Source organism: Genypterus blacodes, unplaced genomic scaffold (assembly GCF_046128005.1).
Source record: "Genypterus blacodes isolate CSIRO-AG114 ecotype Tasmania unplaced genomic scaffold, CSIRO-AGI_Gbla_v1 ptg000053l_1, whole genome shotgun sequence".
NCBI lineage: Eukaryota > Metazoa > Chordata > Actinopteri > Ophidiiformes > Ophidiidae > Genypterus > Genypterus blacodes.
Window position 1 is genome coordinate 2,819,077 of NW_027466865.1, and position 121,896 is coordinate 2,940,972.

At 41.3% G+C, this 121,896-nt stretch overlaps 10 protein-coding genes across 29 annotated transcripts in view; 2 read left to right on the forward strand and 8 right to left on the reverse strand.

Annotated features, from left to right (window-relative positions):
• Positions 1-1,638, reverse strand: part of hs3st1l2 (heparan sulfate (glucosamine) 3-O-sulfotransferase 1-like 2) — a 15,224-nt gene extending 13,586 nt beyond the window's left edge. Inside the window, exon 1 of the mRNA XM_076150998.1 lies at positions 1,448-1,638. The gene's annotated coding sequence lies outside the window, so the exon portion shown is untranslated. The remainder of the gene's footprint in view (positions 1-1,447) is intronic.
• Positions 1,639-8,950: 7,312 nt separating this feature from the next.
• Positions 8,951-13,890, forward strand: LOC143001465 (uncharacterized). Its single transcript, XM_076151095.1, has 2 exons — positions 8,951-10,426; positions 12,448-13,890. Exons 1-2 carry the CDS (start codon positions 8,999-9,001, stop codon positions 13,888-13,890), a joined length of 2,871 nt encoding a protein of 956 aa, XP_076007210.1. The 5' UTR covers positions 8,951-8,998.
• A 2,015-nt stretch (positions 13,891-15,905) lies between these two features.
• LOC143001377 (E3 ubiquitin-protein ligase TRIM35-like) lies at positions 15,906-17,968 on the forward strand. Its single transcript, XM_076150972.1, has one exon. The coding sequence runs from the start codon at positions 16,044-16,046 to the stop codon at positions 17,475-17,477; it is 1,434 nt and encodes a 477-aa protein (XP_076007087.1). The 5' UTR covers positions 15,906-16,043; the 3' UTR covers positions 17,478-17,968.
• Positions 17,969-20,252: 2,284 nt separating this feature from the next.
• camk2b1 (calcium/calmodulin-dependent protein kinase (CaM kinase) II beta 1) lies at positions 20,253-71,737 on the reverse strand. Of its 20 annotated transcripts, none has more exons than XM_076150952.1 (22): positions 71,424-71,736; positions 66,419-66,513; positions 60,845-60,904; positions 60,326-60,380; positions 59,906-59,971; positions 51,918-51,990; positions 48,865-48,967; positions 48,207-48,290; positions 47,969-48,063; positions 47,299-47,421; positions 46,910-46,993; positions 45,162-45,204; positions 38,892-38,926; positions 36,348-36,380; positions 34,357-34,422; positions 31,720-31,764; positions 29,530-29,578; positions 26,260-26,349; positions 22,978-23,053; positions 22,791-22,885; positions 22,424-22,657; positions 20,253-22,139 (listed from the first exon to the last, which is right to left on the reverse strand). In XM_076150952.1, the coding sequence occupies exons 1-21, from the start codon at positions 71,483-71,485 to the stop codon at positions 22,425-22,427; spliced, it is 1,665 nt and encodes a 554-aa protein (XP_076007067.1). In that variant the 5' UTR covers positions 71,486-71,736; the 3' UTR covers positions 20,253-22,139; position 22,424. The 20 variants fall into 20 exon arrangements, with proteins under 20 accessions (XP_076007067.1, XP_076007066.1, XP_076007068.1 ...); XM_076150951.1 differs by lacking the exon at positions 51,918-51,990 and adding an exon at positions 55,138-55,210; XM_076150953.1 differs by lacking the exons at positions 36,348-36,380; positions 51,918-51,990 and adding an exon at positions 55,138-55,210 and having other exon boundaries at positions 71,424-71,737.
• An 896-nt stretch (positions 71,738-72,633) lies between these two features.
• On the reverse strand, positions 72,634-84,656 carry LOC143001165 (protein transport protein Sec24C). Its single transcript, XM_076150623.1, has 21 exons — positions 84,432-84,656; positions 82,812-83,553; positions 82,563-82,642; positions 81,793-81,846; positions 81,418-81,529; positions 80,650-80,777; positions 80,077-80,209; positions 79,607-79,716; positions 79,364-79,476; positions 79,068-79,259; positions 78,854-78,950; positions 78,246-78,350; positions 77,705-77,872; positions 77,147-77,243; positions 76,920-77,068; positions 76,523-76,661; positions 76,190-76,311; positions 75,350-75,529; positions 74,961-75,134; positions 74,472-74,561; positions 72,634-73,867 (listed from the first exon to the last, which is right to left on the reverse strand). Exons 2-21 carry the CDS (start codon positions 83,509-83,511, stop codon positions 73,727-73,729), a joined length of 3,084 nt encoding a protein of 1,027 aa, XP_076006738.1. The 5' UTR covers positions 83,512-83,553; positions 84,432-84,656; the 3' UTR covers positions 72,634-73,726.
• An 893-nt stretch (positions 84,657-85,549) lies between these two features.
• Positions 85,550-86,476, reverse strand: LOC143001482 (E3 ubiquitin-protein ligase TRIM35-like). Its single transcript, XM_076151113.1, has one exon. The coding sequence runs from the start codon at positions 86,474-86,476 to the stop codon at positions 85,550-85,552; it is 927 nt and encodes a 308-aa protein (XP_076007228.1).
• Positions 86,477-88,718: 2,242 nt separating this feature from the next.
• On the reverse strand, positions 88,719-91,100 carry LOC143001183 (E3 ubiquitin-protein ligase TRIM35-like). Its single transcript, XM_076150643.1, has 2 exons — positions 90,707-91,100; positions 88,719-89,747 (listed from the first exon to the last, which is right to left on the reverse strand). The coding sequence occupies exons 1-2, from the start codon at positions 90,750-90,752 to the stop codon at positions 88,729-88,731; spliced, it is 1,065 nt and encodes a 354-aa protein (XP_076006758.1). The 5' UTR covers positions 90,753-91,100; the 3' UTR covers positions 88,719-88,728.
• On the reverse strand, positions 91,027-93,668 carry LOC143001182 (zinc-binding protein A33-like). The gene has a single exon (XM_076150642.1). The coding sequence runs from the start codon at positions 93,525-93,527 to the stop codon at positions 92,109-92,111; it is 1,419 nt and encodes a 472-aa protein (XP_076006757.1). The 5' UTR covers positions 93,528-93,668; the 3' UTR covers positions 91,027-92,108.
• A 1,080-nt stretch (positions 93,669-94,748) lies between these two features.
• On the reverse strand, positions 94,749-95,888 carry LOC143001483 (zinc-binding protein A33-like). The gene has a single exon (XM_076151114.1). The coding sequence runs from the start codon at positions 95,886-95,888 to the stop codon at positions 94,749-94,751; it is 1,140 nt and encodes a 379-aa protein (XP_076007229.1).
• Positions 95,889-96,590: 702 nt separating this feature from the next.
• On the reverse strand, positions 96,591-99,814 carry LOC143001161 (retinol dehydrogenase 14). The gene is made up of 4 exons (XM_076150614.1): positions 99,483-99,814; positions 98,814-99,056; positions 98,140-98,442; positions 96,591-97,330 (listed from the first exon to the last, which is right to left on the reverse strand). The coding sequence occupies exons 1-4, from the start codon at positions 99,601-99,603 to the stop codon at positions 97,071-97,073; spliced, it is 927 nt and encodes a 308-aa protein (XP_076006729.1). The 5' UTR covers positions 99,604-99,814; the 3' UTR covers positions 96,591-97,070.
• Between the last annotated feature and the right edge of the window lie 22,082 nt (positions 99,815-121,896).

The following is a 121,896-nucleotide window of genomic DNA, read 5'->3' on the forward strand; positions in this document are numbered from 1 at the left end:
CCTTAAAAACAAGTTTTAATAACAACAATTATTGACAGAATTCAATGAAACTTGTTGGAAAGGTTGGACATGATCCAGGGAAGAAGCCATTACGTTTGAGTACCATATAGGCCACGCCCACTTGCAGCTAACTTGCTTTTCCATCATTTTCAAGCAAACAGTTTTTATCTATCTCCTTTGAGTCAATTCTTATACAGTTCTACGTGTAGAATGTCTGAGTCAAGCCGGACAAATCAAATTATATTTGATTTCTGATTTCCCACACAGTTTGGCTATAATTGGCTGCCAAACACACAAAGCATTACCACTGGACCCCGCAGACTGATGCAGATTTGACCTCATTGTTTTAGTGTTCCAGCCCAGTGTTCTAGATGTTTGCATTGTCTCACCAACGCACAAATAACACCAAGGCCACCGGGTGACCTTGTTCACCAAGCATGCCAATGAGGAGGCAGGAACACCTACAATGTTTACAGGATTTGTCATTTGGGAATTTATTTCTGTAAAAAATGATTCAGTGATTTAGAAAAGTAACTATATTTATTTATTATTTAGATTCATACGAAAGTGTGATACACGATTGGAGGAGATGACTTTGTTTACAAGATGAGTTATGAGAGTGTAGGCTTAACATCTGACACACACACTCACACCCTGCCCCCACCTCTGTGACCTGAACCCAGTCTGCTGTATCTCCTTCAAGTTTCAACCTTAGTCTCAACAGCTTTCAGACGTTCTGCACATAGTCACAGGAAAGTCGGCTGGCGGTGAGTTACAGACATTGACACACCTTCAGATTGCTGAAGCTCTTCCGTCACGTTTTGGTGGGGGCCGGTAACACCCTCGGGCCCTCCTCGGACACACCCTTCGATTTCAAAGTTGCTTACCAAAGCTAAAGGCAGACTGACGGCATCAAACATCTTCACGCTGTCATATCCTGTCATAAACCCTTTCACCTCACATCCACCTCGTCACACACTAAACACATATTTCAACACACACAAGCTCAAACTTCCTCCTTATCCAAGACAAGAATTAAAGGGAAAAAAACCCCAAACTTAAGTACTGTATATCGCATCTTTCCTTAGGTTGTCCAAAGTCACATATAACTACTGGATTTGGAAAGACGGCTTCATTGATTTTGCACCTTCATTATGGAGGTTTTTAGAGATGTTTGTGCATCAGTCATGATGTATGACCCAAATGTTGTCAGATCTTTTCCTCTTTATATTTCAAATAGTTTTCCTGTACTAAAACTAAAAGTTATCACAAAGTATCATGACACAGGTGAACAGATTAACTTGCTGAAAGGAACAAATAGCGGTGGTAAACTTTCCGTGGATGAAGTGAATGCTGCTCACTGATATTACAGGCTGAACCCCATCAAGGGAAAGGAGGTGGGAAGAGCTGAATAGAAGGAACGGAAGAAACTGAAAAAAGGTCTTACCTGACTGTTGTTTCCCCCAAAAGCTTCTCTTCTCTTCTCTTCTCTTCTCTTCTCTTCTCTTCTCTTCTCTTCTCTTCTCTTCTCTTCTCTTCTCTTCTCTTCTCTTCTCTTCTCTTCTCTTCTCTTCTCTTCTCTTCTCTTCTCTTCTCTCCTCAGTTTTGTTTCAGCATCACTAAGGAGGTGTGTGTTGAAGCCAGAGTGCCTGAGTGTGTACGAGACAGTGAGTGTGTGTGTGTGCCTGTATGTAGGCGTGGGTGTGTGTGGGTGTGTGTGTGTGACGCGGTGAGAGAGATAGACTTTGCTTTGTGCCGCCGACCTCGGTGAGTATCTTATTGCAAGTGAAGAGTGACTGGGAGGGAATGAGTGTGTGTGGAGCGGGAAGGAGAGAGGGAGAGAGAGAGAGAGAGAGAGAGAGAGAGAGATTAGTTCACACACAAACACGTTTCGCCCTCAGGGACCCCCCTCCCCCCTCTCCCCCCCAGTCCTTTTTTTCCTTCTTGTCTCACACTCGTGTCTTTAATGTGATGTGTGAAGCACCCTCCATTACATATTCTGCCTCCTTCCAGTTTTGCTTCATTACAGCAGATTCTCCTGCTTGATTCTCATTGTTTTGAATCTTCTCTTCTGTTGTTTTCTTCACTTTACCCTAAGTTACCTCGAGCAGACACAAAGCAGCGGCAAAGGCAAATATCAAGCCAAACACTTCTGGTGAGCGTCTCTCTATGAACATTTGCTTATTTTTCTATCAGTAAAAACACTTCATCTTTATGAACATTCTCTTTTTAATGCCTTTGAATTTACTGAATAGCAAAGCAGTGGGTGGAGAGGGAAGAGTATTTACACTATACAAATCATTTCAGGGACAAACTGCTTATTACTGGCTGTCAAGTGCACTTAATTACAAAGTTTTTGGTAAATGTGAGGATGTTGAATGATAATGTGATGATTCAGAAACATGGCACCGATCACAGGGATTAACTAATGAACTGACTTCTGTAACTTCTGTGACCCTCAGTTATCCAACTCCAAATCAATGCCTGAGTGAACACTGACAGGTAACTGAAACAAGGCAGCAAACACTTTAACCTTGAGGAGACCCCGACTCACTTTGTTTAAGCCCATCACAGTGATTAGAGCTTTTAGCTTTACACTATTAATCTGCCCTATGCACTTGCCACCTCTCCACTGGAGCCTGAGGCCTGAACCAACAATATCGCTTCCAGTTTGTTGGAAGGAAACATCAAACACTCATCAAACACTTGACAGCAAAGCTAAATTCTTTATCAATTCTTAGTTCGTAATAAGAACAATCCACACACATTTTGAACTATTTTTACAACAAATGCAGACAAATCTTTTGTATATTGTATATCACATTACTTCCTGTTGGACATATGTCTTATATGTAATGTCTTATTTGACATATGTGATTGACAACTGATCATTATTCTTTTAGATTGTACTCTTGAACATACAAAGGTACTCTGATTGATCTCTATTGTTGAATCTGTGTGCAATTCCCCTCAAGGTATGTGGGCATGCTGTGTGCATTGTTTGTGAATGTGTGTGTACATGGGAGGTGGCGGAAGAGAGACTGAATAAGGAGCCAGGAGAACCACCACCCACCAACCTTGCGTTCTCTTCCTCTTTTCTCTTCTCTTTCTCCAAAGTGGGACGTGCGTGAGCCTGTTTTTGCCATATTACTCTCGGGGCAGTGGTGTGTGTGTGAGTGTGTGTGTGTGTGTGTGGTGGGGGGTGATAAGCAGAGGAGAGGCCTTTTTTCTTTTCTCTCTCCCAAACAAAAAGCCGACCCCCTGTTGAGTCTCTCTGCAGGAGGGGGGAACACTTGCCGAACATCTTCCTATCCCTCTGAGACCCCTGGGGGAGGCTCTTCCAGCTCTTCCAGCTCTCGACCCCTCACCTCCTCTCTCTCTCCTCCCCCCACCCCCCAAAAAGAGATAACTTATAATAACTGATAACTAATCCTCTCCTCTCATCACTTCTTTCCACCCAACATCTCCAAACCTCTTCCTCTCCTCCAGCCATCATCCCTCCTTGTCCGTCTATCTGGGGCCGCCGTGTTCAGGCCTCCATCTCCTCCTGTAATCTCGACCTCCTCAGACCCTAATCTCCCTCCTCTATCTCTTCTATTCTTTGTCAACTTTTTGGAAAGCTTTACCTTTTCTTTGCTTCCTCTTTTCATCCCTTTTCAGTCTCGCCTTCCAAGCAGGTCGTCTGAAAGCGATTTGGCGCTCACTCGGGCCTGTGAGAAGACCCAGGGGGTTGGTTGCTCTATGAGGCGACATCTCTGAATAAATAAGCATGGGTAATTTGCTGCGAACCTGCGGCCTGTTATTTTATTTTTTTTCTATTCACCCTCCCAGTTTAGGGGGAGACGATAAAGACACAATAAAATGGTGGGAGATCCTCACAGAGGCTCATTATATGGCTGTCAGTGAAGTTTTCTCCCAGGGCTTTGTGACAGCTCGCTGAGCTCCTCTCTGCTCTCGCTCTTTCTTTTCAGGGTAAATTATCTATATTACATTCCACCTTCTACCAGCTGAAGTATTTGGATAAAACTGATCTTATTTAAGAAAGCAATGAACACCCAATTCTACCTCAACTAAGGGAGATTATTGAAAACAAATTGCACAGATTTCCTTTCAGGAATTTTAGCTATCAACTGTGAAGCAGCTGAAAGATTCTGCCTATGAGAGGATTAAACAATTTCTAAACAGTTTAGCACCAATAGGGAACATTCCAGGCAATGAACCAGAACACCCTCCTGGATGATTTTCTTTCTTTCTTTCTTTCTTTCTTTCTTTCTTTCTTTCTTTCTTTCTTTCATTCTTTCTTTCTTTCATTTCAGCTGATTTTAATATTTCCTAACTGCCTTGCGTAGCACCACCATAATTCTCTCTCTCTGACACACACACTTTTCGATTCATCATAGTCACGGTGAGGGAAGTGTGTGAGCACCAGGTCAACTGTGAACATCAGGTATTAATAATGCAGAACAGGAAGCAGCTCCTTCTTACTACAAAGCTCTGCACTCTAACGAAGCGTCTCTGCGCCCTGCCGCTGCTGTAGCTACATAACTGGACACAGAGTGTGAGGACACCAGACAAGGTGTGTGTGCAGAAGATAACACCTGACAAAAACTTTTTTAAATAAATAACTTGTAAGTCTGACATGCATGTTTATGTGTATCAGGCCCATTCATGCCTCTTATGTTATTTTCACTTGTTTATTATGAGGAATAAAGTTACTCAACAACAGTTTTTGTTATTTCTATGCTATTTTCTAATTATATAATCCATGTATATATGATTATAATAATGAATCTTCTATGTAATATTACAGTGGTTCCCAAACTTTTTCTGCAGGGCCCCCCTTTGGTAGATAAGAAAATCTTTGCGTAATTCCGGTATATTTCATTGCAGGATACAAGTTAATTCTTCATTATTTCAATGGAACAACAGTCTCTCTCGCTCTCTTCCTCTCTCTCGCTCCCTCCCTCTGTCCCCTGTCTCCCTAAGCCCCAGCTGAGTGTCTTGGGTATGTTGTGGCTGGAGCCCTGAGCTTTAAGAAAGTCAACTGTGACGCTCCTCTGAGCCTCAGTGTCTGGTCGAGAGGAGAAGCGAGATCAGACGAGAGGATTTAGTAGACGTTGTTAGTTTGACTTGACATAATTGATGAATTTTACATGAGATATATTGTAACAGCAATACATGTGCTGCTTGCCTTGGCCTTGGATATGTGACACACTAAGGAGCTGTCAACCGGTTGCCAGTTGTAATAGAAATTACCCATTAAAATGATTCATTGAGCTTTATCCAGGTGAAGGATGTAATTTCACTCACTTGAGAAGATTTATGCCTTCTTTCACTCTCGTGGCATATTTTCTGAGGTCAGCCATGACCTCTGCTGGTTTTTAGTTTGGTCCTTATACCCCGAGGTGGGCAGTAACAACGTATTTTTATTCAAGTTTTAATCCTAAATAGCATTTTAAGGTACCCGAGTATTGACTTTAAGTATTTCCACTATGGCAGATATTCTAGATTTCCTGGTTGAGCTGACAAGTGACTTAGATTTACATTTTAGAAGAGATTAGATTTTACACCCATTGGTACTATTTGATATTATTCTCCTAAATGCCGTGGGAGAGATCATAGCAGTATCGCCACAGCCCCAACAGAGGTCCACATGCCATTGGCTGAGTGCATTTGAGTATGTGCATGTGGTTGTACACATGTGTGGCTCCCTTAAGTGTTTTATTCAGTCTGAGCCCAAAGAGGATTTGGTAAACAAGACCAGTATCCCCCATGCCAATTAGCTAACATGTTGATGTCAGCACGGTCACTATAATCTCTGTCTTAATGCACAATAATACCTCCCCACACACAACCGCACTCTTCAACAGTGAGATACTCAGCACACACAACAGTCCTCGAGGGAAGCAGCCACACAGCAACATGGCAGGATGCTGCATTAGCTCAGCCACCATAACAGCAGTATCAGCGACTGTATGCAGCTCTGCAAGGTTCCACAAGAGACAACTTTCTGACCCAGCAAATAATTCTGCCAGATGCTGAATTTGCTGTTCATTTAGATACCTTGCACATGTGCAGTCTTCGGCTGGTTTTAGCTCATCTGAATTTCCAGCCAGCACAACAAAGCACTTCTGGGTAGGATGTGGTTGAGATGGTCCCGTTTTTCTCTAAGCCTCTTTCAGGAAGCTTCGTCTCTCCTCAACTCACTTGAGCAGGGTAAAGGAAAGTGAGACATCCTTTGTGATGGTGGATCAGAGGGAATTCCAGGTCACAAGAAGATCTGGGAGCAGGAAGGATGGACCCTGCCCTTTCCAGCGAACAAGCTCTAAAAAGCCAAATGCACCTGCATAGCACCAACTGACAAGAAAGACAAATTATTGGTGCAGAACAGAAATAAAGGAGACTCAGTAGTGGACCAAACCCTGTGCAGTTGTTCGCTCACAGTTTCTGTGAGTTTGTTTGCCCCCCTAGTGGTCAGAAATCACAGTGTTAACCCCCAAAACAAATCTGATTCAGCCTTGTTTAATGTAAAGGTGAACTCCATCTGTACAGCCAGAACATAATAATGAAAACCAGCCACAGTGTCCTTCAAAACTCTTCTTATCAAAAGTCAAAGTCACAATTCCAGTTCTGCACAAACCTGTGTCATGTCTGTCCCTCTCCCACTCTTGTTCAGAGGAGACAGAGAGCATCAAGGCCAAGATGGTGGCTAATGATGTGTGGCTGGCTAGGGGACTGCAGGGAAGAGAAGCCAAGTTCAGTCAGGGGGACGATTCTGTCTGGGCATCTAATGATTCCAAGACAGCTGGTCACACAAACGCTAATGTCCAGAGGATCTGTCAGTGCAGACGACCGTCCAAATGTTCCGTCACAACATTGTAGTTCTTTCCTGGAAGAACAATGGTGTGTGTTTGTTTGGTTTTGTGTGTATTGTGTCCATGAAAAAAGCTGTGGAGAAATACTGTTGGTGAAAATCCTGCAGTTTAAAGTAAACACTTTTAAGTAGCACAATCTATAGATATCAAAAGTTAAAGTAAAGTACATATTTTGAGAAATAGTCCATATTTTTTATGTGTTATGAAGAGATATTGAAAATATGAAACTCCTCCCCCCATAGCCTGCAATCTGACACAGACCTCCAACAGTAAAACAAAACGTTCTTAAGATAATATAAAACATGTCATTAAGCTGAAATTCCTGAAAGGTTTGGAAGAATTGTACTCAATGATATGCTCCCTGTTTTATAATGAAATGTCACATCGAATATAAAATCTGAATTGACAACAATCACTGCGTACCAGTAACGGACAAATGTAAACTCTTTCCTCTGATTGTAGAATGTCGCACCACATGGGAGTACTTATAAAGAGAGGTTCTTCTAATTTGTTCTCATTGTACTCAGTTCTAATACTCTGCTAATAATGTAGCCTGGAATTGCAATGATAAGTGAATATTACATAAGATAAAAGTCCAAAGTCTAAATGTTGGGCAACAATTTGAAACAAAACAAGACGTCACAGCACCAATCACAATTATAGAAAACAGAGCTTGACATGAAAGGGAAACTGTGCATCTGCGTGTGTGTGTGCGTGTGTGTGTGTGTGTGTGTGTGTGTGTGTGTGTGTGTGTGTGTGCAGTGCATTTACCTTCTTCTACAAACACAAGAGTCCTCTAGAGGGATAATGGAGGAGTGTGTGTGCATGTAAGAGAGAGAATCCCTCTCTGCATGCATCTGAGGGTTGTGTGGGCTTGTGTGTACGAGTGGCTGCATGCGTTTCTGGTTTATTTTCGCTCTTAATCTTACTCTGTGTATGTGTGTGTGTGTGTGTGTGTGTGTGTGTGTGTGTGTGTGTGTGTGTGTGTGTGTGCGTGCGTGTGTGCGTGTGTGCGTGTGTGTGACACAGAAGACTCCAGGTGTCTTTCTTGCAGATCACAGCATTGTCAGCAGTGACTTAAAAAAACACAGTTTATTTTTGCACAGCTGTCTGCCAAGCTGCTGCTGCATCGGATTCATAAAGCACACATGCACACACACACACACACACACACACACACACACACACACGCACACACACACGCATGCACATACTCGCACACACACACAGACAAAGCAACTATCATACAAACACAATGTGCGTATCTATCTATGACCATAATTATTGACAGTAACGCAGTAATAAATGATGCATTGCAAAACGTGCACAGCAACAAGGCCATGAGGAAAACTGCTTCACACAAGCTCCTCATAACAGGAAACCTGCGTTTTTGGTTAAAGTTGAGCACATGAATCGTCTGTCCTGATTGGCTGGAGACGTTTGTGGACTGGTTTTCCTCTGTCGACGGTAGAATTGCTTCAAAATTCCACAAATGAATCCAGGTGATGTGTGAATGCAAATAAATGAAAGGGAACTGAAGGTTTGGGATTAAAATACATTTGTGAAATTCCAATACCAAAGTTTGACTCAAATGATGTTGGTGAAGTCATCGTTCACTTCTCTGTAGGAGTCATGCTGCCTTAAAGGCCCAGATATCAACTTTGAAACATCGAGGAAGATTACATTATACATGTATTCTTTGGGACTTCTACTCGTCTCAGTTGAATCACTTCATGAATATCTTGTTGTAATGAAATCTGGTCAGAGGTCAGAGAGTTTGCAAGACGCTGTAGTAGAAACCAGAGACTCCCTCCAGGATTTGAACCTGGTACTTCCATCGCGAGGGATGGATGATTTACCATTACACACCATAGTAGGGGTTGGTGAGCTTGCTTACAGCGCCCCGCAGTGGAGACATGAGGTATGACCGTCTGCGATTCATTTCTGAATCAGAGGCCAGAGAAAGTGAAAGTGTATTTTGTTGTTGCTGAACAGAGCCGAGACGCCATTACAGGGAGTGAGATCTCACAAGACATTTGTGTTGTAGGACTTCAGACAAAACGTTGGGACCACTTCAATTTGGTGAGTTTTGCAGGAAATAGACAATCTGGATATCAAAGCAAATGGCAGAGAAAATTGCTCTTGTGGAAAGTTACCTGAGCTGTCATGTGTGTACAGAGACGTTCAGAGATCCTGTGACTCTGGGCTGCAGCCACAGCTTCTGTTCCAACTGCCTGCAACAATTCTGGGGACAAACTAAAAACAAAAACTGTCCGATTTGTAAAAGGAAATCATCAAAAGATCCTCCTGTAGTGAACTTTACTTTGAAGGAACTTGCTGAGTCCTTTGTTGGGAAACTGAAGTTTGGACCATCTGAGACTCAGAAAGAAGAGAAAGAGGAGGAAGAGGAGCTGGTGTGTAGGAAACATAAAGAAGAGGCTAAATTGTTCTGTAAGGACGAGCAGAGAGCTTTGTGTTCTTTCTGTGACTTTCCTCACCATCAAAGTCACAATGTGGTTCCTATAGGACAAGCAGTCAGTGAGCTGAAGGACCAACTGGAATCTGACTTAGAGTCTCTGCAGGACAAGAAGAAGAAATACAAAGAAGCTAAAGAAACATACAATGAAATGTTTCAACACTCCAAGAAGCAGCTGTTGTCCACAGAGAGGCAGATCAGAGCCCAGTTCAACCAGCTCCAGCAGCTCCTGAGAGAGGAAGAGGAGTCCAGACTGGCAGCTCTGAGGGAGGAAGAGAAGCAGAAGGGGAAGGCTATGGCCAGAGAGATGAAGATGATTGAGGAGAAGCTCTCCTCTCTCTCAGACAGTATCTGTGCTGTTGAAGAAGAGCTGCAGAAACACAACGTGTCCTTCCTCAGCACTTACAAAGCCACTCAGAGCAGAACCAGATCCCAGTGCTCACTGTCAGATCCACAGCTGCTCTCAGGAGCCCTGATAGATGTGGCCAAACACCTGGGCAACCTGTCCTTCAGAGTCTGGGACAAGATGAAGGACAACATCACCTTCACTCCTGTCATTCTGGACCCAAACACTGCAAACGGATGGCTCTATCTGTCTGATGACCTGACCAGTGTGACAGATGGAGACCCACACCAACAAAGGCTTCCTGATAATCCAGAGAGAAACACTAAATATTCCACTGTTCTGGGCTCTGAGGGCTTCAGCTCAGGGAAACATAGCTGGGAGGTGGAGGTGGGAGACCATCCTGACTGGACTGTTGGTTTGGCTAAAGAGTCAGCTGACAGGAAGGGGAAGATATTTTATTCACCAAAATCTGGATTCTGGTGTTTGCATCATCGTAGTGGAAAATACACTGGTGGACTTGGTGAGACAGTGAGAGTGAAGAAGAGTCTCCAGAGGATCAGAGTCCAGCTGTACTATGACAGGGGGGAGGTGTCCTTCTACGACCCTGAAGACACGACTCACATCTACACTCATAGAGACACTTTCACTGAGAAAATGTTTCCATATTTCAATGTTGGAGAAGCTGCTGATGCAAAGAGCAAAGAGCTCAAAATCTGTCAGACTGAGATTTCTCTGTGATTTTCTGTTTTGGTGCTGGAGTTAAACTTTTGATTTCATTATTCACTGTAGAAGAAGTGGGATGAATGAAGATTAATTACTTTGATCAACTTTATTCATGGGTATAATTGTTTAAAAATTAATTTAAAGTCACATAAATTACCATAAATTGGGAGAAACTGAGATTAGGTTTCAGGAAAATGATCTTAATCTAATTTAGGATACAGTTATTTGGGCAGTTATTTTTTTTTTCTCATCTTATTTGCAGGTTGAATTAGTGATGATTTGTGATTTAATTTCTTGAAAATGAATATCAATCGGATCTTTTGTTTAATAACATGGTGTGTTTTACTGTCCAGGATGAAGATGTTGTGATGTAATCAGCTGTTTCCTGTTTACAGTGTGTGTGTGATGAGGCCTCAAGGTGTTGCCACTGTGACTGAAATGAGTTTACGTGAATATGTATCTCTTAATGGAACATTGTTCTATGTGAAAAGTCATGAAGGTCATCAGAGCCAAAGAGGTTTGAGGCACAGAAGAGGCTGATTCCATTTGTAAAGACTTTCAGGAGAGCTCAACAGGAGCTCATACTGGGCAAAAACAATCACAAACTAAACTAGAGATGCAACATCTAAAAGGTTTTCTGGCCTGGGTTTTCTGCTGATGTTCATAAATGTGCAAGTAACAGATTTCCTGAGGGGAATGACTGTGGTGGTGATTACAACACTGATCTACATCATCAACAACTCATTACAAAGGAAAAATGGAGCCTTGATTCATACAGGGCGTGTTGACGTCACTGCACCTCAGGTTCATAGAAAGCAGGGAGAGGTGTTTAGAATGATGTTAAGTTATATGAGGTTATGAAATAATGCAATAGAGAGCTTGATGAGCCCCCTCCTCTCTCTCTCTCTCTCTCTCTCAGCCATCAAATGTCAAAGTGAACAGAGTGTGTGATCATATTTCTTGTTTTCTGAAAGAAGCTTAGTTTCATCTGTCAGGACTTTTTTAGACAGTATATTTCACATTACAATAGTTAGAAGTTTTACATTATAATGAAAGTCCTGTATGTACTTGACTCATCTACATCTGAAGCAGTGACAGCTGGAGTGCAGTGGGTGCTGCTCCTCTGTGAGGCTCCACATCACAGTCATGATCAGTCACACTTTGACACAGGAAGCATGAATACCAGGCTGCATTTGTGATGTTGAGGCAACATGACTTCAAAGTGGACAGAATGAGTTGTGGATTTAATGTAGATGAAGAGGAGCAAACACAGAGTGAGAGCGACCAACCAGTCGTCTGCTGAATCCAACACAAGCACAAACCTCACTGTGGTTTGAGTTCATATTTAGTTTATTTTATGTTTTGTCCTTTGGCCTCTATGTTGAGGTCAGAGTCTGACGCTCGTATATCTAAAGCTAAAAGCAAATAAGACCAGAGGAGATTAATGTGGTTTATCTGATGATCAGAGACACCTGTAGTCTAAAGTGCAGGATGATAAAAGTTAATTTCATGAGCTGCAACCATGAGTGAGACTTTGATCCTCTAATAAAGTCTGATGGTGTTTCTTATTCTGAGCCTCCTGACTTTCACTCACACACTCATGCATTTTACTCTTGTATGCTGAAAACATCAGATGCAAAATTTGGTTCAAGCAGAAATCCTCCACTTCCTTTTCCTTTGTCAGTCTACATCTCTCACAGTGCTGAAGTCACCAGACAGAGACGAGAGGTCTGCAGTGTTTGGGACCAGAAGGAAACAGCTGAAGTCAATCCTGTCCATCCTGTCCCACAGCCTACAGGACAGATCGTCCACGTGTTTTATTGGCTGCATTAGTAATGATTAGTGATTAACTTGTGAAAGAGGAGGTGAGAATGATGAGTAGATTCATGCATTGTTGAACAGAGGATAGACGCCATTACAGGGGGTGAGATCTACACTGAGAAACATCATCTGGTGGATTAGAAGAAGAAGATTTAGGGAACTTTGATTCAGTGAGTGGATATTCAACAATAATTTGGGTGAAAGAGAAAATGGCAGAGAAAATTGCTCTTGTGGAAAGTTATTTGACCTGTCATGTGTGTAAAGAGACGTTGAGAGATCCTGTGACTCTGGGCTGCAGCCACAGCTTCTGTTCCAACTGCCTGCAACAATTCTGGGGACAAACTAAAAACAAAAACTGTCCGATTTGTAAAAGGAAATCATCAAAAGAGAATCTTGGAGTGAACTTTACTTTGAAGGAACTTGCTGAGTCCTTTGTTGGGGAACTGACATTAGGAAAGAAAATTAAGAAGGCAGACGAAGAGAAAGAGGAGGAAGAGGAGCTGGTGTGTAGGAAACATAAAGAAAAGCCTGAATTGTTCTGTAAGGACGAGCAGAGAGCTTTGTGTTCTGTCTGTGACTTTCCTCACCATCAAAGTCACAATGTGGTTCCTACAGGACAAGCAGTCAGTGAGCTGAAGGACCAACTGGAATCTGACTTAGAGTCTCTGCAGGACAAGAAGAAGAAATACAAAGAAGCTAAAGAAACATACAATGAAATGTTTCAACACTCCAAGAAGCAGCTGTTGTCCACAGAGAAGCAGATCAGAGCCCAGTTCAACCAGCTCCAGCAGCTCCTGAAAGAGGAAGAGGAGTCCAGACTGGCAGCTCTGAGGGAGGAAGAGGAGCAGAAGGGGAAGGCTATGGCCAGAGAGATGAAGATGATTGAGGAGAAGCTCTCCTCTCTCTCAGACAGTATCTGTGCTGTTGAAGAAGAGCTGCAGAAACACAACATGTCCTTCCTCAGCACTTACAAAGCCACTCAGAGCAGAACCAGATCCCAGTGCTCACTGTCAGATCCACAGCTGCTCTCAGGAGCCCTGATAGATGTGGCCAAACACCTGGGCAACCTGTCCTTCAGAGTCTGGGACAAGATGAAGGACAACATCACCTTCACTCCTGTCATTCTGGACCCAAACACTGCAAACGGATGGCTCTATCTGTCTGATGACCTGACCAGTGTGAGAGATGGAGACACACACCAACAAAGGCTTCCTCATAATCCAGAGAGAAACACTAACTATACCACTGTTCTGGGCTCTGAGGGCTTCAGCTCAGGGAAACACAGCTGGGAGGTGGAGGTGGGAGACCATCCTGTCTGGACTGTTGGTTTGGCTAAAGAGTCAGCCGACAGGAAGGGGGAGAGAGATGCTTCACCAAAATCGGGATTCTGGTGTTTGCATCATCGTAGTGGAAAATACATTGATGGACTTGGTGGGACAGTGAGAGTGGAGAAGAGTCTCCAGAGGATCAGAGTCCAGCTGGACTATGACAGGGGGGAGGTGTCCTTCTACGACCCTGAAGACACGACTCACATCTACACTCACAGAGACACTTTCACTGAGAAACTGTTTCCATATTTCAATGTTGGAGAAGCTGCTGATGCAAAGAGCAAAGAGCTCAAAATCTGTCAGACTGAGATTTCTCTGTGATTTTCTAAGGATTTCGTGAGGATTTCAGGCTGATTTCAGGTTGAGTGAAGGATATGTAACAGCAAAATTATGAAAACCAAAACCACAAACTGAAATGCCCTCCTCACCATACAGTTAGAAGTAGCGACTCCTGCCTTCATGAAAGATAATGATTTGAATAATATGTACTTGCATACAAAGCCCAGTTTAGTTGTACTGAGTCTATATGCTTACGTTTTCCTCATAGCAGATGAAATGACATACAGTGGAATCCTGTGGTAATAAATCATGACTACCGATGCCAGCGCTGCTTAGCTGAAGGGCAAAGGCAAACCTGCATGTTAGACAAATGATATAATAAACAATTGAATTCTTTTGTACTTTGAACTTGGACTTTGATCTTGATGTGTGTTTCTCCTTTGCGATATTTTATAGATTAAGGTGAAATGAAGACAGAGAAAAAGAAGAGAACTAAAACCATAAAGAGAACCAGGCGGTGTAACGTCTCTGTTAATTTAGACAAAGGGATGACGAGCAGAGTGACAGCAACTACCCACAGCCAGCAAAGGTTATGCTGAAGTGACATAATAATGTGACCGGCGAGTTTCAGATGGCTGCATTTTTAAATACCAGAATTGTGGAAAAAAAACCATAGGTTAGATAAGTTATTCATCCATCCACTCTCAATGCCTGCTTATCCTCTGCAGGGCCATGGGACACCACAGCCTATTGCTGTGAGTGAGACAGGACAAACCACAGACAGGCAGATCATCTCAATTTTTGAAATTACTGCATCCAAAATGTTATTCAGACCGAATAAAGAATGCATCGCAAAACGTGCACAGCATCAAGGCCATGAGGAAAACTGCTTAGCACAAGCTCCTCATAACAGGAAACCTTATGAACATGTTTTTGGTTAAAGTTAAGCACATGAATCGTCTGTCCTGATTGGCTGGAGACATTTTTGCACTGGTTTTCCTCAGTCGACAGTAGAATTGTTTCAAAATTCCACAAATGAATCCAGGTGAAGCGTGAATGCAAATAAATGAAAGGGAACTGAAGGTTTAGGTTTAAAATACATTTGTGATATTGAAAACCTATTTCCAAAGTGGTGTTCTGACTCAAATGACGTTGGTGAAGTCATCGTTCACTTCTCTGTAGGAGTCATGCTGCCTTAAAGGCCCAGATACCAACTTTGAAACATCTAGGAAGATTACATTATACATTAATTGTTTGGGACTTCTACTCGTCTCAGTTGAATCACTTCATGAATATCTTGATGTAGTGAAATCTGGTCAGAGGTCAGAGAGTTTGCAGGACGCTGTAGTAGAAACCAGAGACTCCCTCCAGGATTTGAACCTGGTACTTCCATCGAGAGGGATGGATGCTTTACCATTACACACCATACTAGGGGTTGGTGAGCTTGCTTACAGCGCCCCGCAGTGGAGACATGAGGTATGACCGTCTATGAGGAAATAAGATTGTCCTTAAAACTTTTGGGCAGAGTAATGCTTAAAATCTAAATGGGAGAAAAGGGAAGGTATTCAAACAGGCTGAAGACGATTACTTCAATGCTAAAGACGAGCCGACCGGATCTAAATTTCTACCAGAGAAAAATCTAAAAATCTACCAGTTTTCTTGAGCGATTATATTTATGACACGATTATTCATAATATTAATACTGGACTGAAAGTGGGTTGTGCTTTGTCTCCACACTTTAATCAAGATTTGAAGGAAGCAGAACACATATTGTCGGAAGATAATTTGGTTATCTTGCCACTCTTAAAGATGGTGATTAATGATTTTTAATCCTAATTATTTGATCATCCATCTTTATAGCCACTCTCCATATACATTCTCTGTGTCTACTTATGGATCTAGAGATCTTTAATGTTTGGAGATAGTATATACTGGAATGACACAGTGACATTTACAAGATAAAATCTGAAATTGTGCTGCCATTACCATCTGCTGGTCACATTGTTGTGTTGCATCATTTCTGAATCAGAGGCCAGAGAAAGTGAAAGTGTAAAGTGTACGGAACAGAGCCGAGACGCCATTACAGGGAGTGAGATCTCACAAGACATTTGTGTTGTAGGACTTAAGACAAAACGTTGGGACCACTTCAATTTGGTGAGTTTTGCAGTAAATAGACAATCTGGAAATCAAAGCAAATGGCAGAGAAAATTGCTCTTATGGAAAGTTACCTGAGCTGTCATGTGTGTACAGAGACGTTCAGAGATCCTGTGACTCTGGGCTGCAGCCACAGCTTCTGTTCCAACTGCCTGCAACAATTCTGGGGACAAACTAAAAACAAAAACTGTCCGATTTGTAAAAGGAAATCATCAAAAGAGAATCTTGGAGTGAACTTTACTTTGAAGGAACTTGCTGAGTCCTTTGTTGGGAAATTGAAGTTAAGACCATCTGAGACTCAGACAGACGAGAAAGAGGAGGAAGAGGAGCTGGTGTGTAGGAAACATAAAGAAGAGCCTAAATTGTTCTGTAAGGACGAGCAGAGAGCTTTCTGTTCTTTCTGTGACTTTCCTCACCATCAAAGTCACAATGTGGTTCCTATAGGACAAGCAGTCAGTGAGCTGAAGGACCAACTGGAATCTGACTTAGAGTCTCTGCAGGACAAGAAGAAGAAATACAAAGAAGCTAAAGAAACATACAATGAAATGTTTCAACACTCTAAGAAGCAGCTGTTGTCCACAGAGAAGCAGATCAGAGCCCAGTTCAACCAGCTCCAGCAGCTCCTGAAAGAGGAAGAGGAGTCCAGACTGGCAGCTCTGAGGGAGGAAGAGGAGCAGAAGGGGAAGGTGATGGCCAGAGAGATGAAGATGATTGAGGAGAAGCTCTCCTCTCTCTCAGACAGTATCTGTGCTGTTGAAGAAGAGCTGCAGAAACACAACCTGTCCTTCCTCAGCACTAACAAAGCCACTCAGAGCAGAACCAGATCCCAGTGCTCACTGTCAGATCCACAGCCGCTCTCAGGAGCCCTGATAGATGTGGCCAAACACCTGGGCAACCTGTCCTTCAGAGTCTGGGACAAGATGAAGGACAACATCACCTTCACTCCTGTCATTCTGGACCCAAACACTGCAGCCAGATCTCTCTGTCTGTCTGATGACCTGACCAGTGTGAGACATGGAGACACACACCAACAGCTTCCTCATAATCCAGAGAGAAACACTCAATATGCCACTGTTCTGGGCTCTGAGGGCTTCAGCTCAGGGAAACACAGCTGGGAGGTGGAGGTGGGAGACCATCCTCACTGGGTTTTGGGTTTGGCTAAAGAGTCAGCTGACAGGAAGGGGGAGAGAGATGCTTCACCAAAATCTGGACTATGGTGTTTGCTGCATCGTAGTGGAAAATACACTGATGGACCTGGTGGGACAGTGAGAGTGATGAAGAGTCTCCAGAGGATCAGAGTCCAGCTGGACTATGACAGGGGGGAGGTGTCCTTCTACGACACTGAAGACACGACTCACATCTACACTCACAGAGACACTTTCACTGAGAAACTGTTTCCATATTTCTCTGTTGGAGAAGCTGCTGATGCAAAGAGCAAAGAGCTCAAAATCTGTCAGACTGAGATTTCTCTGTGATTTTCTGTTTTGGTGGTGGAGTTAATCTTTTTATTTAATTATTCACTGTAGGAGAACTGAGATGACAGATGTTTTATGACCTTGATTAACTTTATTCATGGACACACGTGTGTTAATATTGAATTTAAGTTCCATGAATTACGATGAAAAGTTTAAGTCTTAAACTAATTTAGGATAGAATTATTTCAGCATTGATTTTGTTTTTCTCATCTTATTTGCAGGTTGAAGTTGTGATCATTTGTGATTTGATTTCTTGAAAAATTGATTTCAATCTGATCTTTGTGAAAACATGTTTTATTCCATCATTCATGTTTTATTTTCTGCTCTGAGCTTTTTAATAACATGGTGTGTTTCACTGTCCAGGATGAAGATGTTGTGATGTAATCAGCTGTTTTCTTTTTACAGTGTGTGTGTGTGTGTGATGAGGCTGAGGTTCTCTCATGTTAGCTTGTGTTTCTTCATCCTGCAGCATTTATAAAGGTTGAACGTCAGCTTGTTTCTCTGATGGAAGTTTATGATCCAGAGAAACATGAAGCACAAAGTCATGTGGAGGGTTGAGAGAAATACATTTGTCACCACTGTCACTGTTGAAAGGTTTCATGTAAGTGAAATCATTTGATCTGTGCACAAATATTAAATCCTGTGTTTCATCATCCCTTTTCTGTGTGTATCCATAGTTACACAGTGCAAATGCTGTGCAAAGATATCTGCTGTAAACACAAAGAGACGTTCACTTTCTATTGAAACTGTCATTTTATTGATAACACCTTAACACATTTTGTGTAAGTAGCAGAAACACGTGTAGCACGGAAGAGAACAGAGCAATAATCTGCAGAATCAGAGAACTAGAGGATGAATATGATCAAACAGACCAAAGACAAAGAGGCACGAAGAGACAAAGGGGAAGAAGAAAGAGACAGCAGAGAATCAGGCTGGAAACAGGGCGATGAGGAGGAAGAGTGAAAGACGATGAAGAGGAGCAGACTCAGTGTTGTCAGTGCAGCTTAGTGAGTGTGTGGAGGAAGAAGATGGCCGAGGTTCAGAGAGATCACAGTCACTGCAGCTCATCTCAGTGAAGCTTCATGTGACTGAAAAGTGGAGAGATGAAGATCATTTCATTTAAACTGCAGGGGGGTTTCAATTCATTTGCATCCAGATTGAATGTCCTTATGAATCTAATATTGTGTTTCCTGCTTAGAGAAGTTTTTACAATCAATAAGTAAAAAGAGTAATCTTATTCTGTGTTTAACCTTTTTACTGCAGATGGTATGATTAACTTTCAATCGGATTCCGACTGACTTATTTGTATATTATTGATTTGACTGATTAGATTTTCCTTCTTATATGCAATCTAAACACTGATAAATTAGAAATGCATTTCTGTAAATACAAATGTAAAATGAACTATAATCAGTTCAACACTTTTGTTGTCCAGATCACAAAGATGCAGCATTATTGTCTGGTAGTCGATGGTGACACCTGTCTAAAATCATCAGTCTGCTATTCAGATGTTGCTGTGATTGGTGCTTTACTCTGTGTGATTGCGCCCCCTGCTGGAGCTCCTTCCCTCCCTGCAGCGCCTTCATTCCTGTCAGCTGGATCAGAGTTCAACAACTTCTCCTCCAACTCTCTCAGTAACGTTGAAGAAGCCGCTGCTCTGCACTGACAACATGGAGCCGTGTAGTAAAGCATGCTAAATAATCATCATCACATCACCTCATAGTCATCCTCTAATCACTGTCATCTTCATTATATCATCTTGAGACAAAAATAGTTATATGCCTTTAAAAAGCTGAGAAAACCAAAAGGGAAAGGTGTGTTATACCAGCATTCAGTAGAAGAGGAAAAACAGAAAGGAAAACACCAAAAACAAGTCGTCCTGTTGAGGTCATGCAGAGAAAATGCAGCTATGATGGTATAGTTAGTTGCAGTTGTGTAATACTGTGTACGCCCTCGTTTAAATATGTGACTCTTATTAAAGTCATGTTGAAGGCTAGTAAACACACTAAAAGAAGAACAGAGAAACAACACCTTTGCACTGCACATGCTGCTATTTCTTTTTTTCTGGAGGGTGTGTGTGTGTGTGTGTGTGTGGGGGGGGGGGCACATGTTTGGATGGCGGGAAAACAGTGAATTCAGCTTGAAGAGCCGTTGTTTCCAAACGTTTGCTCAATGGACAAAATGAGCCAAAAGGAAAGTCCAAAACATGATAAATGTCAAGTTTATGAAGAAAATCAGCAGGGAAGCAAAAATGATAATTCAAACAATGTTGGTCTGTGTTTCAGGTCAAACTTGCAGGATACAGATTGGGTGCACTCTCCTTTCAAACACACTGGTGGTGTTTTACATGGAGCAGTGTCCCTCTGCACAACTACAGACAGAATACATGAGCTGTACAATAGCAAAACCACAAAGAAAGAAAAGCAACAAAGAATTATTCACCACAATAAATAAATAAATAAATACAGAATCCAAATAAATATGAACCTGAGGACGAATCACCAAATCAACCGCCCAGTCTCATCTATCTTTGTCTGACCAATCAGGGTAAGACGACTGTGAAGGCAGCCAATGGTGCACAAGGAAATGAAAGCGGAGCTGGAAAATCAGTTTTCAGCTTTGTGAAGTCCATCTGTTCATTCCCAACGACCCAGGCACAAGCACGTTACTGTGTATCACACAAAGTGTAACACAGGTCACAGAGCATGACAGTCCAAACACAAATCATGACAAATCACATCAAATCATGAGAACAGTTCAGTCCTGGGATGAAGGCAGAGGACTGATGTGTCCTCTGAAATAAAGCCTTCTGTTCCCAACCTTCCCCTCTAACATGACACATGCCTACTAAACTGAGAGCATGGATGAACTCTCACACACAAACACACACACACACATACATACGCACATACGACGGACTGCCCTTAAATGAGGAACCAGATGACAAAGCAAACAGTCTCTTTCTGCTCTTTCAGACAAACTCAAATATTGTGTTGCGGCTTTTTGTCAATTAAAAGAAAATCATAATGAAGTTAGATTTCCAAATTATTTATATGATTATATTAAGGAATATCACCATATTTCCATTTCCATTTCTGCAATTTGTTTCAATTCTACTCTTCAAATTTCAAACTTTGCCACTACCAGCGACTGCAGTGCCGGGCAGTAAAATTTGATCAACTTGTCTTCATAAACAAAAGACCAATCTATCATGTTTCAGCTTTTCAGAAATACTGAAAAATTGAAAACAAAACTTAAAAGTTCAGAAACAACGAGTTGGAAACAGTCAAGTCAGCAGGTGGAACAGGACTTCTGTGTCATGTTCAAGGGACGCCTCAACAGTACGACCTGTTCTGTTTGTCATTTTCAATGGAAGAACTTAGACAAAATCTCAGCAAAAGTTATTTGCACTTAATGGAAAAGAGTATATAGTGATATTCAACAGTTGTCTAGCAACCAACAGCCCTACCCAGGAGCTTTTCAGTGCCACAAAAAAACACATCCTTAAAAGTTGCTCAGTGGGATTCATAAGCTGTTGCTGTTGAGCAACATATGGCAGAAGTGCAACATCAAAGGAAGGAAATAATGAAGATTAAAGTTAAATAAATATATATATATATATATATATTTGTGTGTAATATTTGCAACTTCTCATGATTCAGCTGCAATTTCACTCTTCACCACTGGGAGTGGAGAGGCTTTCCACCACATTGATTCTTCGTCCCAGGCCCCTTCATGAACATGCAAACTCAACTCAGGATTAAACTCCCATAGAACAGTAGATTGTTTGAAGATGTAGGAAGACAACGAGCTGATCCAGCCATTCACATTGCAACGAGGGGAATCAGGTTCCTTCAGTTCTACAAAGTCATTCCTTTTGAATAAACAAAGCACAAACGCACAAAAGCACTCACTCTCTACACTCACACCCATCAAACACACCCCTTCCGAAAAAAAAGAAGAAATATTGACCATGAGTTTGGGTGCAGTAATAGATAACAAACATGAAGCAAATTACAAAAACTGCCAATATAATTTTCCACTTAATAACCACAATAAAAAACAGCCACTGTTAATATTGGGACAAAAACCATGCTTCCTAAAAAAGAAAGAGAAAAACAAAAAAAAAACTTCAACTCTAGGTACCACTGGCATCAAATTTGAATTATACAAATGACATAATATAATAATAATATTAATATAGTAATGATAATAATAGATTTGACTTAAAACTTTACATACTGTATTTCCAGTGCACTGTTTATGTCACACAGGTGTGGACAGAGATTGTTGGTGTGACACAAAAATTGTAGGGGAGGGAGGTAGGAAGTACAACAGGAAGAAGGAATCACACTGAGGAGTGCTGAAAGCCCCCCACCCCCACCCCCCGCCCCCCTAAAGAAAGCACCCACTGTGTCGGAGGAAAGAAGAGGAAGGTAGGGAGAGAAAGAGCTGTGGACGAGATTTCATTTGCTGTTGAGCCGTTGGTGGTTGTTGTTGTATGGCAGCGAGTGACACAAAGGTGGCGGTAAAACAAGAGATGCATGCTGTCGGGGGAGGGGAGGGGGGCACTGGACTTGTTCTTTCTCTTCCTCTTCCTCTCGCTCTCCCTCGCTCACGACGGCGGAGCGCTTTTGACAGACAGAGTGATGAAACTCAACCCTGAGAAGAAAACCAGACATTACTGTATATATGTGACAGTGCGACAGCAAACACCATTTAAGAAAAGCAAGAAATCAAAATATTGGAAGATATACTGTAGGTAGATATAAAGTATTAAACTGCAGGTCAACCTTAGAAAACACACGGGCATTTATTAATGGGCTCATTCAGCAGGTTCTTTGTTAGCAGCAGTTTAAAAAGGTGTAATTAAGTAAACATGAATAAACCGTTTTGCCGTTAAGTCCGTCAGATATCGCCCAGTTGTCCCAGCTTTCGGTCTGTACCTCACTGGAGTGGCGCCGCTGGTGCGCCTGAGCAGTGGAAGTGAATGTTCTGCCACTTGCTGTCTCTGCGATGCCACACACGAGTTTCCTCCGACTGGCTGGACCGTGGTCGCCCCTGGCCGTCCACATACTGAGTCAAGCGGATGTAAGCGATGCAGGCAGCGTCCTCGCCGATCAGGTGGACGTGGGGGTTCAGGATGGTGGTGTGGATGGGCTTGCTGTTCTTAGCTAAAACTGAAAAGGCATATCAGAAACATTATTAACAAAGCCTTTGCAGCGTGAATTAGAAAGTAATTTAGAAATGATTGAGTACTATAGAAACTAGCTGGTTATAAGCACGTAAAGTCACAAAAGCCTGCCGACGTACGGTTCTCAAAATAGAATCTGTGGAAGTCCATTCCCTCTACCAGGTTTCCTAGTGCCTCTGGCTCAAATGAAGTCAGTCCAGGGTCGCAGATCTTACTGAGGAGGAGACATACGCCACAAATGTACTGCCACAAATGCTCTTTAAAGTCTGCATTAGGTCAAACCATATACAACAAACACTGACTCACGCATAGGCCTCAAAGTCTCCATTGTTGACGGCCTCTATCAGTTGCTCAGTGATCTTGATAATTTCTTGTTTGCGTGCTGCAGAGGAGAGTGAGAAGAGTTAATCACATGCAAACAGGTGAAGTGGTGGAGTGACGGAGACATGTTTTGTCTGTCCTGTCCTGTACAAACACAAGCAGATGCAAATCCATTCAGGACATATAAATACAAACACACAAGTCACATTATTAGACACAACCTTCCAGTATTGGGTTGGACCACTTGGGGCTGGAATGTTGATGAGCTTTGTGTTTTAGTTGACTGCAGATGACTGCTTGACTGTGGTCCCTTAGAGTTGCTGATCTCTGCATTGTCGTAACGCACAGTAATTGGAGTTGCTATTGCTGAGTTCATGTATTGAACCTTTCTGTACACACGAACAATTGAAGTACTGGACCGGTGTCACTGACTGGCTGATTCCACTCCAGGTGTATCTGTGCACCTATGTATGTACTTGAGCATACATAGCTGTTATTCGCTAGAATCAATAACAAAATGTTGTCTCTATTGTAATTGTCTCCGAGTTTACGTCTTGCACAAGTCCGAAATGATTACTAATTCTTCTTTCACAGGTTAAACAAATTAAATCAACCACAAAGTTAACAACGGTTCTAGTCACACAGTGTACCAGTGGATGGAATCTTATGTGGGGTCAGCAGAATAATTATTACTTCTATGCAAATCTAATTAATGTACAATTTGTCAAATGTATTGATTGATTGATTGTGATGAACCACTTCAAATTTATAATTATTCGGGTGGCACACTTTTGACTCCAATCCATATTACAGACAAGGTAAGGTTACAAATCCCATACAGGCAAAGACAGAAACAGGATGTAGCTCCTCTGTGTACCCGTTTACCCAAAGCTTTACAGTGACGATGCCACAGGCACAACACTGTACTGCTCCTTTAGCTCTTTAACTGGGTACCATGCGATGGGTTGTGCTTAATATACTCACTCTGGGAGGATGAGGGGGGAGGGCTGGAGGGGGAGTGAGGGGGTGGCGGGGGGGTGGTGTGTGCAGGTGGGGGGGCGGGCCTGGGCACCAGCGCTGGTGCAGCCTCAGCCTCAGGCGCAGGCGCAGGGGCAGGTGCTGTGGGCACCCTGCGAACGCTGCTTACCAAGTCTGTGAGCCGAGACACTGCGCGCAGGGCAGACCACGCAATGGACAGGTGGATGAAGAGGAGGGTGGAGGAAGAACAGATCAGAAAGAGTGAAAAGAGAAACCAAGAAAGACTGAGGAATGAGGAAAAAATGAGGAGAGGCCACCAGGATTTGCAATTTAGTTCTCAAAGTAGCTAAACTCATCCCTACAATATTGACCAGGGCTTTGTAAAATCACACAAGATGGTTCAACTATTCATCAATAAGCTATTTACATCACAGCTCCCTATGATGCAGAAACTGCACAGGTGCAGTGTTGATATGGTGCAAACACTACTTCACCAAGGAGAATTATCTCAGAACTAAAAGTAAAGCTCTTCTTTTCCATTGTCTTGCTTTCCAGCTACTTTCCTGGCCTTCAGTGGAGGTCTGTGTATTCTTTTACGGATCTCACACTGTTCTACTTACTCTGCATGGGGACAACAGGGGTTTGTGGAAGGGAGGGGGCAGAGAGGACTGCGGGAGGTGGAGTGCTGGATCCCCCTTCCCCGTCTGATGTGGGTCCTGACCCTCTGCGCACTGAGCCCAGCAGGTCAGTGAACTTTGTTGCAGCTGAGTGATGAAGGGAGGGACATGGGAGTGCACTCAAATGGAATTAACCACAACAGCATGGCCATACTGGTGAGAACTTATCTTGGAGAGCACTAAGAAATGAATAAGTCTTAAGTGAACATCACTTTTATCATATCTGTAGCTTTTTTATCCATAGGATCATTTTCGTTTGAGGTGCTTTGGTTCTTCAAACTGCATTTCAACCAAAAATACTGGGCATAATGTGGACCTGTGCATTCCACTGAAGAAATCAATGAGAAGTTGCTATTATTAAATTTGGGGGAGACATTAAGTATAAGTCTGTAGAAAAAAGTTTGAGCATAATTTCCAGTCCACCATCCCAAAATGGATTATATCTTAGAATTGTTAGAACTCCAGAAGCTCACGATCAAAATGTATCCCTGAGTTATAGTTCCATGAGGGACTATTGAGATGAAAATCTCCTAATAAACAGCAATGAAGTTTCTTGGCTGCAGTTAATCTCAAGTGATCTCCAAGAATAAGTTTGACACAGATGATGAAGACAATGATGGGAACACAAAACATACCCCATTTTTCAAGGGGCAAGATTTAATGCTGAGTAATGTTATAAAATTATAGACACACACTATTCCGATGCACAATTGTGTTGGTGTTCAACCTAATGTCCATGAGAGGGAGACAAATAGTCTAAAATCACACCAGTGAATGGCAGGAAGGGAGAGGATGGGGGAACACTGTAGTTTGACTGTTTGTGTTGTCATTAGATGCTATAATATCAAATAGTAAGCTTGAGTGACATTATAGGAGGGTAATGGGGGGTTAGTACTGGTGAGTAATATGTAGATTCAGCATATGCACTGGCTGTGAAATGAAGACTTGGTTTAGTGACAGAGCATTTCCTGTGAAGCCTGACTGACATTAGAGCTTTTGGGCTAATATTGGGGGTTATCATTCAATACTATTCGGTTACAAAACCGTAATCCAACATTTTGGTGACATTGAGGCAAAATATCTTACTATATTTAGTAGTTCTCTTACTAATTACCACTAAGTCTTTCAACACTACTAAACTTTACTGACATTTAAAGCTCAATTATAAATAATAACTATAAATCAAAACCCAAATATACAATTTCATTCCAAGGAAGCATTCTCTTCAAATGTTGATTTTTTTGTGATAGCATCTAACTATTTGGAAAAAAGTGTGTTGTCTTAAAGTTCTGTGCCACACAGAACACACACATCTTAAATTTCACACACATGTTGACACATTCTATGCACACTCGGCACCTCTATGTTGATATCACAAAAACGTTCTAATCATTACATTACATGACATTACAACCAAAACAAAAACAACTACGTGAAGCTGTGATCTTATTTCCGCCTACCAGCCATCATACAACTACACATATACTCATACTGTCTATCTGGCTATTTTGGCCAATATTATAGATGTGCCCACCCTATATATCAGTCAGGCTCTAATTGGTAGTATGTGTGTTCCTGTATGAGACTGAGTTTTGAGGCCATGCTGACTTACAGAACACAGTGGCTGCGGGGCTCTGGGAGCTATCAGGCTGGGAGTTTGTGCTGGATTGGTTCTTAAGCGAACCGTTGTCTATGCTCTTTCCTGATCACACGCACAAAAAGGAGAACACATATAAAGTTGCAGCAGCTACACATATTACAACAAAAACAAAAGATCACAGTGAAGAAATGGTGACAGGTGTATGTGGCATTTAACCAGTGAATGGCTGTTTAAGCAGGATTTACAACCATGTGTGGTTTTACTGAGACTTAAAATGGGAGCCTTGCCAGTGAACGGAGGACGGATGGTGATGGCCATGATAATGAGAGTTAGATGTTACTCATTACTGTTCATCTGTTAAATTAGCTGGCAATGTGGGAAATGCAACATGTGAACAATAGCTTAAGAATAGAGAGGATAGCCAGGAAGGTAAAGTTAACAAAATGAGATGTCAGAACACTGTTGCATCACTAAATGTATCTGAGGTGTATACAGTAAAACCTCAAATCTCTCTTTTCAGCAATGAATATCAATTTTCCTCTATTACTTCATGGCAACTGAACCAGTTAACAAGTTCATAACACTGAATACAACTATAATACCTTGGTGGCTTATAAAGAGGAAAAACAAAAGGGTGAAAACCAAACTTCATCAACCATTAATTCAAAGAGATTACTTGCAGCCCCGCCCACACAGTTTGATTGACATCCGATCTTGGAAAGCGCAGCACTCACACATGACAGGAATGATTGCCAACATCCAAAGACATCACACAAAATAAATAAATTAAAATAAATTAGCCGACTGGAAACTTATCTTTAAACAAAAATAAAATTCGACCTGAACCTTGATGCTGATTAACGATTCATGCTGAGCAGCCCTCAGAAAGCAGAGTCGCTAACAAATTCTCAACTGTGAAAGTATTGGGAGTTATAGAGCAGCTATTTGGTCAGATGCTTCGTCAGCCAGCACGGGAGTTGGGTTACAAACCAGCTGTCGTCCAGTGATCTGACAAGATCCTTTGAAGGCCAACATGGCACAAACGATTCCAAGTAAGAAAAACAAAAACCCTCACCCCCTCCACACTCACCTGGCTCTTTCTCTGGTGCGTTCTAGAGGTTCATACTGTAGCTGAAGAGCCTTTCACCTACTGTATGACTCAAACACTATCCCATGGAAGGACTACATGAGCGGTGTGCCTTTAACTACTCTTAGGGCACCGTGTCTCTGTTTCCTGCCTCAGGGGTTAAATATAGACACCACCCACTCAGCCCTGACTCTCCTGCCAAGGTGCCTTTGCCCCCTGTAGAGTTGTGGAGTGAGGGTTCAAATTTGGGACCAGGGGAGGGGCTGAGCTTGGTTTCTTTCACTGGATATATAAGGAAGCACAGTAAAGAAACACTGTAGAGCCTATACTGTAGAGGAACAGGGAAGAATTAGTTATTTCCATCTGGCCAGGGTTCAGGAGGTAAAAACCTGGTGCAAGTTCAAGCTTTGAACATAAAACTCTCCTGCTAGAAACAGTAACACAAACAATGATAAACTAACAAGTACGGGACTACATATATGCAGCATGTTACAAAGAAGAACCACAGAGCATGATGGAGAGGGACATCCAATCGCCACACTTAAAACTGGAAGCGTTTTAAACTTGGTAGCAGTATGACTGGAGTAGTCAAATAGTCTTCCTCTAGGCAACAGCCACAAAGGTTTTTGTGCAGTGTATAATTCTGTGTAATTTAACATAAAAAAATATTTAAAAATGTTGTTCCTCAGAAATAAGTTGAAAGATTTCTGACCAATGGCCATAACTTATCTTACAGTATTGTTAAATTATGGAGAGACTCCCACCTTTCTGTGTTGCAGAGCGTTGATGATATCATTGAAAGAAGAGTTTTAAATTCACTGGAGGAAATTCACAACCTGCAGTTCCACCCTCGTAACCTACTTCCCACAAGGAAAGTTTTAATAATTGGTTCTAAATGAGTAGCAGCATGTCCTTTCATGACATAGTAAGGCATAGCTATTAATACAGTTTTCACAAAATCACCAGGCAATTAGTTAATGCTGCAATATCACCAGGCTATGTTGGTCGCCCCATTCAACACAAACCACAGGCGTCACTTTGTTCTCTCGTTACATACTGCATGAGTGCATTCCACTTCGTACTAAAGACTCTTTAACAGCTGCAGTGCCTGCCATGGCGATAATGTTTATATAGGCAGCTTAGAAATGGTTCACTGTGTACAACAAATGAGGTCCTGTTGAGGTGAGAACAATGTGGAGTATGATTCTGCTAACTGGAAGTGGAGAAATAACTTGAGAGAAAACAGAAATTACCTGCTGATACAACATTGCCTTCAGTATGAGGGTTTGGCTGGCATTAGACTTTTTTGTGTTTGTTACTATTTTCTTAAGGAAATGATTGGAGCACGTCTTCAGCCACTGACAAATATGCATCACTAGTTGCAGCGCTTAAATCATCTTAGATGTAAACAGCTTTGATTTCTGGGGGATTTGTGACAGAGCAGCAGAGATTCTACCTGGAGGAAACACAGATGCACATTCTCTTCAGTACACATGGCTTGCAAATCGCACATTATTGACACGATTTAGATGCACTGAATTAAGCTCAGATGTTGAAAACTTGTGTGAGAATGCCTAAGCCTTGATATACACAGGCAAAACAAATATACATATTAATACGCCCAGACTCTCTCTCTCTTTCTCTGAAGGAGGAAGCAATGCAGTCAGACTTCTTCGGGGGTCACTATGAGGTCAGGTATTAGTTCCACCAACTGATTGTAATTTAAGTCCAATTAACGTGACAAAAACATTCCCTGTACATTTATCAAAAATTGGGATTACAAACATCTGGTGTTTGGCGTTTACACCGAGAGTGGATTAACAACCAACAGATAAAGGGATACAAATGACTAAATCATGTCTCACAGCAACTCCAGTAAGCAGCTACAAAGACAAAGCAACAATCTAAGTGTTTGGCCTGTGTGTGTGTGGATTCCTTGTTGTTTCAGTGTGCAATGTTTTTCATGCAGGAGTGGACAGCAATCAGTTTTGTGTTTGTGTTTTCATCCGTGGACATTGATTCGCAACCAGCCAGAATGTGATTTTTTTCAAAGTCACAGAAAATACACAATACTAACAAGTTTGTAGTTGTATGTGTGCTTGTTATTGAGCCCTCTGTACTAAGGGCAAAGATTCATTTGACATGACCTTTGACTTTCAAGAGCTTTTGTTTGTTTGATTGTCCTGCAGTCTCACCTTTCACATCTTCATCCTCCACAGTGGTGTTGCTGCTATCTGATGATTCCTGGACGGAGGAGAGACAGAAAGTCACTTTGGGTTCTCAACTGCACTGCATACACATATATGGACACATCACCATGCCAAGAATGGGGTGAGGTGTGAGGGGGTCGGGTGGGGGAGGGAGGTGTATTCCTCTGTGAGAGGTCAGGTCTTCAAAAAAACAAAAAAACACTGATAGAGCATCAAACGAGACCTTTCATTAGTGGTTCAGTTCATAAGCAGATCTAGTTTGTGTCTCTGGGTCACAAGCCAAACTATGCAAAACCCAGCAGGTCATACGACAACACAAACAACATATTTCACATCTCCACAATGCTCAAACATGAGGCTGGTATGACAAATATTTTGCAAGTAATAAGTTAATTATCTGGATGTTTCTGACAATACAATTCAATGAAGATTTTTTTTCAAAGTTTGGCTTGAATGATTTTTGTCTAAGAACGCTGACTGACATGTATGAAAAGATATGTCAAACGCATAACAACATTATTACTTTGGTGAATCTATAAAAAGAGTAATCAAACAGTGGCTAAAACCCATTTTTGTACAACAATGTCACTGTGGTACAACGAGCCAGGAAGCTACTATACCTTGCCAATGTTTAATCAAACCATGCTGGGCAATTTCTGACTAGTCTACGAAACCAACAATCATTCAGCCCACTTTACCATCTCCCGTTCCACAAAAACTCCTTTCACTTAACCCTTATTACATAGTGTGTGTGTGTGTGTGTGTGTGTGTGTGTGTGTGTGTGTCACAACACATGGACAAGTGATGTCTTTTGTCCCTGGCCCTGTCTAGATGCAACAGATACCCTCCATACTGTATATTTAGCAACGACAGTAGGTTGAATGGGATCTGAAAGGGCACTTGGCTGTCATTACCATCATCTGTCCATCTATCTGTCTGTCTGTGTGTCTCAGGAGTTAGTATGTGATTTCTTATTAGCAGATCAAATGAGCCTATATTCCCCTTGCATGCTAAGAGTAGAGAGAGCTTGTGACCTCATTGAAGGCGCACACAAGCATGAGAGGAAGAGAAAAGAGAAGGAGAGCAAGTGAAGACAGATTGTGTGAGAAAAAGAAAAATAGTAAAATATTCAACAAAGGAAACAATATAGGGGGTAGAAAGCATGATGCAGATTACTGTCCAGGACGCAACACTCTGCCCCACCGCATGTTTTCAATTTAGTGGGGGATTTAAGAGTGAGTATGTAAATGAGCAACGGTTGAACAATGAGCAACAGCTGCAAAAAGTACATTTGAATGTGCTGGCGCTATTTTAAAGCTATTTATTTGTTGTGTGCGTTAACCTGGCGTCTATACTCTCTCACCAACGTATTTGGGTCACGCAAAATTTAAATGTGAATTCAATTTCATGAGTCTCTCCCTCTCTCTCTCATTTTCTTTTACATTAGTGTACCTCACAACACCGTCTTTAATGATGTGTTTTACATTTATATCATTCATTAGTAAAGTCTAGTAAAGAATATAAATGTTAGTACTTTTGCAATGATTACAAAATTCCTAATATATCAGCAGAGCTACTTGACAACAATAAGATCAGTGGAAATATCCAGATATTCCAAATGTTTAACATAACAATAAAGCATTGTTTTGTATTTGTGCTACTTATCCTGTACACTGCCCAGTTTGGAAGATGTAAAATGAAAGTAAAACAATGCAGAATGTGAATGGAAGTCACTCAAATTCTGGTAAAAACAAAACTGGTCTGTTTTAAAGAAAGATATGGGTATGAAGATGGTGAACTTTCACTATGATGACAACCTTAACATATAAGCCTTATTTGCTGTATGTTATTGCAGAAGAGTGTGTATGTGTGTGTGTGTGTGGTCCCCTAGTGAGTCAGGGTCAGGGTCTGCTCTGTGTCCATAGGTACCTATACAAACAATCCTATCCACATGCCCTTCATAAAATGATCATATTTACAGTATTGCAGGAGTTAATTCTCCCAAAACAAACAAACACACACACACACACACACGCATTAGTAGACCAATCTGAAGCACTCAAACTAATGCATGATGAAAAAAAAAGGATAAAAGGTCGGGAGAGGATGAGGAGGAAGGGAATGACAGAGAAGGGGGGTAAAAGGGCGCTCAGGTCTGAGGAATGATGTATGTACCTTCGTCCCGTCCACCGGATTATGGATGACTGTTGTCTGAGGTTCCTGGAGGAGGAGAAGGAAGAAAAAATGCAACAAAAGAGAGAGAGAGAGAAATGGACAGAGAGAAGGTGAAGAAGGTGATATGAATGTTGGATGAAGAGAGAGAAAGTGCAAGTTAATGTTGGTGGAGGAGAAGAGAGAATCCTTCAGGGTGATCGAGTGGATAAGCAGAGGAGTTTATCATTTGCCCCTTTTCCTTGATCGCAAGCACACACACACACACACACACACACACACACACACACACACACACAGCAAGAGCAGAGGCACAGCATTAAATCCCACCTGCATATCAGTACCACAAACAGTAAACAACAATGCACAGCTGGAGGAAGGACATGTAAAAAAAGAGCAGTCACACTTATGAACTTTTACTTATCCACTCTATTTTATGCTGCTTTTCTTTTGCAGCATCACCTTGCTGTGCAGACATAATTACAATTACCCTCCCCGATACAAACTTTAGGGTAAATGTCCATCATAATGCCTGGAGACATGAATAAAGGCCGACCTGCTTATTAAGTTTAACATCCAAGCACTTTAGGTCCTATTATTTTAGGACCAAGCTCTTCAACTGTTTTAAGCTGCCTGCTGTGAGTCTAACATTTACAACAATTTGGGCCTCTTTTAACACGCAAAGTGGACTCAACCTTTACAGCCTTTCACTCATGTCTCCTCCAGGAAGTGCTACCAATGTGATGACCAATCACCAACCAGCTCTCTCCCTAGTGAGGATGTCAGTGTTGTCAGGGCAACTGTCGCTCAGGGCAACAGGCAGCGTTGGCGACTTGGGAGATGGTGCTGAGCTTGAACAAAGTACAAAGGCTTCGCAGATGATAGGCTAACGGCAGCACATCACCGGGGATAGACGGACAGTATATTGTGCAGCAAATGTAATGGTTTCATTTTGATGGCATTCTGTGTTATGTATGCAAAGCTGGACTATGCTATTTCTATGATTTAGAAAAAAAACATTTATGTAGCTGTAGCCTTAAAATCCTCAAATCTGTTATCCACAATTTATGTTGACAGAAATAAACCTCAATTTAAGATTTTAAACAATATCACGTTTGCTTGAGCTCATTGACTTTTGCCGAGTTCTTTTTGTTAGTTTAGTTAAATGCAACATGAATGTCTTGTAAAACTGAACACTACATTTAGGTGAGAAAACTAAGTCACAAAGTAGCCTGTGTGCCTTGCTGTAGCTTTTCTTTTTAACTACAGGGCTTTGGCAGCTCTGTAATGAAGGAGTCACTGTAACAAGTGGTTAAACAGGAGTTGGCTCAATTCCTTAGCAACAGCTTTGAGATAACAGTCACCCTCCCACTCTCCACTTCCCTTCAAGGCTCAGAAAAAAAAGGCTCTTCTGCTCCACCGTCATGCTCACACTTGCCAAGCACTCCTAAGTGTATGAAGTGGCAATCGCTTGCTTCTGATAGTACCTCTGCCCTTAATGTGTGCTCACAGTCAATCTGACATCACATGCATGTACACAGAACAAAAACGGATCACTTACAGATTTCCATAATGCAAATATGCCAAAATGGCTATGTGTGTATGCTCAGACTCAGTAGGCTAAATTTAGCTAATTCATTATGCAAACTCACATCTTTTGAGTTTACTTAATTTTGGCACTTTACCAGTATGAACTCACTAGATACTTGATTGGATCTGATTTGATTGGATCTGATTAGAATTCGTAAGCATAGTTACAGTATAGTACAGCCTCTAATACAACGCTGAGATCCATGCCTAGGTTGGTGACAACATTATTGTGGTGTATAGGTCTTGGTTGCCACAGCTTTATGATTGTCCTTGGACAGTAGCTTGCATATATGAACCACATGATTTAAGCAGCTTCGATGGCATCACAACATAGGCAAAGAATAACTCAAGCTCTATCAGAAAGAAAATCAAAAAGATAAAAAACTGCAAAAGCCAAACAGAACAAACTTGCATGGCTGCTGAGACCTAAAATTCTCTGACTAGGGTTAGGGTTATGATATGTCACGTATCATAACAAATCTCACAAACAAGTCTGCCCCAAACCTGATTCACCCAAGTACACTGGGTTATTAATCATTCTCTGTAAATGATTCATCTGGTTGTATTCAATGATCCAAATCAGTCTATATCGATTTCACTGTTGAATTAAGGATTGTGCACAACAGAAGTTAAACCTTGTCAGATAGTTTTTAGTTTTTTTCATAAAAGCTGAGGTTCTATGGACAATAATGGTTGGGAACCACCTCTCTACACATATACTGTATGGACAGGAACGAGGGAGTACATTTCACTCCCAGCAGGAATTGGCTGCCTGCTCCTTTTTGGCAAACTTTAGGTGAAAGAAAAGATGACACCATATCAACCAGTAAAAGTCACACAGTTTCCCCACCCGTGACAGCAAAATGCTTCTTGTCACCACCTGCTGGTTTAAAGGCTGCCTGCCTGGCTGCTGTGGCCATTGCAGCAGATTGGCAAAGAACCCAACACTGACCAGACAGACAGAGAGGAAGGACAAAGGAATGTGAAGGAGTACATGTGGGGTCTGCTGACAAACAAGGAGGGGGCGGGGGGGGGGCAGGAGGTAAATACCAGAGCAGGTGAGGGGTTTCCTTTGGGGCTGGTGACTATGCTGTTTTTGGTGCTGTTTGTCTGTGGCTGTGCAGGAAAGGAGAGGAGAGGGAGGAGACACAAGAATGTTAACAACAACAAGAAGTGGCCTTGTGACATAGAAGCGTATGTGTGTGTGTGTTTATGTTCTTGGCTTGTCTACTCTTACTATCTTGTCATAACCATTTTATTCAGTTTTCTTTTCTTTTTATCCTCCTGGATGTGCCGGTGTGGTGTTTACAACATTACTTTAGTCTACTTTAGTCTATTATTTTGCTTGCATGTGAGACTGAACTAGTTGCTGGTTTACCTGGTTAAAGGGTAAAGGGGTTAAATCAGAAGTAAAGGAATGAATAGAAGTTCCACACGTACATAGTAAGATTATGACTTTGTGGATTGAGAGCAGTGAGGGAAGAGTCACCTGAAACCTTCACCATACTGAACAGTGCTCCTGAGAAGTGACATGAGGAGGCGGGTGACACTGTATGGAATCTTCATCTTGTCACTGCCGCATTGCACCAATTTAGCCACAATGCATTACATATTAAGGCCTTGATCAAATGTTCTTTGACTGGGCATCAAAGTCATCATAATGAAATTTGTATGAAATCTAACTTTATAATCTGGTTTGAGTTACTAACTCTGAAATATTTACACTCAGCTAATAGAGGTGAAGAGGATTCGTGGATGACACAATGCCTCATCAACTCATTAAATGTTATTATAAAGACAATTGGGGGAAGAATCTATGGAACAGAGGCGTCATCATCATCATCATTAAAGCATCATTATCTTAATGCTGGAGGACTGGAACAAACATAAAATGATTACATGATGCATGACTATCTCTAACCCTCAGCCAGGAGGGGAGGAGAGGAGAGGAGAGGAGAGGAGAGGAGAGGTTTGCACAGAGCATGCACATAACACAACACATATACAGAACAGCTATGAAATAAAGGCTGATATAAGCGGTACATTTGCTGACACAGAGGCACTCAAACACACTCATACACACTCACACACACAGTACGGTACATGTACTCATACACTCTCATTTTCCAAACATCCAGCAGGTGATCTGTCAAAGTCAAAGCTATCAACTCTTTACATCCAAAGATGGCACTGCAATGATGACAGTCGCATGGACAAAAGACTCCAGCAGCTGTTGATATCCACTGCAAATATTAGGTTGATTAGTTGGGTTGAGTGCGGTGCTCGATATAAGCCCATGATACAGCACAATGAAAAGGATCAATGCAGGTACGAAGTAAGAATGTGAAGATGAGATCTCAGATATTCCCACTTAACTCCATTTCATGTTACCAAGGAGACAGGAGAGGAAAGTTGGGGTAAGGGGTGATTCCCTGTAAGTAATCTCAGCTGTACAGAGGAAGAATGAAGGAGGAATAAGAAGAAGGACTAGGAGAAGATTCTGCCACAGAAAACAGAAAAGAGAGTGCAGCAGGGCAGAAGAGCGAGAATTCCTTTTCAACTCAGTAAACGAAAATCAAATGCTGAAAATGTTTTGCGGGCTGATTTATTATTGTCATTCAAACTGCAGCTTTTCTATTCACTTGGCAATCTGTGGCTCCTCAGTGTGTCAATAATCTGTGCCAAATATTGGATCTCCTGAGGACTCAAACCAGAAATCTACCAATTCTCTGGAAGGCAAAGTTGGTGAGATAAAATTCTTTATTCTTCTTTCTGGCCGATGAGGTTTAGTTTCTGAAAGTGATGCTCTTTTAGTCTTTTTTCAGCCATGGAAGCTTTTCATGCTACTTACTCAGCTCTGAATTCCAAATAAAGTGCTCACACTGCTGCCTCAGTTTTCAATTTTGGTGAAGAAAAACTGACTTGATCGCATGAACGGAACATAGTCAAAAGAGGCAAGAGGTTGAAAACACATAAAAAAGCACTCACAGGTGCAAAGAGGGAGCAAGAAGGGAGGACTGCGCAAATGCATAACTGCTCACCATATACTGGACAGTAGAGCTGGACTTGCGTTTCTGTCCACGGCAATTGATGCATGGACGGTTGATGAATGATGTTGATGAATAGATGGATGGATGGATGGATGAATGGATAGATAGGGGAGAGATTATCAATGACAAGTGAATGTACAAGCAGAATGAACAGAACAGAACAGGAACAGATCATTTGTCAATTGATGAGCTTGATGAGAGCTAGATCAGACTTTTCCAGACAGCAGGAGAAGAGCACAAGGATGACTGATCCCCAAAACAGGAAGATGGATTTTGAAGGATTTTTGAGAAAGTAGGCAGGCACAAGGGGGAAGAAAAAGAACAGTAGTATAAGTAGAATTCATCACAAGGAAGAGAAGGGGAGGCAGATAACAGCAGGAGTCAAATAGACTAAACTGTTCCCTGTTCTTGAGTGTTTACATGGAGAGACGGTTGGGGCATGAAGGAGTACCGCAACAAGGAAAAGACATGCAAAAGTCTAGAAAAAGAGAAGCGTATTTCCAAAGATAATTAAGTAAGAGTAGATGGGTATGGATCTACATGTGCCAGATTTGTTATCATTCAACTAAGCAGAGTAGTTCACGAGAAAAGAGACAACATTTTTGTAGCACAACTTCAAAGCATTGCAGTTAATGTAATATTTAATGTTAAGTTAATACTAAGTATGTATGAAAGCTTCACGGATCAAGTTAAAAAAGAAACAGGACAGATTCGGGATACTTTGCACATGCCATGTAATCAATGTAACAATGCTGCAAGAATTGTTGAAGTGCTTGAAGTGCTTTTATGAATAGTTAAAGTGTGGGAGGCTAACATAGTGATTTGTATTGTGCCACAGAGCACTGAGCATGGAGCAGGTGCCGAGGCTGTATAATGTCAGGTGCCATTATGCATAGATGAAGCAGCAAAAGAAAGAGGAGGAGGAGAGGCCGCGGATATGAGGTCAGAGCCGCTGAGAGAACAAAAGGAAGTGGATCGCTAGAGAGGAGAAACGGGAGAAGAGGGGGAGGACGAGTGCAAAGCAGGGACGTCAAACGAGTGAGAAGCCGTTGGAAATGGTTTGAGGCAAGTGTGTGGGGAGCCTGTTGCTAGGCAATGAGTGCAGTGCAGTGGAAGTAAGCATCTATTTCTGTCGACTGAGTTTCCAGGGTCCAGACTGGCAGCTATTCCTGGAACCGGAGTCACATTCCCTGCTGGACTGAGCAGGGAGAGAGGGCGGGGAGCTGAGTTCACACACACACACACACACACACACACTGCTGCATATGCACATGAGCACACATGTGGACGCCCACGCTTACGCATACACTCAGCGTGCAAGCATGCACACACCCCCATTTGTACCATCTGCAATCAGATGAGCAAATATAAAACACACACCAGCACAGAAAGACAGAAACACGCCCACACACACACTTGTATGTTCATGTGCATGGGTGCAAGCTCAGCCTCATATAATTCACAAAGCAGTTTTTCCCTTACATTTAAACTGCAAATGCCATGTGTTGTCTGTTATTGAATCTTAATAGTATTTAATCAAAACAAGTCAAAAATGTGCAAAAAGATGATTTCAATCTTTTTCCAGCATGAATCCCCTTTCAATTTCTGCAAATAAGTGTCAGTAGCTTGAAACAAAACAGAATAAGTCCCTGCACTAGAAAATGATAATTCATTCAAGAGTATTAAACAAAGTAATATTCAAGTAATAAACAAAAATCCCTTGATGAGATGGAGATTTTTGGAGTGTACACCATGTTCTAATCTTTGAAACACAGTATCAGGAATGCATGCTGCACACACATACAATCATGGAAGCTGTGTGTGGGATGTGTCACTGCACTCTGTGTGAACAAGCGTAGGATGGTGAGAGATCTTATTAAAGGATGAACAGGAATGCAGGGTTAAAGACCAGATGGGGTGAGCAGGAAAAGGAAGTACTGAAAGAGAAGGAAGGGATAGAAATGGAGGCCTGAGAGGGAGAGGAAGTGATAAAAAAGAATGGGAAGAGCTGACAGATGGTTACATTAAATAATGAAGGTGGGGAAGTGGCTATGAGCTCAATAACGCCAAATCAAAATAAATGGTTTATTCAGAATGATGTGCTACTGGAGGCTTGTGAGCTGACTGATACATGCCTGAACTGTGTGCACACAAGCACATATATGCAGATACATGATATGCAAACTATTTGACTATGTATATCGTTTCATAAAAGCAAAAAAGTTATTAGAAGACACAAATGACAAATGTTGTAGAAAATTTAATTTTTAGGTTTTAGATTGAAACCCCTTGCACATGCTGACAGCTGTAACAATCAATACAACACAACTATCTCCACAAATTATCAGACGCAACAAGAAATAACACACTTGACACAAACACGTTACATGATATAGAGAAAAGACAAGACGGATTGGGAAGGAACGAAATTGTTAGGAAGAGGACAAGCAGCTGAGAAGAAGAGGAGGCAGAGTGCCCAGGGAAAGCAAGCAGAGAAGAGAGAGAGGAGGGAGGACAAGATGTGAGCACTCTTACCTTGACATCTGCCTTCTTGTTCAGCAAAGTCTTGGCTGGTACAATGAAAAACACAAAAATCTGTTAGAGGTAGAAATAAACAGAAACAGAAAACACCATAGCGGCAATTTTCAAATGTATTTTACAGCTACTCTTCGATCTGTGTTGTACTTCAGAGGTGATATTCATTTTGCCTTGAGAAAGAATGTAAAAATATGATTTCTTTTCATTGATCACCATAAAAAAAACCTTTTGCTTGTGACCTCCAGGGAGGCCAAAGTTGTCGCTCAGCTATGATACACTCACAGAGTTTAATTATACATTGTCAGCTGCTCATAATTAAATACTATAAATGGATGTCAGTAATCTATTATGTTAATTGATTATGCATCCAGTAAGACAGAACTCGCTCTTCCGCTAAAGTCTACAGTATGATACAGCATGTGTCAAATATTAAAGCCCTGAGCTTCTCAAGGTTTAACAAGTTAGGAGTACAACTTTACGTGAGGTAATCATTGCTAATTGCCAATGTTAGTAAGGTCAATAGGACATTTCTAGTCACACCATGGCTGTCGTTCATTTCCATACAGTATTTAATTTCCCAAAACAAAGATGGCTGCCATGGAAGGCCTAAACCCAACAAGCTCTGCCTGAAAGGACTCCTTGGGGTCCCTAAGGAGGATTAGTCTTCAGTCTGCTCTCTAATGAAGGGTAATGAGACAGGGGGTGAGGGAGATGTATAGGAGAGGAAGATACTATGTACCACAGTCCTCTGATGAGCATAAGACCCATAATCCCAAAGAACAGGGTGAATTGTGCGCAGACAACAGAATAAATTGCATTGCTGCAACTGGACTACTGCAGTGTAGAGAGCAAAGTACTCTAAATACATTAGACAAATATACTACATATACACCCACAAGCCATAGTTTATCCACTATTAGTATTTCCATTATTGCAAGTACTTCCTTCTTAATCTACCAGTTGAAAGTGTAGACAATGATTAAACAGGGATAAACAGTAAAAGAAAGATACAACAGAGGGGGTGAATACAGGAGAATGCTTCACTACCAACTTTAGTTACTGAATGTTTTTTCCCACCTTGGTTAACATAGAATCTTAAGCTTAAAGAGAGCTTTGCATATTCAGCCAGAGAGGAAGGAGCATTAAAATGATGAAGAATCTACATAATCCGGAGGGCTATCAAGAGTTTCAGAAATGTGGATGCTTTATTGTTGTGCTTTTCTTCCTCTTGTCCCTTTCCAAAGGCTTGTTGTTACTGAGGAGAAGAAATTAGGTCATAATTATGTCAAATCCATTCTGCCTTGATGGCTTGGCAGAAGAAAGGAAAGGAAAGGAGATGGGAGGTGAGTAGGGGGAGTTGGTGGGTAGAAGAGGCAACTATTTCAAGCTGCTTTTCCCAGAACCTGTTAACATGGCAAATGTAACCCTCTAAAAATGAACTACAAGTTAATGAAATGGCTTAAAATCCAGTGAGGATGCAGAAATCTGTCCAGAAACCTGCAAAATGAAAGAAATCTTAGTTCCAACCAAAAGTGGGGAAGCAAGGAGCGCTCCTTACCTTGCCACAAATTACACATGGAGCAAGAAGAGAGAGGAGGAAAAGATTAAAATAAACGTTCCACTGATAAATACTGAACAAAGACACACGTATCACAGTAAAAAGGAGGCAAGGGTGGGCCTGGTTTCACATGAAGAGGTGGATGACATCTACTACATAATGTGTTTTGTTTGTGCGAGCAAGTCCTCCAGTAAGCCACTGAGGCTCATAGGAGGAGGCAGCCAACTATAAATATTTGATCAAGTTTTGTGGAGACTGAGGGACACAGAGAGGACTGTGATGTCCCAGCAAGCCACAGAAACAGGGACGCCAACACCACTTCTGTCAATTTGGCCTGATGCTAAAATCTGAGGATGTTTATCTCTGCCACCCAGAATAAAGGCATTAGGTTGGTTTCACCTATTACACAGATTCACTCTGTCTATAAGTACCGTATCAGCAATAATAATAATCATATATCAGTCATATTTAATCCCTGATTATATATACATGAAATCTTAAATCTAATTCTGCAGTAGAATGTAAACTGAGGTGTTTGTGTTTTTCTCTATTCTCTAAATTATTATGATGACAAAAAACTTTCCTCTGACATAAACTAATTTTAATCCAAATGTCACTTTGCCAATCAAAATGTTTCAAACCCAGATTTGGTTCATCTCTGTTACCTCAGAGTCATCAAAACATCCAAATGTGCTTACTTAAACCACCATCCAACCACTAGTTGGATGGTGGCTAGGATTTACACAGGATCCAAAACTAAAAGTTAACTGGATTTCTACATAATAGAGCGCTATCTGTGGCATCATATTACAGTCACATTCAATCCTGTATTACATTTAGCAACTATATGGAGCAAGTGTACATAAGAGCTACAGAGAGATGTGATATAAAAATAGAATGTTCATTGGGATACTCTGATACTTTATCCTCAATGTTAATGATAGCCTTTAAATTGCAACATAAGCTGTGTACAATTTTGAAATGTTCACTTATTGAGAAACAGCCCAGCCTTGTATCTTCCAGTGTAATTCATGCATCAGTATCATTCCCCACTGTGTGGCAGCACATGCACCAATCCAGTGCCCCATGCAGCATTCACCGACAGCTTGCAGGCAGTTCCATCCTAAAGGTGACAGGTGTGAACTTTCCAGCGTTTTTCATTGTCAAACAGAGAAAAGAAGAGAGAGGGAAAGAGGGAGGAGAAGGGTGACGGTGATCATGACTCTGTGAATGGAGTTGTGAGAAATTATAAAAAGGTAAGATGTTAACACATGACAGCTTTCCGTGACAGGTCAGGTAACTATGACAAAGAGAGGACAAAGTAAAACGAGGAAAAAGGGAATTGTAATATGGTAGATGTGTGGAGGGAAGAAAGAGAAAGAGACAGGACAGGGATCTGGCTAGGTGGCAGCCATGCTCCATGGCTATACTGAGAGATGACAATGTGATGATGATGATGAAAGTAGGTGAGAGGTGTGCTGATAAAGAAAAGGATAACAGTAGCTGGCCTTCTATCCATAATGATCCAACTGCAAATTGGACTTAAACATCTCCCTTGTCTCACAAAAAAGTTTCATTTATACTGGATGGTGCAGTTATTTACGTTAAAATACCTGAAAAGATCCTCATGTCCACTGTGAGCTTGATTGTTGTATGTATATATAGCATGTATTGAATTGCAAATGCATTTCTGTGTTTTCATCAATGAAGGGATATGACCAACCTCAGCAGAATAATAACACTGTTGCCGATTAAGGTGTATAATAAATCATACAATGGTATTTTATATAACTGTCAATGATTCTGCTCAGATTACAGAGGAAAATAATAGTAATAGGTTTTCAACATTCAGAATTGCAGCATTTTGAGTGTGTACCAAATGAGAGCGTAAAGCAAACAAATCTCCACAAAAGAGTGTGTAAGTGGCAACCAGAGATAAAAACACAGTATGTCAAATTTTCATTCCAATGTCAGAATCCATCAACCAGTAACCACTGCCAGTGTGCTGTACATCTGCTGCCAGCACCATTGTAGTCAGGAAAACAGTGACTTGTGGTAGTGAGGTAGCGACACAGGGGACCCTTAAAGAACATATATAACTTATTTACTTACTTCAGTAATCATGGCAACCACTGGCAATCATGTTTTTTTACTTTGCAGGATTTTCTTAACAGATCAGTTATAGGCTAGTTAGGCTTTATCGGGCTTTGGTAGCTACGGCTACCGAAGCCGGCAAATTTGACATTTGGAGTTCAGAATTCGATGCTCATATTCTCGCCCACAAAATTAGGATTAGCCAGCGATACTGTATACTTCAGAGGCTTCACTCACTTCAACCTATCTGATGCCAACTACCACTTGCATTTTATATCGTGTGATGTATCAAAATGCTGATTCAAATCTGCATGACATTTGATAGATGGAAGCTCAGCTATTGCTGCTGCTGATGAGTTGATGGGAGATGTGGTTAGCAGTGTGGTCAGCCATCATGCGCTGAGCTCCCATGCTGAGGGTTGACGCAAACAGAGAAGAAAAAAGAGAAGAAGAGTTGGGGGGTGACATGCCCTGGGTAGGCCACCATGCTACCTTGTTCCACCAGCCCCGCAGTGGTGCCGGCGGCTGCAGCCACGGCCGCGGCGGCTGCAGTGACCGAGGCTGGAGCGGTGGTCTGCCTGCTGCCCACTGTTAGTGTACAAAACCCAATGGGTGAGGAAAGAGTGACATTTAGCCCAGAGGAATGTGAGAAGGGATGGTAAAAAAACAAAACAGTGAGGGGAGGAAGTGAGTCAGAGACACAGCAGGAGAAAGGTAGCAAGAGAGGGAAAATAGAATGGTCATACAATCAGGGTTTTTCAGTTCAGAAAAGAAAGGTATTGATCTGAGAACAATGTAAAGATAAATGTAGATATATACAGAACACTGACATTAACTGACTGAGACAAAATCATAGAGTTTGCATCTGCTGCTCGGACAAGAGGTGACACCAGAGACAAATGTCTGTGAGGGACACAAATCTCCATGCTTTTGAAATTGCTTCTACTTGATGTATTACAAATTTGGGGTTATGGTATTTCATGGAAATAATTAAACTGGGGATATTTTAGCATAAAGTAAAGAGATAACATTTGTGTTTTCCACTCCTGACATCTCCACCTGTTCATGACTGGTCCAAATGTCAGCAGTGGATCAGACCTAGACGTGGAACAGGACTGCGGCTCTTAAAATAAAACAATTAGCCCTCTTCATACATGTATCCTCCATTAGGCCTACAGATTATTCAATACATAAATATCAGATAACATACAGGCATTTATTTTGGGCATACTGCAAGGACAGCCCACACACTATTACAAGTGGAAGACATTACGTTTGCAAATGGAAGAAAATAGACTGGTCTCTATGTCAACACAGGCACACCAATCTACATAATGCGTGATTCATATAATGCACACAGAGAATAGCACATGCAGTAATGTGGCTGACTACACAACACACTGATATTAGCATTTCCAATGATAGTGTCTTACACTTAAGGTTTCTCTCTCGGTATATCTACTCTATATATTTTTTTTTACTTTTCAGATTTCTCTCTTATCTCCATGACTCATATAATTGGTTTGCCTCAATTGAATAAAGGATAATTCCTTAGAACGAAGAAAGATATACTGTAGTTCTTTGAAATGGTGACGCGGTCAGACCACACACCTGGTCGTGTGTGTGTATATGCAAGTGTGGGAGTTAATAGCAGTGAGCAGTCTTTTCAGTGGATGTGCAGATAATTTTCCATTGCAGCTTGTGCTGTCAGAATGACTGATGTTAGTTATGTTCTCAGAAACACCAAGCACACACACACAGAGTCATCACACACATAAATGCATACACTAAAACATTTCATAGATGAACTCAGATTCTATGCTGAAATTTTGTTGTAAATAACACAACAAATAAATAATCATTGTTCAAAAACACAAAGATAAAGCAATAGAATAAGTGGTATGGAAGAAGGTTAAAGAGAAAAAACTATGAAAAGAAAATTACAAAAGAAAAGAAAACAAACTACTTATTACTCATATGAAGTTTTCAAGTGGTTTCATCTGAGGATGACTCAAACGATTCTGACTTCTACTTGCATTGTCAAATGGTACTTTTTTTTAACTAGTGACGTCCTCATATCTCTGCACTAATGCTGAGGCAGTTGCTGATATTTTTAGATCCCACTGCGTCTACATGAAACATCAGACAGACACCTCTTTCTTCACTAATGACAACAATTTTTGGAAGTGTGGCTGAGGTGAGAGGAACAAATGCACAGTAGCTTATATATTACACTGTGTGAGTGAGATTTTGACATACACACACACACACACACAGAGACACACATAGACACGTCCTTACTACTTTTTTTCTACAAAGACACACCAGTCTAGTACAAACAGTAAGGAAATCATGATCCATGGTTAAGTTACTTTCAAAATAATTTCACTTGAGGTAAAAATTCTTCAACTGTTGAAATTAGATTCAAATTCGGATTTAATTTCTGATTTCTGATTCCATAATGTTTGACTCCTGGCTTAATTGAGCATGAGGAATCTTTTAGTGCGGTGACATGTTCCTCAAAACTGTGAGTTGTATTTAATACACAGTAAAGTGACTATAGCCCATGTGAGGTAACCCTCTGGTTTAAATGGATAGGTTTGCTGTTTACTTACCAGAGAAGTTTCGAGAAACCAGCATGGTGGTGAGAATGGCCCCCTGAAAAATTAACATATCAAATGTGGTCAGCTTTAAATCGGGAAACCATTCAAAAGCTTTAAAAGAACAATTTGTGGCATTTCATATAAATACTTTTTTTTTTTACATACATTTGATTTAATCAGCACTTTGCATTTGCCTTTCAAATCAACCTGAATCCAGCAGGTTTCTCAGTGCCTCACAGGAGATGTTGCTGGTTCTCTCCCAACTCAATTGTATACACCAAAAAATTGGACAAACTGATTATAACTCGTTTTGACCCAATATTAATCTGTGATATTGAATGTTGTCCCCAAAGTAACCTTCAAAGTTTTGCCTCACACCTCCTGTCACAGCACATTCCAGCCATGAAAACGTGCTGAGTGTCTTTATATGAGTTGTCTTGTGGCTCCATTGCATGCTTGTGTACTCAGGCTGCTGCCAACAGACACGCAGATCTCTCCTTCTGTGATTGATTTCCCACTGTTTAATTTTTCATCATTAGTAGAAAATTGTCAATTTAATATGAAGTGTGAATGTGTGTTTAATGGTGATCTTTAAAAAAATAACTAAAATTAGGTATAGTAAGTATATTATATTTACTTTATTATGATTTGTGCTACTTATTACTAATTACTACTTTAGCTACTTTAAGCTAACAAAGCACTATCACAATCTTCTCATGCTGATATACCTTTGTGGCCCAGTCTTAGCCAGTCCAAACATCATAGAATCTTTGACAGTCCCTAATTTCGTATGTGATGATGTAATAATGCAAAAATAATAATTCAGTATGTCATGATGAAATAATGTAATACCAAACACGTGCACACAAAAATAAATCATATTGTGCATGAATCTTGCAGTTGGCAAAATACATGTCCTTTTTATTGACTTCCTCTATGGGAATCTTCTGCATGCTGTGTCATGTTTTGTCATTTCAACTTACTCAACACACATTTTTGCCTGGCATGGAACTGAATTTCAAATGTCCATTTATTTTTAAATATGAGTCTCCAGAGACAACTGGTTCATGCTTGTGGCACATTGTTGAACAGTCGACCATTTGAGTGCAGCCACCAGCGTTTCCGCTTCCAGATCCCTATGTGCTGGTATTTCAGCCATGCAAAGACTGGCCAAAAGCAGCAGCACAGTAACAATGATGAGCTCCAGTGCTTAAGCTGTTGTATCCACACATATTATCAGCAATAAATCAGTGGAGAAAAAGAAATGAGCAAGAACAACAACTCGCTTTTCTTTGGATATTAGTGTTGGTAGTGTGTTTAAATGATTTAATGTGTTTATATAAAACGTCGGCACAAAGTCAAACACAAAGGCGAAAAATCTATAGAAAGGCGCTAAAGCCAAAGGCCTTTAGTTTCCCAATGAAGAACTACGAGAGCTGTCTTTTTGCAATTGAGGTTGGCAGACTTAAAATAGTCAGGGAAAAAAGATTGTGCCAGCGGCGGGATTGGAGAAAAATCTGTCATACCATTTTTTAGAGAAAGCCCTGAAATATTATCATATATGAAGTATTTTTCTAAAAACACGACTCATGTGCTATCTGTGAATTCTGTTGTAGCTATGGAGGCTTTGAAATTTAATTACATAACCTATGAGGAATATTAATATTGTAATATTGGTATTGTTGTATTATAATTAGAACATAAGAATTTATTAGGGAAGAAGAGGAAGGACATGGGTGAGGAACATAATGCATACAGACCTTGAGTTTTCTCCTGGCATTGAATTTCTTCAGGCACTCCACAGTCTCCTGTCTGTGCATCATGGATGCCACTGTGGACCGTTGCTGTGAGGAGAAAGAGGACAGAGACGAGCAGATGATGAGGAGCATGAGGAACAAAGGCAGATGAGAAAATAGAGGAAAGGGAAAATAGACAAAAATATTAGTAAATAAAGGTCATTTTGATAGCTGTGGTTGTTTTATTTGTATGTGCTGATAATTGTTCTGTTTTACCGTGTGATATGTGCAGAGGCAGTATCTTTTCTCATGCACGTGTGGATATAGTGGACATAGGTGGAACCTTCAGTGAATCTATAAACTGCCAGTTTATGTGTCTGTCTTCCTCATCTGTAATGTCTGGGGACACTTACGCAGACCCATGGGTGCTTCAGGGCCTCCTGGGCAGTGATCCTCTTAGTTGGGTTGATGGTCAGCATCTGGTTGATCAGGTTTTTGGCCTCTGGAGTCACTGTGTCCCACTCTGGGGAAGGGAACTGGATGGACAAAGGTCAGATCAGAAACATCATATCTGTAATTTTATAAATGTCTAACATGAACATGTCAACCATAACTAAGGTCAATGTCAGCCAAAAGAAATAATGGCCACAACATTTTTCCACTGGTATAATCAACATGTTTTATTGTATTTAATTTGTAAATAATTATGACTGCTTACCTTCAGTTTGTTTTGAACTGTGGTAATATTACACAGGGTATGGACATTATGTTTTGGGAAATGAAATCCCTGTTTTATATCACATCTACAATTCAGAGACATGCAAACATACAATTTCTTAAGGCTGGCACAAACTTAAGATACTGTTAATGTAAATCATTTGTCAAGGTCAGTTAGCCAGTCAGTCACTCTCTCTCACTTTCTCTGTGTGATAAGTTCAATTTGTTCTAAGGCTCCCTCTCACCCCCCTAAAATATGAATGAGTTGAATGAGTTACACAACCACTGCCAAAAAGGAAGGAGGGTAATGGGGAGTTTGTTACAGCAGGAGGGGAGAAACAGCACAACAAATGGGAGGAGACTCACATCATAAGCCCCGGCCTTGATCTGCTGGTACAGCTTGTGCTGGTCCTCGTCCCAGAAAGGAGGATAACCCACCAGCAGGATGTACAGGATCACCCCTGAGACACACACACAAATACACAAATGAGTGCATATACACAGACACGTACAGTGCAGACACGGTGCACACATGCACACACAAAGAAACTCCACGTTCATGTATAAATATGTGTGTATGAGCGTGTCTCCCTCTAACACTCACCACAGGCCCAGATGTCCACAGGTTTGCCATATGCCTCCTTCCTCAGTACTTCAGGGGACAAGTATCCCGGTGTGCCAGCAAATCCTGCAGCACACACACGCACACGCACACGCACACGCACACGCACACGCACACGCACACACACACACACACACACACACACACACACACACACACACACACACACACACACACACACACCGATTGATTTACATGCTCTACTACAGCAACAATGTGTGCAACTTCTTTCTGGAGATCAACGGGTCACTTGGAAAGACAACTGCAAAAGATGGATAAAGACATAATTGCCACCATATGGACTGGATCAATGGTCCCTTTACTGTGGGCTTGATCTTGGTGCTAATCATACATCACATAGAGATTAACCTATGGAATACAGAACATTAAGACATAGGACCTGTTTCAATAGGATATCAATGGACTATGAGCATCCGTGAAGCAGGTGAAACACTTTTGATGTGTAGGGTAGATTAGCAGTTTCCATTGGAATACATTTGAATCTTCATCAGTTGTTTTAAACATTCATACTATGAATGATATACTATAAATATTGTATTTGAACCTTATTCTATCACTAAATTCTGCTAAATGGATACAAAACAAGTGTCGATGTGACCAGCTGCCTTGCTGTACATACCAAACCAGGCCTGCTGTTCACCCTGCACCTCGATGGCCAGGCCAAAGTCAGCCAGCTTTACTGCAGCGTTCTTGCATTTGCTTGCCAGGAGCAGGTTCTCTGGCTAGAGTGAAGGAGTAAGGAACTGGTGTTACTTTTAACATGCAAGAGGACACAGGAAACACGTACACTGACTTTTCCTAGTGGGGAAAAAGTATGGCCAAGATAAGCCATGTGTCATCAATGCAGGCTGTACAGTAGTTATGAAAGATACACATTATAATCAACACAAACACAGATGTACACGGACACACAGCATACAAATAACTACATGTATGGACAACAGTTAATCCACATTTAGTAGGATATTAAACCCAGTCACTCTTGTGTGTCTTCTTCTCTTAGCCCCTTATGGACTATTGGCTCCACCTCTGTGGCCCAGATCATGCAGCAGGTCTCATTATTTTCTGTCAGAATAGGGCTCTAATAATGGGCTGCTATCCCCACAGGTCTCTCTCTCTCCCTCTCTCAACATCTCTCTCAGTCTCACTTAGTTTTTAGCCTTGAATTTGGCAAGCTTGGATGACAAGGTGCTCTGGGAAAAAAATGTAAAAACACAATACGTTGGCTGTTTACTCTTCATTGTGATGCCATGGCATTGGAATAACAATAGGCAGGCAAAGTAACAACCTTCCTCAAGTTGTTTGGACTGATACTTTGACTTTGTCAAGTAACTTGGCTTACAAGGTCAGACACTTTAATAAGGAAGCATTTTGGTTGGTAGCACAGGCGTTTGGATTGATAATATCAACTTCTTTCACTCTCACCCAAACCAAACATTGCAAGTTTGTTGGCCTTTGTTTTAATTTCCAGGGAAATTCAGAGTGTTTGTTGGACTCTGAGTCCAAGAAACTGCCCATAGTCCTTAATGAGGATGTATTCAGTGTAGGGTGACATCACTGTTGGGTATGGTTAGAGGTGTAGCAAAGCACCTCTCTGATCACACCCAGCAGTGACAAAGCAAAGCTAATTTTTTTTTTTTAATCTGGTGTTAAGTTCCCTTCGTGCAGCTGTTTCCTGAAATAGAGACATTGTTGTATATTAACAGTCTGGAGGGAATGGTGACATAATATTTAATATAGAACATAATCACATTTCTGTCTCCCCTGCATTGCAGCAGCATGTGTATTTTGCATCATCTTGCTTGCCTCTCTCTCCATAGCCTCTCCTCTCTCCTCATCTTGCTCTGTTAATTTGTCATTGATGGAGGCACAAGACTATTTTGTATTTAAAGCACAAACACTTTCAAACACATCAGACTTTGAGCTTGTGAGTACAACTGTGAGAAATGAGCAGAAGAGATATAAAGTAATCCTATGGCACTCTGACAGCCTCATGTCATCACATCCTCCTTGCTCTGCCACTCAGTTAGGCTTATTCTTTCGTAAATAGGGGAGTTAGAACTTGCCAACACTGCAGCAGTAAGATTATCCGTGAAAAACGGTTGTGGGTGGAAATTCTGGTGAAGCATGAGCTTGTATCAAAAAGGTGGATGAATGCAATGTAAAGCATCAAGGCCACATGTTCCTACACAACAACATAAATGCTGCCTTCCTCACTGTCTCTCTTGCACACATATGGCTGCATAGACATGCACATATAGTCAAGTATACCAACAAGTAGTAAGTAGTAGTTTAGGAGGAAGGGAGGAGGAGAGGATATGAAAAAAGCTGCATTCAAGAGTGGTTGTGTAAAGGTGTTCCAGACTAAACGATTCCCATCTTTTCACTCAAATGTTTCTCTCACTTGAGAGGATCTGTAACATTCCTTCAGAGGAACTGGCAAATATATTGACCCTCCCTAAAAGGGCATTCAATTTTTAGCAGATGGCAGTAATAAAAAACCTGTTCCCACTAGCTCAGTTCACACCTGTTGTGTTAAACCCATTTATTTATATAAATTCATAAATGTATATAAATTAAATAAATCCATATTTCAAGAATTTGCCCAATTGGTTGGGTTACTTTCTTTGGCACACATAAACATGTGTGTGTCACTGAATTGTCATCTCATTTGCCATAACCCAATTCCTAATTTGAGGGACCTTGTCAGCCAGGCTGTCCTCAGTCATCACACTATGACCTATTGCATGAAATGCTGCCCAATGCTTGGGTGTGAAACCAGATAGGCGTGTCGGCTAAATAAAGAAATAGCCACAACAGTTCTGATAAACACAACATGCCTCTGGTGGAATGTTGGGGCTGACATTTGGATAGAGAAGGTCTACTTCACAAAGAGCATGAAAAACAAGATGCAACATACAAGCATGCATACACACAAACACAACCAGGGTACTGGAAAGTGTCAAAACAGTGTCTGAAATTCTGCTCATCTCATTTGTGATGTAGCCTTGTTTGCAGTCAACATTTCCCATGGAAACAACATTTAGATTTCAACATATTTAAAACTTAGCTAAACTGTCTGTCAGCTGTCTGTCAGTCATAGTCTGAAATGACACTAAGCAAGGTCATGTTGTTGTTGTGGGGGCCAATCTTATTGAGAGTAAAACTCAAGCCTAGGATGTGGATTTAAGAGCAACAAAAACAAAAATGAGCTGTTTAAGAAGCAAATAAGTCTGAATGTGCAAAAACAATAAACTTATTGAGTATTCCAACTGAATTTTGAAAGATATTGTCACAGCGTCAATATGAATAAATGTCATGACAGCACAACTGAAGAAATGGACATTTACAGAAAATGAGCTGTCAGCTTGGAAGTTCTGGGGGACATCAACTGATCAATAAAGGTTATCAAATTCCCACTGCTGATCTGCCTGCATTGCAAGGGAGTATCGTACTTATATCAGAAGCATTCAGGCTTTAGAGATGAGATGTGTCAAAATCCTCAAATTTTCCAAGTGGGAACATGTATATCACAATATCAAAATATCACAATAAAACAATTTTTAACATAACAGATTTACAACATTTACACATAGAATGCACGCACAAACACGCCTCCACAAATTTACAAGCACAGTCTCAAGGGACAGCAAGGTGACACTCATCACTCACCTTCAGGTCCCGGTGCACCACGCCCATTTGATGGCAGTGAAGCACCGCCTCCAGGATCTGCTGGATGCAATGACTGCATGCAAACACCAGGGAGGGGGGGCGCATGTTAGTTTTGCTGCTCTACATTTCCGTGCACAGGTCAGGGTGTGTGGGGTAGGGAGGTATGATGAAGGAGAGGGAGTGTTCAATGGACAATGGGCATAATAGAACTCTTCTGTTGTCTTTCACTGGCTTAAATTAAGATCTTAATTTAAGATCTTAATTTAAGAAGGCTACACCTTGGCTAGACCCAGAATTCAAATATGGGATATGTGATCTTATCTATAGTTTTCGGAATTAATTGATCATCTCTAACTAATCTTCTGTCGTGATCTGTGCAATAATCAACATTTTTCAGATTTGTAGGATAGATAAGTAGGGTTGGGTCTCAACCCTACTTAATTTATTCTAATTAAGATTTTTAATTCTGCTCTTCTCATCCAGCTCTGATGGAATGACTTCACAACTCTACAATTTCTCTACTAGGGTTTTTTTTAAAACCTTTTGAAAAACACAAGTTGAATGTTGTTTAACACCCTAGCACTAGACGATTGTCTAATTGTGTGTGGAGTCAGTCTACTTTCACATCTGCTTTTCTGTGTAGGCGGGTAAAAGTTTTTGCCTCGACCAGAGTTTGCAATGGCTGATTCAGAGGAGAATCTCTGGACAGTGAACAATCGTCAGTGGTGATAGGCATTTAGTTTGGAATGATGCTGTTGGGTCATACGGGGTTTATTCCCTTTATAGAAGACTGCTAGAAAGCATTGATCATTGTTAACCAGCCACAGTTTGACCTATGAAGACCAATCTAGGGAAAACACGGGAACCAGCAGTCTTTACCCAACCCTAAGTACCCTAAGTACCTAAGTATAACATGGCTAACATGATAAAAAATACAATCAGGGTTAGACTAGGTTGTCCTGGAATGACAAAGACTACTTTCAGTCAATCTATTCTCCAACTAACCAATAAATATACCCTCTACTCATGTAAGACACACTCTCCAGTCGGTTTCTTGACAACCCACCACCCTAATTTTTTTAGAGCAGCAGGGCCCCTGTTGATGAAAGATGGTGTGAAAAAGTCTCTAGCAGTGGGGGATGAGAAAACAAGATATGGATGAAGGAGGGAAGGAGTGAGTCATTGTGCAATTCGTAACATTTCAAAGATGTGTCTGGGATCAACGCCATGTCTACTGCCAGGCTGTCCAGCCTCTGCTGAAAAGTGCTGTCATTCTGATGTTTGCCACTGGGCACTAAAAATACGTCCAAAACTTTGAGAGGGACGCTGATGAGCGAAGGAGGTGAAAGTCAATGCAGAGGCTAGCTCAGGTATCAGTGGGGGGGGGAGACACATATTAATCATGAGACAGGCAACATGAGTACATGAGTGCAGGGCAATGTACTATATTTTGTCTGTCTGGGTCCAACTGTGGGAGGTTAGGACCAATTCAGAGCTGTATGAAAACACACACACACCCACGCACTTGAGCTGTTAGGGATGTGGTGTTCCACATAACTAGACAAATGCTTCAATGTGCATGTAGGCTGCCTGTGCACTGACCATAGTGGGGATGTTTTGCTTCTTTGCACTTGCGCTGAATTTACAAGCGCCCATAGCCTGTAGATCTACTTTGGGGGAAACACGGGTTTCGCATAGTATATCTACCGGCTACAGCCAGTGCTGAAGTTAATGTATGCACAAAAGAGGGCGCCGTAGCCAGCCACTGTAGTGATCCTCGGATGCTTAAAGTCGCTAATATGTAGGTTCCCTCAGTTAAGAACCTTTGTGTTTGTATGTGTATGAGTGAATTAATGCTTACTAATTATACATACGTTTTTTGAACAACCTAATGAAAAATCCCACAACACATAAAATTCTTAAAACTGACTCTTTTGACTTGATCCTTTTTATTCCTACTCAAGTAATTGTTTTGGTAACAACTTTTACTTCTGCTTCTATTCTTGTATAGCAATAATTGTCCTTTACTGTTTTTGGCTACACTATCAACCTCTGCCTATTAACTGTCAGGGGTTGATCCCTGATGAGGGTGATCCCTCATCATCAATTTATCTACGCACAGATGCCACAATAGGTAACAATAAAATCTAATTCAAATGTTGTATTATAAGAAAGGAAAGTAAGTTTTTGTGAATGAAAGAATGGAAAAACCTGCTTACTCTTACCATGCTATTACCATACTTCCACCTACACTTTCTGGAATGCACTTCAAGCACATTCTCTGGCAATTGATCATTTTATTGATACATTATGGTCTTTTGTCAGAAGTTTCTGCGATGAAACAAATAATACGGTAACTAGGATGTGGCCTGAGGTCATTGGCAGTGATAAGGCAGTAAGGTGGTCACTCTGTGAAATTATTTTATCATATTACACAATATATTATAGAGAGAGAGAGAGAGAGAGAGAGAGAGAGAGAGAGAGAGAGAGAGAGAGAGAGAGAGAGAGAGAGAGAGAGAGAGAGAGAGACTGGTATGGCTGTTAAGTTCAGGACTATAAATTAGAAGCACATGACTTGTTTTCAAAGGTCTCCCAATGAATAAATACTAGGCAGGTCATATCTACTGCCTAAAATATGTGTGTGTGTGTGTGTGTGTGTGTGTCTGTGTGTGTGTGTGTCCGTTGAGTGATCACTAATGACTTATATGGGCCTGTGGGTGCACGTCTGTCTAAACATGAGATCGAGGCCAAAATCACTTCCGTGTCCAAAATGTGTGTGGTGCATGTGTTTGTTAGTGTGTATGTTTGCCAATCCGTCCTCCTTTAAGAAGGCACTGTTAGACAAAATGATCCATTGGAAAAAACACAAAAGATTTATAGTTAATGAATGTGTGTGCATGAATTGGTAGGGTGGTGCCAGGGGTACCATTGATCGAGGGGGCTGTCAGTGCAACAGGAGCATTTTTTCACACGTTTTGTAAAATTATTGGAACTGAAGGGGGGAACAAGAATAAAATGAAGAATTGAAAAAAAAAAAATCAAAACACCATACCAAGAGACGAGGTGGACTTTAGACCAGTGACAACACAGCAGACGACACCAACAGACGAACAGACGAGACGCAGGGAAGAAGGAAGAAAGCAAGTAAAGGAGGCAGGCAAAGGTTTTCTGGGGAGCAGGGGAAGGTGAGGGATGCAGATGCTCCTCTACATTTACTAACCTTCAGGTCCCTGTGCACTATGTCATGTTGGTGAATGTGATGGACACTTTCTAGAATCTGATGGATACAGTGACTGTGAAGACAAAACAGAGAAAGGAGGCACAGTGGGGGAGGGGGGTGAAAGGAAGGAGGACATGGAGGGATGGAATGGAGAGGGGGGGGGTGAAGGAATAGATGCAGGTGAAAAGATTGATGGGTAGGGTGTATCGCATTGTGGGAAAAATAAGTCAGACAGGAAAATTAAAAGCCAAGTGACAGTGATGTAAGAAGACAGAAGGAGGTGGAGGAGAGGGAGATCAATGCAGATAGGGATGTGGAACGGGGGAGGGGACAGGGAGTGTGGGCGGAGGAGACAAAAACGTTTTGTTTTGCTTTTTCAACATGACGGGAGACAAGAGCGGCAACAACAGCAACCTGCCAGACAAACATTCACAGCAAGACTGAGGAGAGGAGAGGAGAGGAGAGGAGAGGAGAGGAGAGGAGAGGAGAGGAGAGTTTTTAAGAGCGAAAGAGAGATGATAATTGATGGAATTTAACGATTATTAGATAAAGGATGAAATTTCAAAGTAAAGGACTGTATGGGCGAGCTGATGCCAGGGGAAAACATCAGTGTGTGTGTGTGTGTGTGTGCACTGCGGGAACTCCATGTACCAGACTCTATTGTATGTGCACCTTTAAATGTGTGTGTATGTAGGCTCGATGTGTCTACAGAGTGTAATGTGCCGAATATGTGACTAATAGCAGGCACACTGAGACAGGCTGCCTGCAGGATCCACACCCACACAGTGTCTACTGAGTGGGAGGACTGAGAGAGTGAGAGAGAGAGACATGCACACACACTCTTCTATATACACAAATCTGCAATGTGTGACACAGACAAAAACACAACAGATACACACTCCTTAAATCACACAGCTACTGTATATTTGTGCTATGATGTCACATACACTCTTATTTATAGGACTGGTCACATCAGAATTTTTGACTCTAGAATTCACATTAATTTAAAAGGACTCGTGCAACGAAGGGCTCACTTGGATTGTATAGTGTATGTGTAAGTATGTGTAAGTGCTGGTTTTAATTTAATCGTCACCCTTAACCCTTGTACTGACTGTAAGACACAAGGTTTCTTGTACCTGCAACTGCATTCTGAACTCCAAGAGCAGCGGTAGCAGACAGATTGAGGGAGTGATCAAAATAGCACAAATTAAGAGAGCCCAATGGAATGAATAAGACTAATAATTTTCCTAATATTTGTTAGTCATTGCTTAATGAGCTAACAAGGGAAAGTACAGCAGCTAAGGACATGCATCTGCTGAGTACTTACGCAGAACATAAGCTGATTTACAATCTTAGGTGAAGTGACTTACAAGCTCTAAAATCAATCATCTAATTTGAATCTCTTTACAACATTTGAAAAGGTAAGTGCATATAAATGGAATGAATGGAAGAAATAAAAGCACATGGGTATTCAGCAGCAGCAGAAACAGCCTAACATATAAAATAGGTGGGAAAAATGGCAGTAATGGAGCCCACGACATGATTAGTAACGGCGGTGTGTGTGTGTGTGTTTGTGTGTGTGTGATCTTTTTCATTTTACTTTCTTCCTTTTTTTTATTTATTTTTTTTAACATGCCATTCCAGTATTCACACATCAGTGTGCACTCCTTTTCTGTGAGTCAGATTAGTCAGCCACAGAGAACAACCCACTTTTCCGCTCCATTTCTTCCTATGACCAGCCCAGGGCTCTGTGACTCTCACACTTTATTGCGCTGCTGCGTAAGATTTAGTGATGGAGGACTCAAATCCTTCACGTTTAAGTAGAAATACAATAGAAAAATTCTCCATTTAAGGTAAATAGCTTGCATTTGACCCTTTATTCAAGATAAACTTAAGGATTAGCAGTAAAATGTATGTAAGTCTAAAGTGAATAATGACAAATTGTCCGTGCATGTGTTTTTGAAATATGTGATAAGTGATAAATATGTGTGTGAATTGAAGAGCAAGGTTTCCCTCTGATATACAGTGAAGGAAAATCTAACAAATTGAAACATTCAGCAAGTTCAAGTACCTGGTAGTGGTATGCAGAGGTGAATGTGTGTGTGTCATTCACAGCCATATTCTAAGTAGGTTTTAAATAGATGGCTTTTAGATTTTTGTCATTCAATAGCTCCATCTGATTATGGACTCCTTGTGGGGCAAAGAAGACAAATGGTGCAGCTGGCCGTCCTCTCACTGGCCAGAAAACGCAACAATGGCTCAATGTTCTCTACAGAGAAATTAACAGATATTAAACGGAGATCAACTCAGAGTCTGTGTGTTTGTCAAGGAAGGGCACTAATTCACTGTGTGTGCTTTCCATACTGAAATATGTACTACAGTAGTTATACAGAAACATACCATGTCCAATTCTGAGTGCACTGTAATAACACAAATATCTTCCTGTTCTCTGTTATGTTTTGGGTGCTGCAAACCAGCAGTAGAAAATGTTCTTGTATGAAACTAAGTACAAAAAAATCATTTTTAATACTTCACCATGGCAACTTAATCACTGCTCATGGCATTGCATCAATGTACTGCAGTAGAAAACGTCAGTGTAATTTAGGTAAAATGGTCTCCATCCACTCAAAGACAGAAGAGGAGAAGAGAAAGTGAATCTGATTCTGACAGAGTGAGACAGGGTGTGTGATGTGGCACAGAGAACGAGGGAGAGGGAGAGAGAGAGAGAGAGAGAGGGAGAGGGAGAGGGAGAGAGAGAGAGAGAGAGAGAGAGAGAGAGAGAGAGAGAGAGAGACTAATTATCAGAGCTAATTAAAGTCCCACTTCTAGCTGGTCTCCAAGGGAGCAGGGTGGGAAGGACTGGCCTAGAAGAAAAGGAAATATATGTGTGTTTGAGTGAGAGAGAGAGAGAGAGAGAGAGAGAGAGAGAGAGAGAGAGAGAGAGGTGTGTGTGTAAAATAGGGATAAAGAAAATGAGTCTGTGCCAGTAGTAAGTGAACTGCAGGGGTTACAAGGTGGATAGGGGCACAGAGCAATCTCCAAGAGAATCTCTTCAACGCTATAAATCAATAATACATTTTTACAAAAGATTGTTCTCCAGACATAAATATTGTTAGTTTACAGAGGAACAAAGTCTACAAAAGGCGAAAATCATTTTGGTCAAACTATAAATAGTTGTAATTTTGCAAGTCTTAATGCTTGGCACTCAAATTACAAGTCAGGACTGACAGCTCCAGGTCAGACCCTAGGCCTAAACGTTGGGTGTGAAGCCCTGAACAAATCCTAACATACAAAATTTAACATCTGCGTAATAATGTGTATGATCCATTTACTCAAAATAAAGAAAATTTTTGCATTTATTCATTTCTAGCTAAACTTAAGAATTAAAACAAATTAATTTAAGAATTACAGAATAAACTGTAACACTATACAAACTTTACATAAAATATAGTTATTTTGTGTCTTGCTCAACAACACTTGGACAGGCGTCATATAGAGACATATAGAGCAAAAAATGTGCAATTTTCTAATCAAATTGTTTAAGAATCGTGGTAGGCATGAAGCCCAAAGAACACATACAGCCATCAGACAAATAGAACCTGCACACAAACACGACAACACACACTCTCTCTGTCTCTCTCCTTTAGGAGCAGTGTAGATATTCAGAGGGGCACAGATATTTTAAGTGTGGGAATGAGTCTGCTTCTGATGTGCTGCAGCTGCATTTCTGATCAGTCACTTGTCAGAAGAGAAATTCAGTGACAGACAGACACATAGTCACTATAATCACATTTTAATTTTGGCCCCGACAAATCTAATGAAATGTCAATGAAAAAAGTCCTGCAGGTGTTTACACTTGTATAGAAGAGAAAGGCTTTTACTGCAAAACACTTTGAGGAAATGTTGAGATTGCATTAAGTGCAAACAGAACCAACAACAAAGTGAAGAAAAACAGAAGGCTTCTTGCTAAAAATTAAAAATATCATCAAATATACTGAAAATCTCTAATAATTGCCTGTGTTAAATAAAGGGTTAAATTCCATCTCCTGCTGAGGTAAATGCTGCTACTGAAGACTTCACAGTAAAATGTGTTGGAATAGACAACGATTAAAGACTAATGACTGTAACCATTATGGCCCAAATGGTGGTTTCCTCCCAGTGTGATTGTCGACGATTCATCATGAGGGATTAGAGTGAGATTTATAACAACAATAGCGGTAGTGGTGGAGTGAGATGATAAGAACGAAAAGTCTGTAAAATGAGGACCAAAAATGACAAAGACATATACACGCACGCACACAAGCATGCAAACAATAGGTGGACGGGGCCATGTGGTTGTTTTGGCTTGTTTTTAACTCTTCCATGAGGGTAAATTAATGAAAGGACAGAGAAAGAAAATAACGACGTAACAGCTATGTGACTCTGGGCCAGGAGGAACCAAAGGATAGAAGGGCAAGAAGAAGGGTAAAGGCAGGGAGAAAACTACAGACAAAGAGATGAAGGTAAGGTGAGAGAAGAGAAGAGAAGAGAAGAGAAGAGAAGAGAAGAGAAGAGAAGAGAAGAGAAGAGAAGAGAAGAGAAGAGAAGAGAAGAGAAGAGAACATGAGTAGGGCACAAGGAAGCAAGAGATAGACAGAAGAACAGAGAAAGAAGAGCACAGACAGGAAAGAAAGGGAAAGAGAGGCAGAAGAAGACAATAGAGGACACAGGCCATTTAAGGACATGGAGAAGCCCTCTGGACAACCAGGGGTGAAGGCTGCGCTCCTACCTGGCGTCGGCCTCGCTGTAATACTCTCTGGCTACGATGTCCTCAAATAGCTCACCTCCAGTCACCCTGCAAAGACACGCAAAGACACACACACACACACACACGCACACACGCACGCGCACACACACACACACACACACACACAAACTTAAATATATACTTTCAATATTTAATAAGGACTTGGTGGTGGCAAGGTCTCCCCCCTCATTACTTGTTTCTTACTCCCAGTCTTCCCCTTTAAACCCCCTTCCCATACAGTTGCCATGGAAACTACAGGGAAATGCAGAGTGATGGGGATGTGGAGGAGGTGATGGGAGGAGGGGGGGTAAATATAACAGAGTTATGTAATCGTACACTATATGTATGGAGGAGTGGGAGAGGGAAGAAGAAATGGGGCAACGGCAGAGAGAGAAGACTTACAAGTCAAACAAGAGGTAGTGGAAGCCCTCCTCAGATATACTGTCATGAAGACGAACTGTAAGAGAAAGACACTGATTGTGAGGAAGCAGGTTGATTTTTCATACATCAAGCATGTATCATAATTTTATTTTGTTTCATTCTTAAATGACACATTCCCAAGAATATATTTTGAATTGTAGCTTTTTTCTTTCATCTAAATGAGGGAATTGTTTCTGAATTGTACAGTTTAATGTTGTAAAAAGTCTTAATCATACAGTCAGACAGTGTAAATACTTTATTCTGAGGTGTTGCTCTCTGGCAATAACTGGATTTCTACCCTAAAATGTCAAATTCAAAGAACAACAAATAAGTAATAACCTAGTGTTGTTAATAAAGTAATGTGGTTTCAGTGTTATTTTGCAAGTTAATGGGGTTTGCTTGTTGTTTTGGCTGATTCAACATGTCAAACGAGTCATTTACGATACATTGACACTGATAACATTGTGTTAGGAGCAAAAAAAGAGAGAGACACATCCTCACCAATGTTCGGATGTTTCAGCAGGCGGCAAATTCGAGCCTCTCGCTCCAGCTTCTGGTGATCTGAATGGAGAGAGAGACAAGAGGGGAAGAATTCTGAATGACAGGTTGAGCTGATAAATTAGAAAACAATCAAGAATGAATTTGCTACTCAGGTTCACTTTGAAAATACCCCACGAGTGTGGTGAGACTATTTCACCAAATTTCCTCCAATTCCAGATGTGTATTATGAGTGACTTGTCAATGAAGAAATCAACTGCAGCTTCATCCTTTGGGCATCATTTTCCGAATGATAAAATTTAATGTCGAGATGAGTCATTTCCCCAAATCTGATCAGTAGTGGATGGATGAATTTGTCACAAAGAAAAAGTAAATTTGCTTTAAATCATTCCAATTTTTAATGGAAGACATGAATTGCAACAAGCACAAGTTTCAAATGTCAAAACAAAATTCCAAACAAATCTTAATTCATACTGAACTGAAAAATCTATTTTTTCAACCTTCAAATTTCTAAATTAAGTTTTAGGTTTGAACAATTTGGATGATGAAAGAGCTTTAGAAAGACATTGGCTTTAAAAAAAAACTAGCCACTAATAAAATCACAACACCAATTCAAAAAATACAGCCCCTTAAAATCCTCTTGGCTCACATTTTGTAATAAACACAGACTCACTTTATGGATCTTTGGATCCAAAATGTTCTCAATAGCTTGTTTCAATGTATCTTTTTGGTTCCTGTGGCCCAGAACAATCCTTAAGGTGCAGTTCTTTGTAATATCAAGACATCAGAATAAATAGAAAAGGCTGAAGAAGACACAACGACACTTCAATCAAGGACATCAATATTTATTAAGTAAGAATATCTAGAATACACGAATAGATTATGAGTAAACTATGCACATCATTATTTGAAATCATTTGAAACAACTCCAAATAAACTAGTCATTAGTTACAGCTGCAGAATGATATGTATTTGCATTTGCACATCTTTGTACAGTTATAGAATGGAATAATAATGCTAACCAAAGTTGATTCAATAACTGTCAAGCAAGCAAACATGGAAGCCAACATACAGTGGGGGGTGGAGCACCACATGCAGAGCTTAGTGGAGATCATATGCACAGAAACGTGAGCACACCCACACACTTTAACAAATCGTATGTGCTCCAAAAGATGCAGATATGTATTGATACACACATACATGCAGACACACAAAACACCAGCACACACACTCACTGAAGCATTGAGGAGTGACAGTGAACCGAGAGCCTTGTGATTATAGTCTTAGAAGATGAGAGGAACGAGGCGGTGAGAGGAATGGAGGAGGAAAGGAGGACAAAATATGCACGGGTGATTAAAATACAAAGACTTGTTTTCTATCAATGATGGTTGCCACTTTTCCTACAACCACCAGCTGCTGTTCTCTTTTTCCTGTTGCCAGGGACACTTTTTTCTGTTGTTGTCTCTTCTCGCGCACTTTTACAACTAATTTTGCACTGATGGGTTTGTCACCACATTTTGTTTTGCTCACTCTGAGTCCAGTTGTTGTCCAATTTTCAGTTTGGTATGGAAGGAGGCCATGGACATGAATTACATATTGGCATAGAGCACCACAATATCATCAGCATATTCAGAAATATTGGGGAGTGGGAGAAGAAGGAATTATAAAGTCTATTACGCTTACTATATTGGAAATTTGGAATCTGCATTTGAATCTGCTTGGGAATGCACAAGTGATTATGATTTTTGTTCGAAAACCAAAATCTTGATTGCACGAGGATGACTTGTACATCATTTAAAATGAGTCGTACTCATGACAATAGAGTTATGGGGATCTTTGATGGACAACTGTTAGAATTGTACTGCATTTTTTAAAAGCTCATCCTTATGTTATCTACCAAATTTGGTGAAGACTGGATGAATACAAACTCCTGTTGCTTATCATGCCCTCTATCCCTCTTGCATTAGGCTGCCTGGATCAATAGGAGATAAGCCAACACTGTGAGTGACAGATGGGAGGCCTATGTCAGCTTATACCTGAATTTGTCATAGCTGCTCCTGCCATGTGCTGTGAATAATGAAAGCACCAATAACATACAGCATGGATGTGTTGTCTGTGTGAGGGGTAGACAGGGGTGGGAGGCTGATGTTACATAGCACATCAGTGCTCCTACAACAATAGCTTTTCAGTTGAATAATGTGCAGTGCAAGAATAGACTGGTTGGATGGATAAATGGATGAGGAGAATAACAAAGCAATTCATTCAGTGTTAGCAAAAAACTGAAATGAAATATGAACATATACCAAATAAAGGACCAAAGGTCAGGAGAGCTTCTTTGTCATTGTACAAATTCCTAATATTCACAAATGGCAACTTAGGCAATCATGCTGATAAGCTGATGGGTCAGGATGTTCCCTTCCAGATGGGATGTCTAACTGCCCCCCCCCCCCCCCCCCCATGTGAACTACTACAGTAGCCACATAAATGTGCCAGCTGCTTCACAGCTCAGTCAGCCACTCAAATATTCATTCAGTCAAACAGTCAGCCAGTCAGAAAACTATCCTGTACTTCTGATGCTGTAAATAAGAGATGGGGGGAGGGGGAGTAGAAAGGATGAAGGATGAAGGCTGATGCTGCAGTGGGTGGAAAGGAGAGGAGAGGAGAGGATTTAGGTTAATCATCACAGATGAGGAGGCAACTCTCCAGAGAGGAGCAGATGTAAGACGGTCACATCCAGATATAACATCATAATCCTCCAATTGTTCAGAAGTTCCAAACCTGAGCGTGACTCCCAGAGAAATGCTGAGTTGTATTGCAGCTTTAAATTTTATGCTACAACACCAAAGAAGCGTGTCATTGTCTCAATTTGCCTCAAACATCAACCTTTCAGGAAGAACAAAACATTTTGGATAATATCTATTTCAATTCATTCTGCTTTGTTTCACTAGTTGAAAAACATTTCTTGACAACTTTGAAAAGCAGTGGCAAGTTTCCACCATATTAGGAAACTGGGAAAATTACACTCATTTACTAACAGATAAGACTGCTGCGGAATTTTGAATGGTATTTATCTATGAATAATTCAGCTTACAAGTTAAAGTGATTACATGTGTCCTAGATATTTGACATTGGCCTGGTGTGGTACTGTGCTGCCCAGTGACATCAAGCTGGCTGGCTGAAACCAGGTCAGGCTACTGCATTGCAGGTGAATGTCCAACACAGCACACACAGACACAAGCCACACACATATACACATGTACAGCTGTCCCTATCATGAAAGATACTACAGGACTCTGGTGACTCTTTTCATGGGTTCCCTGCCTATAAACAAGCTCTGTGATTGGGTGAAAACCTTGCTCAACAGACCTGCCCCACATTTCCTGTTGACATGTGTCGGATGGCACTGACCGTTTGATTGCTGGGGGGTCTTGGGTGTTGGTGTGGAGGGTTGGAGGGTGTTACACACAGAGGATTCTTGTCAGTCATCTGGTGTGTATGTTGGTGATGGAGCTGGGTGCTTCCTACACATCCCGGTACAGAAGCCAGAATATGATGATATGATAGTGTATTTTTGAAGCGTGGTGTGAGCAGCGTTGCACATGGCTGTGGCTATTTGATTCTTGAGGCATAGTCAGTGTGTAGTTCAAGGATTCTCCTGAGTGAAAACAAACTAACAGTCATGGCTGAACAGAAGAAGTCCACCAGGGCTTTGACTGAGACTAATTGGGCCAACTCTGATAAAACCCCCGATAACATTTTCATCTGTAGTAGGTGTCTAAGTGTCTATTTGTGTGCTTTTGTGTGTATATATGACACAACCAAGAGAAAACAGACAGACAGACAGAAAAACAGACAAATAGACAGACAGACAGCAGAGAGACAGAGTCAAGAGTCAGATGAGAGTCCCGTGCTCAAGGCATGCAGGCGTACAGGCGCATGGCCTTCAGCTGCCAAATGCCTGGGGTGCCTTCTCTCACACAACCCCTCCCTTCCCTCTGCTACCATCTCCATCTGCCAGGCCTAAGCTAACACTCACCATGATGGCTATACCTGCTGACTGAGAACTACTACAACAGCGTGCCCTATACCAAATCCTACCTCTAAACTTGAGTCATCATGGCTGCCATGGAACCTGGCTGTAGCTGTCCATGTCAGATAGGTCATGCAGATATAAATAGAACGAAGAAGCAGCAGCATGTGAAAACTCTGCGGGCTCTAAAGCTGCGCTGGTGTTCCATGGAACATGGTTCATCCATTAGTAAGGAGCACAAGACAAGCCTAGCGCAGCAGCTAGTCAGGTCAGATCAGTCCACCTATCAGATGTTGAAACAGAGAGGATCCTGCTGTGCCTCCAAGATATGAAGGAAGCAGAGTGAATGTATAGGTGTAGTAACAGTCATAAGGATGGATAATGTTTTTTGACTGTGTGTGTGTGTGTGTGTGTGTGTGTGTGTGTGTGTGTGTGTGTGTGGGGGTTTTGCATGAAGTCTTATCAAGCCAATTCCTAGTATTATGATTTTGCCACATGGTAATAAGAGCAGGATAATCTGGGATGGGTTTAATCTTATTAAAAGATGCTGACCTGACTGACATGCAGTAAACCCTTGCCGTTTTTGTTTCCTTGATCTTTTCCTGCACCAAGGAGATTATATTTTCAGTCTTGGCTTTTTCAGGAGGATATAAAAATATAATAATCAAGTATGTGTTGACAGAACCTTTGAAGAAAAGATCAACCAATTGGCCAAGAAATAAGGGATTTATTATTTGATCTGTATCAAACACTTTTGTAAAGCCTTTGTTATCATCTCAATACACCATTAGTATTTTTGGAACATTTTTGCTATTATCCAATGGTTGTCTAACATTATCCATACTAAAGTTGATATAAATATGAATGATTCATATCAATAATTCCACAATTATTATCATATAATGCATCTAAATCGTGTATCTCTGTTGTCTGTTATCTCATAACATGTTCCCACTTCTATTGGAGTGATAAGTATCAGTTATTCTCTGTATGAACATTAGATGATTGATATATTGTGCAATTTTAAACAAGAATATCTAACCCACAATTACTGAGCTCTGGTAAATTCAACAAGTGTGACCACGCTTAAGGTTAATATGTTTTGTGAGCAGCGTGAGTGTGTGTGTGCTTGCATGCATGTGTGCATTTGCTAGCATGCATGTGTGTGTGTGTGTGTGTCAGTGTTGCCACCTGGCAGGGACTCCGCTCCAGTTACGAGGCTGCAGGGGTAGAAGGTGATTTACACCAGGCAAGTGGTGCTAAAGAAGTCTCCGGTGTTTGGACTTGGCTTTGGCATAAACCAGTAATGGGTGCAAAGTGTGTACTCATTAATAGTGGCCAATAATGGTCATCAGTTTGCTGTCCGTAGGTTTTGTTACCAGAGTTTCATTGTACAGAATGTTAACTTTACTGTCTCTATATTGACTGACTGTCTACACTGATCAAAACGGTGAAGAAGAAGAAGAAGAAGGCCTCTTGTGGTCCCCAAATCCCACTTTACTGCAGTGGTAGTCTTATGATAAAGGCCGAAGTATGGTCGTTCTTACCTCTTGCAGATAACTTCTTGGTGTTGATTATTTTGGCGGCATACTCCTGTCCTGTGCACAGCTTGACACATCTGCGCACCACTGAAAAGGCTCCCCTGGAAAACAAAGGAGAAAGAAATTTGTCCTCGGTCCAAACAATATGTAGTAGAAAAGAGAAGCTTTAAAGTACATGATGTTAGGATGCAAACTAAATCTGGGTGAACTTTGAATGAGGTGTTTGATGGACATTATTGATCCACCATGCAGTCTACAACAGTATTAGAAGAGCTACTCAAAGCTGCTATCATTCTCTTTTAAACTGACAATTCTTACATTTTCTTGTTTAAAATAAATCAAAATTTACCACAGATTGTTGTTGTATATTTGTAGCTCTCTGTCTTATAAGCAAATGGGCTTCCACCTGAACAACATGTCAAATGTTTCATGACTTCTCTGATTGCATGATTTATCATCATTGAATAGTAAACACTCAAATGCACACCTGCACCCCTTGGTGAATGAGTGGCAGTGTGGTGAAGCTCCGAGCTTTGCTTAATTAGTACACTTAAGCTTTTGCTGGTAGTATTTTCTGCAGATTGAGCATTTTCTCCGATCCAACTCAGAATAGATCTTGTGTATTTGCTCACATGTTAAGTGTGACTTGCTACATTAAACGACTGGGCTGCCAGGATCTGCCTGCTTAATAGGCTCCCATGAGGTTCCCCACTCACGTCAGCATATTCTAAATAACATGCAGACGCGTGAGAGGAACAGCATCTGCGAAAACAAAACTAAAATGAGTGCTGAAAAGCTGAATGTGTTTAAAGGGCTTCTCCACCAAAACGTTCGACGATTACCTGATTATTTTCCTATAAATGAAGTTAAGTAAGTCCAGAAATATTTAAAGTATTGGCAAATTGTGGCCTTATTTCCATCAGTGATGAATATTCTAAGATGCATTCATTGATAAAACCCTGTGAGCGTCACACTGCCTCCTCTGCGGTCTTTCACAAAGTTATATGAGTGGGAGTTGTGACAGCCTGAGCAAAAAATGTATTTGTTTTAATTTAATGAATGAATGACGATGATCCCTGCAGCAAAGGAAGGACGGACTTAAACCTCATGCCTGCTGAGGTCCGATCGCAACACAGATAGCAGCAGTTATGTTGGGATCTCATATATGTTCAGTATCTGGTCAAAACATCTGCACAAATCCCCTTCCAAGGTATTTAATGAAATCCCAAAAGACTGATCCTTTTTTATAACCCCACCAAAATACGGCAACATTCTTAACACAAAACACATTGTGCCTAAATAGATCAATTACAGCTTTGAAACAATTCTGATGAATATGCAGATGCGGCAGTAAATCCATTGTTTACATTACAAACATTATTGCTAGATCCATATCATGGCCCATACTGTCACCGCCAGTGGGATGTTCCCTCCTTACACCGCCCGGCCATATTTTAAACGCCTCTGCCTCATGCCTGGACTGTGACTTAACACAGGGGCAGGAAATCAATGTGCTAACAAAGTGCTTTTCATTAGTGACCATGTCCACTGAAGGGAAATCACAACCAAAAGGAAGGACCTACTGACAAACTGTTGCGTGTACAGATTCCGTGAGCTGCACTAAACACACACATCGAGCTACTTTTACACATGCACAGACACACACACAGACACACACACACACACACACACACACACACGTCACTGACACCAAACCCCACAGCTGTGCCTGGAAAGTTCACACTGTGAGGTGAGGTAGTATCTATCGTTGAGGCTAAATATGCTTTGACACAGACACACACACACGGTTAAATAGGGTAACAGGCCATGAATCAATGCTTTTCAAAGTCTGGTGTGGCACCCAGAAATGGGCTGTGGAGAGATTAAAATGGATCCCCAAATTATTATACAGGAAATTGGTGCCTTCAGCAGTCAACGGTTTTGTAACTGGATAAGTCCAAAGTGCTGGTGTGCAGTTACAGATTTGCAAGATCTCTGTAATGTTGACAATTTAAGCACTGTAAATTTATACTCTAGAGCCAAGATGCCAGCTGACAGAAGTGTAGTGTGATACCAAAAATTGAGGGAGGAAAATGAACAGTGTGTGATAAGCTCTATCTGCTGCTACACATTTCCTTTCTGATGAAAGGACATTCGAGACACGTCCTTTCATATCGTTTCTCACTGTGGATCCGACAGAAAGTGGAGTATCTTGTTTTGTCTACACTGTGCTCTTATTGATGTTCTTAACTTCAAATTGAATTATGAAGGACACAAGCGATCATGAGGAGTAGAACGTTTATGTCCTGTCATGCTCACTTCATAAACAACAAGAAATAAACACTGTGGCTTTATCCATGTTTAGCTTCGTTGCAGAGGGACTGAAAACATGCGTCACATGTGCAGAAGCATAGAGCCATGAGCCGTCGTCCCCTGTGAGGGTTTCTTACAAGCAGAGGTGGAGCCAACTTGCACACAGTATACTGTATTTGGAAAAAGGAAGGCGATAAAACTGAGATAAAGAGCACTACAAAAGCAACTCATTGTTAAGAAATAACTCAGCAGAGTCGGATCACTCCAACCAGGCAGGAGGAGTGTAACAGTTGGCAATTCAAGCAAACATTTTATCACCTTGAAGACCAAAAATGTCTGTGACTATGGCAACTATTTGAGAATGCAGAACACTGTGTCACTGTGCATTTGTAGAGTTTATTCAAACGCAGTGTCACACACGCGCCATCAATATGAAAACACTGATGACCACCAGCAATAGGAAAGTGTTTGCAGTGAGCTCCTACTACTGTATAGCTGCAGTCAGAGCGCATTTTAATAACACACAGCTCTGACATCTCTGCAGCTCATTCCATAGAATACAGTATATCGTCTGGTTCACCATTGTGCATTTCAAAGCCAGTCCCAGATGTCACCTACAGTAAAAAATCACGCTAATGGAGCTGCAGGAATTCACAGGCTCATAAGTTATATCATGTATTATGCATCATCTATTCTGCTATTCATTGATTCACAATCAGGGTTATTTGTTAATTAACAGCATGGCACAGAACAGTGTGTTCTTGTCCATCAAAATTAAATGTCGTAATGTTATAAAAATAACACAAAAAGAGATTATTAAGTACAGAATAAATGGTCAATATTGGCTCATAGTCAGTACTGACTTTTATCTGTTGACTATATGTTAATTCATTTCAAGAAGAGGATTTCCAGTGAAGTTTTCTATTCAAAATGTTGCCGTCTAATACTTGCTGTTGCTGTGATCTTTAATAAGTAAGGAGAAATACGACAATTCACATTCTTTGGCTACTTAGCAAACCAATAATATTCCACACAGTATATCAATGAATTTTCAATGTATTACTTAAGGAAAATTGTCCTGTTACCTACGCAACCAACGGCAGCAGAGTTGAACCTTCTATCCACTGCAACGACATGTTCTGTAAATAGTGACAGACTAGTTAAGATTAAAGTTAAATTGCACATTTCCATTCAAATTAAATGAAATGTGACAGAGTGAATGACGTCACTCAGGATGTCGACGCTGTTGTCTTGTAGCTTTTACAGCAGAAAACCTGACACATCTTTGGTCGATAAACATGCACAGCAGGGGGGGATCCAGGGAAAAACTCACCTCTGCCGGAGCAGCAGACACACCTCACAGGGAGAAGATGCTTATGTAACACATCTCTGCCAATACATCATTATTAGGTTATTTTTGTCTTCAGATACTAAGACTGATATTACCTACAACAATCTGGGCCATAGATGAGCACAAGCTCACATCACAACCTTAAAGCCAAATTAAGTCAATCAAGTCCCTACATTTCTTTAGCTAGATATTGGTCTTAGTTTGCAGGTATAATGCTCCGAAACATCATAAGGACCGATTTGTTAATGGGTGCCCTCACTGCCACAGCACTGTCATATTGGAATAAGATTACTATGTTTCTGACTTTGACGACCTGTAATATTCCCAGCATTCCCAGATTACAGATAACTCCTCGGTTTTAATGGTGTTTATTTTTCTCTTATGGTCGTATAGTAAAAGACTTTACAGCTGTAATAGTCGTTTGTGTCACATAAAGTTGAGCTTATCACAACTTCTTTTTTAACGTGACACATAAACTAAGTCTTGCCTAAACGACGTTGTTATCTTGTGTTATCTGCAGCCAGAATGCTGCTAATGGTCCAAAGAAGAGATGCCACGTGTTCATATGATGCCTGCAGAGGCTTTCAAATGACCAAAATAGAGTTAAAATGCAATATGAACACCAGTGTAATGTATTCTATGTCCAAATCTTTTTTATAGCTCTGTAGATATTTGCTCAAACAAAATTTATGGCTTAAGCAGGCACGATCTGTCAAGGGTGCAACTGAACCAGATTCACTTTTCATCCAGGTTTCACGTATTTTCCCATAAAACTACAAAATATTAAAGAGTTGTATCGTTTTACTGCATTTGCATGAGCTGTGTTTCATATGTTTGGACACTAAAACACAACACAGAAACTAATTAAGGTTTGAATGTGCACATGAATGAACCAAATTCACTTTCTTAATAACCAAATTCACTTTTCTGAAGCTTTGAAAACAACAACATCAACATCTGACTCAGTAAGTTGCAGCGGCGGAGGATTTGAGTAGAACTTTGGTCGTTTGGAATCGTAACTGACGCCTTATTGGCAGACTTTACTGTGTAACGTAACGAAAAACAGATAAACAGACATTGAGAGAGAGAGAGAGAGAGAGAGAGAGAGAGAGAGAGAGAGAGTATTTTGAGAACTGTCAACCAGAAAAGGCGCGCGCACACTCACTCACGCACGCACGCGCGCGCACACACACACACACACACACACACACACACACACACACACACACACACACACACACACTCTGCTCTGCCTGGAAACCAGTCTTTCTTCACACCCTTTCTCCAGCCGAGAACATGCAGCCCAAAGCGGGCAGATCAAGTACAGCAGCAGCCTGGCTCACTCACTTGCCCAGCTCCTCGTACAGCTGATACTCGTCCGTGAATCGCGTGCAGGTTGTCGTAGCCATGTCTCACTCCTGCCTCTCACTTCTTCTGCTTCTGCTCAGAGAATGGGCTCGTTTGTATTGGGTTTTAAAAAAAGAACTGCGCGTGAAATGCGGTTCCGCCAAGCAGCTAAACGGCCGTGGTGACGGGCCGGTTGAATTTTTTATGTTTCAAATATGGAAGGACGAGTTGATGTAGAAAGCTGAAGCGACCAAGGTGGCTGCTGCTGCTGCTGCTGCTCTCTCTCTCCCTCGCTCTCTCGCTCTCTCTATACCTCGCGCTCTCTCTCTCTCTCTCTCTCTCTCTCTCTCTCTGTCTCTCTCTCTCTCTCTCTCTCTCTCTCTCTCTCTGCTGTCAACTAAACGCTCAGCCGACAACTGTGAAGTTAACTGATAGAAGTAAAATGACTTCCGGTTACAACTTTCTTAACAAACTTTACATCATTGCGCCACTAAGTAAAACTAGCCCACGCATTCAGTATATTTCCCGTACTTTAGTATAAGGATGAACTTTGACCTAACCTTAACCTCTCACCGATCCGAAATCAACAACCTACTACGTTTGATCCAAAGCCAATAAGAATGGTGTGCGTTATGCTGTGACAGACAGACCTATGTAACTGATTTACAATAACCCACTACCCCCTAAAACATGTGTAGTCAAACCGGATAGAACACCATAGGTTAAGATAAGGCAGTGCGATAATTTATATTATTATTTTGCAGAGCCCTGTGCTGGTTAAGTATTGCTAACTTGACACTTGATTTGGCTGCAGTTTAGCGGCGGAGCCACGGGGAAGGAGGTGCTCTCTGCTGTCCTCTAGTGGACTCGGCGCTTAAACAGTCAGCACACGGCCAGCCTGCACAGAGCACACTTCCAAATAGGGGCAAATATGAGCATGCGGGTTTATGCTGTCAAAATATGTCACCGTCACGTTGTTTATGCATGTGTTTACGTGGATTCAAGATGGACTGTCTCGTATAAAACACAGTCAGAAGTATATTTATAACTCTGTGATTAACTGAAATCCGGTACACAAGTAAAAAGTATGGGTAAAATAAGATAAATGTATATTAAGTATAATAATAGAAACATATAACAGGGAAAAAGCACAAGGTCTCCATAAATTATTAGGTCCGGTTGTGGGAAATTACTTATTTCAGTTATTTTAGTTAAATGGCAAGTGCTATGATCTGGTTACAAAGAAAACACAGTGGCAAGGGAGGTTGTCAAAAAGGACATTGGGGATACTAATCAGTATATTATTGGAGTTTCATTGGTCTTCTGTTTTTGATCTTTATATCTCATATCTCGCTCTACACAATGGGTACATGAGTGTGTTAGTAGGGTGTAGGACATCTTGTTATATGTAGTCATGCTCTTGCTTGTGTAACAGATGAGGTTTGAGGGGCTCTGCTGTCACTAAACTCCTACACACAGCATACAAACTACAAAGGTGCCGTTTTTTTTTAGCAAATGCATGTGATCCCTAACGGCTGCTGCTGCAAAAACATTACTAACAGGATTCTGTTTTAACATAATGTTGTATAATACAGATACATTTTTTGAAATCCCTTATCTATCCATAGGGAAATAGTTTGAATTTTGTATGACAATGTTTGAAATAGAACTGCAGCACCCTCAATGACTAGTTCCTCCAAACTAATGGAGTACTAATTGTAGTTCTTGCACATTCTTGCATCGAGACCATACACAGACGTGCCTAAAAGTGATGGACCCCTTGGATTCCTTCAAAATTAGTCCATAGTGACATTATTGACAAAAAATTAAAGGGCATAACTCAAAAATCAGTCCAAAACAGACGCCTTCTTGTTGGTGCAAAAGATTCATCAATAAATAGATGAATATGGCTTTTTATTTTTTAGTGCTATTTAAATAGGGGTTTTATATGTATTGGTTTAAATGTATCTAAATAAAAAGTACAGGAATTGCTCCGAGTACCTGTCTGTCTTAGTATCAATAACACTGGGACGCAAACTTTGCCTACACGTGTGTCTGTATGCAAAGTTCCATTTAAATTGACTGTATTTTTGCGAAATCTGTCGGGGGGATCCTGATCCATCTGAAGGGCATTTGCTCTGCCAGAGACAACACAATCCACAGAAGCTGAAGTTAAATGAATATTAGTTTTATTACATTGTGAAGTCCCACTGAGGAATAACAGAGGTCTTCTACTGTAACTTAAACATCTTGTTTGGTTTGGTAGTTAGGTATATGGCATTACTGTGAGGCTGTGTGTTCTGTTACTGCAGTAGCCTGACAGAGTTTACATGCAGATGGTAGAGGAAGTCAGCATATGAAGCTCCTCCGTTGGGGCTCTTGTCCTCCACCAGGTGATGCTGCAAGGCCTCCTCGCAGGTGTCACCTTGCTTCACCACGCACAGCTGAGAGAGACATAGCACACACACACACACACACACACACACACACACACACACATGAGGGACAGAATGCTGTGACAGCTCAGACAGCCTCCTCAGCACAACCATCATCCTAAATAAAATCAATAAGGCTTTTCTGTGATTTGCTATATAGTCATTCAAACCCTCAATCACAAAATTCTAGGTCTAATTTCACATATTAATAAAGCGATCCTATCAACAGCAAAACCACTATACATACTTTGCCTTGTCCTAAACAATTATGCTTTTTAGAAGTTTCCTCTTTTGGATGAGGAAGGACAGAGTACTTTGTACCGATTTTATTTTTGACATCGATGAGATAAACCACTAAAGTAGCAAACGCTTATTAGTAAATGACACTCTGTTTATTCTCAGTGTTGGTGGAGCAATAAACAACAAGATGTCCATTAATCAACGTCTATAATCATAACTACGACATTATTACAGCTGTTTCAGGAAATCACATATACTGTCAACTGGTTTGAATGGAACAAGCTGGGCCAAATCCAGTGCTGCTGGCACTGGATTGCTGCCTCATGACAATAACTGCTGCACCTACGGTTCGCAAGGTCGGTCAGTGGCTCACCTGGCGGGTGTTCGGTGCCTGGGAGTTCAGTTTTTCTATGAGAGATCGAACACTGATGGACAGAGGGTTTTCCAGAGCAGGCAGCTTGGTCTGTAAGACAGGCAGACACACGCAAACACGCACGCACACACGCACGAACGCACGAACGCACGCACGCACGCACGCACGCACGCACACACACACACACACACACAAAATCCACTATGTTAATCATAATCTAAAACACTTCATCTGCATCACTGCATCTTAAAATAGAGTATTTTATGGTTTCTGTAAGGTAAGTCAAAACATCTACTCACCTTAAAATAGGGGCTTTATAAAGATTATCTTATTTTAGGGGCTGTGTTAATTATCGGATTAATATTGACACTTACTTATGATGTTCACAACTGTTAATCGTGGAAACCCAGTAGTAGATTTGTTTTTTATTGTGATAAAGTCTGGCTCCCTGTTCTCCATCCATACACACACATCTCTGTAATATCGCACCTCTCCAGATGGCAGGGAGGAAAAGCAGCTGGTGTTGAAGAGCTGGACCAGGGTGCACACTGGGACCTGGGTGCCCACCCAGAGGAGCAGGGTGAGAGGTGCATGGACCAAATACAGACCTCTGGGCTCAAGGCTGGACGCACTGCAGCGCACATCCTCCTCTAGGTTTGGCAGCTGGAAGGCATGAAAAAGTATTTAAAAGAATTACTTCAATATCAAATAAGGCTCAGGTAAAAATCATAGTCATCAATATTTGAACACTAAATTTGGATTGTTTTTGGATTTGGATGTTTTTCAATATTTGTGTCAATGATTGTATGTTTTCTGTCCTTGAGGAGACATCAGGCTCACAGTAACAAGACAAACTCCTGTGTGTTCATTGAACTGACCAGAGGCAGAAGCAGAGGGTAGAAGTGTGCGGCGGTGCTGCTGGTGTCCATGCTGAGCAGCTGACAGCGCAGCTGCAGCCGCTGGTGGATGGAGCTCCGCAGGCCCGGAAGCAACACTTCACTCTTCCTCAAACTGTTGATATACACGGGAAGAGCTCGCAGGTACTGAGGGAGGACCAGCTACAGGACACACGGACACACAGTTAATAAGAGAGATTTAGACATATTGTTCAACTTAGTGGTGAAATAAGACGAACACATTCCTGACAGTAATAGATGTGTAGAACAGAGGAGGAGAGAAAAAAGACGACAAAGACAAAGAGTGAAGCTCCAAACTTGAAGGCATGACTCCCTAATATTTCATCTGCATCTGAATCGCCATGCTGCACATGGTGACAACTATGCCTAAATATTGTCTGTGAGTACTACGGCTTTGAACCAGGATAAACTCTGCAAAATCTTACGGCAAGTCAGACTCATGAAAGCCGAGTTATGGACATTCCCATTGAGCACAATGATGTTGTGCCATCTGTAGGCAAGAGAGTGTCACATTTTATAGGATCCATCTAGGTTGATCTGTCATCTATATTTGGTTGCAACTGCATGTTGCATGATTCACTGTGATTTAAATTAAGAGTTGGTGAAAAAAGTCGAATTGGCAGAAATTGTGCAGACAGAAACGGACCTACAGTGATTACTACGACTATTATGAAACTGCATTTCATGGGCTTGTACCTGTACTCTGCACAATGACAATACAGTTGAATCTAAACTTGTCTAATAGAGACCAAAACTATGAGCCTTACATCTTAAAAAAGCAATATTATTTGTGTTATTTACCTGTCCAGTGGACACTGATGCAGAGCTGCAGTGTTTGCGGTAGGAGGCCAACGCTTCTGTTACTTCTGTCTGCAGTTCCTCCCTTAGCTCCTGTAGAGGGCGCTCCAACACTTCACAGTACACTGGACAGGCAAACCAGAAATCTTTTTTATCCAATAAATACTTCTGACACGATGAGAAAATGGAATGAAAGCTAGTTGCAACGGCAGATAAAATTTTAAAAAGTATAAACAAAACTTGTGCTAGTTTGGAAAAGAAACCATGAACATGGTGCTTATTCAATGGTTACTTTAAAAATAAACAATCTTGAAATCTGCAGAACAAATCCCTTACTTTTCTTGCAGTAGAAGGTGAGTAGCGTTTGAGCCTGGCAGTGGCGGAAAGCATCCTGTAGGTGGCGAGAGCATCTCAGAGTCACAGTGTGAACCCGGGTCTTCCTCTCTCCTGTCAAGGTGCTGTAAGAGATGACAGCCTGCAAAACATGAAGCACAACGGAGGTGTATATGCTGGTGATCACTGCGATAACCTTTCCAGCTGGTCAAATTAAGGTACTGCAACTCACCTCGGCCCTTTGCTGGGACATGACACATGATTTGTATTGTAAAGATTGTTAAACTACAACAAGTTGACATTTATTCTATGTTAAATCTGAAAACAGTAACTCATCAACAACAACTGTCATCTAAGCTCAGCATTCATTTCAACCCAGGCACTTCTCGATTCCACCCACCTGTATAGCTACACCCCTCTTCTCATCCAGAGCTCTGCTGTGTGTGAGCTCCACAGCCAGGGTTGTCCGCCAATCAACAGTTGCCATTGTGACCTGCGCGGGGATAGACCCAGGGACAAACAGTCCGTAACAGCCAGAAACACGCAGGTCTGGGGAAGCAGGAAGTAACAGTGTCAGATCATATGGAGCGACTTAGTGGATGGAGAAAAACAAAATCTCTCTCTCACCTTTGCTGACAAAAGTCTTGAGCTCAGCCTTGTAGCCGGTGTCTGTCTCCACAGCTGTCTTTAGATCAGTGCTTAACCGCTCCCTGTCCAAGTCTCCCTGTGGAGAAGATGAACAACCTCAATTTACACCCTGGCATCCAAATCTTTATCTTATAGCTCCTAATGAAATTCAGCAATTCAGTTCACATTTTATGGATACAGATAGTGAGAAAATGACTGTGGTGCTCTGGGTTTGTTTCTACCAGTTTTGAGAAAATGTTCTGCCAGAGTTTGTATCAAACTGCAGAATGTCATTTCAGGAAATACAGAGAATCTCAATTAAAAGATCACAATTTCTGCTGAGGCCCCAGTTTGAGCAGATCTATGAACTTTGGTACAGACCTTTAATTGTCCACATGCAAAAATTATCTCATTACATCATGTGGACACTACCATTAAGATCAAAGCAAAGCTGAGCCTAAAGACAACTTAGACAGACCACCTTCAAAAATGACGGGTTTGCTGACTCTGACGTGGTAAAATAATAAATAATAATGATATATTAGACTTCTGCTATACCTGGAGGTGGCTGTACGTGTACAGGGCTCCACCTGTTAGATATGGAATGTGGCCGGGCCAGGCTCCGCCCACATCCTGGTGCGATAGGGCGAACAGGTGCACGCCACAGCCCTGCCCGACGCACTCCTTGGCCAATGAGACAGCAAATTCTGATGGCTGAAAAATGGACTTCAAAAGGAAAAGTAAATGGAAAGTGAATCAATAATGCAGCAGCACTACAGCGACGTGTTTAATCTTTCTTCTCTTCCATCCTCTTATTTCTCTCAGTCTCCATCTTTCTATTTTCGGCTTCCTTTCATCATCGGACCCAAAATATGAAAGCATAAGTACCTGAGTAAATGTTATTCTCAGAACTGTTAAATTTCTGAATGCAAACAATTTGAATGCATCGTTTTCAAATGCATACTTTTCCTTGTAACTATGTCATTTCCATTTGTTACGCTTTAGTATAATACAGTAGGATTTTAGTGCAAAACAATTTGCTGAATGCAGACATTTGTTAAGTGTGTGTGTGTACATGTGTGTGTAATGTGTGTAGTACCTTTGGTTTGCTGGAGCCAAAAAACCCTGAGGATGAGGATGTATTTCCTGCCTCTAGCAAAGGGGCGCTGTGGAAGATTAGTAGCTTACCAGGAGAGTTCAAGGCCTAGAAAATGACAAAATAAACCAACAGAAGCTCATTCAATCATCATCATCATCATCATCAGTAGTAGTAGTAGTAGTAGTAGTAGTATCTCCTGGCATATACAGTATATTGGTTTTACTGCATTCTCACAAAATCACACTATCTCTTGAAAACAATAAACCTGTGAAAGTTGCATCACTCTAAAAAAAAAAAGGGAACATAGATCCATGAATGAGAAACAATAGAAGACAGAGCGGAGCGTCTTTGCAGGACACCATCTGTGGTGCCTACTGGAGTAAAGGGGTGGACCTGCAACAAAAGCAGTGGTGGAATACAGCACATGTATAGCATAGAACAAATGCTTCCGCAACAATAGTCATCGGTTGTGATGCTGTGTTCAGGAATCCATTTTCAAATCCAGACACCAATAACTACAAATTAATTTCATCTGTGGCTGTAGTGACACAATACATATAGGGGGAAACTTCCACCACATATTTGAAGATCTCCAGGTTCATGCTCACCTGCAGTATGGTTAGTGCTGCTCTCACAGGCAGCTCCATGCAAACTCCAGTGGAGTCATCACACTCAGGACTGAACAGAGGTATAAGCTGCAACACACTGGACACACACAGGATTTCCTGCTTGTGAGCGCAGTCATCACAACATATAGTTGTATGTTTTATGTGAGACCAAGAGACAAATTTCCAATAAAGGCTATACATCTATTCATATTACCTGTCAATACTGTCTATGCTGTCTTTAAGAGGCACCAGCAGCCCCTCCCTCACAGGAAGCTGCATGTCCTCTGTCTCTGTGATGACCAGCATGTGTGGGCGAGACAGGGAGAGGCTGAGGTCATACAGGTGGATCCTGCTGTCGTATGTCATCAAACCAACACGGACATCTGACCAGGAAGCACCATCCTCACTACAGAAATATGAGTTCTAATCACTGCCAGGAGGAAACATTGTAGGCCAGATCATTACTGAGTGTGTGTGAGTGTGTGTGTATACATGTCCATTCTATTTTACCTATTTAGAGAAGTCAGTAGAGTGTATATCTGTTGGGTTACTAACTCCAAATGTCCTCCTCTCAGTGCTGAAGCAGACACATCTATGGCAAGAAGCAGTGCAGCAGGTTTATCCTGGCATTAAAGAAGAAGAATTCAATACACACACACACGCGCACGCACACACGCACACGCACACACATCAAGACGTGTAATGACACACTGATTTCACATTTGACAATGCAGCATAATGAGAATCTCAAACCTTGTGAGAGTGGAGGATCTCATACGAGCCCAAACTGAGTTCAGGCCTCTTGTCTTGATCAACCCGAAGTCCCTCCACTCCATTGGTGGGCTGGAAGTGTTGCCACGGCACTGAGATACGGGAGAAGAGACGTGAATACTAATATGTGAAAATATATCAGCAAATAGAGGAATTACCAAATGAACACACCAAGTTAGAGGAAGTTCATCTGTAAATCCTAGTATCACATATTATGTCTCTCAAAACCTTTAAATATACAACAGACAAATAATACAAATTATGTACTGTTGAATAGCCAATATTAGATATAAAATGGACAGATACAAGAAGGGGGGTCAAGTCAACGCTATTAATTCAGCTAAATGAACATATGAGCTAGAGTAGACAATTTAAATGTTGGACAACCTTTACAACTGCATGACTCTCTGAAAATAAATATGCAGCATATGAAGATGAATGTTCCATTTTACCTTCACTGACTTTACCACAGAAGGGGCAGTAAAACCTCTGACCACAGTCCTGCCAGCCCATGGCGGGACACATGGACGCTCCACACCAACCACAACCCCTCAAACAGTCGGACTCTCTGCATAATGGCAGGGGCTGCAGGGAGGGCAAGGGCACAATGAACAGACACAACATGCAGAAACCTCCCCTCGAAACGGAATGTTCAGAAAAAAGTGCTGGTTTAATATTTCACCTCCATGTTAAAAGCTGCCTTTTAACAAATTCAGTTATTCATAAAAACTGTTCTAAAAGTTCATGATATCGGTCCCTGACACGTCTCTGCTCCATTTTAGGAAAGGAATGATTTTTCTTTCATTTTTGCAGAAATAACTAACTGAATGTGGTTAATGTAACATCATGTAAACACCAGAACTCACCAGAAATTCTAAAAGAAATCTAACAGAAAGGCTACACCTCTGTTCAAATCAAATATGGAGTATAACAAAAAGGAAACAGAACTCCTGCTTTATTAATTATAACTAATAATAACTAATTGATTCTGCTTTAGAGCCAATAAGAGCAAGTCAAGCACTGACCTCTGTGGTGGTTTGTTTTGCCAAAGGGGCGATCAGAGCTCCCAGGGGCAGACGGCTGAGCAGGGCAGTTTGACCCTCACATGGCACACAGTACGAGGTGCAGCGGATAGCAAAGGGACTTGCACCACCTAGAGTTGAACACAGACACAACACACGGGTAAGAGTGGAACATGAGCTACAAACCAATACTTTCAAATGCTACTTCCTATTTGAGAACTGATCTAGTGAATCCAAATCCAGATTGTTGTGAAAATAATTACTGATTAAGACAGATTAGGCAAGAACAAATTTAGTTCATCATTAAAATAAATAATAATAAAACATCTCAGCTGGTTCAAGCTTCTCGTTTCACATCATTATATACTACTGTTCTTTTCTGTTCTTGACAAATAAGCCATTTCAAAAAGAACCTGTAAGACATTTTTCAACAGTTGTTGAGTTGAAACATAAAAATAAGAAAACAGCCCTCATCCAGGTAAAGACTCCAGTCCTGCAGGTGGCACTGTAGCACGCTTTCATCAAAACCTATCCTGGCAATAACTCACAACATTACACATAACCACATATATCTGAGCAGATCCAATTTAATAATGATGTTTTCAGATATGCGGTGGTAGACTCTGACAAAAAAGTTTTAACAGTCTTACCAAAATCAGGAACCAGAGAATTGGGGAGCATAAAGGATTTTCCCATTTTGTATTAATGAAGTAAGCTTCTGTGGCACAGATTGACATAAGAGAATGAGAATGTGTGTGTATGTGTGTTTACCCCTATCCTCTATGATACAGGAAGTAGTTGCAAGAGGAGGAAGACATGAAAAAGGCTCAGACACGAAAACTTTTCCCTCCCACTTGGCTCTGTCCTCTGCCATTACCTTCACCTGAGAGACGGGAAGAGAGAGACAGAGAGACAGAGATAGTTGGCCCAACTTAGCCCAACTTTCCAACAAATTCTATTCCCTTTGAGTTGAAATGTATAACGCACTCTGATAGTGTATTGACTTTTCGGAGCCGGGAACTCCCTTTTGGCCTTTTCTGCAAGTGTTGTAATACATGTAGATCATGAGACAAGCCGGTCCAACAGAGGATTGGACAAAAGAAGCCCTGGAGAAGATGACTGAGGAGTGAGGATGAGAGGACTTACAGCGTTGGGCAGGAGCTTTGGGTCCAGGCCGTAGCGAGACTCAGAGCTGGGAGACTACAGAGAGAAAATAGAGCAGCTCGTTCTCACATAATGTACCACACAATGACAACTAAATATGTGTCACATTTTGTTAGGAAAGATGTAAGCCTGTGCAGAATTTGATGGTGAGATTCTGATTTGAGAAATTGTGTGTGTGTGTGTGTGTGTGATTGAGTGATTTATGCAGTGATGCAAAATCAGTATAATTTCTCAACATGATTGGGATTTATTTTCTCTTTTGAATTGGAAAAATATGGACACTTTACTCAGATACACTTAAAATGTATGTAGATAAAAATGAAAGACTGATTTAAAACTCTCAAGGGAGCAGAGCATGAGGACAGACGGTTGTCATTCCAAGCTGAACTGATCAAAGAAAATGCTTTTTTATGTTACAATAGAGGAACATGAAACATAACATTAAAAAAAAGACTATCTCTATTTGAATATGTTTTGTAAGTAACCTACAGTCCTGATGGATCTCACTGAAATTGTTAAGAAGAAATCTGTGAGTACAAATACCCAGGACTGGGCACAGTCGAGTCCAGGGAGACGATTCAGAGGAAATTGTCTCGGTTTAATTTCTAAATATTTTCAAATCCTCATTGTCATTTATCTAAATGACAAGAATACACAAATGAATGTTAAAATGTGCCCAGGAACTGTTGGCTTTCAAAAGTGATTAATGTTAACATCTTTCTTGTGTTATTTTGTTTTGATGCTTGTCCCACCTGTGCTGCGATATCCCCTCCTTGCACTGGCTCCTTGTAAGGATAAGCAGCTACATTAGGGACACACTCAGTCATGGTCTCTAAGGAAACAAAGTAGAAGTTAGACAATGAATGAGAACACTGTGGACAGTGTCAACATGACACCTGTTTCACAGTGTAAAAGGTGTGTGTTGATCAGTCCTGCTGTTATAGACTAAGCAGTATTCTGACAGCTCACAGTCCTTTGCATGGATGACAAATAAATCAAACCTCTTGAATCTGGTGGACGTGTCCATTGAGGCTGCTGTTGGACGGGAGAGGTGGGCAAGCCATGGCTGTTCGCTCCATTTGCTCCTTCAAAATGAGGTCTGGTCCATGGACCCTGATTTTCAGATTGTTCGAATGAGGGAGGGTGGATAAAATGATCTCTTTGATAGGGTGACTGGAGTCCATTCTGCAAACCCTGGTGGCTGTAGGGAGCAGGTTCTCCTCGGTCTGGGCTGTGTGGAGAGCATTGTGGGATTTCTTTGGGCCTGCAAGGATGGATTCCTTGGTTTGTTAACAGAAGAGAAGATGGAGGTATATTTTTTCGGTGGCTTGCAGCTTGAACCATGGATGAAATATGAGAGCTTTGGTGAACATCTGAAATGATATGCGACACACTCTGGTTAATAGAGTTAGTGTAAAGCATGGTGGGTGGTGAAGCGCTGCCAACGTTAGAGTACAGTGTTTTGTGATGAGTTTGTGAGTTTGTGGACTGAGATGTGCTGAAGATGTTCTGGCAGCTCTGATTGGACGTCTGCAGCTGGACACAGGTGGGACTCTGGTCACAAGTTAATCCTGGCCTAAGGTGCTGGGAGTTGGGCAGAGGGTGGCAGGGCAGTGCTTGAGGTGAAGCCATGGACCAGCCGTTCTGGGCCGTCCATGGCTGACATGTTGTCTGGTTCTGATTTGCCGGTGGAACATCCATTGTCCTCCTCTGACTGGCTCTGTTTCTCTTCAGAGGTGTGGCCTAGCAACACAAACATCCACAAATGATCATCCTCACCCCTTGTACACCTTGCATTAAAAATATGAATGTTTATCAGAGTGCTGCACTTGTATTTTGATCTGATCTCAGTTAGGTATGTTAAGTATAACATCTGTTTTTCATATGTGGATGACATACTGTGATACATCATGATGTTATTCTCATGCTGCCGTCAAGAGGAGTTCACAAAGTTGTATTTTTGACATGCAAAGACGTTACTTAACATTCAAGTGCTTTTCAACACTGTTGCTTGGGGTCTGTCACGTAAATGGACATTGCCTTGTTCATCTCTATTTCATGTACGTTTTAACATAACATCGGCTTTGAAGGTCCATGGTCTCTGATGTTTCTAAAAACATTGAAATATTCAACACTAAAATACCACTTACAAAGTTGTGAAACTCACAATAATGAACCAAATAGTTCACTGCCATTCACTGCATCTTGGGACAGGATGTGATCATATTTAGGAACAGTACATGTTTAATAGATGAGAATATTGGTTACTGTTTGTGCCCTAGATCACCTGATCATCAGTTTTGTAAAAAGAAGAGAAATGCGATAAGAAATACAATGGAATAATAAAACAAAACATGGTAAAAACAAAACAAAAAAGGTGAGTGTGTGTGTGTGCAAAAAAAGACAATCCACCCGTTTTATTTTCCAAAGCCTCATGCAGCTTTTTTTTTTTATCGCCACACAGCATCTCTGCAGACAAGACGCGAACTGTCACCTCGCTTCTATGGTTTACAGTCCTGACTTGGCCTTAAGAGGACTATCGGGTGGACATAATTATGGAATAAAAAAGCCCCTTCGTTGAAAAATAACCTTATTTTCATAAAATATCATAAAACACGTACCGTCGGACATCACCGGAAACACCGTATTGCACTTGCTCCCACAAATGCCATTTCCACCCACAGACGAGGCCGAAATTGTGCACAGAAATTAACATGTCATCATTTGTTTCCAGTTTGTTTTTCGGGTGTTGACAAACCTCAGTGACGTAGAACTAACACGTCTTTATAGAAAGCTAAAAGACTTAGCAGCTCAATAACGCAGCTACCCCCTTCCGTCTATAACAAGTTAAGCAAGATAACGGTATCTACCACTTCCGCCTTTCTTTCACATTAAAAGCGTTAAGTCCCGACAAGGAATTTCCGATTTAGTTATTAAATTAAGTGCATTCATGACCATGTTTTCACCCGTTATGTCACCGCCGAATGAATCCTCGGTTAACATGGCAACGCCTTGCTCCACTGTGTTTTCCCATGCTGGATTTATTGATAACTATGGCCTCTGACCCTCAACCCTCCAACATTCATTTTCCACAAACGTAATCTCAGTTGCTCCTGTAAATAATTCAAAGCTAATACATGCAATATGAAACGTAATATCAAGTCAGGTCAACTTTATTTGTATAGCCCAATATTATACAGTGTCTCAAAGGGCTTTACAGGCCCACACACAGCATTCAGTTCCTAACCAGCCAAGAGCTCTGTAGGAAAAACTCTCAAAATCCTTAACATATGAGGAAGAAACTTTGACAGAGGCAATTCAAAGGGACATTACCTCTCCAAGACCAGCCAGGTGAACAATAAGAACCTCAGGTGGGAGAAATACAATAAGACGGATACAATACAAGCTCAAGAACAGTTTGGAACAACAGAGTGATGCAGGAAGGAGATGATGGTAAAAAATGTACCTTTGTGTTTATTTTGTTGTTAGAAAGACAAAGAAGAGGATCGCAGAGAAAATGGCTATCCAAAACAAACATGGGGGATCTGACGTCTCTGACAGCGTAATGAGAGTGAGATCAGATGACCTTATCATGGACATGACAACCTGCACGATCCAATGTGACAAGGACACTGAAGTGACCTGCAGTGAGGCTGTAAAGCAGATGAAGCTCAATCAATGTTTACACAATTTTACAGTTCTTCTTCAGTGATTTTTTTTAAAACTCTGCCATCAAAACTCACAGAGAAATCGCAGTCTGACAGATTTTGAGCTCTTCCCTCTTTGCATCGGCAGCTTCTCCAACACTGAAATATGGAAACAGTTTCTCAGTGAATGAGTTTTGGTGTGTGTAGATGTGAATCTTGTCTTCGGGGTCGTAGAAGGACACCTCCCCCTCATCATAGTCCAGCTGGACTCTGATCCTCTGGAGACTCTTCTCCACCCTCACTGCCTCACCAAATCCATCATTGTAATTCCCATTGCAATACTGAAAACACCAGAATCCGTATTTTGGTGCATCATCTATCTCCACCCCCGTCCTGTCAATGGACTCGTTAACCAAACCCACAGTCCAGTCAGGAAGGTCTCCCACCTCCACCTCCCAACTGTGTTTCCCTGAGCTGAAGCCCTCAGAGCCCAGAACAAAGGGACATGTAATGTTTCTCTCTGGATTAGCAGGAAGCTGTTGACGTGTGTCTCCATGTCTCACACTGGTCAGGTCATCAGACAGATAGAAGCATCTGCCTGCAGTGTTTGGATCCAGAATGACAGGAGTGAAGGTGATGTTATCCTTCATCTTGTCCCAGACTCTGAAGGACAGGTTGCCCAGGTGTTTGGCCACATCTACCAGGGCTCCTGAGAGCAGTTGTTGTTCTGACTGAGAGTACTGGGATTTGTTTCTGCTCCGAGTGGCTTTGTAAGTGCGAAGGAACGATGTGCTTTGTTTTAGCAGCTCTTCTTCAACAGCATAGATACAGTCTGAGAGAGAGGAGAGCTTCTCCTCAATCAAGTCTTTGACCATGGTCTTCCCCTTCTGTACCTCTTCCTCCCTCAGAGCGGCCAGTCTGGACTCCTCTTCCTCTTTAAAGAGCTGCTGGAGCTGCTTGAACTGGGCTCTGATCTGCTTCTCTGTGAACATCCGCTGCTTCTGGGAGTGTTGAATCATTTCACTGTATGTATCTTTAGCGTGTTTGTATTTCTTCCTCTTGTCTTGCAGAATCTTCAAGTCATATTTCAATTGTTCCTTCAGCTCACTGACTGCTTGTTCTATAGGAACCACATTGTGACTTTCGTCGTGAGGAAAGTCACAGACAGGACACAAAGCTCTCTCCTCGTCCTTGCAGAAAAACGCAGGCTCTTCTTTGTGTTTCCTACACACCATCTCCATTTCTTTCTGAGGTACAGTCTTCAGTCTCCCAGCAAAGGAATCAGTGAATTCCTTCAAAACAAAGTTCACTCCCTTCTCAAGTTTTGCTGATTTCTTTTTACAAAGAGGGCAGTTTGTTTTATTTTGTTTCCATAGTTGTTGCAGGCAGCTGGAACAGAAGCTGTGGTCACAGTCTAGAGAAACAGGATCTTTTAACATCTCTGAACACACATAACAGCTCAAATAACTTTCTAAACATGTATTTTCCTCAGCCATTTCCTTTTGGTGTCCAGATTATCCTTCGATTTAAGAAAGATTCAATCAAAATCTGCTTAACTTTTGCCTCTTCAGTCCTCTAAATGTGTTTGTCAGCAGAGATCATACACCCTGTAATTGGGTCTTGACTCGTTTCGACGGTGACAAAATGTACTTTAATTTTCTCTTCCCTGCGTCATGACGTAATTGATTTAGAGAGGCTGCAGTATGATGATGTCACCAGCAGATGGAGCAGCCAGCATGGCCTTCAGATAAAAACGTATGCCGTCATTTTACTTTGAAAGGAACAAAAACAGAAAACACAATTATTACTGTATTGATCGCAATACAATCATGAAAAATAAAATTCCTTTCAGACTTGTGACACAATTTATTTCTTAACACTTTTAAACACTGACTTTTAGAGTAACAGCAGTTTCATTTACAGAATAAACAAATACATTTTTAAATAAATAAAAGGCACATAAGAAACAGCACACACGTCTCTTCGCATGAGCTTATACAGCATGTATGGACTGTATATACCATGAAGAGTTTCTGTCTTCCTTCTGTTACAATAGAAAAGAGAAGTTTGTACTTTATTCCTACTTCAATCCAGGAGTGAAGAACTCATCAGGCTAGCTGACAGCCAAGAACAAACTAGTTTGACAACATTTAACATCCTTGCAAACTAACAGGTCACATGTTCTTCTAACCCTTCAGGAAAAACAGAAAATCTGCCTCGATGTGTTATCTTGGACAAGCTTCACACACAGCGACAATCCATTAAAACATAAAAGAGCAAGAGGCAAGAGACACACACACACACACACACACACACACACACACACACACACACACACACACACACACACACACAAACACACACGCACACACAATGAGCAAAGTGTTTCTGAAAAATGAGTGCAGAGAAACAACAAATCTGTAATAGTTTTGTCTCCTTGCTGCTGGACTTCATCTTTGTTCTCTTTGGTTCATCTGAGTTTGCACGTTTCTTGTGTTTCCAGCTTCTATCAGATGGAAACAGATGATGAGCAAATCAGACAGTGAGCGGACAACCGGAGACAAATATCAAACAAGTCAATGTTCTACAATCAGAAATGTGTCAACACATGAGAAACAAACTGCAATAAAGTTGTATAAAGCAATAACAATCAAGACACCTCGATCATGGCTATGAAACCAGAGGAAGCCAAAGCTTTATGTCCTTCATGTCCGGAAACCAAAACATTTCATCAGCTCTGATGGATGATGTAAGAATAGTTTGCTCAAATCCCTCCACCCAAAATGTTAAGACCACATTTAGATCTTCATTCACATTTAGATCTTCATTCACATGTATCCTCTGAGTGATACAACATGTTTCAGTTTGGGTGATTTATGCCTGCACGAAATCAGTTACACCACTGAAACTATTGTACCATAAGGTGATTCCTCTCTTTATATTGTTTCATCAAATATGAAAGGTGCGTTGTACAGAATGTTTACGACGATACCTTGCTCATCAACCATATCAACTTCAGCAATAGTGACAAAAACATCAGAACTTTCATATTCAATCACATTTGATCACATCAACAACATAACAGCCTGCATGATCCAGTGTGACAAGACACTGAAGTGACCTGCAGTGAGACAGAAAAGCAGAGAGATAATCAATGTTTACACAGTTTTACCCATTAAGAAAATTGATCAAGGTCAGGAAACTAGAAAATGTCATTAATCTGAATCTTGTACAGTGAGTTGAATTAAAATGTTGCCACCAAAACAGAAAATCACAGAGAAATCTCAGTCTGACAGATTTTGAGCTCTTTGCTCTTTGCATCAGCAGCTTTTCCAACTCCAAAATATGGAAACAGTTTCTCAGTGAAAGTGTCTCTGTGAGTGTAGATGTGAGTCGTGTCTTCAGGGTCGTAGAAGGACACCTCCCCCCTGTCATAGTCCAGCTGGACTCTGATCCTCTGGAGACTCTTCTCCACACTCACTGTCCCACCAAGTCCATCAGTGTATTTTCCACTGCGATGCTGCAAAGACCAGAATCCAGACTTTGGTGTAACATGTATCTCCCTCTTCCTGTCAGCTGACTCTTTAGCCAAACCCACAGTCCAGTCAGGAAGGTCTCCCACCTCCACCTCCCAGCTGTGTTCCCCTGAGCTGAAGCCCTCAGAGCCCAGAACAAAGTCAAATGTACTGTTTCTCTCTGGATTATCAGGAAGCTGTTGCTGTGTGTTTCCATTTCTCACACTGGTCAGGTCATTAGACAGATAGAGCCATCTGCCTGCAGTGTTTGGGTCCAGAATGACAGGAGTGGAGGTGATCTTGTTTTTCATCTTGTCCCAGACTCTGAAGGACAGGTTGCCTAGGTGTTTGGCCACATCTATCAGGGCTCCTGAGAGCAGCTGTGGATCTGACAGTGAGCACTGGGATTTGGTTCTGGTCCAGGTGGCTTTGTAAGTGCTGAGGAAGGACGCGTTGTGTTTCAGCAGCTCTTCTTCAGCAACATAGATGCTGTCTGAGAGAGAGGACAGTGTGTTGTCAATCATATCTCTGGGCATAGCCTTCCCCTTCTGCTCCTCTTCCTCCCTCAGAGCTGCCAGTCTGGACTCCTCTTCCTCTTTTAGGAATTGCTGGAGCTTGTTGAACTGGGCTCTGATCTGCTTCTCTGTGTACAACAGCTGCTTTTTGGAGTGTTGAATCATTTCATTGTATGTTTCTTTAGCTTCTTTGTATTTCTTCCTCTTGTCCTGCAGAGACTTTATATCAGATTTCAGTTGGTCCTTCATCTCACTGACTGCTTGTCCTATATGAACCACATTGTGACATTGATTATGAGGAAAGTCACAGACAGAACACAGGGCTCGCTGCTCATTCTTGCAAAACAATCTAGCCTCTTCTTTATGTTCACTACACACCAAGTCCAAATCTTTGGGAGGGTCGGGTCTCAGTCTCCCAGCAAAGGAATCAGTGAATTCCTTCAGAGCAAAGTTGACTCCAGTATCTCGTCTCAATTTTCTCTTACAAACGGGACACTGTTTTACGGCTTTATTATACCTCCATAGTTGTTGCAGGCAGCTGGAACAGAAGGTGTGTCTGCAGCGCAGAGACACAGGATCTTTGTACATCTCCGAACACAAATAACAGGTCAAATAACTTTCTAAAGTTGTCTCTTCTTCAGCCATTGCTTTGGTGTCCATATTATCCTTTGATGGAAAAACGCACCAAAATAAAATCTGCTCAACCTTTAGTAATCTAAATGTGTGTTTTTCAGCAAAGATCTCACACCCTGTGATTGTGCCCCGGCTTAGTTCAAGGATGACAAGATATACTTTCATTCCCTGCGTCAAGGTGTAAATGTTTATTTTAAAAACCTGTTATATGATGATGTCACCAGCAGGCGGTGCTTCCAGTATATACCGTCATTTTACATTGAGAGGAACAGAAAGCAGAACGTATTCATGATATAATTATACAACAAATAAATATAATCAATATATAGGTAGTCAAGTTTTAATTTTAATTCCTTTCAGCTTTATGATATAAGTTATTTTTGCCTTTGCACTTCATTCACTGAAACTCACGGTAGAAGCAGCTTCATTCCACGTGGAGTAAGCAACGTTAAAATAATGGAGAGAGAGAGGGCTGGTAAGGAAGGAGTTAATATACTGATGAATGGAACAGTGCTTAGACGAGGCGGAGCAATCCAAATGTATTGAATACATAGCAGGAAAGTCTAATTTTCTGAGTAAGAAGGACTTCCGGTTGTTGTGTTGTGACGTGACGATCCCCGCCGCCGCGACATTCTAAGTGTGGGAGATTAACACTTCATCTATGCAGAGGCAGTAGAGAAAGTTCCAGGTGAGATGCAGGTGACGAGACAAGAGTGACACCAGGAACATAGAGCTCCTATGTAGAGATCTTATGTTGAAGAGTAATGGTGGTCACAGGAAGTTTGACTTATTTTGAAGAGACTGTATTATGTAGCTTGATGTGTGTATGAAATTAGCCCACATTATGCAGTATATAGAAAGTGAGGCCGCAGCGCTCCGTGGTTGTTTTGTCTGTTTGTCTATCTGTTTGTTTTGTATGTATGTATGTATGTATGTATGTATGTATGTATGTATGTATGTATGTATGTATGTATGTATGTATGTACCTCGTATACCATGAAGAGTTTCTATCTCCATTCTGCTATAATAGAAAACAAGTTTGTACTTCATTCCTCCTTCAATCCAGGAGTGGAGAATTCATCAGGCTGGTTGACAGCAGAGAATAAACCAGTTTAACAACATTTTACCTTATTCACAATCTTACAGGTCACATGTTCTTCTAACCTGTTAGGAAGAAAACACTGGAGATTCACTTGAGCAGCACAGTGATCATGAGGCACAAATCTGCTGTCATGAGGTCGTATCACCTCTTTGGGTCACAGGGAAACTGAGGCTTTAGTTGAATAATCTCATTCTAATCATTGCAAAACAGGAGATGGTCATTAAAACATAGAATGTTAATGAAGTTTATGAGCATGAAACATTTCAACAGTGACAGTGGTGACAAATGTATTTCTCTCAACCCTCCACATGACTTTGTGCTTCATGTTTCTCTGGATCATAAACTTCCATCAGAGAAACAAGCAGACGTTCAACCTTTATAAATGCTGCAGGATGAAGAAACACAAGCTAACATGAGAGAACCTCAGCCTCATCACACACACACACACACTGTAAAAAGAAAACAGCTGATTACATCACAACATCTTCATCCTGGACAGTGAAACACACCATGTTATTAAAAAGCTCAGAGCAGAAAATAATAGGATGAATGATGGAATAAAACATGTTTTCACAAAGATCAGATTGAAACTAAGGAAGAATTTAAAGTAATTAAAATCACAAATGAATCCAAATTCAAACCTGCAAATAAGATGAGAGAAACTAAATAAATGTGAAATAACTGTATCCTAAATTAGTTTAAGATCATTTTCCTAATCTCAATTTCTCCCATACACAATTCATGGTAATTTATCGAATTTAAAATCAATATTTAAACAATTTTACCCATGAATAAAGTTGATCAAAATCATGAATCTTCTTTCATCTCAGTTCTTCTACAGCGATTGATTAAATAAAAAGATTAACTCCACCACCAAAACAGAAAATCACAGAGAAATCTCAGTCTGACAGATTTTGAGCTCTTTGCTCTTTGCATCAGCAGCTTCTCCAACAGAGAAACATGGAAACAGTTTCTCAGTGAAAGTGTCTCTGTGAGTGTAGATGTGAGTCGTGTCTTCAGGGTCGTAGAAGGACACCTCCCCCCTGTCATAGTCCAGCCGGACTCTGATCCTCTGGAGACTCTTCTTCACTCTCACTGTCCCACCAAGTCCATCAGTGTATTTTCCACTACGATGCAGCAAACACCAGAATCCAGATTTTGGTGTAACATCCCTCTTCCACTTCCTATCAGCTGACTCTTTAGCCAAACCAACAGTCCAGACAGGATGGTCTCCCACCTCCACCTCCCAGCTGTGTTTCCCTGAGCTGAAGCCCTCAGAGCCCAGAACAGTGGCATATTCAGTGTTTCTCTCTGGATTATGAGGAAGCTGTTGGTGTGTGTCTCCATGTCTCACACTGGTCAGGTCATCAGACAGATAGAGCCATCCGTTTGCAGTGTTTGGGTCCAGAATGACAGGAGTGAAGGTGATGTTGTCCTTCATCTTGTCCCAGACTCTGAAGGACAGGTTGCCCAGGTGTTTGGCCACATCTATCAGGGCTCCTGAGAGCGGCTGTGGATCTGACAGTGAGCACTGGGATCTGGTTCTGCCCTGAGTGGCTTTGTAAGTGCTGAGGAAGGACATGTTGTGTTTCTGCAGCTCTTCTTCAACAGCACAGATACTGTCTGAGAGAGAGGACAGCTTCTCCTCAATCATCTTCATCTCTCTGGCCATAGCCTTCCCCTTCTGCTCCACTTCCTCCCTCAGAGCTGCCAGTCTGGACTCCTCTTCCTCTTTCAGGAGCTGATGGAGCTTGTTGAACTGGGCTCTGATCTGCTTCTCTGTGGACAACAGCTGATTCTTGGAGTGTTGAAACATGTCATTGTATGTTTCTTTAGCTTCTTTGTATTTCTCCTTCTTGTCCTGCAGAGACTCCAAGTCAGATTCCAGTTGGTCCTTCAGCTCACTGACTGCTTGTTCTATAGGAAGCACATTGTGACTTTGATGGTGAGGAAAGTCACAAACAGAACAGAAAGCTCTCTGCTCGTCCTTACAGAACAATTTAAACTTTTCTCTATGTTTCCTACACACCAGCTCCTCTTCCTCTTCTTTCTGAATCTTGGATGGTTCAGCTTTCTTTCTCCCAGCAAAGGAGTCAGCAAGTCCCTTCAAAGTAAAGTTCACTCCAGGATCGCCTTTTGATGATCTTCTTTTACAAATCGGACAGTTTTTGTTTTTAGTTTCCTCCCAGAATTGTTGCAGGCAGCTGGGACAGAAGCTGTGGCTGCAGCTGAGAGTCACCGGATCTCTGAACATCTCTCTACACACATGACAGCTCAGCAAACTTTCAATTTTTTTCTCTGCCATTTTCTGAGGTTATCACGTTTCAACAGCAAACACACCTAATTAAAGCTTTCTAAACATGTTGCATTTAATCCTCCAAATGTATGTCCGTAGAGGTGTTGTACCCTGTAATGGCAACTCGACTCTGTTCAGCAGTGTCAAAAGTACACTTTCATTTTCTTTTATCTCTGTAACGATGTAAATCATTTACAAACACAACAACATGACAATGTCACCAGCAGATAGTGCTGTCAGTATTACTTGGAGAGTTGAAACATTTACTGTCATTCTCCTCTGAGAGGAACAAAAGCAGAAAATAAAATGATCACTGTATTTGTCTTGAGGCTTAAAATAAATATGGAATACATTTTACAATTCATTTCAGCCTCATGACATCGTTTATTTCAGTCGGTCAACTTTCTATTTATAACACTAAATAGATTTCATAATAGCAGCAGCTTCATCCACAGAGTAAACAGCAATAAAAAGTCTGAAAAAAATAGAACACACGTTTTTTCACACAAGCTGAACCTTCCCTCACTTATACAGTGTGTATGTACTGTAAAGATATTAGGGAAGAAACATTGACAGAGGCAATTCAAAGCGACATTACCTGAGAACAACCAGGTGAAGAATAAGAGAACATGTAGGTGCACAAAGAGATGAGACAGTAGGACAGTTGAGAAGGAGAGATTAGTAACAGAAAGAGAAAATCAGCTACACAGATTTGACTGTAACTCAGGATGAGGACAGCGTGGCTCAGGATGGTAGGGGTCATTAAGGGACTGGAAGGTTCCTGGTTCGTTGCTGGGCTCCTCCTAGAGAGGCTGTTTAAGTGTTGTTGAGCAAGGCACCTGATGTGCAGGTTGGCTCCTGGTTTGAGTCTGCCAGTGGGTGAATGTGACGTCATTCTAAAGCATTTTGGATAAAACTGTATAAGTAAAGTTCATTTGCCATACAAACAATAGTTACAACCTGGTGTGTTTCCTTTATTGTTGTAAAGATGAGGGAAAGAAGAGATCGGCCGTCTCTCTGACAGCAGAAGAAGAGTGAGACACATCAACAACATAACAGCCTGCATGATCAAGTGTGACAAGAACACTAAAGTGACCTGCAGTGAGTCAGTAAAGCAGAGAGATAATCAATGTACACACAATTTTACCCATTAAGAAAATTGATCAAGGTTGTAGTTTTTCTATAGTCAAAAATTGAAAACGGGTTTTACTCCACCACCAAAACAGAATATCAAGGAGAAATCTTAGTCTGACAGATTTTGATACTTTTGCTCTTTGCATCAATAGCATTTCCAACAGAGAAACATGGAAACAGGTTCTCAGTGAAAGTGTCTGTGTGAGTGTAGATGTGAGTCATGTCCTCAGGGTAGTAGAAGGACACCTCCCCCCTGTCATAGTCCAGCTGGACCCTGATCCTCGGAAGAGTCCTCTTGACCCTCACTGTCCCACCAATTCCATCAGTGTATTTTCCACTGCGATGCTGCAGGCACCAGAATCCAAAACTTGGTGCAGTAAATATCTCCCCCGACCTGTCAATTGACTCTTTAGCCAGACCAACAGTCCAGTCAGGATGGTCTCCCACCTCCACCTCCCAGCTGTGTTTCCCTGAGCAGAAGCCCTCAGAGCCCAGAACAAAGTGAAATTGACTGTTTCTGTCACGATTGTCAGGAATCTCTTGGCATATATTTCCATGTCTCACACTGGTCAGGTCATTAGACAGATAGAGCCATCTGTTTGCAGTGTTTGGGTCCAGAATGACAGGAGTGAAGGTGATCCTGTCCTTCATCTTGTCCCAAATTTTGAAGGACAGGTTACCCAGATGTTTGGCCACATCTATCAGGGCTCCTGAGAGCAGCTGTGGATCAACCAGTAAGCATTGGGATCTGGTTCTCTTCTGAGTGGCTTTGTAAGTGCTGAGGAAGGACAAGTTCTGTTTCTGCAGGTCCTCTTCAACTGCATAGATACAGTCAGAGAGAGAGGAGAGCTTGTCGTCCATATTCTCTTTGGCCATAGCCTTCCCCTTCCGCTCCTCTTCCTCCCTCAGAGCTGCCAGTCTGGACTCCTCTTCCTCTTTGAGGAAATGCTGGAGCTTGTTGAACTGGGCCCTGATCTTCTTCTCTGTGAACACCGTCTGCTTTTGGGAGTGTTGAAACAGTTCACTGTAGGTTTCTTTAGCTTCTTTGAATTTCTTCTTCTTGTCCTGCAGAGTCTTTATGTCAGATTTCAGTTGGTCCTTCAGCTCACTGACTGCCTGTCGCACAGCAATCACCTTGTGACCTTTCTGGTGAAGAACGTCACACACGGGACACAAAGCTCTCTGCTCGTCCCGGCAAAACAACTTAGGGTCATCTTTGTGTTTACTACACACCATGTCAACTTCTTTCTGAGGTTTAGATTTCAGTCTCCCAGAAAAGCAGTCAGCAAATTCCTTCAGAGCAAAGTTCACTCCCTTCTCAAGTTTTGATGATTTTTTTTTACAAATAGGGCAGGTTTTGCTTTTACTATATTTCCAGAGTTCTTGCAGGCAGGCAGAGCAGAAGCTGTGGGTGCACTCCAGAGACACAGGATCCCTTAACGTTTCTGAACACACAGGACAGGTCAAATAACTTTCTAAACATGTATTTTCCTCAGCCATATTGCTTTGGTGTCCAGATTATCCTTTGATAGAAAATCAAGCACCAAATTTAAATCTGCTTAACTGTTGCCTCTTCAGTCCCGTGTTTGTCAGCGGAGATCTTACACCCTGTAATTGCGTCTCGCCTCTGTTCAACAGGGACTAAATACGCTTTCATTCTGTCTTCCCTGCGTCATGGTGTAATTGATTTATAAAAGCTGCAATGTGATGATGTCACCAGCAGATGGAGCTGCCAGTATTACGTTCATAGTTGAGACATTATCGTCGTTTTACTCTGAGAGGAACAAAAACGGAAAATCTAACAATCTTTTAAACATGAAAAAACAATTAGGTAGTAAAGCTTTACATTTAATTCTTTCACCTATAGGAACATTTATTTCTACCTTGAAACTTTCGATTCATAACATTGAATAGATCAGCAGCTTCAACCAGAGGAAACAACAATAAAAATGATGACATCAGCTCTGTCTGTTGGTAAAAGAGTCCGTTCACTCAATAATCTTTTAAACCTTTTTTATTTTACAACCTGTTTGTATTTAGTTTGCTCCCAAATTTCACTGCCTTCTCAAGCTGCCGTTTGATTATTACCAGTATGTAGTGGGAACAGATTTGAACCCTTCTGTCCCTGTTTAAATACAGATCATGCAATTAGCTGCTGCCTGATGCTTTGATGAGAATTTAAATGAAAATTAATTTAATATCAAAGTAATTTCCAAACAGAGGGCCAAAACATCAAGTGAGTAGTTTATTTAAGCAAAGAAGAAAAATCATAAATACACAGAAAACACAATGTTGCATTCGAATACACATCTGAAACACATGAAAGAGTTGCATAAAATCCTAGGTGAAAAAAAAAATAGAAAACAAAGAAAATAATAAAAAAATGGAAGAGTCAGCTTTCCCCCCCACCTCCAAGTATCAGGCCAGTTTGACCAGTCTCTCACTGGCCTCCCACAGTTTCCTTGCCACGCCAGCATCTCTTGCGTAAGGCCGCAGAGTGGCGGGTCGACAGTCGCTGAAGTAACCCCCGTTGTGTTTGGCAGCCTCATCTGACACAGCACAGTAAATGACAGACTGAGCTCCCGTCTCACACGGCACGAAGAACATCCACATGATCACCTGCATCAGCATCCGGAACAAGATGGAGTAATGGCACGTCCAGCTGCTTTGCACAAAACCTAAGCAACATGGGGGCAGAAGGCAGACATTTGATAAACTCACCGTAGCAAGACATTAACATATCTGCACTGAAAGCAGGCTAAATGATGTAGAGGTGGAATTTGTTTGCGTGCAGGCCCCTCACACTGTAGAGGGCAGCTGAATCTACTAGAAAGCACACAGCCTCTTTGTTAGTGTCCATTGAAGGCTGAAGTTAATAAATAGAAGAAAATATTGTAGCTCTTGACCAACCAAAAAGTAAACTATTGTACTCTATGCTGTTTTATTCAGCATGAACCTTTCTTGAAATGCAATATTTGTAAAATAGTTTCCTTTGCATTTCTGAGCATAATCACCTACAACAGAACGGTAGACTAACCTAAAATACGTCAACAAACAGTAGGCACATCGAAATGTCCTCGATTGGTGTGTAAACAAAGCAGCGCAGCGTGGTCAGTGATGACGCAGACGCTTTCATACGTAGAGACGATGACATCATTGGGTAAAGAAGTAATCTGTAGCCTAAATTTGGTTTACTATCCGTTAGCAACGTCACAACTCAGTCAACAACATGTTTGCTACATCCCGTCTCACCTTTAGCGCTCACGCGACGAAGAGCGGCACGTCACAACAGAAGGCAGCTCACGGGTTTGCTCCGCGTTTCAGCCATAATATAACGTTATCATGACTTTATTGACTCAGGGTCCGATGGCGCATGCGCACATCTATGACAGACTTGCAGCTCACAAGCAGCAACGGTCGAGGCGCGCTGCGTTCGCCATTTTTAATTGAAGCGTTTAAAGCGCAGTGAAAACATCGTGTTTCTTACCCGGGTGCACAGCAAACGCGGTCACTCCTCTCCCCTCTGTGGCGCGGGCAAGCTCCTGGCTGAAGTAGATGTTGGCCAGCTTGCTGCGGCAGTAGGTGAAGAAGGGCAACAGGTTGTAGTTGAGGTCCTGGAAGTCCAGTTTCTGGTATTTGTAGTTGGAGCAAGTGAGCGTGATCACCCGGCTGGGGGCGCTTTCCTTCAGCCGAGGCAGGAGCAGGTTAGTGAGGAGGAAGTGACCCAGGTGGTTGACCCCGAAACACATGCTGAAGCCATCCTCTGTCCAGTCGAGGACACTGGGCATCCCTGAAAGCACCACAGAGAAGGGAAGTGGACAAAACAGCAAGGGGGAGAGAGTAAAAGGCGTGTTGTTTGTAGAAAAGAAAACAATACATAACAAATAAGAAGAACACCCTTTTATTAATACCAGTGTTTACACTTACACTCAAGGTGCCTTGCTCAAGGGCACCTCGGCAGTGGTACCTGGCAACTCTTCAGCTGCCAGTGCACAGTTTTTGGTCCACAGGGCACTCCAACCGGCCACCCTCTGGTCCATAAGCCGAGTCCCCTATGGACCGAGCTACTGCCGCCCCAAAGACTTCTGTCTTTAAGGAAAATAACAAAAACAAGCTGAGGCAGGCTTCTGGCTGACAATCATATACATGTATAGGACTCACCTGCGTTATTAATCAGGATGTCAAGCCTCTTCTCTCTTTGTAAGAAGCTCTTACAGAATTCTCTGATGGAGTGCAGGTTTGCCAGATCGAGCTCCATGTGCAGGACATTCAGACTGTGACTCTTGGACTTGATCTGTCTCACAGCCACTTCAGCCTTCTCCGAATCTCTACAAGCGATGACTACACGGGCGCCTCGCATTGCCAAGGCGACTGCTGTCTCTTTGCCAATGCCAGTGTTTCCACCTGCAGAAATACAGCAAAACATTTAAACACTGAAGCTGACTGTTACATTGTTACCTCCATTTTGTTGAAGATGCCACCAACATGCAGTGACTCTTATAATCTATATGACTATATTTAACTGTATAACTATTCTTAATAGTCATGGAGATTAATCTGTTTAATAAATAAATAAATCCTTATCCCTTTATCATGTCTTTTTTTACTCTATATTTTTCCTGCATTTCGTATAACGTGTAACCTTTAGAGATGTACATACAGTCAAGCCTGAACAATTTACAACGTGCACAACCTGGTTGTGACATACCTGTCCCAAGACTTAATTATTCAGAGAGGATTGTATCCATCAAATGTACAATTTTTAAGGATTATTCAGCATCAGCTGCTCCATCCAAATCCATTTTAATGAATGAAGCGACGTGCTCTTACCTGTAATAAGAACTGTTTTCCCATCGAGTCTTTTCAGGTCAGTGCAATACCTCCTCTTTTTCATCCACTTCAAAATGAAAAAAGAGACTAAAGCAGCGATGATTGTGTAGAGAGCATACATGTCTGAAGATAACGCGTTAGCTCGCTAATAAAGAGCCATTTGTTCGAGTTTATTCCTCCATTCTGTTCTTTCTTGATCCTTGGTAAATTACTTACGAATACTACACCTCACATGCGTTATTTATTTAATAATATGAGAGGACAGTTACATTATATTGGGTTATTATATTATGCCGGTGACCGCCAGCTGTAGAAAACACAACAATAACACTTCCGACAATAATCCTTCAAAAATAAAATGCATTTCCTGCATATTTATCACAAATGCTTAGAACAACGCAATATTTACACATCGTAGGAAGACATATCTGGGGTCAAGTGTGGCCCGTGTGTGTCCTGGCTAAAACCAATCCAAGAGGAACATTTTCACATTTGTGAACTGACCATCTGTTCACAAACTGACAATACTGCGTGTATTGTCTGTCATCAATTCGAAATACCATTTCATGGTATATACACCACCGTTACATCAATGGACGGATGTCACTTGTAAGATTCCCGCTTTTCTCACATCGACTATTGCGCTTTCATTCCATGTGTATGGTGATTGACCCAATTACAAGCGTTTAAATAATTAATAGCTTTTATTCTGAAGGATAAGCAACCACGATAGGAGGTGTCTCTCTTCTTCGCTAAAATATTACCGCAGCTGACATTTCTATTGTAGCATTACTGCCATCTTGTGGCGGTATCTAGCTGTTTCAGTGGCAACTCTTTGCCTATTCTTCCCAAAATTGAACATTTATTCTGTATCTGAAAAGGTTGATGCATGTGACCTAATCGGTGAAACGTTAAAGGCAACTGGCCTCAAAGACAAAGAGCAAACTATTATATTTTTAAATATCTTGTAATTTTGGGTCGAAGCAAACAACCGGTGACACAGGACAATGACACAGGCAGGAGCTATGTGAGTGCTTCTGAAGGACTTTCGCTATATTTATACATTAAACAATTTCTCAGAAATGAGGTGAAATTGTTTAGCTGAATTTCAAACTGAAAAAGAATCTCAAGAGACAATGTGATCTGCAGTGTCATGATCAAACGTTATGTGTCCAAAAATACATTTGATGTGCCTTCTTTCGGATGTCTCACATGTATTGCACTCAGAGACCCACATTTCCTACCATTTGCTGTCCGCAGGTATACTTTCACTCGCTGGCAAAGGCGGACACTTCATTGTGTCTTCATTCAGACAGAAAGTTGAGTGTTCAGGCCAGAACAGAAGAGGTGAAACTTAAGAACGGTGAGTCCAAAGTGGACATGAAAGCCCCGTCTATGTCGCAGCTTTCACCCCAAGGGTACTACCGTAACTCATTTAGCCCCAAGCTTTGTTGGAATGGACCTTGTTTCAAACCTCCCACACAGAATTAAACACTGAGTGAAGTCCTAATTTAGGAATCTTTGTTGGGTCTGACCTACACATTATTATTGAATATAACAAATGCAAGTTATGATACCTGATCCAAACAAAAGATTTACACAAATAGTAAATGTTCATGGTAATTTTGTTTTGTGAAACTGTAGTTATACGTTACTATCATTTAAGTAATAATAAAATAATAAGTGATTAAGTGATTCAAAGACATTCATAATAAAACACTGACACCTCTTCTCTTTTGGTTATGTAAGTTGTACAATATTTAATGTTTGTTTCTAAGAGTTCTACGCATTTTGTTATGGTTTTACTATAACGGGTGCCTAATCACATTATGTATTAGCTGTTACAGTGAAATAATTTGGGAACAAAGCAATCCAAAATGAAGGCGTTGCTCAATTGTGCTTGTCTTTTATCTTGTTCTTCTCTTAAGAGACTTGCAAACGTCCCTCTTGTGTTTTACACAGCTGTAATAAGGTTTGTGATGTCAGCTCTTTGTGTCAATGAAACATGTTGGCACTGTTAAATGACAGCTCATTTCCGTAGTTCCCTCTCGTCTTAGCTCTGTATCTCATGGGTTCAGATGTGGTGAAGAAGAACAGATGTTGGATGCATTGGCTAGAAAAGACGGTACACAAGCAGCCAAGTGACTGAGGATGGCCATATGTCATGAGTCTTTTATTATTAGTTCAGACACTGAGATGAAGCATCGGCATTATTGGATATTTACACCAGTGATGATATCAGTATTAACTTGATACATGATGCATTTATACTGGGTTAATAGTTTCGTGTATAATTTAATGAAATCCTAAACAAACAGCCCTGCAATAAACCTTTTGTGAAGCTTCTAATGTTCAGTTTTGATGACACTCACCAGGGTCCTCATTACACGCACAATGGGGAGAGAATAATAAACAACTCTAAATGTAAACAAATGCCACATACAGTGTTTGTTCAAGTGTTAAGTTAATTCAGTTTTTGAGGGTCCATAGTTGTGAAGCATATCCATAAAAAGTATTTATTCAGAATCTGGAACACCACCACAAACTAGAGCTTCAAAAATGAATATTCAGAGGGTGGACTGAGCCTGGAACATAAAGGAAGAGCACAAGACGTTAATATTTTACTTTTCTCTTATTGGAACAATAGAGAGTTTTGAAGAATGGTCAAACAAACTCTAGGTTCTCAATGCTGGTTCTTAGGACCCACAATACTTCACATTTTCTATCTCTCACTGCTCTGCTCAGAACTGATTAGCCACCTCAGGCACATTTAGCCAGTTAAGAACAGGGAATCAACATCTGCTAAGAAGAACAGTGAGGATATACAGAGCATGTGACGTGCTGAGGAGCAGGATGAAGATCTAGGAACCTTAGCCATCGCACAGTGATTATGTACTTGCTGGCTGCTACCCATATTGTAGCATTAAAGGGATTTAGCACACAGCCCACTTCACTGTGACATTGTCAAATCTGACACTGTCTTTAGCTGGAACCTGTTTGGCCTTAGATGCTGTCATTTCTGCCGGACAGCCAAGACTTCTATAAAACAAGGATAAAATCCCTCTTGCATTTCTGGCAGAGAAATGTTGAAAAAGACCTCACATCTTATAAATCAGTCACTCAAAGAGCTGAATCAACACTTCTAGAAAGAGCCAAAGGTTGAACTCTTCAAACTTCACAAAGGAAAACTTTCTAGTGTGGTGTTAATGTGAAGCATTATGAAGTCTGTTTTAACCACTTACATTTGTGTTTGATTTTAAACAACAATCTCAAACTTTAGGTTTTTGATGAAGAGTATGCAAATCATTTACACGTCTTTTAAGTATTGTGAAGACAGACGTACTATATGTTCATTAAGGCTGGAGCTGCTTGAAGACTTCCACTGTGTGCGTTACATCTCCCTTGTGGAGCGACTCATTCATTAATGACCCATCAATGTGTCTTAGTAATAAATGGCTACCTTATTTTAAGCCACATTTGGCGAAAGAAGTAATTGGATGAATAGAAGGCTCATGTTTGGAGTCAACACAGCTTGAATAGCTTACAGAGTGATATCAAAGACTGTGAGCATGCTGTGTGAGTGAAACCACATCTTTGGAACCCAGTAGGGGCCACACCACAAACAATAATGCCCCGGCTGTAATTACATATCCGTCATGGTGAGTAGCTGACTTTTCATGTGTCTGACCTTGAACTGAAATCAGTATAGTAATCGCAATAAACACTGCATTTACACTTGTGAAAACTAACAGATTTATTGGCTCTGATAGAGTGGCATTTTTGTAAACATCAATGTTGCTGACTTCGATAAATGAAAGCGATGAGTGCAGGAGGTTTGTATAATGCACTTATGTCCTACAGTTAAGCTTTTCTCTCCAAATTATAGTGTGCCTCACAGCCTCTTATTTGATTTCATAACATTGGCAGCCTCAGGCGAGCCATCCGATTGGTTTAAGATATGTAGCTTTTCCAAGGAATGTGGCCATTCATACTTAATTGGTTGCTGTGACAACAGTTGTGGTAGCCAAGGAGCTGGTCATTAACTTAATTGTATAGAATCTTTTAATGTTTCACTGCACCGTACATGCTGTTTTATGTTACATGAAGATCCATTAATACGATATGTGATTTTTGTTATGCACAGTAAATCCATAAACATTTGCAGAACCTGATAAATGCCAAAAGCCAAAAATGCAAATACCACACACGCACATAAATCCCATACTGTATCCTCATCCAGTCACTTCACAATGTCTACTAATAGGCTCATATATGCAAAATATTTGAAAGCTCCTGGCTGAATGATCTGGCAGGAACTCTTGAAATAAGGACAATTGCTTGGCTAAAACTTTTAAAACGGGTCCTTAAATTGTGAAACGTTAGGGGTAGCGTAGAGTTGTATTCTTTGGGTAGAGTTACAGGCTACAGGCTACAGACTATGTCAAACCGACTGTACATGGACTCTCTTGACGCTGCATTATCCCTCAGCTAAGTTATGTATCACTTAAAAGACCTTTAAAAAAACTCTATTGAGCAAAATATATTCAGGTACGCTCAAATATTTGAGAGTTGGCTGCCAAAAGACATTTTTGATCAGATAATCAAACCTAGAAGGCAAATAACACGCATGCTAGGATGATAAAATGAATCTGGTCATTTCTCATATTAAAACATTTGCAGTTTGGCAGCCAAACCTAAAACCTTGGAGCTGTTGAAGCGTCCTTGAACGCACAAAGAGGAAACGTTTCAGCCCTTTTTGGCAACTGCACATGGCTGACATACAGAAGAAATAACAGCAGCAACATTTTCACTGTGAAGGACAAATGAGTATGTCATCATTTTCAATCTCTGCAAAGATTCATTGCACTGTGAAATCTACGAAACCAATCGCAGCCTCGAAGGAAGGAAATCGATCTTATGCTTTGGAAACTGATTGGCAATAATAAATGGCAAAGTATAAGCCATTTGTAGTAATGTAATAAAAGGCGGCCTCCTGTTGCTCCAGATTTACAAGCCTGTGTTCCGGCCATAGAGAGTTAAAGCCACAGAACTTTTGTTTAAATTCTTGTTGTGGTTCTACAGTTTCCAAAGTTACCAAATGTGTCAGGCAAACTTCTGGGGCTGTGTGTAGAATATGAGGCATAAAGCATCTTCTTCACTTTACGTTTATTTCACCAAACATTAATCTGACAGTTTTGGTATCTGAAAATCTGGCACTTCATTAGAATCGTTATGTTCTGAAGCATCTAATGATCGTAAAACTATTATATCACCATGAGTGGCTTACTGATTTCAAAACTGCTCACATGTTTTACATTCAGTGTGACTGACATCATTCGCCAATGAAAACTGAGAGTGCCTTTGTGAATCCTCCTGTTTTCATGCAGACACTGTGACAGCAGGGATTCGGTGGATTGTGCTCATGCAGAGCATTAGCTACAAAGCTGTAAACTTCTGAACCTGGGCTGGTTTGGCTTTGTGTTACTAAATTGGAACCACCTGGGTCCCTCTAATGGTTTCATTCATCACCCCACCATGAACTTTGAATGGCTGGAGTTGTAGTTATCAGCTATCACCATCAGGTGGTGATGTTCCCCTCTGTATTCTTTGTCTTGTCTTGTGTCTGGAATGTCTCCTCTTGTCTTTATGTGGAGTGTTTTGCAACTTGTGTTATAAAATAACCCTTTAACCCTTTATAGTTAGTCATTTATATTGCATTTACAGTGAGATTGGATGGAATTAAATCTATGATTACTCTGATGATGAATGAAATAGAAGACATTGACGCACACACTCAGATGTCAATATCACTGCAGCTTTTGGCCTCAGTGAGGCAAAATTAGAAGGAATCCACACAGGCACATGCACGTACACACACACACGCATGCTTGCACGCACGCACGCACACACACACACACACACACACACACACACACACACACACACACACACACACACACACACACACACACTTGCACACTTTATCCCTTCATTGCTTTAGCCCAGTTCTCCATCATTTTCTTGTTAGAGCTGTAAACTGAGACTCAGTTTTGATAGAAATCGGGGATGAAAAGATTTTATATATCAGATCTGGAGGCCTGATGTGCCCGCTGGCTGGGTCACAGCTGGACACAGTCGAGCTCAAGTTCTTCATTACACAAACATATTACTTTGATAACTTGGTAATGCATTGCGTAGCTGTTAAAAAAAATGTGTTATTAAATAAGGCAATTTTATCATTTATTTTTCATTTCCCTCCTTCTCATAGTCACATTTTCTTTATCTTTAGGTCATAGTTGTCCCTTAACTTGTGTGCTATGCAGTACAGGACACTGCTGGACTTGCTAATCACCTCCAATTGTAAAAGCACACAACAACAGGCCTTGTTCTCATTACTGCTTAAGTATTGGCACACGCGCACACACGTACGCACGCAAGCACATGTAAAATATTTATCTGCAAAGTAACTAACGAGTACGATTGGTACCTTCAAATTATGAATTCAGTTTTTGAGTAAACATACTTAGTTACTTCCCATCTCAGCTTGAAGTGCTTTGGTTATGTGACAATGATCGCATTTGCTTTGTTGCTCATTAGCATCAATCAGTGCTAACTATTGTCAACATGACCCGAGGTGCTCAGTGGCAAGTGTTGCATGATCTTGTTACCATTCAAATGTGTCCTCTGGGCATGAAAACGATAGGAAATAGGGACGTAGCAGAAGCTACCCTGACTGATTTCTCCTTCTGCTCCTCCTCGAATGAATCACTGCGGCATGATGGTTAAGCTGAGCAGCCAGAAAATTGCATTCATGATTAAGGTGAGGACAGCGGGAACAAGGGCCGACACATCCGCTTTGACTTCTTCACTGACTCACTTTAATGAGCCCTTGCTGAACTGGTAGCTGTCAGCAGAGGTGACAGTAAGTCCACACCTTCAAAAGTGAACCACCGCTGAAAATCCTGCACCTTTTTGAGATGTATTATAAGATGCTGCAGTGCTTGTCTCGTTTAATTACTGTACACTTACTGCGTTGTATTGCTATGGTCGTTTTTAATATCCTCGGCTGGGGTGATGGTGGGGTTTGAACAGAACACCCTTGCCAAGGACTAACTGGGACATGGGAGGGTTGAGAAGTACGAGGGTTATAGAACTTACCCGCTTGGCTGCACCTCGTCACAGCCCTCTGAAACACAACAGCCCTGGTTGGGTATCGGATGCATACCAATAATTTGGATCCCCCTAATGGCGCTGTAACATTAATAGAGTTTCTCGTGCAGAAACAGGAAGGTGATAAAAGGGAAGGTGACAGCTGCCAGAGAGAGACTGAGTGAGTTTCACCTGAAAAAGTGATGTGTGCTGCAAGACAAAGCCACTCTCAATTTTCTGCTTGTGGTTCTCATCTCAAATTCTGCTGAAGTACGGCAGAGAGGGGGTGGGGAGGATCAGAAGTGGTTGGTGAATGCAGATCGCGTAGCAGGAGAAGTTGTTGAAATGCCAACCAAGGACAGCCAGGGACTTTTTAACCATTCATGTCCCTCTGACTCCAGGGCCTTCCTTTGGCTGTGTCTGTGAATAAGCAATGCAGACTCTTAGGGGAAGATCCACTAAACTCATCCTCACATCTGTGTGTCCTCCCTCATTTCCTATTCTTTTTGTAGCTAGGAGTTACCTTAAAGTGCTCACTCCAAAGACTTGGTTGCTTGCTACATCGAACAGAAAGTTGCATATAACTGTTTCTCCCTGAGTGAGAGATATCGTCATATGAATCTGCTGGAACTGTGGTTATGTAGTTATTTCATGGTCACATGGTGGCAATATTGAAACTGGGCTTGCATCAAACACTTACTCTTCCAAACTTAAGTAATTCCTAATTCCCTTCCACCAAAATGTATTAGAATCTGTTGAGAGCTAAGCACCCTTGTGCATGTGTCTTTAGTTAGTCAGTGCTCAGGCTGATGCAGGGTCGAGCCATGCAATGAGGTCACCTGACCCCATAAACTTAATCGCCACAGGATACGTGTCGTGGTGGTTATAGATGGATGGATGGACAGATGGAGCGATGGGTAGATCAAAAATCTGAAAATCTTCCCACCCAGTAGACTGGAGATGTCAATCAAGCACACTCAGCCAAAGTAAATGAGAACACCTGTGTGGGCGTAACAAGGGCGTGCAAAGCAAAAGAAAACAAATGACCTCATAGTGGAGCATTTAATGGAAATAGACTTGATGAAGATTGAACAGAATAGCTACAGTAAATTGTGTCGTTACCTTGATGAAGACTTGAAACTGTTTTCCAGATGCTAGTCAAAATAAATTTTGATTTGTTGATGAGTTTGATTAAAGAAACCTTGATCTGATAAATGTATTTTATTGCCATTCCAGCTCTATCCCATAAGTTATCATTTAGTGCAGCCTTATAAGGAGTTAACATTGAACACTGACAAACACACACACTGACAAACACACACACACACACACACACACACACACACACACACACACACACACACACACACACACACACACACACACACACACATACCTGCCCCCAAGGTCCCAAAGCAAACGAAAGGTTATCTGTTGAAGCAAGTCTAATTGCTTTGGACACCTTTATCTTCCAGAGCTGCTGCTGCTGCTGTGTGCAGTCTGTATTTCCTTTACCCCCTCTGAGAGTCTGTCTGGCTATGAATCTGTGACTGTGGATGGAGACAGAAAGCAGGTTAGACTCAGACAAGAAGACTTTGACTTGTCTGTGGGTGTCGTACGCGGCTGTGCGACTGTAAGTACTGTATGTACATGGAACATTTGATGTCTGAAGTTTGCTGTTTGACACATTGCTCAGATTCCGAGAATACTTGCACCGATCACATTAAAGCAGACTGGGTGAGATACACAGATCAGATGACAGCAGCAGCTTGTTGCAGACACTTTCTGTGCACCACGGATTTAAAAAAAAAAGTCACCAGAATAGTTTTAAAGATGATATCAGCTCTGTCAGAAAACTCCTCTCTCGCTCAAAGAAATGCTGTGTGTGATAAGAGTGTAGCTCCGGGGCATAAGGGTGTGTTAGGTCTATGAAAACAGCCTTGGATTTCTGATTGGTATCATCTGTTTGCAATTTCTCTGGGAGATAAACAGTGACGAGCTGGAAAATGGGTTTAGATCTGTTTGTAAACAATGATGAGTTTTAGTTTACAAGTTTAGATCTGTGACAAAGTATTGGAATAAAGTTCAAATGTAATGGCTCCTTTATCTATTTACAAACAAGTAGTCCAGGGGGGAGGTAACTAAATATGTTCACTCTATGACAGTTCATAAGTACAATTTTGAGCAACTTCTACTTGACCTGAAAATTGTTCTATGGCAAGAAGATACCTTTTAATCTGACTGGTTTGGTCTTTGGAAATTATGAACTGATTTGAAAGAGAGACAATGCTTTAAACATTTGTGTTGATTCTATTCACGCCATCATAGACTATCAAAAAGTGGAATTTGGTCCAGATCTGTATATATTTAAAAACAGTATATTAAAATAATATTATTATCATTATTTTGGTTGGTCTGATAGTATATTGACATAAAGAGAAAGAAACAAGGCAAATTTGGATTAACTTGCATGCACTGTTGTTTGCCTTCTTACATGTAAATTTTATGTGCAAATCCCTGAAGCATTTCATTTTGACCTCCAGCACTGTTTTCCCGGTGTTCTGGTGTATTCATGGGTGCTGTAAATTGCTATTTCCAGAAAAGGTGTCCTTGCTACTCTACTGAAGCCTTTATCGTTCTACCTACTTAAGGGTGCCTTCATGAGGAGGGACTTCCTCTGCGGCAAGGACAGTAATTATCCTCCTTCCTAGCCCTTCAATTTGCCCAGTGCTACAGCACCTCTCAGTGGACAGTCTGGTTTATTTCAAAGAACCCCATAATCATCCTTTGTTTTTAAAATTGTGATTTTATTATTATTATTATTAATAATTATTATTATTTTATACAACAAAATAAGACAGCACTGGTGCTCAGGGTTTAGTAGGAAGTGCATTGCTTTCTATACTGGGATAACTTAAAGTCTGGTTCATTGATTACATTCTGCTGCTAGTACATCTACTTATACTGTATGTAGTTTGGAATACAGGACATATGCCCGCCCCCCGTCTGTCATGCTGTCATGTTTAAATCATGCTCAGTGGAAATGTAATGGTCCAGTCATATTGCTCCCTACGGATTTAGTATTTGATCAATGGACGGGGATTGAGTTCAGTAATAAGATAGCTTTGAGGTTTTGGTGAATGTTAACACTGATTGACTGCTGGTCCTCCACTTGCTCCCAGTACAATTACACTGTGGGCAGCTTGTTGCAGTGATGCGTAAAGGCTTCAGAGTCCAGCAGTGTCATGCCGTCGCTGCTGGCCGCATGTAGCGAGACTGATTAGTTTGGAAACTTCAGGGAATATTTGTAGGTGTAGGAGTCTGTTTGGCTGTGTCTGTGTATTTATATTTCATGCTGTTAAAAAAACATATACACCAGGTTTGACTGAATGCAGATTTGATATGTAAGGACTGCTCCTGGCGATGCCATTCAGAACCACGGCTAAAGGATTATAATGTGTGTAATAATTTGGCACAGATTATTTCAATTTTTAAATCTGGCTCCAATTATCTGATTCCATGGGATATTTTAGATGACTAAAATTCTGATTCCGATGATCTTTCCCTGTTTTATCATAATTATGTCCATAGACATTTAAACAAACTACAAACTACACTACAAACTATTCCAAAATACATGGATGAAGCTCATGTATGGAGCCAGGAGGAAGAAAAGTCTTGATTAGTGATCACAATCCACGTATGCATATGACTTGGCCTGATGTCACACTTATAGTTGCTGCAGCCATAGCCTTCATCAATGGATACCTGAGGGAATGAAATGTTAATGAAAGCGTGTAGGTCTAGCAGGTATCCCTCTCTTAATCCTTTATTTACCCAAGTAAAACTGACTCAACAGCCACGGTATATCTCAACCACACCCTGATACACACAGACTGTAACACTCATTCAGTTCATTGAAATAAAACACGCTGAATGGACTGGTATCAGCACCAGACTTTACAGAACAAAACACAGCCCTAGCTTTCAGAAAAAAGCTAGGGCTTCTTCCGCCATCAAGGCTACCCCTGGTTGCCAGTTGACTCTTTATCGATCCTGACATTTAAAGAGTAATGATCAGAGAGCATGTGAGGAAACAGGAAAGGCAGGTTCACATAGGCTCACAATATACTACTCAGGTATCAACAAAGAAAGAGGCAAATATAACATCAGCTTAGGCTCTTATAGTTTTGTCTTTACAGTGACAGATGATTTTTACTGTCTTTTTACACTCGGTCGCTTCTGCAGATTGTTTTTGTCCCCTGTACCACTTCCATAAGAGGCTGCCTCTGGTAATTAGTGGTTGTAATACAATCTTCATGTTGCAAATATTATTGCACTTTACCGTTTGTCTTCGTCTCTAGTTCCTCTCTTTTGGGTATTGAATTTCTGAATTCCAGGGCTATGAAACTTCAAGTATTTGTCTTCAAATCTTTGCACAGTTTGGATGATGTATTAGGTAAGGTGTGAGACTTTTTCAGACTTGGCCTAAATACTTGAATCCAGACCAAGGTTCATTGCCTCAGTCATTTTGGGGGAGGAGTCATCGGCACAGGTTTGATTTCACAAGAACCCAACTGAGCTGTCTACTGATGCCTGAGAAACAGTGTATCCATGTCACTGTCTTGTGCCATATGTCAAGTACTTCGCAATGTGTAATGCTGTCTTATTGTAAACACATAGAACTTTGGAACTTGACTCTGATTATTGTAATGACACACAAAGTGGTACGGAAACCAGTCCTGCCTTGGGAGCATGGCTGACTGAATGTTACAATGCAGCAGCAACTTCAAATCAGGCAGACTTTGTGAGTAAAAAGGCTCCTAATGGTGCAGGTTGGCACCAGATGTGCGTTTGTACAGGTACTAGCACCACATGGTGAATGCTTCCTGTGTGATTGTTTAACATTACTATTATATGTTGCATATCTGATTCAGTTTGGATTGTGCGTGGATTGCCTCAGAACTCATGCCCAGAGCCATTTTGATTCCTTTCTGGACCAGGAGTCGGAACAGTATTTTTCACACTTCAGTAGAAGTCTAGACAAATCTCTGCAATCCAGAGAGAACATTGACTTAAATAGTACAAAGAACAACTTTGTACTACGATAGACACTTATTCCCTGCCTTTGCAAAACACCCGCGAGGGGCACAGCATCTCAAACAAACACTGAATTATGACAGATATTATCACTCGTTTTTAGTTTGTCTTTGAATAAATAGATTGTATGTTAAGAATAGGAGCTAGGAATAGGAGAAACTGGGCATTCTCCCCTCCACCCACCAGTCAGACTTCTTTGCTCTGCCAACAAAGACAAGAGCAATGACTCCCACCTCAGGACATTCACTCCCAATTTCCCCTTCTGATCAAATCAAAACAAATAAATCTGCAAACCCTGTGGAATCCCAATCACACCTGCAGCCCAGAGAAAGGTTATAGGCCAATGGTAGTGCTAGCTCTGGGGTGTACGCCAACAAATTAAAGGCCTGTTTTATGAGCCCATAGACTTCATATGGGCTTCCCCCTCAATAACTCTTGTAGAGGAAGAAGAAAGATGGCTGTCAGGAGGAGTAAAGAGCCTCCTCCGGCTCCCAGGGACAAGCAGGCCAGGAAAAGGCTATGATTTCAACTCGTTAGAGCAAAGGACTGAGCGCACCTGCCCTCGTTTGAAGCCTTGCGGAGGGCCAGGTGTGAGCAGAGATACAGACGGGAGGTCTGCAGATGTGAGGGTGCTGTTCTCACACACATGGACATGCTGGTGCACATGTTAGTACATGAGACACAACACACGGAGAAGTAGGGGTGCCTGGAGTAATCAATGTGTGGGAAGAAATCTTACAGTTCTTACATGTATAAACAAATCCTGGTAATTATTCAGTGCTATACCAAATATTAACAGTGTAATATTACTGATAAATTGTTGTGCTTTGGATGGAAATCGGCGTGTTTATGAGCTGCCACATATGTAAGAGCCAAGCTGGATCAGACGCTGAGCTTCCAGGCTTTGCTAAGAGACTCAAAGGCCGGAGAAAAAGGAAGAAAGGCATATTTACTGCAGCTTCTCAGCATGAAGAACTTTACAACACAGCTTTGAGTTCTTTAAGTTACCAGGACACAGTGATAAACTGATTAATAAGCCGAGTCTGGGTGATTATCTTTATTGATCACTAACACATGAGAGGTGAATACTAAATAAAACAGCACACAGATTCCATGCAAATGAGGAAATACTGGAGCAAATGCTAAAAACTTTTGGTGACAGGAAGTCAAATCAGGGCTTTTGGACGTTATTCTCTAACTTATTCTCTAACTTTTAATTTCATTTGTATTTATCCATTATCATTAGTTTTTGTGATTTTCTTTTTGAGAACTCTGACAGTGATTGGTGAAAATGTGTACTTTCTTTTACTTGTAGTACAAACTTTTTCTGAAGAAAATGTGTGGAGTTCTAAGTAACATATTCAAGTTCTTCCTCTCCTGCAGTGCACCGCCCCATAACCAACAAGTGCAGGCATATCGATCTCTCCACAACATCAGAAGCACAACAGGGTGGAAGTAGCAGGTTTTACTGTATTTCACTCCATGTCTGAGCATTGTGTGTGTGTGTGTGTGTGTGTGTGTGTGTGTGTGTGTGTGTGTGTGTGTGTGTGTGTGTGTGTGTGTGTGTGTGTGTTATGCAGGTAGCAAAGGCCTCCTGTGACTCCGCTTGCAGGGTACTTTCCACAGCTAGGGTTACACTTGCAGGCCTCAACAGGTCTGCTGGCAAAGCACCACAGGAGTAAGAAAGTCATTACGCTGTGAGATGTGAGTGTGTACCATCATGTCTGCTCTACTTCTGCTATGTGACACATCAAAAAGATGGTGGTGGTGGCGGTGGGAGGGGATGTTGTCTGAACCTGAAAAAAGGAATCGGAGTAGTGAGGGAGGGAGGGAGGAGTACCAAAGTGCAGGAAATGCCGGCAGCTCATATTATGTGACATTTTAAAGACATATAGCAAAAATTCCAATATTTTCATCATCAAGCACATGTTGGGGAATGTTGAGGAATGTTTCATTGTGAAGTCATTGTGAAGGGAAGGAATCGAAGCAGTAAGGACAGGAGGAAGGATGGAGGAAAACAGGGACAGAGGATAAGTTTGCTCTGAATGAGTGACTGTGTTTAATTAAGTGCAGTAAAAATAGTTGTTGGGTTGAGATTGAGAAAAAGTAATTTGTGGTCAGTTTTGATTTAACAAGTGTTCTGTGTTAGTCCACTGGCTCAATCTCCATGGAGCAGCAGGACGTGCAGTCAGGATGGATAATTAAACAGCAACAGCAATAATAAGAATAAGGAAAGGAAGAAGGCCAGATCTGCTTTTATTTTATTTTATTTTGCATATCACACATCACTTTTTTTTATTGAAACCAAGCCAGACTACAATAATGCTTGTAAAACTATCATAATTTCTGGCTCTGGTTAAAAAAATGACTTTGTTGAAGGTTGATATCAGTGTTGAAATTGAGAGATCATGATGGATTATGGGGATGTTGATTTGTCAACCATCCAATACACCTTCAGATTAAAACCTGACAAGTGTTTCATTCTATTACGCTTCGGTTCTCAAACTGCCGAAAGTACACACGTGAGGTTTTTCTGTGATGTTTGGGGTCTGTGGCTGGTTACATGCTCATCTATATGAACTGTTAAATTCTAATGTACAGTGACTTTTGTCTTTGCGTTCACACAGGCAGAATAGGAGCTGGACCAGATGGCACTTCGTGAACAAACTTGCTAAACTTTCCTCATGGATTTGACATCACTGCACACTGAAACCTTCAAATATGTGGCCTACGGCAACAAATATGTTTAGAGCTGAGCATTTGGAATTCATATTGAGTTCTTTTGTTCATTAGGCTTGTAGTTGTCTCCTGACCTCTCGATCTCACCAGGAAAACCTCAGGCACTAGTTTTGACTTTGAGTGTGTTGTTTGGCCTCATGTTTTTTCCACTTGTTTCATTTGGAAAATCTCCAAGTCACAGTAAATGGCCCATAGTGACGACTGAGAGTATTGAAGTAAACGGAAAATGCCAAGATTGTTTTTATACTCCCTGCCCGTTTTGCTTGACTGATAGTCCCATCTTCGCTCGAGAGAGAGCTGTGTAAATACAACATAGATATCATCAGTACAATCAACACTCACTTCTCCTGCTCACACTAAAATAGGACCAGATGTGTTCATATTAATGTTGAATGTGAAGTGAACCTCATCGTGTTTTCGTTGAAAGACTCTTGTGAACTCATGTGTGGGCTCATAGGCCTTCAGTCAATCAGAGAATCAACAAATGTTACACAAGTGTTGCCTTTGCACTCTGTCTGTCTGTCTGTCTGTCTGTCTATTGAGGGTTTTCCAGTTGCTTTATGGATTTTGAAGACAATATATTTTAACCCGACAACTCTATTCTTTGAGCTTATTTTGTTATGGAAGTATTATCTAACTGTCCGCTACAGAAGTCAGAAGTGCAATATTACCCTCTGAAAGTTGACTAATTGTAAACATCCAATGAAGTTACCAGTACCTCAAATTTGTACTTCAGGAAGCTAGCGGACTAAACTTGCTTAGTTGCTCCTTGCAGTCCCAAGACTAAGAAAACATCCCGACTTTCTCCCCGCAGACTTGCATGGTGTGACACAGCCACATGCTCGGTCAGACAGACCATCATCTCACATTACCACAATCTCCTCTCCTCTGCTTTGAACCTGACTCGCGTCTCCTTTTCCAAAACAAAGCCCCTGGGGGGAGTAAGAGGAAACAGTGTGACAGGGTCCTGTGTGGCTGATCCCTGCGAGTGATAGGTGGGGGTCCAGCTGGGAAGAAGAAGGCTTCCTGGTGGAGCTTAATTGAAATAACCTGGCCTGCTGGATGTGGAGGGCTTTGAAGTTTCTGGAGCATGTGAACACTGTTCCCTAACTAGCAGCTGTGCAATACTGTATCCATTAGCAGCTCCTGCACATACTGACGCACACTGAGTGTTCCTGTGCTGTCACATCTCAAAGGCTCTTGGGACCCTATTGTTTCTCCACAAAAACACATTAACTTCCTTTACAAGAATAAGTCAATACACATGCACACGTGTACTCATTCACAGCAAAAAGTCCTTATAGTATCCAGTCCTTTTTGTTTGAAATTGAGTCGCAAAAGTCTTATTTTCTCAACATGACTTAACACAAGAAAACCCACCAGTGCACTCAGCACATGCAACTCAATGAGACTGTATATCAGCTATTCCAAATGTCATGTATGAACCTTGATGGGACTGAAATACGCACAAATCAAAGTATGCTTACTCTGAGGAACGCACTTAGATTATGTGATTGTAAATCAGTTTATTCAGGTATGCAAATGTATTAATTAGAGTCTGCTGCCTCTGCGTCTTTTTTTCTTTGGCAATTGGCAGACTTCCCCCATACTGCAATAACACAATACATCATGTTTACTTGGAGATCAGTAGACTCCTGTTGATTCTGTACACGCATATGGTTTAATCACATTTTGCCTTTAATCACAGTAAGGACAAGTACGCTCAGTATTGATTGCATGTTAATGTGCTGAGTAAGCTCTGTGTCCAATACAAGTCAGCTTACCTCAGGAGCTGTGGAAGTCCCTGTTTTGTTGTTTTTGTTGCACTTTTGTTGATTCAGGGCCCAAATCAGACTTGGGGCCTCGATTAAAAGTTCTGTTTGATTTTCATCCAAGACCTTAGATTTTGTTCAGCATCATTTGTGATGGTGACTCACAAATGGAAAAAAAAAAAAGCAGCAGTATTTCATGGAACAGTATCCATCCCTTCATCAACCTTCTATATTTTATCCACTGAAAGGTCACAAAGAAGTCTAACACAAGCAGTATGGAACAATCTGCAAGGCCTGAAGCCTTTTGTTTCCTCACACCACAAAACCAATTAATCCCACCCCAAAGAATGAAGCAGTATGATTCGGCTCAGTTCAAAGATGCGTTTTTCTCATTACTACCACTGACTGCTTTCTATCAGCTTTATTGACTTCATTTTGTACAAGTTGCATAACTATGTTTTTCCTATGAGACTGAAGCCGAGAGAAATAGTCAATGAAACAGATAGGAGTCCTAGTTTGTATCCATTCAGACATCTGAATATACTGTATTTCAGTTTTCAAAAAGAAATTTGATCTTGACAGACTTCAGACCATCCCTGACCTCAGACTTGACATTGCGAGTGTTGCTTCCTACGAGACAACAAGTCTGAACGGTAAAGTCACTCATAAAAGTTGGACTGAATTCATTATAAAAATCTGATGTTTTACTTTTCAAACTTGTTGTCTACCACCAACAATTGCTAACAGGAAATAATGTGATGTCAAGGTTGTGCTCTCCCCGTTTAAAGTGTCCTCACAGAAACAGGTCCATGTTCCCCTCCAAAGCTCAGGTAAGCCCTTCGGTGTGTGTCACAGTCTGAAGTCTTTCTACAGCATCAGTTTAGAACGGCTCACTGAGTGTATAATCTCCGAGCTGGGTGCAAATTTCCCCTCTTTCATGTGTCAGGCAGTGCTTATAAGCGAGGCAATGGAGCAAGCTGCTGCCACTGTTTGCAGATGCTGATTAATTGCTTATGGATGAAAGTCAAGGATTTTCCTGTCTGTGGGGGCCTGTTCTAACCTCTGCGTGTTTACACTCGCTCATCATCCCAACAACCCAGTGTAATTAGTTCAGTCAAATTCAAACACCCGTGCACGCTGACATTCTGTGTGGAAGCCTGTTGCTTTCACGTGGGATCTTTCCCGTTTTCCAGATCTGCCCTGTATCCCTGGATTATGAAGAAAGGCTTGTGAAGTGGCTCATGGATGAGACTTTTGTTTTGGGTATGCAATTTCTGTTTCATGTCATCTCCAGCTTTGCAGGTGTTCTCCGTCCCTTACTTCAGTGGCACCGTCTGATGTTATCTCCTAATTTAAAGGCCTCGGCTGAAATACAGAGGGATTTCAGGATTTGCGTGTTTGCCCAAAAACAGAGAGATTTGTTTTTAATTATCAATGCTAACGCCAGAGTTTAACAATGGGGAGAACATTTGAGAGAAGTCAGTTAATCATAGTACTATACACATATTAGGGTAATTTTACTTGCCTGATGTAGTCAGGTCTTTAGAATGTAACCCGCCTAATCAGAGGCAAAATCCACACTTGCTTAAGATCTTGATGACCCAAACCAGAGGCTTTAGCTCTTCTGAGGATTGAGATTAGACGCAGTCATTATACTGCAAAAATCTCCTACCACAAAAAACAGCATATTCCTGCCTATTTACCTTGATATGACCAATAAGCAAGTTACAGCGAATGTCTGGCATCATCTTTTATATAATCTCCACAAATAACAACAACTATTATGTATTATCATAATTATTATTATCACTAGGAAGCATGCTCTGTGTAGCCAAAGTAAAGTTTCTCTCTGTGATATTGAACTCCACTGTATAAATATCAAAAACACATCACATAGCCACACTGCTGCTTTGAGGGACATATTTAATCTCTATGAAGAACATGTCTAGTACACGAAGGCATGCTGCTAATTAAACTTCCACTTTCCACAACTCCTCTCCCTCACCTCAAATCTTACTGTGTGGCTGAGAGTAGTTCCAAACAAGCATTGCAATTTTCGCCAGTGTTAATAATGTTTGGTAAAGTCATGGCCTGTTTTTCAAACCTCACTACGTGTAAGAAACTTCAATTAGAACGAAAGGTCTTCTTTGTTGAACACTGCAGACAGTGTTTAGGAATGGGGTGAGTAACTTGGATGAATGGAGAATAACATTTTAACTGTAACTCACCTCAGAGGTCCTCTGATATAAAGGCAAAACACATTATAGCAAGTTCAACACAAAGGCATAATAAGTGAACACAGACATACACAACCTGGAAAGACTCTATTCAGCACATATTTGGCTCATTTTAACTGCTGTTTAGAGCAAACCAGGATCCTGCTTCTCACTACAACAAGTTTACGACAACATTTTCTCACCTGGTGAAGACCCTCCTCCTTCTCTGATTGTGTCATATTCAGACATTCAGACATATTCATTCCTTTTCAAGTCCATCCAAACATTAATCCATTTCTTGCCTTAATTGCAGTACAGACAATTATCGTCTAAATAGTATAGTCAAGTTTAAGTTCAACTCAAATTCTACAGTATGATAAAATACGAAGTGCGTCAGGGTCGCCTTCATCTTTTGTAATAGACAATATAGAGATGTTTATGCTTCCATTATGCATCTTATCGTGAATGCAGGCCGGACGTCCAGGAGCTGGAGGGGCGGCTTTCTATCTCTTTACTGTGACCTGGTGCAGAGATACAAAGGTGCCTAAATGAAGCTGTGTGTAACCACCTAAACAAAAGAGACAGTCAATGACAATATGTCACCAGCACAGTAGTGAACAGTAAACCATCCAGACAAACCACCTTGTCTAGAATGAATATCTCACAAAGACAATGAATATCTCATAAAGAGTGTAATAACTGATTACATATGGTACTTGATAAGATTATTTTCTTTGGACGTAAAACAGACTGAAGACTGAATCATCTTAAAACCAGATCCTGAGATGTTAAACCCCTGTGTTTGCAGCAGGCTAACACAAACACTTGAGATAAACACTGTGTATTTATCACTCAGTGTCCAGCTACTGGTGTTCCCTCTTCTCACTCAGCAACATCAGAGACCAAACTTCATCCCCCGAGGCTCCGTAATCCACTCAGAGACCAGCAGCCATTAGGACCCGAGGCTCATTTTTCATTGGAGTCAGTTCTTTTTATAATGTAGCACGTCATACTCCTAGGCCACAGAAAAGGCAGATACCTCACTTTACTACACCACAGATGAGTGTAGCAGAGCAAAACAGAACCAGCGTGCCCAATCCGCCCTTACAGATGTTCATCCTAGGCCGTGCCCAACACAGGAAGCCATTAAAGAGCAAATCAATCAGCCGGCACTGTGGAAACCAGGGGGACGAACCTCCGTGGAAAGCTTGTGGAGGGGCACGTTGCCAGCAGAGTGAGACGCACTACGCAGTCTGTACCAAATATAAATTCATTGCAGGCACTTGGAAACTTGTGTTTTCATAAACACAAGAGCAGGGTGGAAGCGATTTCCCGATTTAGAGTGATTCAGATGCAAAGCAGTGGAAAGCAGCAACAAAGGAGAAGTGAGAAGAGAAAATAAATAAATAAATGTTCGCTCTCGCCTTTTTATTTACCTCGAGGGGAAACATTTGCAAAGCTGATGCTCACCCAGAGAAATCATTTTACTGCTGTTAATCCTCAAACAAAATTCCCATCCGATTTCTCAAACTGAAAGGAAGACATCTTAAAGTAGCACTTGTTATTCACGGCTGCAATGTCTCATGAATAAAGATGTGCATCACGGCTCATCTTTAGCATGCAAAAATCGATGAAAGTCGTGCAGTCCTGGTTGCTTGTCTTCCTTTGAAGATGTTCAGCAGTTACACATGCAAACATTTTGTATGTGACCTGAATTATTGCTTACTGCATCTCTTCTCCCTAATGTGGAAACCATCAGCTACAATCAGATCCCAGATAGCACCCACATGTTCTACTACTGTGTGGTCCTCTTTTTAGTCAGCACTTGCAAAATGTCATCAAAGGCAAAAGTGCCACGAAACACATTTAAGCTCTGCATCCCAGTTGCAAGTCCATCTTTGACAACATGGAGCAGAGGACATAAACTTCAGCAGTTTCTTTGGTAAGACCATCACACTTTTGAGCTGTTAGAAGCCCAGAAAAGAAAAGCCATCAGGTTATCATATGACTTTGTAAGCTGTGTTGCCTGTGTCTGCAGGCATTGCAGAGGGACCTAAATGATAATCCTGCTTCTTTCTCTTATCGTCTTCCATCCAGTCGTCCCAGGGGACAGTGAACTCAGTCTTCATCATCACCAACACCTGTCTGGACAACTGGCAGTAGCACTATGTCTGTCCTATGCGTTGTCATGGAGATGTCTTCAGGGAATCTGATGTTTGTCTGAACCAAATCTGGCCTACTGGTGCCTTGGGTTGGGTCTCAGTATTTTCCTCTTCCATAATGAGGGCAGTGGCTTCACTGGATGGTGATATCTGGTGTCTGACCTGGGAGATGACTATCAGCTACTGTCTTTAACCAGCCAAGGACGTGCAGCACGTGCTGCTCCTTTCCCTCAGCACGGAGGCAGGGGGTATGGGGGGTATGCTGGTGTTTCAGTTGGGGCCCTGCTCACCGTATTCACAGATGTTTCACATTTGAGTGCCACCATACCAGTGTGGGAAGTGACAAAGTACATTCAGTCAAGTACTCTAACAATTTCTTTTTTGTTTTTAGATTTTTTTCAGATTTTCTGCTTTCCTTCACTAAATTTCATAGTCAAATTCTGTGCCATTGCATGTAGTTATGTGTATAATATGTACATATGAAATGACATTGATCATGTCACCTTCACTGTTCTGAAGTTCTGTTCTATCTGAGAGAGTCCAGTCCTCAACAAAATCTAAAAAATCTTTCAAACTTAGATAACAATATTGCACAGTATTATTGGAAATCTGCAACTGCTGTCATAGATGCAGGCAATAATAATACTGGCGTCTATCCCATTGTGAGATATAATCAGGCTAAGATACTTATCCCTATATATCTAAATCCTTGTGACTTAAGAGCTGAGTCAGTAATTCCCTGGCTGTAGATTTATGATAGCACCTGTCTGTTAGCACACATCAAACTGTTACAGAGCAAAGGAAACTGTTCCAGCAAGCATGGGAATTCCCATCAAATCCAACTGCAGAATCCCCCAAATCGTCAAGAACTTTGTTCTTGCAATCAGAGATAAAGCTTTGCAATCCTCCCCAGCCATTATGCTTAATGATCTGCTTAACTGGCCGCGTTATGCCAAAGCTGCTTCCAAGAAGAAAGACAACTTCAAAAGGCACATATTCCAACATGTGTATCCCCCTTTTTTCTCCTTATCGTGTACCGTAGAACTGGTATGATGCTCAGAAATGATAAGAAGGAATTAATCCTGTGGTTGCTATATGTGAAGGTTTATCTTAAGACTGTGTGTGTGTGTGTGTGTGTGTGTGTATGTGTGTGTGTGTGTGTGTGTGTGTGTGTGAGTTTGTCTGGAGGCTAATAAAAAAGTACCACACACATCACATATCTTCCACATGAAGCAACCTCTGCCTCTTTCTTTCAACCAACATTAGTGAAGGAACT

Bases quoted from the DNA above. Each gene is read 5' to 3' on its own strand.
- LOC143001482 (XM_076151113.1), bottom strand. From the start codon at position 86,476: ATGATTCAACACTCCCAGAAGCAGCGGATGTTCACAGAGAAGCAGATC.
- LOC143001465 (XM_076151095.1), top strand. From the start codon at position 8,999: ATGGCAGAGAAAATTGCTCTTGTGGAAAGTTACCTGAGCTGTCATGTG. The intron at 10,427-12,447 runs TCTCTGTGATTT...TGGGTGAAAGAG, and splicing joins AAATCTGTCAGACTGAGATT to AAAATGGCAGAGAAAATTGC.
- LOC143001377 (XM_076150972.1), top strand. From the start codon at position 16,044: ATGGCAGAGAAAATTGCTCTTATGGAAAGTTACCTGAGCTGTCATGTG.
- camk2b1 (XM_076150952.1), bottom strand. From the start codon at position 71,485: ATGGCTACGACAACCTGCACGCGATTCACGGACGAGTATCAGCTGTAC. The intron at 51,991-59,905 runs GTAGGAGCGCAG...GTTTGCATGCAG, and splicing joins TACAGCGAGGCCGACGCCAG to TCATTGCATCCAGCAGATCC. The intron at 47,422-47,968 runs GTGAGTCTCCTC...TTGTCCATCCAG, and splicing joins TCAAGGCCGGGGCTTATGAT to TTCCCTTCCCCAGAGTGGGA.
- LOC143001483 (XM_076151114.1), bottom strand. From the start codon at position 95,888: ATGGTGTGTAGTAAACACAAAGATGACCCTAAGTTGTTTTGCCGGGAC.
- LOC143001182 (XM_076150642.1), bottom strand. From the start codon at position 93,527: ATGGCAGAGAAAAAAATTGAAAGTTTGCTGAGCTGTCATGTGTGTAGA.
- LOC143001183 (XM_076150643.1), bottom strand. From the start codon at position 90,752: ATGTCGCGGCGGCGGGGATCGTCACGTCACAACACAACAACCGGAA. The intron at 89,748-90,706 runs GTCCTTCTTACT...ATATAGGACAAG, and splicing joins TCACAACACAACAACCGGAA to CAGTCAGTGAGATGAAGGAC.
- LOC143001165 (XM_076150623.1), bottom strand. From the start codon at position 83,511: ATGGATGTTCCACCGGCAAATCAGAACCAGACAACATGTCAGCCATGG. The intron at 81,847-82,562 runs GTGGGACAAGCA...TTCTCTCTGTAG, and splicing joins GAGGGGATATCGCAGCACAG to TCTCCCAGCTCTGAGTCTCG. The intron at 76,662-76,919 runs GTGGGTGGAATC...CATGTTTTGCAG, and splicing joins AGAGGGGTGTAGCTATACAG to GCTGTCATCTCTTACAGCAC.
- LOC143001161 (XM_076150614.1), bottom strand. From the start codon at position 99,603: ATGTATGCTCTCTACACAATCATCGCTGCTTTAGTCTCTTTTTTCATT. The intron at 98,443-98,813 runs GTGAGTCCTATA...TGGTGCTTTCAG, and splicing joins CATCCTGATTAATAACGCAG to GGATGCCCAGTGTCCTCGAC. The intron at 97,331-98,139 runs GTAAGAAACACG...CATGTTGCTTAG, and splicing joins CGCGTTTGCTGTGCACCCGG to GTTTTGTGCAAAGCAGCTGG.